Below are 110,500 nucleotides of genomic sequence, written 5' to 3'. Positions count from 1 at the left end.
AATTTTCTTGATATGTTATTAGTATTGTATGTAGTGTAAATATTTATAAGTTATATATATATACATATATATTATTATTAACTTATTTGTGTATTTTAATATATGTAGGTTTATGTTTCTTACTAGTTTTTCGGATTTGTTTGCACCTACCAACACTTTCTCTCCGCCACCCAAAGGTAGACTGGTAGAGAACGCCTTAGGCGTTATGTCCGCCATTGTACTATATGTGCAAGAAGTATTAAATAAATAAATAAATAATCCGTACGCTGCTGGTACAGTGGACGCACTGTGAAATATTTATCCGTTTTTTACGATGCGTCCGTTGCGTACGATACCGACAAGTGGACGCTTAGCTTAAGTATTTGCACCAGTACGTATCGTGTTACATGTATGATTACCTCTATCTCTGCCCAGTGTGTTTCTTTATTACAATTTAGTCAGTTTATGTCAGTTACCATGACTCATGTCAAAAACGTCATGTGTGAAAATACCTAGATGGACTAAAAGTGTACTCTATGGAAATGTAGGTAATTCCTCATTATAGGTATGTGTTCTGTGTACCTTAGCTGAATCTCATAACACTTCTTATTAAATATGTGTAATGTGTAATTGATATATAGCTCGTATAAAGCGTCCCTATTAAATTAGATAAATGTTAAGATATGATTATGCAGAATGAGTTTTACCCGTAAATTGTGTTTATAACTTCCCTTTCATGCCACTTTTATTTAATGACGCAATACAATAAGTCATACGAAAAAGTACATTCCCGTACTTTCTCCTATTTCGCCAAATAACGTTTAATCTATTTGAAAATGCAATTTTAAAAAATCATGTGATAATTTCATATATCTACTTTCTAGTTTATAGAGTTTTTGTGTGAATGTATGTATCTATGCATATTAAACTTATTATACGCATAATATTATACCTCTATACCTCTAATATGTAATATTGTACGAGTTGTACCACTCAACTATGACGGTAACCGAACGATTTTCAGCTGTCGCTGATTTGACCAATAGACCGCAATTTCACGGCTGGTTATAGTTTGGTTATCGGTATAATTGAATGGTGCAAGTGCAACCTACCCTTGTTGTTGGAAATGAACCTATTGTTATCTGAGGTCCGATTTCACCAATGGCTTTATTATCCGAGTAAAACTGGTACTAGCCATTGTAGTAACCATTCCATATTTTTAACTTTCCATGTCATATGCGATTCGTTGTTAGTTCGATGTAATTTTTAATCCCGAAATAACTCTTTATATATCCAAAATCGGATTTAAATCTTATCTTTTGTTCATCTTTTTATTCTTAGGATAATTTGTTGGTGAAATCTAACACTTACTATTCCAGAGTAAATGACATCATTTTTCTTGGAATAAAACTTATCTTAGTGAAATCGGTCCTTTTAAAGGTTGCAAAATTAATGTTAATTGTACGTACTTCAGAAGCAGTAGGTAGGTAATGTAAGCTGGTAAAGTAGAATGGGCTTTCATTGGCGGTCAGCGGTAATCAGTCTTGTGAAAGCTATGAAGAGCAAAGCCTGATTATTTATTCATTTAACAACAAAAACTGCCAATAACCGGATACACCTCTTGTTTTAAAAAGCATACACTCACTCATCTCATATTACTCCAGACAGTTCATTTATCTTTCTTATTTTCAGTTAATCCTGAAGTTTTCCCAGCCTTTTGACCTCTGATCAGACAGCAGTCCAGCTGTTGTATCCATAACCTTTACTCGCTAGACATAATTTGCAAAATGTATTTCATTGGACATTATGTCATGCATGTTCAAAAACAGAAAAATATATACCTACAGGGTGGCCCATCCATAGGCGTCCAAAAGAAAAATTTAGAAGCTCTATGCTATGGGGTATCCGAATCACCCCCATGTATGTTTAGCGATTTTTTGTAGTTTAGGAGCTAGAATTGTTTTTAATTTTTTTCCGTAATTTTAATTTCAACATTGTTTTTTCTATTTTACCTTTTTTTCCTAACGTTTACAGATGTTTTTTTTTGTAATTAATCATCATGATAATAGCTAACACCTGAAAAAAGCAGTTTGGCTAAACATTCTAGAACTTACATATAATTTTATCTGAAGTTCAAAATTACTGTTGGAGTTCAGTAGCCAATAAGGGGTTTCTAAGCAGGTTTCTAATTTTGAACTTCAGATAAAATTATATGTAAGTTCACATAGAGCTTCTAAATTTTTCTTTTGGACACCTATGGATGGGCCACTCTGTATATATAGGTAGTACATGTATTTTAAACACATTTGTATTCGGCTATGATGTACTTACTACATTCGTGAATATGTATCTAAATAATTCTAGGCCGCGGACCGCCCAGGGTTCATACAAAATTTGACTAATGTCTATCGTTTACTATTTTATTATTGATGTTGTGTAATATTTGCATTTATGGTAAAATGTTCTTCATAAATTACATCGATCGAACACCGTTTAAATATTTTTACCTGTAAATGTATCTAATGTTAATGTATACTATGTTATTTAATCAAATTATTAAACTATTATTAAATGCAAATTTGTTCATATTTTTTTATTTATTATTATATATTTTTAAGTTTTGTTCTTCCATAGGTAGATAGTATGGCTGTCCATATAAAAATATTTATTGAAAGTTTGCTTGTTGCTTCAGTTATAACGTCTTCAGTCTATCTAGGCAACTATTATATATGTCTGTATTATGTATTCTGTTACTGATATAAGTATTTATTCATGGAAAATATTAATATGGTTCCGACAAACAAATTAATCTCCCTCCAGCGATCTGTGGCCGACTATTATTCTAGTAAGTAGTTGGCCGCGCCTTAGGTGGCGACAGGGGTGAGGGGAGGGTTGCTTACTGCACGCAACGCACATGCGATTAGACAGTGATGATGACCAATCTCGAGATATCGCCTTCAATTAATGAAAATAATAAATAAAGAACAATTGAACTTTTAGTTTTTGCTATACATACCTATATATATTTTTATAGTGTAATTAATATTAAAAAAAAAAACAAAAATTATATATTTAAGTGTATGAATTTTTTTTTTCTAAAACATTCACACGGGCTTTCCGTTTTTTTTTTAAAATACGTATGCACTTTAAATATTATTTCCTTCGAGTTTCTGTGGACTGTTGATTGTGATTGTTTTTATCGGCGGACTCATCTCGCTATTGTGCTGTGGAGCCTACTTTAGCTAAATAAATAAAGATAACGTTTATTGTTCAAGCATTTGTACAATTAAGTCACATACTGTCACTTAAACTAAGCCTAGGCCTGTGCTATAAGTAACTAGCTTTCCGCCCGCTGTTTCACCCGCGTCCCGAGGTAACTGCTTCCCGTAGGCGGATGGTGACAAAAACTATCCTATATCCTTCTCCTGGCTCTTAAACTACCTGCCAATTTTCAGCTAAATCGGTTCAGCGGTTCTTGAGTTATAAGTGGAGTAACTAACACGACTTTCTTTTATATATATAGATAGTACATATATTATGTCTGTGTTTGGAAACGAAATTAAAAACTATCTTAAAGTTAAATTAATATAAGGAAAAATAATTAAACTTTTAGTAAAACCTTGAAAAAATTGTGCCATTGTGGCCAGTGAATATGTTCTACACGAATGCCATAGATCAGGAGAAAGTTTAATTTTCTTATTTATTTGTTAAAAGACTGATCTCGTCAGTGCAATGATCATGCCGGACTGCCGAACTGATGGGCCAGGTTTCTATTTCCACTACGGTCAACATTTGTGTGATAAGCATGTGTGTTGGCTGTGGTCTGGGTGTTATAATATGTATGTACTCAAAAATAAATATATTTGTGTAAAGAAAATAGGTTTCATTCCATTTTCTTTCTTTTTTGTTTGACGTGTTTGCACGATGGTTTTTTATAAATGTCAAAGGTTTTGGCATGAGATTTTTCACTTGAATTTTGGGTTAAAAAATGTGATTAAAATAATATCAGACATCGAATGTCGTTTCTTCTTGGACAGAAGAAACACTCCTATAGTAAAAATATATCTCAGAAACATAGTCAATGTGTCCCCCCGAGCATTCTACCCAAAATTGGGTCTGCTAGACAGCACAGAAAACAGGCTTCGTCGCCGGGCTGCGTTGGTCTCGTTCTCGGCCGCGTATATATTTAGTATATCAGTCTATATGTATCTATGTAGGTATGTATCTATGTGTGTCTATGTAGTATATTATAGTTCGGCCATTCAGAGAATGCGTTCCTGACACGTCGCGATTGAACTGACGACGTAACTTTGCAATGGCGTTGCAGTTACGATAAAAATATTTTTGCTGGTTGTTTACCGTTTTAACAATTGAGGAGCATTAAAACAACATTATTATATCAATAATCAATGAATGTTATTACGTCGTCAGTTCAATCGCGACGTGTCAGGAACGCATTCTCTGAATGGCCGAACTATAGTCAAGCTAATATACCTAAAGCTTACTGTGAATGTGTTCAGATATATTTGTATTATTAAATAAAAATAACTGTTTAAAAATCGACGAAACGCTTCGCTTCGATAAACTAGGTACACTTGCGCTTCGGTGGACTCGTTTGGTTGGGGGCACTTCCGCCCTAAACCATTTTACAACATCTTAATGACAAATAAAAGTGTCTGATGCAAATAAAAGTGTTAAATTGGATTTCAAATTATCATCTCTTGAGATTATTAAAGCTGTTTGATGTTTCGCGAGATCAGAAATCGCCATGTAGATTAATGCGATATTTTCCTTGATTAAATCTGGGCTCTTTTCCATTGCCCAGCTAGCAATTAAATTTGGGCTATGTTATGTAGCGTCCAACATCACTTTCGATGGGATAGTCATATTAAATATATGTATTCATAAAATCATGCTCATGTTCGGAATAGTCGGAGTTGCAAGTTTAATTTACTGTTTTTTTTTTAATCAATTATATGTTTTGTCCGAGAACCTTGAACCAGATGATCAGGTCAGTGCTACTTTCGAATTTAGTGGTTTTGCCTTCTGACACTCTGATAGTTTGTTGTTAGAAACGAGTAAGTTCCGATTAGTACCTACGACCTCATAATTCTAATTGTTGTTTTATTTTTATTTCCGTTGGTTTAGCTAGACTATGAATGAAATTTTGGATGTCAGATTTTTCCCCCTTACTCACGCTTTGCGCACATTCACAATAGCTGGTTGGATACAAAGACTCTTAATGAATTTAATTTATTATGTATGCAGGATTTTACGGATGTTGCCAGCGGTGTCCTTTCTAGCATTCAGATTCTTATTATTGTCGACTATTAAATATCTGTGTATAAAAAGATAAATAGGTTCAGTGCCGGAGCGGAAAGAGTACCTACTCGTCGGTCCGTCGTTTTTAAAATTGATTCGTATAGTTCGATGAAAAGACTTAAGTTCAATAAAATATTGTTTAGCTTGTTTGACCTGAGACCCATCTGTTACAACAGCGATGTAGGGTACACCATCGCTATTTATTTTGGATTGCTATTTACCAAATTCCTGGCTGCAATATAAGGTGCTTTAATATTACCTGCCAGGACTTGAATGGGGGGTAGTATTGCGTTTATAGATATTACAATAGTGAAGAAATTTCGTTCCCCGGAACAGTCAATTCAATTTGAGATATTAAACAAGTTTATTTATTTATTTATACAACAACATCATCACTATCATTACCTTCATTCAGGTTTCCTTCAGGTTTCCCTAATTCAATAGTGTGGTACAAAATTGTAATATTTTATTTAAGTTAAATTAACATTGGCTCTACTCTGCATAACGTGGTTCACAAATTACGTGCGTAGTGTCGCTTCGTCACTGAAAACAACTGCTATCTCTTTCTATCTGTTCTGCACGAGTGGCAACGCGCAACTCTACTGGATGGTTTTAAACTAATAAATTAAGTCAAGTTATACGTATTTGTATTTGTATGAAAAAAAAAATGACAAATAATCAATATTATATCTTTACTATTGTAGTCTATAAACGCAGTACTACGCTCCATTCAAGTCCTGGCAGGTAATATTAAAGCATCTTATATATTTTCATCTTCTACAATAATAAAGAGTTTTTAGTGAGTGAATAAAGATTTACTTACTTGTTTGTATCTAAAGGCGAGGCATGCTAGTTATGTACTAGTGTCCGTACTTAAATATTGATCCTTGTGCCATACCGGACTTACTGTCTGTATCGTGCCATTTGTCCATGTTTGTGTAGGATGTTGTTTTTTACTTGTAATCGTCTATAAAAAATATATTTGCGTAATTTTTTTTTGCGTCTTTTAGTAAATCTTTATTGAATTTCAAAGGGTTAATTATCCTTAATTGCTTAATTAAGGGATAGGCCCATCTTCGGGCCTTTTGCTAAATTTGTCTTAGTTAGCGAATTATATGGGACGACACAAAAACTCAAACCACCTTTTCTTTTCTTTGTTTTATGTTGGTTAGCCTAATTCATAATCGTTTCTATCAAACCAAACAGGGTTCTGCTTTTGGGACATTTCCGATATTAAAGAAAATAATGATTATAAATATATGCTTGTTTTCCTGAGAAAACACTAATTAACGTAGAAAGTAGGTATTTTATGACATTAAACTACACTACCCGTATCTAGACATAAGCAGTGATATAACCTTAACCATGGTTTTAATGGATGAATACAACTTGTAAAATCTTCATCTCAATATGGCATTCCAGGTTGTCTGTGCCAAGATCACATACGAGCCTATTATACTGGCCCAGATTTCTGAAGGATATCCTTTTTCAGTCTTATTATACTTCTTTGTTAAATCCGGCCAATCAGTTCTTTTTGAATGCATTTTTTTGCATCGTTTATCCATCCACACAGTGAAAAAGTATGTAAATATAAAAAATAGGTATTTATAAACTACGTGTATAAACTACATACTATATATCTTTTTATTATCTTTCGGGTCTAGCTTTTGACGATCGCAAGCGGGACACATTTACGTAAGCACGACAACCAAAAACACGTAAATGCAAGCAAGAGCAAGATCTGGCTTTCTGTTATAAATACCATAGCTCATAAGGAGTACGATTTCCTAAAGCTCTGTGTCGACATCTATTTTTAAAACGAGAAGCACGTACCGCTTTTTGCCAGAAAGTACATCACCAATGCCAGACGAAGTAACCTTCTTGTTATTGGCCAAAATTATTTCTTTGCTCTCAACATTATGATTAAAGTTAGTAAGCCATTCCTGACGAACTGATACCACCTCCGGCACTAGAAGACATCGGTGTTGATTCTTTGACATTACCTTGCTTCGACTTTTGTCCATTTCTCTGCGGACAATTCGGACTTTTATGTCCAGGCTCCTTACATCGATAGCACACAATCTTTTTCGCTTTCGATATTTTTGTGGCAAAAACTAACTCCCTTGACTCACGTTTGGCACTTTCTGCAATTTCTGCTTAACAAGTTGTGATGTTATGTCCACGTATGAGTTTTCGAGGGCTATCACAAGGGGATCGTATTCTTCTGGCAATCCGCCTACTAATATTGCACCAACAGATAAGCCGTCTTTTTTACGGCCTATATATCTACCAAGTCTTGGATAGTGTCAGTAACGGTGTTTATATACTCTTCAATGGAAACAAACTGCTTAAGCTCATATCTGTAAATCTTTCTGTCTAACGTAAGTCTTTCGATCATACCTTTATCTTCTTACGCTTTTTTTTGGAGTGCCATCTCGCAGTTCAGCTAAGGAGCCTGTTGACTGCTCAACCGGACAAATCCCTGTGGATGCCTAGAATTTAAGGCCGCCAGCCAAGGAAAAGCTCTTCATACGCGTTTGCTAATGTATCCCGTATCTCTTTTGCGGTATTACAGGATTGTACGTGAGTGATAGCACCGCCGTGTAATGTTAAGCACATCTTCGTGAATGCTTTTACCTCTTTAGCCTTTTTCGCGTTGATCGACGTGGTATCATCGGAACCGTATCCCTCCACAGTAGACCACAGGCTTCGTGCATCAAGTACATGCGCATCTTGAATTTCCATTCCGGGTAGCCAGTTTTTTCGCATAAACTTTTAACGGAAAGAATGGATGCTCCAGAACCCGAGGGAAGTACGTTTGTATCACCGTACGACATTTTTACACATATACGTTACAGCTACAACATTGGTAGGGCTGGGCCCATACTTAACCATTGGTTGTAAAATAGTTTTTTTCGTCTCCCATAAAATAAATGTGTAGAAATCTTGGTTGATCATTATTTGTCGGAAACAAAGAGACAATCCTATAATAAACTCGCCCTTGTGCCGTAAATGCAGGTGAAGATTCGGGCATGATGACCTCATTACCCATACTAAATATTTGAAAGCAAGAATTGTACTTTCTTATTCTGTTTAAAAATCGTCAAGATTCATTGCTGTCATAGAGCATCAATCGATTTTGTCTACAATATCGCAACGAAATGTGTGTTCGACAGCCTATGGGTTCTAATGAAAATAATAATAAAAAATTGGCAGTATCCCACTACAAATTGCGACATTTCTCGAACTCCCAGTACCTCATTTGTACACGGATCATTGTTTCCGACCGACGAACTTCAGCCACACTTGACCGATTCAGGAGCTGATCTTCTGTCCGTTACGTACGTACGTTAAGCGTAACAGACGGACAGACAGAGTTACTCTCAAGAGTGACAGTGAAATACCCATAGGGCTAGTCAATAATATCGTAAACACGACACTGGTGATGTGATGATGTGGAAAACTTCAATGAATAACTAATGCTACTAGAACGTGCCCGGGATCTATTACTTGATAAGTACATTTGCATTTTAGAGCAAAATCAACGACCGAATAGGTTGCATAATTCTTTACTTAGATTATATGATTATATATTGTCATTATATATATTCCGGACATAAAGTGCCATTAAAGAGTAAATATACCCTTTCCGAGATGGTGGGTTGAAAATGTCTTTTGTTTTGACTGAAGGAATAAAATAAAACAAATTGTATAGATAATAATAAAATGAATTTTGTGAGGTTAGTTCCTCCCTCTATGAATCCGTAGTATGCACGCATGTCGTTTTCGTTCATTTTCTGAGTCTAGCGGGGACCCTGATATCGACCTGTTGGTCCCCCGATCCCAAGCTGGTCGGTGTCCCCTGCCGGCGTCGGCGGCGGAGAGGAGTATTCGTCGCTCGAGCTCGATGCAGCTGCAGCCTCCGGTATCACTGGTGGTCCGGGGTACGGCGGCGGCATGCGGTGTGCATCCCGTTTTGAGGCTGCTTTTCTAATCATTTCACTCCATTTTGTTTTTTGTTGTTTGTATTTTGGCGTTTTTCATATTTATATTTAAAAATGTAATAAATATGTTTAAATGGATAAACGGAAATACAAATAGGAAGTTTTTGTAATTAGAAAAATAATTAAAATTACATAGAATTCGCTAAGTAAATAGCAGCTAAAATAAAGTTATTGTATAGGTTTGGCATTCGACGGCCTGCCTCTCTTCGTTTTTTGTCCGAGTGGAATGTTTTTATCTTTCACTGGAGATACGGCGTACTTTAAGCGTATGGTCATGCCAATTACATTTTATGAAACTTTCGACAACTACATGTTCCTTGAGTCCATTCCTCTTTTCTCATTTCAATTTATTTGAGTTCAAGTTTATACTCGGGAGTTATCTGCTCCCCATGATCTGCCGGACATTTACTTATTGGGCTGCTCAATTATATTTAGAATCGACATTGCGTAATAAAATAACCGTCCAAATGTTTTTTTTATTACTGTCCATGTTTTACTGTTACATTAATTAACGAACTGCTATTAAATTAAATAACTGCTCAATTTGTTTTTCAACTGATCATAATAACATCTCAAATATTTAAGTAGCAGCTCAAAATATTAGTTCCCTTTTTTAACCGGATGTGGCGAATATACGGGGAACTAGACAAGTGGCCGTCTTGAATAAAAATAATAAAAAAGTTATAGCAAAGCTATAAAAGTTCTTAATATTTGGATTACAGTCCGTTGTACCACTGTAAGAAAAATACTCGATTCATCGTTAGTCGTAAATTCATTCGCTTTCCGACAAGAAATAAAAGCTATTGCAAAGTTCTCCAGCATTCAAATTGAGGCTGGAAGGCTTTTCAATTCAAGTTTTGTAAAGAACAATTCGCGGCAGAACAACTAACAACCATGGATAAAAACAATATTTTAGCTTACTTTTGCATTATTGTACCATAACCATATTAATAGCAATATTATGGAAAAATTACTCTAATTCACAAAAAAAAAAAAATTGTAGATGATTTTCATGAAAATAAAAAACCTTATCCTTTTGAAGTGAATTTTAGACTTAGCTAGCCATTATCATCAAGTTTATTATGTAGTAACGGCCCGGTACGTACTTCGCTGCGTAAAAAGTGATTTTGGTATAAAGGACAATGAGCGTTTTGGTCTACCTCTCCTCTAGCATTAAGTGATGTATCAATAGAAAGCTTGTGTTATGTAGAGTATTTTCTTGTATGGCGGCGATTGTCATTTGTTAGTATTTAGGGAGTTAGAACGTGTTTAGTGAAATAATAACTATGTCTAAAATCTGCTGTAGCTTCCAAAGAACTGACAATTTTTTAGAGGTACTTAAGTACGAAATGTTCTATTTAAAAAGGCCTTTCCAGTGATTATAGAAGGAATCTGAGAACTATCTCGAAAGCCCATATCGATAAAAAGGAAACCTTAAACCTGTTCTAACATCTAAAGTACTAAGATTTGGTATGTAGTATGTTAGTACAAAATGTAACGCTTGAAAAGACCTTACAAGTGATGTATGACTCATTACTAGAGGGGGAGTAGACCAACATCCAAACATTTCGCCCATTCTCCTTTGCTTTAAAATTATGAAGTCAGAAGAACAAAGCTAAAAGAAAAATTCAAAAGACGACAGTCGCTTCAAACATTCGTCTAATAGGTACGCTACGAGGAATCAATTTAAACAGCAAATTATCTCCAGATAAACAAACAAATGAACAATGGGTTACAGACAAGGTGAAGATTTGCATCTGTGCAATATTTCAGGAGGTTGACATTAAAATACGTAAGTAATCGATTGGAATTACAGTAAACGGGAAATAGTTGATATAAGCATGTCATATTTTAAAGTCATAGTATTTCAGAAGTAACCCAATTATATAAATGGAATTTATGAGTGACGTTTGCGTTAGTGTGACGGCGCAGCATGGTTTGAGGCCAGTAACAAACGCGCCGAGTTTAAAAACGAAGACATTGACGAATTTCCGAAAAAAAAAATTAAGAACAAACATTTTCGTTCAAATTTTTTTGTTGCTTTGGTTTGAGAATCATCAGTATAATTTCGTCCTTGAATATTGCACGGATGCAAATCAACAGCTTGTATAATTATGCAATTGTAATATCTAATAGACATATTGCAATAAAAAAAATAACAAAACTTGCCCCCTCCCACCTAATCCTAAACTTCTTCGATGTGAGATCTTTTGCGTGTGAGTGCTTCGTGCTTGAGTATTGTTCCTATCGCAGTGGTTGTGGTTGTGACTATGGCGGCATTGAAATTAACTTCCTACCTTCCAAAAAAGTTGTGTGACTGTTAGCCTATAATGGTGAAAAAATCTAAATATTCATTCATATATGAATGACTAAAATCATCTCTTCAGGTCCGCTTTTGGTCAGCCACCCACAAAATTTTAGGGGACTGCCATTATCAGGAAGGACATTTTTCATGGCATTTCTTACAAGGAAATGTCTTTGAGCAGACGAACAAAAACTTCAACGTCAGCGAAAATCACATTTTCTAAATTTATTATTCAAGAATTAGCCCTATAACTTTACCAGCACATGTACAAAGCGGTGTTCATACAGATCCTCTGTATGAACAGCATTCGGAGTCTGCTCCTTTACTTATAACAGTCGACAGCATCCTTTCGGTCTCCCAAACCCTAAAGCAATATGAAATAACTTTTGTATAGTTGTTTCCCAATCTATTTCCAAACTTCCGATGGAAGTTGGTCTATGTCACTAATGTAAAGGAATTATGAGACACTTTCGAATTTGGACGTGATTGCATTCTGAACAGGATTTTGAACATATTCCACTTAATATAGTATTGTATAAAACCTTCTCTAATATACACATGACATTGCAACAGTTGCAGTTACTGCAATCTATAATTTATAGTTTTTGAGACCTTTTTTCAAGAATCTATATCTATATCTTCAACACAATCTCGAGATTGTGTTATTTCTTTGCAAATATCAAAAGTGTAATCTTTGTGTCTCAAGGCACTAACTATTAACGAGATTTTGCCCTGCTGTTAGGTGATGAACATGAATATTTCAGATTTTTCGGGACAAGCTACCACGATTGCTTATGTTTGTGCGTCAAATACACAAGTATATATTTGTTAGTATGACGCCTTTGATTCCAAAGCTAGAAATATTACCTCTCTTAATAGTCCTAATTGTATTTTCTGCTTTGTTACGCCAATTTTCTTGAAGTATAGGACTCTTTCGAAACACAGACTCCTTGTAAAAACTTTCTTCGTCCTCTTTATTTTTATGTTTCAGCTTTGTTATCTCTGGAATTTTATAACTTTTATCATAATTTAATTTAATTAATTTTTAAATACGTCCAGAATAAGTACACTGTGCAGATTTAATTTCTCCAGATAAAACTCAGTGTGTTGTTCTATGAAATGATCAACTCGAGTCAGTCCGTTCCTGTTGTGAATTAGCAATTTGTTCAAAGTTTTGAAGTAGCTTTCGATGTTGCTCACGCGCCGCCTCATCTACCGATTTTTTTTAAAATGGCAGCATTACATTAGACCAAAGGGGCAATTTTGACAACATAAAAACATCACAAAACCTATGTTTTGTTTATTTTAGTAATTAAGTAGATCTTATTATACGTATATTCACAGATAAAGGATTTGGATTTAGTTCTAAGTTATAGGTAGCTACTGCAATATACTCCTATATTAAACGATTTATTTCGGTCAGCATAAACATGTAGATTTAGCAATTTAGAAACGCGTGAGCAAGCCATATAGAGCTAGCCGTGGGAAAAACATGGCCAGCCCAAATGTAAGCCTGCTACTTTTAAGGTTTGACCCTGCGATTTATTAATAGTCATTGAAAATGCAACTTTTAACGGGAACTGCAGGCGTTTAAAATTAAATGGTAAGTTATTGGGTATGATTGGGGTGCGTGGTGTAGGAGAAATAAAGTTTCGGTATTTAAAATATATATTTACATTTTACAGGGTAAAAACAAACAAATAATACATATATTTCTGTCTATCAAAACGAAAAACCGGCTCCCGACCGGTTTGACAAGTCTTGTCTTTTCGAACGTAGCTGTCAAACCAGCCGGCCAGTACCAATAAGTTTTCATGATAGAATATCCAAAAAGGTAGTCACTACAGTGGTATAAGAACATTGTTTTCCTTGACTTCTCCAATTAAGATTGTTCAATATGCCTTCCTAGTTCCGTCACTCGCAGCCAAGTACCATTGCATAATCTTGGCGCATCCAAGCTACTCATTAACAAAACGGGTACACCTACTTTTAATTCTAACTTATGCGATGGCACCCCAGACAAATCTAAAGAGTTCAGGAACTTCACGGGGTAGCCCGTACTGTCATCGGATGACATAACTGTGTCGACGGAGTTGTACACAGATTTTTTATTTATTTTCGCAACAGTTTCATTTTTTTGCCAGTATGGTTCTTTCACACAACCAATTTTCGTCAAGAATATTTTGTTGCAGATTCGGAAAAACTTGACTCCACGATATGGCAACATTGATGTGTAAAAAGTACTATACCTTCTTGGTCGGTGTGTAGATGGCCTTCACCGATTTCTAGGAGTTTTGCAGCATAACCTTCTGACTCGAGATCGCTGAATAACTGGACACGCATGTTGGTTTTAAGATTGTTTTTAGACACGCATTAATATCACCACACCACCCATCAACTTTCGTGTGCTGTGTATATCTTGTAGGCAGCGTCCCAGCGCCTCGATGGCGCGTTTATGTGACAGCACTCGTCCCACACGATCAGCTTACACTCTTGAACAGGGCACCGCGGGCGCTGTTCTTGCTGATGTTGCGCGTTGGTGTTTCTTCGCTTGTCAGATTAAGAAAATAGATGCTTCGAATCGTATGAATTAGAAGAATCATTAGGTGGCCTGATCTTTTCAAAAATTGACCTCGTTGCTCGATATTCAAGACAGTATCTATAAATTATTCTTAGATATTTTTTTGTAAAATAATTGTTGCGCTCCAGTCCAATAATAAACAAAAAATGGCACAACAGACACAGACCTTACAACTGCATCAAAAGGTTTTGTAAAAGACCTAATCCATAGCAATTTACTGAACTACGATTTTGTGATAGTATTGCTGTTTGTTTCGGATGTTATGTAACGATTTTAACGTAGGTATGAAAGAAAGCTCTTGCACATCACTGTCTCTCATACTTTCATGGAGCGCATTACGTCAACAAACCATTTATTCATAAAAGAATTTATTATTATAGAATTAATTAAACATTTTTAGAAGCTTACAAGTTTAAACGCGTTTTGGTTTGCTGTATTGCACATCTCACAAGTAAACTCATCAGGGTCATCGTTATCTATCTCAGACAAGCTTCATGGCCCCATTTTCCACATGCACAACATATCCACCCTTCACCCTTGTTATCGCTGGATTTTTTTCCGTACAGTACCAACATTCAGCATCATCTTCCATAGTGACGAGATTTGTGTGAGATGATCCTCGGGGATCATCTCGTACACGTCCGCTCTCAAGCACGGTTCTGAGCGAAAGGAAGTAGGGATATTACTTGTATGGGGCTAATTCAAGTCAAAATTCTAGTTTTAGTAAGCAAATCAATAAATAGACAGAATAATGCGAACGGCCATTATAGCCACGATAATTAATGAAAAAAAAAATTGTGCGCTCGCTACACTCCACAGTATCTAAAGTGAGTATGTCTGCAAAAAGATAATTATACAAAGTGCGGATACAATCGAATTATCGCTTTTTCACTGTGAGAGGTTGCAGAATGCAATCAAGAAAGTGTCGCGTTGGATGTAAATCCCTGCATAGTTAGAGCAATCTCCTCTTAGAACCTCACACTGCAGAATAATCGCGTGATAGTTCCTGGCCCCGCCCCAATCGAATTTTGAATCTTCCAAGCCTTATCCCAACTATGTTGAGATCGGTCAGTGCTTTACAAGGAGCGACTGTATCTGACCTCCTTAACCCAGATACTCGGAAAACCCAATACCCCTTGGTTAGATTAATGTCGGTGACCCGTAACGACTGTCAACGATGTTCAATGACAGCCGGGACCGTGGTGGTGATCATTGGAAAAAGTAATATTTCCTTGCCGCAATAATCACCAAAATTCTTATTTAAATACGTAAAATCAACAACAATAATCGTTATTTTTGTAAACAAACAATTAAACATGAATAATAGTAGTTAAGGGAAGGTGGGGGGAAATCGGGCAGTGGGTAAAACGGGGTAGTGGTTGTTTTGCCATTTAGAGTACAGCAGAGACTCAGTGCAGTTGCAAATGGTGACGGCGGTAACATCTCTGCACGTGCATCCATAAATAAAAGTTTTAAACATAGGTAAGTGATTTATTTCGATTTTTTAATAATTTTATCATTAATTTAGCCTTTTATAACAGTAATTGTTGTTGCTGTAAGTTTAACATAATGTCTGTTGTTTTAACATTTCAAAGATGGTACCTGTGGGGTACAAGCGGACGGGGTGATTTCGACTATCCCGGTGGCACCCCTATTTTTTTATTTCTTCCAGAACATAACATGTCACAAGCAATGTGAGAAAGTCAAATTATAAAAAAAGGTTAAACCGCAATTTCTGACTGAATCACCATATAAAAATGAACTGGCAGATAGGGCCATGTCATCAGTATTTAAGACAAATAAAGGTGGTGGTAAAAAGACGCAAAAAGAAAACTAACAGGAGGATTTGAAATGTTTGGTTTGTGGAGAAAAGTATAGTCAAGTCCACAGATAAATGACAAAAATGCACTGTTTTTCTTAATTGGCCTTACGAAAGTTGCATCAGTGGTCTCAAGCAAGAATTATTACTTTTTATGCAGAAAATAACGTGTTGATTTCGTTATCATAATAATCTGTTGGTTATCCTTTAACACGCTGGCAATATTTTTTTCAAAATATTCAATCTACAAAAATTACCTCTACAGATTTCATACATTTATTATATGCAAATATATTTTTAGCTGTTGCTCTTGATAATTGTCTCTTGACTCTGTAATTTCTCCTGCAAATGTTCGACAACTGCTATCACTTCACCAATCTATACAGGGATATTATTCGTAAACCTGTGTCGCTTACGAAGCGGTAGTATATGATAGATAGCCCTTTAGACGAATGTACTATAACCCAAATGAATATGTAATACCTCTAGATTGTTAATATAAGATTGTAGGCCACATATGTTTTATTACAGCGGACCAGTCGGTGTGACATTTTTCCTGACGGTGAAGCTGGCAAAATGTCTACAATCCGTACCGTTATTGCTCCGATTTTGTGTTTGCTTTTATACAAGTTTATTACTTTCAGCGCTGCTATGCCTTAGTAACGCGTTTCTTGCCTATTATTTATCTGTGATTTCTCTTTACTAATATTATAAAGTTGAGTTTGATTTCTGAAATAATAATGTAATCTCAAACTACTGGAGTCACTGCACTGGTCCGATGAGTGAGAAATATTTTCATAAATTATAGATACTTAGCACGTTTTTCTCCGGGGTGCACAAATTCATTCCCACGGGATGCATGCGAAACCACTTTCGAAAGCTAAAGCTAAAATGTGTTGTATATGTAGTAAGTACAATGGCAATGGTCCTGGTACAATGAAAAAAAAAAACAATAACAAAAACTTAAGGATAAGAAATCGAAGTTCGAATATACAGAGGTTGGGTATAAAAGATAATATGACGATTTGATGATGATGTCCTCCTAGCCAATTGTCGGTCACGGCGGCTGTTTTCGTATGAGATCAGCCAGCTGCGCTGGACATTATAGTGCACACATTTAGAGATATTTTTTTAAGTTCATCGCAGCAAACACAATATATTACACAACGTGCAAAACACAACAAACACTTTGAAAGAGAATTATGATTCGAATTGTTTTCATTTAGGTAATAGTTTATGTACACAGTTACACACACAGAATACAGACAAGAAGAAAAATAGAACAAATAGCCCAAAAGCACTGCTTATTTCATGATAAATTTTCTTCCATGAACCATGAGAAGTCATCCCATAGCAGTAGTCGTTTGTGTCCGTCCATCTTAAAAAATTAAACCTACTGTGTTTGATCGGAACGGCCTGCAACTTTTACTATTTGCTCTACATAACAGTACTAAGCCGCGTTTCTTCCTATATTGTTGTGATAAATCAAGGTAAGTTAACCGCGTGATTTATGACGTAATTTTTTAAATACGAACTTAACAGCGGGGTCTCTTCACGGCACTTCGTTATGATTAATGAGCGCATTACGCCGAGATTCATAATTAAATGCCCGCAAAAAGTATAATCAAGACACTTCACTCGTTCAGGGAGTTTTCCCTTTAGGAGTTAAAATTTAAACACGAAACCTTTAATTAGTCGGTTTGAGGCCAATTCTCGAAATTAAATACAAGTCAACTGCTATGCCAACGTTTGGAAAAAGGTAATTGAAAAAAAGAAAATGGTGTCTTCTGGTTTGAATTCATTCCTCATTCAAGAACACGGCACGGTCAATTCCATTGATTCAGTAGACTCAACTATATATTTTTCAATGAGACATCTGTGCTGGTTAAAATTATTTATTTAGTATACCCTCAGATTTAAATATTTAAGTAGGTACTAGCTTCCTTACATAGAACGACAAAAATCTTCTTCCTGCACTCGGATTAAACATGATTAGCGCAGAAAGTGTAGCTTCCTAACTGTGAAATAATTATTCAAATCGCTTCGGTAGATCCTTAGCCTAGCCCATATAAAATAGTTACCGTAGATTCCGTTACATAGTTTCATACAGGTCAACTTGATAAAAGCGTGTTAATGAGGTAGCTTTTTTATAACAATAAAGTCAAAATTCGGATAAAACAATGCAAAAAAAAACTGGCACCTGGTCCGATACTTACTCAATATTTCGATTACATTCGAAAATAAGCTACCTCAACCGAGGGCAGTAATAATTCTTAGGTAAGAGCATGGCAATAATGGTGGAGGTCAACACCATCTGCCGCCTTCTGATTTATGACAGCTGGGGAAAAAATACTCTTGAGCAAGCTTGATTCGTTTCTTGCCTCTTGAAAAAAGATTTTCGTACATGCTAGCTGAACCGCGTTGACATTTTGTAGGCGACTGTGTATTGCGTAATAGGTATCGTAGTATAATTAATACACTAGCTATTCTACGCGGTTTCACCCGCGTCCCGAGGGATTTACCTCACATAGGCCGGTATTTTACTCTGTCCCAGTACATCGTGAGGAGGAGTATCAACATTTATTATTGGTATACAAACATAAATTATGCTGTACTGGTACTTCTGCGCTCCTAGTTGCGTCGGGTGATTGGAATTGGTATAGGTATAACGTACTCGTATACTTAGGTGATTTTTGCTGTGCTTTTGCTTTATAATTTCAATCGGTAAAAAAGTTTCCATTTGTAACTTATACCAAACATAACGTATCATAATTAACAAGGTCGAAAGCCTTCGTTAAGTCCCAAAAACAGAAAAAGACAGGCGTTTTCCTAGCCTTAAAATACTGCAAAGTCTAAAAAACACAATATTTATTAACAAAAGCTTATTTTTATTGTTTGAAAGTAAATCCTAACTAATATTATAAATGTGAAAGTAACGAGTGTGAACCCAATACAGAAATACGCTCGTACGATATGACTATGTACAGAAAGTACAGTTAATAGAAATCTCTATTCCTAGACAGCACGTTTCGCCGAAAACTTTGTTGTTAGAAAACATTGTTTGTAGACATCTCGGTACATAGGAAGCACTGTTGACAGAAATCTCTGTTCATAGATAGCACTACTTGCCGTAAACTTTTTCATAGAAACCACTGTTTCCAGATACCTGGGTTCACAGAAAGCGCCTCTGGAGAAGAAACTATTAAAATTCAAATCCATAAAAAAACACGTATTTCATACAAAAATGCCATTATAATAATAAATGAAGCAAAACGAAAGCAATAGATGAAATTGAAAAAAAAACAAACTCTTTTTAGCTTTATAATAGAAACAAAAAAGTACTCGATATAATTTAAAAAATATTGTTTATACACTAAACTTCAATATCATTAATTTTTCAGGTGCAAAAGGCTTAATAAGTCCATCTCACTTTTTAGAGACAAGTGCTTTTGCATTCTGTTTTCGTATTGAATTTGTGGAGATCGACGACGCTTTGGCATGGGCTCTGACGCCCTGATGCTGTAACCCGGCACGGGGCTTTTGCTCCCACCGTTCTACAGTAAAAATTAAATGGTATAGGGAACCAATAAAATAACGCAATTATATTTCACTTCCATGTATTTTACAGACAATCTAAGTTATTATTTCATGTTTTAATAGTCACACAATTGCACACACAGTACAGGGCTGACCGCCCCAGACCACTATGTCTTGGGTTCCACAGTGGTCTGAAGTGGCAAAATCCTATACCTTTGAACATTCATTTCTAAATCTAGAGAGGACATGTCCCGCCACTGATTAGTTCCCATTTCATTTCTTCCGTTTTCCTTTTTCAACTTTTCACGCAACTCTTCTAGGGTGCTCGTGAGAATATTAATAATTTGAGCAAGTGTCTTCCCTGTATTACTGACACGCGTTTCTTTTCGATATGTTCAAAGAACGTTGAGTCGAACAAATGTGTGCGCTGGCCGCTAAAGCAGGGTACTGTCACTACTTGATTGTAGACACCCGAGAGAAGCCCCGTTTGGTTTGCACAGGACATCTTAGCGTAATATTTGACGGTAGGAAGCTCCACTTTGGTATCACATTTCCCTTTTCCTGTCTGCCTGAAACAACCTCCCATTTCTTCGCGCGTGAACCAGTTAGCCACATTTGTAATCTGTGACAAAACAGACAAATCCTCCTTATATGTTCCAAAAATCCCGTGGAAGACAATCTGTGATGCCATCTCTTCCTGTATATTTCCCCGCAATATTTGGTAAATTTCATCCCCTTTGTTGAAGCGCATTTATATATGTACCAGCCCCCAGCGCCACACAGCAGAAAACACAGTAATTGGGAAGAACATCCTGGTTGCTTGTCTAGATGTAGTTACTAATATAGTTTCTGCTACAAGTGTTGTGAGGGTGGCATTTTCAGAAGCAGTTTTTAGTGAATTCTATAATGTCGTCTATGCATGGAATATGTGACATTGCACGTTTTACAGCTGTTGCATATTTTTTCCTATAAAACCCCTCACTTCTGAGCATACATAGCCATGTTGTCATTGGCCCTAGACTCTGGACGATTGAAGAACGCCGTTCAGGAGGAAAGGAAGCACCTTCAAGAAGACGTGGTGGGCACCAGAAAGACCGTACTTGGCCACGGGAAAACTTTTGAGTACTCCATCTTGTTTGGTGATGGGCATGTTGTTATGTCCTAGTCTCAACTCGTTCACACGTAATGCAAATGCTGAGAACATGTCCAAGTACGGCCCCATTGTACCATACCAGTTCTTATCATCGCTTGCATCAAAGTCTTTATATCACCAACCCATTCTTCTTCAATATGTCTATCCATAGACCCTTTACATATCGGATAATCATCCCATTAGATATCGGATAATCATCCCCTTTGTAATGAATTTTAAATGACGTTTTTCCATCTTCTTGATCATATTGGTATCAGTCCTTTTTGTTGCTTGCCTGCATACGTTATCTATAGTAAAGATGATACTAATAATGTGATTGCCTACGGTTATGTTGTTGAGAGGCTCAGATAATCGCATTTGGGGAAACTCGTCAATATATGTCTTGTGGTGTCCTGTACCGGTTTAGTGGAAAACACGGTCTTTATCAGGTGTTCATGCATCTGTACAATTGAATTTATGCAAGAGAACTTCTTGTCAGAGCTCAGATCTATTTTTGTTTTTTTCGCATCTTCAAGAGGTTTCAGTGTATCGGGGTCAACTAATACATCATCTATCTTGCGTTTTAGGCTAGTATCAGTAGAAGTAGTCGCCATTGTTGCCGTGTAGATTTTTTGTGTTTCTAACCGTAATTTTTTATAAAATAAAGGATCTGTTCATACTCGCTATTTGTATGCAGAGAGAGAGTACTTTGTGAGCTTTGTCTAACAAGAGCTTTTGTTTTAATTTTATTATCTGCTTGCGTGCGTGCAGCATAGTGATTACTTCATTTAACGATTGAGCTACCAGTCACCAGTGTTCACCTCTCGAACTTGCAAATTATTGGTTCCCTATACCATTTAATTTTTACTGTAGAACGCTGGGAGGAAAAACCCCGTGCCGGGTACAATGCGCTCAATTTCACATTCTGTGTATTTTACCCCTTTTGAAAATTCTTTTATAGTTTTAAACACATTCCATTTCTTACGGTTACAAAGTGTAGACCAGCGTTGATGCCAAGATTCCAAGACGTTTTGTGTCTTGGGAATGTCATATGTGCGATCAAACACTGACCATATAGCAGGTGGGAATAGTGGCTTTCTATTTATTGTTAATTTTGTACTATTGGCATTATTTCTTAAATACGTCCCAGAGACTAGCCGTCTTACCACAAAAACTTTTAAACGTCAGTTTAAGACTTGTCTAAAAAAAAAAACAAATTATGACGTTGACGTTGACATATGGTTCATTTTACAGCCACAATTTTTTTAGACAAGTGTAAAACTGATGTTTAAGTTTTTGTAGTAAGGCCAATAATATTTATCGAACCACTCCGCTACTCCTGTGGATTGCTCTGGTAATACTTTATCTTTAACAAGTTGAAAAGCTTCAGGTATCTCGTTGGGATCTAGGAATGCCAAAGCAAATAAATGCCTAATTTTATGCGCAAATAAAAAATCATTCCCATACTTCTTTGCTAAACCCTCGACCTGTACATGCCGCCAAATGCTCTGCGTAAGATGGAATAAACATAGTCTTTGTATTCTGGAAATGATAGCAGCTATTTCAAAATCAGTTAAAATGTTCTCAGGAGACAAATTAGTCTGAAATGTATTAGCGCCATCTTTAATTCTAATAAAATTGTATAACATGTTTCTGTCTTATGCGATAATAAGGCAAACACTAAAGGTAGAAATTTATTTGTGCCATTTTCTGTTCCTATTGAACCATGTGTAGTATATATTTGACAGAGTGCTCTCATTTAATTTCAAAAATAATTTTCATTAGCGTCGCGACAATTACAAATGCAAAACTAAATGCGTAGGAAACGTTTGTTACTTTGTAAGGCGCAATAGTTTACATGTACCGTCAAATGTGGCAACTTGACATATAATGAGCAACTTGCCCAAATAGGTTTTAGGTTTTGAGTATCTAGTAAAAAATAATAGGACTTCGGAGAATAGAATCCGGAGGGGAGTATATTCTCTATCATGACGAAGACATAATTTATTTTAATAAATTGCAATCAATATAATAAATATTAATAGTTTTTTCTTTAGAGGAGCTTTCTGTGAACCCAGGTATCTGGAAACAGTGGTTTCTATGAAAAAGTTTACGGCAAGAAGTGCTATCTATGAACAGAGATTTCTGTCAACAGTGCTTCCTATGTACCGAGATGTCTACAAACAATGTTTTCTAACAACAAAGTTTTCGGCGAAACGTGCTGTCTAGGAATAGAGATTTCTATTAACTGTGCTTTCTGTACATAGTCATATCGTACAAGCGTATTTCTGTATTGGGTTCCACACTCGAAAGTAACTCGGTCTGTCTGTCGTTTCTTCACGCCTAAACTACTGAACCGATTTGTGTGAAATTTTGTACAGATATAGTTTGTAACTTGAGAAAGGACATAGAAGAGTTTTTATTACAAAGAAGTAAAAAATAAAATTTATTCCGGACACAGCGCCATCTAGGGCAAACCAAAAATCTGCCGGAAGTCACTATTCCACGCGAATGAAGTCGCGGGCAAAAGCTAGTTTAATATACTTACTCACTTTGGAACGAGAATACTGACTGATAACTGATTTTGTGTCAGTGCACAATTCGATGGCGATGAGGGGCCTGATTCTCTTTTTTAATAGTGTCTAAATTGAATAGAAATTGAATCGCAATACTTAGCAGTTTAAACCATATCGGGCATTCTGCTACTAATATATTCCAACGACCAATCATATTCCAACGACATTCGATTTGTTTGCGATTGGTGTGCTATTTTGGTGATTTTGATCTATACGGTAGTTTGCTATACAAACATATTGCAATCGTAAATCATTTGCAGACAAAATTATTCGTATGTCGCTTAAGTAAAATAGCGGAATCGTGCCTGTTCATGCGGTGCAAAGCGACATGGGACTGCATGCGTTAGATGCGTAGCCGAAGAATCGGTAAATTTTGTGATTATTTTACCACTAAATAGAATGAGTTCTTAAAAAATACTTTTAACTTTCATTTAATTATTGATGATACTTACGCCACAGTTATAATTATAATTTAGTATAATGCGAGAGTGCGACATACACTTTTTTAATCATTTTTGGAATACAATTTATTTCAAGCTTGTAAAGCATCGTTTACTATAAAATGACAATTCCGACCCTTGATTGGCCAGTACTACGAACGAGAGAGCCCCCACCAATGCGAGCCAAGCGGAGCGCAAGTTGTAATACTACAGAACTTGGTTTACTTAATATCGTTACTTAAATTGTATAAATTATTATGTTTTTTTTTTTAACTTGTTAATACATTATAGCTTTACTTGTACAACTTCCTCAGAGATAACTTTTACTGTAAGATAACTATTGCAATCACTTTCATTTTTTTTAAGGTTGTCTTATAGAATTTCCTGTCGGTTCTTATCAATGAGACAAATTAATTGGAAGTGCAACTTGCTTGACCTAAAGAAATCGCTTTTATAGGCTTATTTAAAATAAAAAAGAGGGTTTAAAAGGAGTAACTTGCATATTAATTGTAGGTACGGGATAGAAGAGGTAACTGAAATAAACAACCAACCATTCATATTTTTCAAGTACTTTATTAGGTTCATTATAACAAACATACATGGTCATCACATACAAGTAATTATGTTACGACAACTATGTAAATGTGTGGTAATAGTTACCTAAATTCATGATTAGGCTTGAAAACGCGATCTGTATTATGAGGTCATAAATATATTAGTAGTGAAGGCCACTTTATTACGTGTGGAGCTACTTAATACTACTTATTGGCATCAGACAAAAGGTAAAAACGGCTTTTTTAGGTGGAAACCTTGGAACTAGGAGTCATATCAGCCTTGCTCTGTATCTCTCTCTGAAGTTTTCACGTCAGTTTAATTCTTATAAGTTGTGGCAGCACGTGTTTTTTTTATTTTGTCGGTTTATATGATGTCATCTGCTAAATTGCGTATATTCAGTAGCTATGTGTGAATGCTACGCCGTTTCTCGTTGCTATTACTGATTTTTTTTGATATTGTTATTAGTTAATACTATTTATCTTTAAAACATATTTAGTGTATACCGTACATTGTTATTACAAAAACATTTATTGTTTCATCAAATATATACGAAAATTTAAAAATACTACAGTTAAAATGTTTTGTGTTCTAGAGATACTTAGTGAGCGAAAATAGGATACAATCCCTTATATGAATTAATTAATCGAGACGTCTGTTAATACAGAGCACTATGCCTAGCATAAACCTAATTATGTTGAGGCCAAAAATGGATGTTACGTACCTTAACTACCTATTTATGACCTCCTAGTACGATGACGAGATCCTTGCCTTATAATATGTTACATCTAAACATCTGCAAGATGACCTAACAGACATTCCATTTAAAATACACAGATTACATTAACGATTAACATAATATTATCGAAATATTCCTTATATCTAATCTACGTTCATGAAACGATTATGTAAATCAGTCATTTGAAGAATACTTTAGTATATATATTTAGGAGTAGAATTTTAGTTACTAAAATGCATAAAAGATGGCCTTCAAAATACAAATAAAGATTCAAATGTTGCATTTTATTTATTTAAAAATTTTGACAACGCTTTGATTTGTACTAACACAAATCCAACGTGTCGTTAGCTTAAAAATGGTGAATCTTTTCAATATATTTTTAATTGAAAGCGCTTTACCCCACTACCGGAGTTAAGTTCAGCCTTTCACTGGCGGACGGATGTAACCGCACATTTGATTTAATTTATTCGCCACAATAGTGTCAATTATTTCATTTGCTTTTAAAGTATCATACCATTTAATAATGTTGATACTTTAAGCTATGAATAAAACTTAACTTTAGTTTGTGAGGTTATGCTGTCTGAAATAAAATCGAGGAGAAAGAGTTATCAGCTAATGGTATTCTAAATTATCAAAATAGCTTTAGGACGGAAGCGTAATTAACTTATGAAGCTATATGTAAAGTAATGTTGTTTAATCATAGCTAGAAAATAAAACATATATTCGTGGCCAAGATTTCCTAAAAGTTTGATTGTCATTTATACAATTTTGATATGATATTTGCCTTTGGCAATCTTATTAAATAACAACAATTAGTATTTTTTAAGAAAAAACATTAAATTGTGGTATCTAAATTAAAATATAGTATGAATTAAAATATACTAAATTTCATATGTCAATACATAAGATATTATATGAAAAGATCACTCAAGAGTAATCAGTGTCCACAAAGATTTTCTTCTATTTTAGTTCCTACCTAATGATAACATTATCACACTGTAATATACCTACTTTTTCACAGTTTTGGATTACATAGGATTTATCTTAATGAAGACTGGTATGTATCTGATATAAACGACAATATTTCTACTACTATTTATTTTGAATCCTGAAACACAGATTATATATAATTTATCGTTAAAGTATGGTGCTTATAATAAAATGTTAATTGTATAGTATGTTCTTATTTTAGGTTAGGTCAATCACATGTCGACCAGGTGTTCTAACCATCTACGATAAGAATATGTTGGTGCATGCATGAGCTGATGCGTATCTATGGTGCGTACCATCGTTGCATTCGCACTTTAATGAACCGTGTGCTATGCATAATAGGTACCTACGCAAAAGCGATCTGCTCGCGTATTTGGAATTATGTTAATTATCTTCATGTGATTACTGCAACTGCTAAATAACTAACTGCTAATGCTTGATGCACATCAATTATGTAAAAACTCCCAGAGATGTACAACATTAAGCAGTTAACGGCAATGTGAAATGCAAAGAATTAGCCTGTCGTAATGTGTCATGCTTATATCAACTGATAATAATGAACATCGCTGGAAGATGATTAAATCTATTTGAGTAAAATTGAAGTTTTCTAAGGTTGTTAGAGTATAGTTTATATAATAGTTTAATAGAATTATATAGATAGTATTTATCAGTCCGTCTTCTCTTTGACTCATCTGTTTGCCATAAAATATAAATGATATCAATGTAATAATTACACGCGTGACTAAGCGGCGTGATGTATGTGTAGGCCTACTATTAGGCCGCGATGACAATAAAAAAAAGTATTGCTATATATAAGTTGCGAATATTTAGTACGTTCTGCAGCCAAATGGAGTCGTTAATTACAGCGGAGTGCCGTTTTACCTTCACAGCACTAATGTAGCCATAATTAACGTTTATTTTTATCTAACTACCTGGTATAACTTTTAGAATTACATGATTTTTAATTTATGTCACCTAATTAAAAAAGTTTTACTCACTAAACACGTAATTTTAAGACCCTGATATTCATCTACATTGTAAAATACGCCAGGCTTTTTAAACATTAACTAAAGTGCCCAAATTATTATCTTTCAAAAAAAATATTGTTATACAGGAACAACATCATTCATTTAAAAAATTTAGTGTCACGGTATATATTCAGGGGTAGTATTTAAACGCATATCAAAAAATATCCTTTTTCTATGCAATAAAATTCCGAATTCCCATCAAAATTACTGATTGCACAGCAAAATATTCAACTCAAAATATCACTAAACACACTACAATTTATTTTCGCAGCGTACAGCGATTTTTCCTAAAGCAAAAGCTTTTTCATCAATGCACAGCTAATAATCTTAATGCACATTATACATGTTAACTCTTTTTCTTTTAAATATAGCTTCTATTTTTATATTATTTACAGCAGTTTTTCTGAATAAAACAGCTTTTTATTAGTCACAGTCATCTTATTATTTATTAATTACGGCATAATGAGATCAGCAAAAAAATATAAAATTAAATACAAAATTGTAATTTATTGAATTATTAAAGCGCGTCTTGCTTTCGCGGGGCGTACACGCTTCCTTTTTTGCCCAATAGGCAACATTTTTAGCTTCTGCAGGTGGCGCCACGTACTTGAGTCGGATCGCAAGTCCGATGATATGCTTGCACATACATATTATAGTTCTTAAAAAAAATAGGGCTGGTGCATTGTCAGTCATTGTCAGTATTTCCTTTTGGCATACATTTCATATAAGTAGTCATTAAAAGGCTACTACTATAATATCATATTTCAGAATGTTTATAGTCAGAATCATCTTTTGGCATAGTTTTGGAATTTTTATTTTCCTGTAAGAAGCATGCAAACAAGCATGGCTGCTGTCACGGCTCCGGCGCTTCGTGGCTCCGGCGGTCCCATGCGAGCTTATCGTCGCAGATGATTTTCACGCTCACCACCGCAGCTTCGGCTTACTGGCCGGCAGAGCCGGCCAGCCTCAACCGCTTCGGCGAGCGTTAAAACTACCTGCTCCTCAGCTCGCAGGCCGCCTCGCCCCTCCGCGCCTACGCGGTTTTGAATTGCACTCTAGGGGTAGGGCAAACAAGACTACGTGGAGTCGGTTTTGCAGCGATTCGTTTTCGTTACTAGCTTCAATTTTTAATACAATGTTTTTTAATTGAACTCTATCTTACTCGCTCGCGTCACTCTTCTTCTCGACCTTTTTCAGTTAATTTGTTCTGTTTTTAGAAATAATGCAATGTGACAGGATTTTTTTGTTATAATAATCATTACATTTGCCGAGCATGGCTTCTTGAAAATGAAGACAAATATGATGAACAGGTTTTGTTGTACTTACTGGTTAATATGCGACTGGGATAGTAATTTTGCTATGAAATATGGAAAATTTGCTGTGCAGTCAGTATTAATGCTATGTATGTAGTATTTTTGTACAAGAATAAATTTAACTGTATTGCATTGTAGTAAAAAAAGCAATGTCATATTGATGTATAATTTCGAATTATCTGCAGTTTGAGTTTTGTTAAACATTTAGTTTATTTGTAGTGAAGTAAGTTATTTGATGTAAAAAAGAATATAAATGATGAGTATTTATTGATAGGCGATTATTTATTTGATATGCAATTTATAATATCCCTATATTCAGTACCTAATTCATATTTGAGTTCTGATAGATTTTCGTGAAATGCTTCTGATACTCTCAAACAGTAATGAACGGGCCATGGGGTGCCATTAACTTACACTAACCCAACAATTATGTCGGAGGTTATGTGGTCGGTAGTGCATCAGAAGCTCTTTACGTAGTTTCTAAACATTGCTAACTGCCGAACCTTAGGGCTAGGTTATCTGTTTTATCGGGCACTGCTTAGCTATGGTGACAAGACTTGAAGATGGGGCAGTGAGCCATGAAACGAATATAAGGTCATCTAAATTATGGGTGGCAGCCATCCTTCTGTCTTGCAACGAACGAACGCGTTTGTATTCCACATTAATGTTTTGTCAAAATTTAATAGCAGGGACCCGTTACCGTAAAAATCTGTGGGAGCTGCGGAAAAGCAGGTAAAAGTTACTGCGGTACTGGAACACATAGGGTTCAGGAAGTAACCTGGGTGGTTTTTTGAAAGTCTCCCCCCGCGGCTACATGTACAGTGGGCGCATTTTCTTTTATTTCGTGAAAATCAGAGGCTTCCTAAACGCACAAATACGTTTTAAAATTTAAAAAAGAAACAAAAACAATGTCCGACATTTTCCTTTCCCTGCGAAATGTTAAATTGTAAGAAATAAATGGAAAGTTTAGAAGGTTTGTCAGATTTTGACTTTCAAAATGTAGAAGTATGTTTTAATGTATAGTGCTACTATGTATAAGTATTCCATTATTTTCGAAAATTATCTGAATATATTTACAATTCACTGCACATTAAAACCCGGAGCGAGGGTCATTGCAGGTGTTCTTTCATTTCGGTGTTAAATATGCTTCTGATTATATTCTTTTTACTTTTTGTATTTTTTTTTTGCGATCTTAAAAACCATCGAATCCGTTATCAGCTTGAATAAGTAGTCATGAAGATTGCCGGGTTGTTTACAATTGGTACAGATCAACGGAGCTGGACTGGCTCCTCTTGGAGTGGGATGGCCGACGCAGAGTGGTCGCCTCCCGGGCCGCGGATCAAACTTGTGTAAAGCTAGAATGCAACGCCGTCTCCTCTTGACCAATCTGGGTAGCGGGGCTGTAGTACTGCTATGATATACAAAACATAAATTATAGCTTAATTTAGTTTAGGTTGAAATTAAAGATCATATAAAGAAAAGGTTTAGATGTTCAAGACAGGTTCTGCCTGAAAAGTGTTATACATGTATAATTTGATACTTACGCCACCAAAGGCGCCTCCGTTCCAACCAAGGCGGTCATGTTCGCGTTGTGGTCCACGTTGTGATTGCGTCATCTTACGTTCCGTGTTAGAAGAGAGGCTTGTCTTGGCTTGCAAGGCAGCTCGCAACGGCACATTAGCCCGAGCCGCCTCTGCTCGTCCATGCTTACAAAACTCGAACAAGGCTACCGCCATAGCCAATGTCAAACCTCCAACCAGAACGTAAAACAAACCAGCCACTTGACTAAGTGTCAGTTCAGATCCCTTAATATCCTAAAAAGATAATTATGCTTACAATAATATTTATAATTCTTCTAATATCCTACTTCCTACTAATATTGTAAATGTGAAAGTTTGTGAGAATGTATGGATGTAAGTATGTTTTTATTCTTTCACGCAAAAACGGCTGGACCGATTTGGTTGAAATTTGGTAAGTGATACCCTGGATTAACACATAGACTAATTTTTATCAATACATCACGCGGGCGGAAGCTAGTTGTAGTAGAAGTACGTTATAATTGAATTTTATTTGCACAAACACTCACACATACAAAAGAGCCCAAATTACGACGAAAAAACTGTATTTTTTACAGTACGTACACATTACATGATATAAACACTTACAGTGTCAGGGGCATCACATTCAGATTTGGTGAACCATTTTCTGACAAGTCTCGGTATCTCACCCTCTTCCTTCAGCGATTGTAAGGCCATATTCACGCCATCCCTATAAAACACTCTCTAATGAAAACATTGAAGAGCTTTAAAGAGATTAGGGAAAAGTAATTCGCAAAACATTCGCAATGCAAATATCGCGCGCACAATTCGCATTGGTTGACATAAAATATAAGAACCGCATTAGTGAAAAAAATATGCCAGAATGCTTACCGCAGTTGAGATCCTTTTGGTACACCAACGGCAAAATCTTTATAGCCAGAATTTGTAAGAGTGACTATCATCTCACAAGGTTTATCTTCCGGTTCAGCGCTGCGGTCCATAAGAAATGCAAGCCAGCCATGCTCATCTACGGGTGGTTCTTGTGGAACTTCGATTGTAGGTTTCGGTCCATCAACTGTATCCTGAATAGAAAAAAATAAAATAGGTAAATAACATAGTATTTTGTATACAAATGTGTAAATATTTACACAATTTCCATAGCAACCACTACTTTTAAATGAATAATTTCTATAAATACTCATCATTTACCTCTGGACACATCGCTACTTTACTGTACGTCTGGCTAGGTTCCGAAATGCGCGAGAGTGTCAGATATGAAGCTAGATTAGCCGTATACGAAGATATTACTATAAGAGCGAAAAACCACCACACGCATCCCACAATCCTTCCTGACACAGACCTGGAATTTTCATAGTAATGCTGTGTATGTATGTAAAAAAAACATTTAAAGCATTCAATAGCAGTAGTAAGTACCTACTTATGGTTTTAATTAATGTAACTATCTTTATTAACTGAAAAAAAAAATGTTTCTATGCTCTTTCCCACGATTTCATTCGCATCCCGGAGATTTTCTTTCCGTACACGGATAAAATATGGACCCGGAGATCATGTAGGAACAGTGAAATATTTTTTCAAATCGATTCACTAGTTTTAGAGCCAATACAAAACAAAGAAACAATCAAATCTCTTTTTAACCGACTTCAAAAAAGGAGGTTCTCAATTCGACCGTATTTTTTTTTTTTTTTTTTTTTTTTTGTATGTTTGTTACGCGATTACTCCGCCAGTTATTAATCGATTTTGATGATTCTTTTTTTGTTTGATAGGATATACTCCCGAGGTGGTCCCATAGTCATCAGGTCAGGATCTGATGATGGAAACCCTGAGAAATCGAGGGCAACCTTCGAAAGTTGTAGGCATACATAGGGTAAAAACTTGACACTCAGGTGTACGCCTAAAAGCACTATTCAACTGTGAAGATTTGGAGCTGATCTGATGATGGAAACCAGAGAGGGTCGAGGGAACTCGACAACTGAATATGTGAACTACCTCGTGTTTGGGCTTAAATTATTTGTATTGACAAGACCTTTGCAACAGTGAAGGTTTGGAGCTGACCTGATGATGGAGACCAGAGAAAGTAAGTCGAGGGAACTCGACAACTGAATATGTAAAATACCTCGTATTTGGACTTATATTCTTTGTATTGATGAGAACTTCTCACTTGTATGGATAGTGACAACTATTCGTATCACTGAAAAGCTTTAAATAAAAAACTTTTTTACAAAAAAATTAAACCGACTTCCCAAAACACTAAAAAGCAAAAAAAAATCTATTTTTAGGTGCATCGGCCTAGAAGTCGGTGGCAAAATTAACTTAGTAACATCCATTAGACACCGACTTCTAGGCCGATGCACCTAAAAATAGATTTTTTTTTGCTTTTTAGTGTTTTGGGAAGTCGGTTTAATTTTTTTGTAAAAAAGTTTTTTAAAATTGTTATTAATTCGTCAACAACCAGAAAGACTCATTCACAGTAACGATTTTTTGAGGTCAAACCCCACAGAAACTCCACCACTAAGATAAATTGGGAAATGAGCATGAAAAATTATGAATTTCTTTACTACAATAACTTCTTCTTCTTCTACAGTAATTGCCAAAAACTACAATAACTTCTTACTAAACACATACCTACAATTAAATCTCGGATTTACATTAAGGATGCAATTACTTTTTAAAACAGCAGTAAACCTATGAAATCATGTGCTTTCGCGAATAAATCTTTAGACGATGAAAAATGAGAATGTTGTCTGACCTGGGGTTAATATCGCTGCCTTGCTGCATAAAAGACCCAAGCGAAAACCACATCGAATTCCAAAAGCTAAATTCATTCACCACGGTAGTCTGGAACATCGTTTGTAAATTTCAATAAAATGCTCATTCATATGAGAATTAAATTATTTTCTGTATTACCTTCGTAGTTGCCAGGTCTGAATGTTCAGTGATATGTGAATCCGTAAAAGAAACCACTCGCCACTCATACGGAGAGAATCTAGATACTATGAATAGCACTACGCTCACAGCAAACAGACTGCAAACGATGGAGAGCTGAAAACAACCATTATATTCATTAGTATATAGTTGCATTTATTTTACTTGAACAATATTTCCCTAATAATATATATACATATATAGTTTTGTAATATACATGTACATTGTTTTCATTCCCTTTGTAGATGTACACGAAGTGCGACATGATAGGCTAAACGGCCATACCCTTTGATTGCGTAAATTAGTAGAGAATAGATATTTTTTTTATTAAAATTCGCAGAGTATTTGTATGATGTTGACTTACCCATATTTCCATTGATAATGGCTGAAGGAAACTAAATATGGCGCCAGTACTGTTCGAAGCGACGTTGGGTTTTAAGTTAAAAGAAAGGAACGGCTTGCTGAAATCTATTACGGACTCGCGTTCTAAGGTTACTGTCAGAGGTGCAATAGCGATATCCGCTTCCTGAAAATATCATTTCAATAAGGTAATGGTCGTCCATTGTATTATATGTCGAATAAATAAGCCAGTAGACTGCGATAGGGCTAGATGGGCAAGATGAGCAGTTGTGCAAACGACGTTAGTATAACTTAATTTGTGTTCCACATTCCATATCTATTCAAACACCGTCACATAGCGTGCCCGGTATAACCGAGCGGCTACTTTAACTAAGCGTCGCTTTTAATGAACGCATAGCAATGCCCGTTACTCGACTATTGTTATTAATTGAATTGGCAGCCTTACCTGGTCTAAATAACAATATTAGATTTGACTACAATATTATAATTTAGGTCCGATATGTATTTATTCAGCATAAATAAAGCAAATACTTAATATCGAACCTAAATATATAAAAACCGGCCAAGTGCGAGTCGGACTCGTGCACGAAGGGTTCCGTAAATTACAGTTAAATCAACCTATCTCAAAAACTATAAGAGATACTTTGATCAAACCAAAAATCGTTGAAAGAGTTAATTAGCATGCATCACCTCTATTTTTTTTAGAATTTTATACCCCGTAGTTATAAAAATAGAGGGGGGGGGACATACTTTTTACGACTTTGAGAGCTGATATCTCAAAAACCGTTCACTTTAAGAAAAATGTTTTTTAGAAAACTTTATATCATTTTAAAAGACCTTTCCATTGATACCCCACACGGGTATGTACATCGAAAAAAAAAATGTCATCCCTCAGTTACATGTATGGGGGGCCCCACCCCCAATTCTTTTTTTTACTATTTAGTGTCATATTTTTGTAGCGGTTCATACAACACATATTCCCATCAAATTTCATCACTGTAGTACTTATAGTTTCCGAGTAAATCGGCTGTGACAGACGGACAGACGGACAGACGGACAGACGGACATGACGAAACTATAAGGGTTCCGTTTTTGCCATTTTGGCTACGGAACCCTAAAAAAACAGGTATTTTTGTTATGGCAGAATCTTTAACTATTTTTTGTATTTTTGTAACAGGAGAAGAAGCAATTACTTATAGAAATACATCATTTTAGGAATTGCGTACATTTCGTAGTAACTGTAAAACTCTTTTCTTTCAAGGAGGTGGGCCAGAAACTGTAGCCTATCTATCGCTCCTTCTCACCGTGATAGCTATTTCTTTTTAGGGCTTAGGCCAAGGATATGCTATGGCTACACCATTAAAATTTAATCCGTGCATAATAATATATAAATTTTCGTTTAAGTGCACAAGTTTGCGTTTTCATTCAATTATGTCATTAATCTTTTTTCTCAATAAAGATAAACTCGACATCGTTGTGCTATAAGGTAAAGCTGTCTGCCATATGTGTGGAGCTGTTATTATTAATGAGGTAATTGTTTAAAAGACTTATTACAATACCTTTCTTATAAGTTCGCCAATCATTCCGTCCCAGCCACCTAGTACTTTTGGGTCCTCGTTTCCATATTTGCCATCCCTTACTATCTTTATTTCATCTGCCAAACAAGTCGAATGGAATTAAATTGTGGTTTTTTGTTATACATATAACAAGGATGATGTTCAAGGTCCTTAAATGGAGATCATTTGAAGTTTAGCCTTTCCTATTTTCTTGGGTACCTAACTATGTGTCTTGTATTACTTTTATTAGCAATTGGATTGCGGATTCCAGTTTCAATCCAATTCTCGTGTATCAGTGTTCGTAAGTACCTGTATTTGTGACAATGAAGGAAAGCGAGAAAGAGACGCGAATTGAGCGCGTGACACGAGATCACTGATCGCCATCCTCTACTACCCTGTCTTCAATCATTCATCTCCATGCTGATTTTTCAAAGTGTATGTCGGCCAACTAAGTTTGAAGTTGGCCAGGGCTCGTAACGTATGTGTTCAACATGGTTATAATATGATGTAGCACGTTGTATAATATGTATGTAGAAGTATGAAAATATTAAGAAGAATTTGGATTACCTACGTAGGTTTATCAACTGTCTAGTCTATCCATGGTAAAAGCTTTACCTAATAAATATTTTACAATTTTGTTTTGTGAATTTCTATAGGCTGTAAATGTGGTCGAGATACAAATTCACATTACATTTACGATTTTAGTCAACGATAGATTCAAATCTAGTTTTACTTACAGTTGATTTCTAATTTTTCAGATATCATTTTTGTAAGGTCTGCACAAAATCCTTTGAATGGTTCGTCAGGTCTAAATTCCGGGTCTTCAGGGTCCTCGCGTATTATATACGGGGGCTCCTCGATGGTGGTCACAATATAAGTTTTGTTGCGGTCGTAGGATCCCGGCACGGCAGGATGATCTAGCTTGGGGATGACAGGAATAAGGCCTTTGTTTTCGCACCAAGTCGCCACCTATAAGTTTAAGACAGACGAATGTCAGTGACGAAAATAATTCATAAAATTAGATATTAATCAAATCATTAAAATCTGTTTTCTTTCTTAAACCACTCAATCACTAGTCAGTCTCGTGTACCGAAAGATTTTGACCATAACAACAATTTAAGATTGTATATATGTATATAATTGTTTGTTACCCGCGGTTTCATCCGCATAATGTGGGTACAAAGTATAATATAAGCCTTCGTTACTCGGGTATAGTCAAGCTTCGCAACAGTAAAAATGAAACAAACAAAATCTGCCAAATAGTTGTCGAATAAACGAAGGGTTCCGTGCCATTGTTCATAAAAATCATGTCTGATGAATTGGAACCCCCTAAACTATGTATTTATTTTATTCCAGTTTTCAGTACTGGTTGTTATTGCGGCAACAGAAATACATCTGTGAAAATTTGAACTGTCTAGCTATCACGGTTCTTGATACATTATGGTGACAGTCGCACGGATGGACAGTGCAGCACCTTAATAACAGGGTCCCGTTTTATCCTCCAGATCAAAAAACATATTTCTTATAAAGAGATTTTGGCTGTCGCAACATTTATAATTTAATATATCACTTGAATAAACATGGTTTAAGAATTCAAAGATGCATTTTTAATAATATAACTACTACCATATAAAAATAAAATGGTTCACTATAACATTAACTGTAATTTCAATAACCTAAGCACGTACGGACGTTCTAAATACAAGGTGTTGATTTGCATCTGTGCCATATTTTAAGAGGTTGACATAAAATACGTAAATAATCGTATGGAATTACAGTAAACGGGAAATAGTAAATTTTTGCCATTGTAATTTCATAGTATTTCAGAAATAACCCAATTTTATGAATGAAATTTATGCGTGATCGTTGCGTATGCTTTGTGTGAGAGCGCAGCACTATTTTGAGGCCAGAAACACACGCGCCGAGTTTGAAAACGGGTAGGTGACATTGACGAATTTCCGTGTTGTTTTAGGTTGAGAATCATTAGTATAATTACGTCCTTAACTATGGCACGGATGCAAATCAACAGCTTGTATTATATCTATCGGCTGATTTATTTATTAGCCCCATACAAATTATTTCAAATTCCCGTCTTATGAGAACAAAAAATTAGACAGAATATTGTTAACGGCAGTTAGTTGGTATACTCAGTTACTGATTACTTCATTCTTTTCAATTTTTTTTTAAAGGTAATTAAATCTTCATAAAGAATGTTTCTGTATTGTACTAAAAAAAAGCTTTACAAATTACGATATCACGGAGAGATACATCAAGGTTAGCACCGGGGATTAGAAATTGTACGTGAATGTATAAAAAAAGGATCAGCTAGACGTTTTCACGATACCTTTACGATATCACCATCCACAGTCATTTCCATGACTTGCAGAGTAAAATTCTTGCGGTGTCCTTGTTCGTTGAATCTTATAGAGCCGGTTATTCCATCGACCTCCGTCTAAAACAAATAAAGGACCTCCTATTGTGTTTCAATTTAATATCACTTCAGTATTTCACAATAAAGTACTCATGACACTGATTCGCATTGCAGCTTTAAGTTAAAAAATAAATGCCAAATGGAAGGGTTCATATTTCCTGCTTACGAATTTAGGCAGTTACCAAGTGCGAGGGTTAATTACGCGTCACCCAACGAAACCTAATTAATCGTCAAGGTCTCGGAAACTCCGCGCCCGCCCACTTTGCACACCCGATATAAAAGACAAGACCCGTATTCAGCACCTGTGTGCTTGTAAATCCCTCAATTTGTTGTTTACATTATTGCTTTCACGAATTAAAACAAAGGAACTCATGTCCATTAGACATTAAGTATATAAAATATTAACGATCACAAGCAGTCATGGGTTTTGACGTGGGGTAAGTATTGTGTTCACCGCAGCACGCTTTGACATCAGCGCGGTACGCCGTTTTGGATTCGAAGGGATAAAACTACACTGCGACCTTAGAGCATTGTATAACGACGGGCGCCGCAACTTGTGTCATCCTTTCACAATTTTCGCTGGCACAAAAGAAGACGATTCTTGTCGTATAAGCAAAATATTATTCCTTTTGTTTTTTTTATTTGGAGTGCTTTTATTTATATTGCATTGTAAAACTACCAGTTGACGCTTAAACGGTTAACGTCTTTCAATCGTACTAATACATGATAGGAACATATATCGACAAGAAAACATACAACATTTACCTATAGGTGGAAATTTACGGTACCTAGGTTATCATCAACCTTCTAAAATGAACACATAGAACGTTATTTTGCCTTCAGTTAGTGCGTTAGAAATTCAAATCCTCGCATTTGGTATTCATTAGATGCAATGCTTTGCCCAAAATTGAAGGATCATTAGTGTCTTGCATGTATGTAGCATTCATTCAACGCTTATGAGTATTTGTGCTGCCATATCCGATGAACACCAAGGTTATTTCTTAACCACAAGCTATTGACTGCCATGGCACAAAATAACATCTTATTATGCTGCTGAAGTTTTATGTGCACATTTGTTGTACCTATTAGGATACATCTTACGTGGATTTCTTACAGAACATTCGCTTAACATCCTTTTTGAATATAGGTATAAATTGAAACCAGCCATTCGCACAAGCTTTATAGGATTTAAGTTTACTCCTGAATATATAAGTTTGTTACCTGCATTATTTGCAACATTAGTAAACAGTGAGTTGGGGATCATTATATGATCGTCGCAGTACATATTAAGGTAGCTTTGAAAGGAAGCTTAGAACAAAACAACGCAAGGGTTCATAATGTGGTTTCAAAGTCTGTGCTGCGGTATCATTAAGAAAATCTCCAGTCTACGTACCTTTTTAATCATCCGGGATATTTTCTCTCCATGTTCGAAAGGGATGAGTTTATTCTTAGGATTGCAGTCCATAATTTTGCTGTTGTTTTGGCTAGCGCGTCTCAGTGTAGCTCGTAATATATCAGGTTTCTTGCGCATCAGACGAAGAACAGCATCGATCAAGACTTGAACTGCGTCATACGTAAGAGCCGCTTGCGCCTATTTTAATAATAAGTTAAAATGGTTAAGTAAATAAATTCAAATTATGTGTAGGAAATTAAAATTAAAGTCGTGTTAGGGTTTTACTAAAAAAAAATTTGAAGGTTTTGGACATGAACGTCGACGAATATAGTGGAAGTGGCCGACCAAAGAAAAAATGAACCGATGGTGAAGTCGGTATGGTTAGAATGTTATTCGTAAGATGACGGCAGATAGAAGAGTATGGAAGACGAAAACAGATAAGGGCAGCAGGAAGATGAATATACTCAATTTTCTGTGAATATTTCAAGTGTACGTGTCAACACATGGCAAAACTATAAGGGTATCCCCAACTAATTTGGACACGCATTCATCGCGGGTTACAATAATCGATCCATTCATGTTTTGCGTTACATTACATTAATCGATTATTTACGTATTTTATGTCCTCCTCCTGAAATATGGTACAAATGCAAATAATCACCTTGTATAAGTTATGTCTTTCAATCTCTAAACGCAAAACAATGGTTGAATCGGTTATTGAAATCCGCAGACAGCCTTTAGTATCACGAATTTACGATACTTGTCAAAACTCGCTTGTCGTTCAAAATCATTGGTTATATGCTTACTCGTATTGATGAGAACTTTCTACTTTTGTAAAAGAGCTATGAAGTCACTGGAATGCTAAACTATTATTAGGTACCTAGTCGTATCTACTAGACAGCGACTTCTAGGCCGGAGTAACTAAAAAAGCTTTTTACTTACTGAAATAGTTTCTCTTCTCCAAACATCAATGAAGTCCCGCACAATTTTACGAGAAAAATCCAATAGTCGAAATCCAGTAATGTTGATAGCACCAAATTCGGTTACTTCTTTTTCCCAGCGATCATCCAATACCTTATTAAACAAAAAATACTTTATTCACTCAAAGTACTAAGCGTTGAAACTCCGCATACACTTAGTTACAGAAACTTGCTAAGTCGGGATCTTGAATTTCACAATTAGCTTTCTAACAATGAGCTTGAGGGATTACTCACCAGTCCGCTTAAGAAATAATGGTAGTTTCTTCGGCCGAGCTGCACGTCACGTACGTGCAAAATTAGCGTGGCTTTTGCTAGTTGAGTTGTAGAGTCTAGCACAACATATTTGTTACTCCATCGGTCCAGCTTCTCGATAGCTCGAAGGTACTCGACGACGTCGGATGCATTGGAGACTCGCTTCACATTTGAAATTCGGAACGTTGCATTTCCCGGTTGCAGGCTTTGGTATAACTGCTGCAAGCGCAGTAATCCTAAAACCAATATAGTAAATTAACCTTTGCACCTTTTTATGTCATAAGTGGCCGAAATTAAAGTTGCTTGGAATGCTTGCGGTTTTATCGCACTGTCATCAGTTCTGGATCTGATGATGACTACGACAGAAAGTCAAGCGAACTCCACATCGGTATGTAGCAACTACCATGTGTTTGGTCTAATTTCATTCGAATTTATGAGATCTTTACATCATAAAATATGTTATAACTGCCACATTAGGCATATATTATTCATATGCAAAAGAACTTTCCACCATTTTACGTTAGGCTTTGCCACTGTGGGTATTAAAATAGTTTTGGACCCCAAGATAGAAAAGCATAAAATCTAAATTACCGATTTCACAAAGCACTGAAAGGGACAAAATAAACTCAATCAACAGATCTACAGACACTAACTTTTAAAGCCACGTGAAAAGATTAATTTTGCTGTAAAAAGTTTTTTTTTTTTTGCTTTAGTGCGTTTTGTTTGAGTATAGGTACACATTTTTAAGAATAAAAAGATTTTTCTATGATTCAAATCCATATCGATTTTTTGGTTGGTCTACTCTGTCCCACATTAGCGTTAAGACCAGTTCCCTCAGAGAAGTAACGAGCATTAATTACCAGGTTTGCTCAATGCGGGTTCATGATTTCAGATCTCGAATTTAAGCCTTTCAAATATGGCTACTATACAAGATTTAAATTTTAATGCAGAACTAATCGAACACACAAAACAATTTAGATCTACATACGTATGTTTTAAGTGGATCTCTGATGAAAGTGTTCAAAGTTTAGTTTCCATTCTATCTGAAATGAAACAAAAACATTGAGATGCTCTTAGTGTCGCGTAAGACATGTTAGATAGCTATCGAAAATAAAATATTTGGTGTCGAATATTATACAATAAAAAATTATATTATGTACCTACGTAGAATATCTTCACTATATATTTTCCAAAATATAATAATAATGGTGTCTTAGCCGATTATCGGCCACGGCAGCTGTATTCATGTAAGAAAATCAGCCAAAAAAAATAGTCGTGGTGGCCTACTGGGTAAGGACTAACCTCTCGAGGGTGGGTTCGATTCCAGTTCAGGCAAGTATCAATGCATCTTTTCTAAGTTTGTATGTACTTTCTAAGTATATCTTGGACACCAATGGCTGATAAAAAGGTGAAGGAAAACATCTTGAGGAAACCTGGATTATATAGTCTATCACCAACCCGCATTGAGCAAGCGTGGTGATTAATGCTCAACCCTTCTACATGTGAGAGGAGGCCTGTGCCCTGCAGTGGGACGATAAAAAGGCTGTACCAGTAACCAGTAAATCAGCCAGCTGCGTATCACATAAATCTCAAGTGCTCAAGCATTTGCGCAGACACAAGTGCAGTCCCTTTTCCTTCAGTCTCATAGCCTGATGGAACGGAAATCCGACAAACTAGAGAGAGACAGGCGCAAGACTGACATTAACGCGATTTCCGATGCACGGGTGTATCAATCACCAACTTCCAGACCCGGGTTGATTCTAAAACCCCGAAAGCAATTGATCTTGCAAATCATCGTTTAGGTACCCGACATCTGTGGAGTTAATGAGAGCTTCAACGGGGCAATAATTAGATTTTTTGTATAACTTTGACCCTCCTCATTTATTTTCATATGAATATTTTTGCATCTATCACTAGTATCTTTTAAATGTCGAAATCTGATAGGAGACGAATTGTGATCAGCACTACCTACCAACCTTTCAAAACGCCGACGAACCAGTTTCTTAGAAAATCTCCAAAATTAAAATTTAGAATTCACACTTGCGCATGCTTTTCTAACCCTTATGCTAGGAACATACTTCACCCATTAAAACCTTTTGAAACATACATAAAGTCGTTGAAACCAAGATTTCGCATGCTCGGTGTTCGCTTTTTTTGCAAAAGAGTGTAAATTGTAATAAGATCTGATTATTACAAATATGCATATTTGTAATATTCTGATAAGACATCATGATGATGAATGGTGCGATCCATTCATCACTAGTACGATTTTATTATGCAGCTCCCAAACTGGCGCTTTTGTCATAATTTAAGAGTAATATCCGCGAAAAGATTGAAGCGGTGACGAAGACGCACGGAGAAGAGGGTTGACGTGCGGGCAATGAAGGCGTTATCGTAGGATTTGTTGAGAGTCCCCCTGGCAAGAATTTCGCCTCATTGCAATTTCATATCGCGTCGTAAAGCTCCTTTATTTACCATTCTACCTAGAATTTCTGGTCATATTTGCCTAATTAAGAAGCCAATACCGGCTCAATAATATTTTACTCACCTTTAAATGTGCTGGTTTGAAAAATTGGAAATAGTTCAGATTTTTAAAGTAAAAGTTAAGTTAGCAGAAAGTTTTGAGACTATATCATTGGCATCATACCGCTTGTCTTGTAAATGAATGGTATACGATGAATGTTAGGCCCCGGCCCCTGAGATTTTTATATTAAAATATGGCATTGCATGGCATGATGATTGAGGAATGGAAAGAACCTACATTCTGTATCAAACGATACATATAACGTTTCTGATAATCCAGTTGAGATGTAAGTCATTCTCAATGGAAGGACATTTCCAAGTATGGTACTGTAAGATCGCCTCTTGTGTTCTTCTAGTAGTCAGACAATCGTAACTCACACCATAACTTGCACTTACTACTGAAGGATACGAGGTCAACCTTCCAGGATTCCCTAGCCATCTCAAGTCGTGACCGTAACGCCTGCATCGTGCTATTTGAGTCACGGTCAAGTCGTCCTCATCATGCTTCTGTCTAGCCATGGTTGTAAGTTTCATTGCTATGTTGTCAGTGAAAGACCTGGCAAAGTTTATTGTAACAAATATATATGCAGAATGCACTACTTACCTGCCTCTGAATCCAGCATGCCTACACAACATACCTAGCCTATAGTTCGGCCATTCAGAGAATGCGTTCCTGACACGTCGCGATTGAACTGACGACGTAACTTTGCAATGGCGTTGCAGTTACGATAAAAATATTTTTGCTGGTTGTTTACCGTTTTAACAATTGAGGAGCATTAAAACAACATTATTATATCAATAATCAATGAATGTAGTTACGTCGTCAGTTCAATCGCGACGTGTCAGGAACGCATTCTCTGAATGGCCGAACTATAAAAGTTTAAAACCATATTTTCCGCTGACCCCTCTATACACGTATGTAATAAGACAAATATGTGTGAGACAAATATTTGACGGCAAATAAGAGGTCCCTTGAGACAACAGTCGTTCATAAATATTTTGAGTAATGCTATCGTATTCGATGTCGTTGAATATGTCATTCAAAGACTTTTTTATTCATATCTTACCTGTGTTTCTGATGCCGGAGAAGTCGTATGTCGTTTAAGTGAGTAACAATAGGGCGATTGGTATTAATTCTACTTTTTAAAAAGTTGTGGTAAAAAGACATTTTTAATAAATATATCTTTTTCATATTAATTCCTAGATACCCAATCGTGTAATTAAATATTATATAGCGCACATATTCACCTTAAATTGTTATCACTAACAATTTGTATTTTGTGGTTGTATTTTTTCTGACAAATAACATTGAATTATCAGTTTGTGTTTTTACCAATTTAAAACAATATTCTCTACTACTTTTCCTTTTTCAGAAAATCCTATTTTCATTCAGAGCTATGTAAAGTCTTTACTTGTTTGGAGTAAGACGGGTGGACTTGGGGCATTCGCGTTCATAGTGAACTGCAATAACTTTCCAAACGTCTTTTTGCAGCATCTGCTGAATTGGAATCGGAAACTTTTTCTTTATCTTTAAATGCCTAACTCGGTAACTACGCAGGCTTATCTCAGATATTCGAGGGAGATTCTGCAGTAGATTTTATAGGCCACGTATCCAGTGAATCTTATTGTTTAGATATGACTATTGCTTAGAATTTAGTTAGCGTCAGGTCCACCGTCACAAATCACCGATCCTCTCGAAATACATATAGAGAGTTGCTACCTAATTGCTACCAGCTACCATTAGTTGCTACCAATTGCTACCCTCGTGGTTTTGAAGATATTCAGCATCCTAAGGTGACAGCCATTCTGATATCAGGATTTTGTTAGGCGCAAAAACTATATTTTTTAATATCTTTTTATCCACGGAATCGATGTGGTTTAAAATTTAATTCTGTAGGGTAGCAATTAGGTAGCAACTCTGGGTGAAAAAAAAACTCAATACTTTTGAGCCGTTTCTTCACACTGGGAAAAGTGACAGCCATCCTGATATCAGAATGGCTGTCACCTTAGGATGCTGAATATCCTCAAAACCACGAAGGTAGCAATTGGTAGCAACTAATGGTAGCTGGTAGCAATTAGATAGCAATTTTCTATATGTATTTCGAGAGGATCGGTGATTTGTGACGGCGGACCTGACGCTAACAGATTTTATACACCTAGGCAATGTATCAAAAACCTGGGTGATCAAGGTAATTAATGAAATATTATAAATATTAGTATTTTCACTCACAAACAAATAACGAAGATACAACACAACACGATTAAATTCTGGGTTTGGTCACTTCTAAGTACAAATTTTACATAGGAAGACGTGACGTCACCAGGCCCCACTCTCAATCATTGTTGCGTTAGATCTTAGAAATGGTTTGTTTTTTTTTTCAATAAATAATTAATACTTGCCCAAAATTCGTTACAATCTAAAACCGGAACTAATTAGAATCACTATTTATAGCCCGGTCGTCACGCCTATTCCTTGTAACTGTGAATAGAATACCTGCTGTTTCACCGGTCAAAAACCGTAAGCAAAAAATTGCGGTCAAGTGGAGTCGGACTCGCGCACGATGGGTTCCTTAAGCAGATAGGCCAACAAAATATAAAAACATAATAGCCCCCTGAAATGATTAATTTGATACTTGTTTTCAGTAACCGTTGTTGTAGGGCAACAACAATCTGTAAAAAATTGAACTGTCCAATTAGAACGGTTCATGAGGTTACAGCCTAGAGACAGACGAACGGTGAAGTCTCAGTTATAGGGTCTCGATTTACCCTTTGGGTGCGGAACCCTAAAATCCGTTTCTTTTTGTAAAGAAAATTATCTACTGACTACGAGGGATGTCGGGCCAGACGGAATTCCGGCGTTGTCGCTCGTTGGACGTGATTCCTCTCTAGACATGATTACGTCTTTTCTTATATTGTGTGAGATGAATGGGCTGCCGGCGCTGGCCAAGAAGTCAATTGCTCACAGTTCGTGACTGGCTAAGGCTTCTCTGTCAGTCTTCAGTGGTAGTCACTTAACCTCTATAAACTTTAATCGGGAAATCATTTTGCGGCTTAATCCTTTGTATAATGTATCTATCTTTCTTTGCTCATGAATTTCGGTTTTTATGAAACTTAAGTTATTAGTAAAAATCTATGTCATCTAAGTATTTTCTATCCAAATGTAATAACGAAATACGAAAGTGTGTTTAAAAATTAAAGGTTTTTTTAAAATAAATCGAAACCTACCTTCGACAGAACTTAATTGTGTGATGCGGGGGCGTGAAAGATAATTTATCTTGATTTTGCATTGCATGTAGTAGATACTTCAAGAAGAGGTAATTTTCCTTATCGGAGTTAGTTACATGTAGACCATTATCTTCAAAAGAAGAAATACGGTAAAATCCTGGCCATTTACGTGAATTACGGGGTTCAAAGTATCAAAGGGAAAGCTTCTTATCTCATGACATCGTAAGAAAATCAAGGGTACCTACGAACCAGCCTAATTTGAAATGCCATTATTTATCTACGAAAAAACGCGAAGTTTATTATTCTTTGTATATAGTTTGACTATGTATCATTCTTTAAAGTGAGTGTTATCCGTACTAAATATACAGGGTTACTGGTAAGTAGACCGCATCCTTTCATGAGGTGATAGTATAGGTCAATACGGACAAATTTGACCATGGGATACACTGGGCAAAAGTTAACCCAAGATAATTGAATTTCAAGATCTTTTATTTACAAGTCATCTATATAGGTACACGTATTAATTTTTATTATTAGTTAAAAGTCTCATTTTTGCGGATTTTAGTGTGTTTTGTGCCTTTTTGGATAGCTAGATAAATGTAGATGTTTTCTGCACAAAAAAAATGAAGAGTAATATTTTTGAGAAAATAGCTCTTAAAAAAGTAATTGCTGTTCGCTATAATTTCCTCTGTGATTTGTACAGTTTTATGGTTTGTTATTATGAAGTGATTCATCATCTATCCAAAAACACACAAAAATCCACAAAAACGAGACTTTTCACTAATAATGAGAATTAATACGTATACCTAGACGACTGATCTTGAAATTCGATTATCTCGAAACGGGTTAACTTTTGCCCAGTGTATGCCATGGTCAAATTTGTCCGTATTGACCTATACTATCACCTCCTGAAAGGATGCGGTCTACTTACCAGTAACCCTGTATATCTATTTCAATTGTCATAATTTTTTTTGTTGGTACACCAACGGCGTTACATATGTATAGAGAACTAGCTCCCGCCAGCGGCTTCGCCCGCGTGGTGTGTTGATAAAAAGTCTATGTATTAATCCAGGGTATCTCCTATCTACATACCAAATTTCAATCAAATCGGTCCAGCCGTTTTTGCGTGATTGAATAACAAACATACATCCATACATTCTCACAAACTTTCACATTTATAATATAAGTAGGATGTACAAAACCACAGAGTATAGATAATATTTCTAGTATGTTTGCTTAAGACAGTCCAGTGTGTGAATTTGTGGAACACTATTTATTTATTTATTATACTTTTTACACACATTTTACAAAAATAAAAACAATGTACAAAGACGGACTTAACGCCTTAGGCGTTCTCTACCAGTCGACCTTTTATTAACACTATTGTGTTTACATATCCAAAAGATAATTTTTCTTATATTTTTTAGAGGCCAAAAACGAATGACTATTTTAAATTCATGATATATAATTAATTGCTAAGATTTCTTTGCATACTCTGATGAGCGCAGCTTTCTTGTTGTGGTTGTTGTTAGTTAACTGCATGCAAAATATTAAGTTAGGAAGCAACAATTGTTTACGTTCTGGCGTGAGGAAGAGATGATTTAAAATTAAAAATACTTTATATTTCACCTCATTTTACAGGTTCAGTGAAGCTTCTTTGAAAGTAGGTGGTTTCTGCCATCAATATCAAATTAATTTTGTGATAACTAACTTGGTCAGCTGTAATGCAAAAGTAATAAAATTCATTATGGTTTCCGCAAGAATCCCAGGCGTTGCGTGGCTAGGAACGGAAAATCCGTCGGATTTATACATTAAACTCGCTGAATAAATTGGAAGTCGATAGGACCATTCCAGAACCCACATTGAACCTGCTATTATTCTAAAATATCTATGCATAAAATTTTATTCTCGGTGTTTTTGCACATGTATGCGGTTGTCTGCTATATTTTTTTGTGTTTAAAGTGTCAGATGATACACACGCTTAAAGTACTTCTTGAGAATAGGAAAAGTAAATTATTATATTGGCTGTTTTCAACCGAACTTAGTTCTTTGGTCTCGCATACAACCAAACAACTTCAATAGTTTTGCCGCTATTTAAAATTCTAACGAAATTCATGTGAAAATTCAGAGTACTTTTGTAGAAAGTGCAAATCATAAGTTCAACTACCAACTCGATGTCCCAAAGACGATCATCCCAAAGGGGTCGACTACAAAACAAATTATAATGAAATCGTACAGCAATAGCCAAGCCGAAGCTCAAAAGTTTATTGTGTGGTTAGCCCACAAACGCCCGTGCAATGTGATTACAAAGCATTTAACGGTCGAGTCGAGATGCTAGCTTGTTTTATTCAGTCTTGGTAAATCCTTCCTATTCTGTACCGACAATGCACTGGGATCACGTCTTCATTGTTGCCTGTATCGAGTTGACGGTTAGGGGTTTCAATAACAGACCCGTGACGTTTAGGTAATCTATCGCCGTCATGAAATCTCTGCTACACTCACCTCTGACAATTTATAAAGAAGATATAGCATCAAAATACAGAAAACATTAAACATATCAGATACTACGGACTAGTAGTAATAGTTCTATCATAAATCATGATTTCTAGGAATTAGGAAGTTCTCATATAACTTAATTATGGTTATTAGCAGTTTTGTTATGATTTAATTTATCTTATAATCCTTCTAATATCATAAATGTGAGTGGAAGTTAGTATCGAATAAGTAAAACTTAAAAATGGGAAGTTTTTTAAACTGTGGATTACATCGGACTTTTTGGACGGTAACATCAATATTTACAATAACATGTTTTTGTTTGTCGCTTGAATTAGCTATAATATACAAAACATTCTGATATATTCTGAGTCTGCTCCGTCTTTATAGTCCGTACCAACTTTAACTATAATAACGGATAACGCAGCAGGGTAATGCGAAAAACCTCAAGGGCGTTTATCAGGATCCATATAGTAGTTTACGGCCTTTCGCTGCACTCCTGCCTCTGCCAATCGTATTGGCTTGCCAGTCCATTGGAATACAGAGAACGGGAGCGAGAGAGTGGGTGTGTATTTGCGCAACTGCATATCCACTATAATCAAAGTCACGCGCAGATGACCTTAGCAAATATACCTCCGGATCTTAGCGATGAAAGCCCTGCGGCGATGGGATGTTGGCGGTGGGGCGTAGGTATCGATGTACCGAGGCTCTAGTTAGCATTCTGCACGTAGGCGGCCAGGGGAGAGTGGTCGCTCCCGGAATCGATTGGGACGGGATTCTGGGTTCGGCAGCACAACTGGTGACAAAGCAGCCCTATTTAGGATCGCTCTGCTTTCCTCTGCATAGAGGAGGGGTCTAGAAAAGGTGGCCCAAAAATAGTCTGTCCCATCCATCATCCAAGTGTCAAACCGCGGGCACTTGGACATCGTCAAATGCGGTCAGAAGACACAGAAAAAAGTTAACGATTCGAATAAAAACCGAAAACTATGCATCGCTACATGGAATGTACGGACTCTACTCGATAATGACCATAACCTGTGCCCAGAAAGAAAAACCGCCCTTATAGCAAGGGAATTGGCTCGCTATAATATAGATATAGCCGCAATTAGCGAAACGCACTTAAGCGATACGGGAGAGCTGTGTGAACAGCTCGGAGGCTACACCTATTACTGGAGTGGACGACCCGCCAGCGAGAGGGCTGGTAGTGGTGTAGGTTTTGCTATCCGCAATGGTCTGGTGAGAGATCTGAGTGAACTACCCAAGGGTGTCAATGACCGTCTCATGACTCTACGGATCCCAATTGCCAGCAATAAGCACGCCCATCTCATAAGTGTATATGCACCTACACTGCCTTCTGCTGATGAAGATAAAGAGATGTTTTACCAACAGCTAAGACAAACTCTTGAGAATATCCCAGTTTGTGATAAAGTTATTTTGCTGGGTGATTTCAATGCTCGTGTTGGCACCGAATCTGATATCTGGAACGGTGCTCTCGGTAAACATGGAGTTGGTAAATGTAATGATAATGGCCTTAGACTACTGTCGTTATGTGCACAATTTAACCTTAGTATCACAAATACATATTTCCGACTTGCTGAGAAACACAAGACCTCGTGGATGCACCCAAGATCCAAGCACTGGCATCTTTTAGACTATGTTATTGTCCGTCAAAGGGACCTGCGTGACGTTCTTGTTACAAGAGCAATGCGTGGCGCCGTTGGCTGGACTGATCACCGCCTTATTCGATCAAAGATGTATCTGCAACTGAAAGCACCACGACGAGCTCCAAACAAAATTCCTTCCAAGCTGGCCTTCGCGAATCTTATCACCTCACCCGATTTAGGCAAAGCGTTAGATTTAAAATTTGCTGCGAGTGCTCCGGATGCTGAACTTAGTGATATAGATGGAGAATGGAGAGCCTATGCCAAACACCTGCATGGCTGTGCACAGGAAGTTATAGGAAAACCTCAGAAAAGGAACCAAGACTGGTTTGACGAATCCGACATAGAAATAAGAACGCTAGTTGAGCAACACAGGCATCAACTAAATTCAAAGCAGACGGACACGTGCAGCACTAGGGACGCTTCACAGAGATTGAAGGGTAAAGTTCGTGAGCTGAAAAACAAGTGGTGGACAGAGAAAGCTACTGAATTGCAGCACTACGCAGACACTCACCAGACTGGCAGATTCTTTGAGGGTATACGAACTATTTTCGGTCCACGGGCAAGAAAAATAGCACCAATGTATACAAAAGACAAGCAGAACCGAGTTACATCGAAAGCCGATGTAATAATGCGATGGGCAGAACATTTCAATGATGTTTTGAATCCCGATGCGCTCAGAGCTGACTTGTCATATATCAGCAATCTTAAAGAAATGCCTGTCTGCCAACAACTAGAGGATCCACCTACTTTTGAAGAGTTTGTTAAGGCAATAAAACGGCTCAAAAACTCAAAAACACCTGGCTTGGATCAGTTACCATCGGAAGTCTACAAATACAGTGGGAAAAACATCGTACAAAGACTATTTCATCTTGTCCTAAGGGTCTGGGAGACCGAAGAAGTCCCACAGGATTGGAAGGATGCGGTGATCTGCAAGCTATATAAAGGGAAAGGAGATGTCTCCGACTGCAGCTCATATAGGGGCATATCACTTCTTTCTAGTGCCGGCAAAATCTTAGCACATATTATTAACAGTCGTCTCAGTAGCTTAGCGGAGGATTACCTGCCTGAGAGTCAATGTGGTTTCCGCCCAGCCAGAGGTACTATCGACGCCATCTCCGTCGTAAGGCAACTTCAGGAGAAAAGCTTGGAACACCAAAAGCCTCTCTACATGTGTTTTGTCGATCTAGAGAAAGCATTTGATAGAGTTCCACGTGATGCTCTCTGGCTTATTCTCCAGAAATCTGGATATCCAAAGAAGTTCATCAACCTCATACGTCATTTTCACACTGACATGAAAGCGAAAGTCCAGCATGAAAATGAACTTTCTGAGGAAATCCAGATTACGAGTGGAGTAAAACAGGGCTGCGTCATGGCACCCACACTCTTTGCCATCTATTTTTCGGTTGTTATGAGAGATGCCTTGGAATATTGTCATGATCAGATACAACTTAATGTTCGTACTGATAAGGGCGTTTTCGATATTTCAAGGTTCAGGGCAAAAACTAAACTGACTAAGATCTCCATCCTCGAAATTCTCTACGCTGACGATGTGTGTCTTATGTCTGACAACCTGACATATTTGCAAAAATACGTCGATGCATTACATCAGTCCTGCATAAGATTTGGCTTAGTCATAAGCATCGCTAAGACACAGATCCTCAAACAACCGTCACGTGGACACGAACTAGACAAGGAGACTGTAAAAGTGGATGGCAAGCCACTAGAGGAAGTAACTCATTTTAAATACCTTGGAAGCAATATCAGAAATGATAACACCCTAGCTTCAGAGATACCTCTACGCATCGCAAACGCGGCTGCAACATTTGGACGACTCAATGACCGTGTCTGGAGATCCCATGACATAAAGCTGCAAACTAAAATTAACGTTTACAAAGCACTAGTGTTGCCTCTGCTTATGTATGGCGCGGAGACGTGGTGCCTATATAAGTCAGATGTAAAAAAACTCGACACATTCCATCTTAGGTGTCTGAGGTCGATCTTAAGAATAAAATGGCAAGATCGCGTTTCCAACACGGAGGTTCTCCGACGGTCTAATATGTATGGAATGGAGGCGTTGTTAATGCAACGACAACTCAGGTGGTGTGGACACGTCCTTCGCATGGACAACCACCGTCTACCTAAAGCGATCTTCTATTCCGAGATGGCAGAAGGCAAACGCAAGCAAGGAGGACAATATCTTCGCTACAAGGACGTGTTCAAAAGACATCTGAAAGCGTGCGGTATCCACCCTACAGATTGGGAGAGGCTTGCCTTAAATAGGTCATCTTGGCGCAAAACGATCTATGAAAACGTCAAGTTATTCGAAGAAAAAAGACTCGAGGCTTTAGACGAAAAGCGCCAGTTACGAAAAGAGAGACCTAAGCCTTCATACAACTATACTCTCAATAGTGCGGGTCAGTTATTCTGCAGCACTTGCGACCGGGTCTTTAAATCCAAACTCGGTTTCGCCAGTCACATCAGGGCTCATGCTAGGAGGTGAACTTGCCATAGGTCGCCGTTATCGAAAACGATAAGGAGGACTATATATATATATACCTCGATGGCGCAATGGTCACCATGCCGGACTGCCGAACCTGAGGTCCCGGGTTCGATTCCCGGCTCGGTCGACATTTGTGTGATGAGCATGCTTGTTGGCCGTGGTCTGGGTGTAACAATATGTATTTATAAATATGTATATGTGTAGCTATATGTAGTTTATCAGTTGTGTTAGCACCCATAACACAAGTTAATTAATAACTTACCATGGGGCTAACCGACCGTGTGTGAAAAGGTGTCCCGACATTATATATTAATGTTCACTTGAACAGACTTTCCCCGTGCAATAAGAATAAGTCTAAAGCTTCCGACTTTACTGGGGAAAAGAGCGCACGATAAATAGGCAAAGAGGCATTGAGCCAGCAGGGAGATGGCGTTATTGCCTTCTGAGGGGGCATTGTTGCCGGTCGAGCTGGGGTTGCTTTGCATTCCCACCGCAAATGACTGAATGTGATTTTGCCTAATAATGGGTACGTACATGAGAACAAAGGAAACAATTGATATCATGTTGCGTAAATCAACATGCCTCTGCGCTGAGCTTAAATTTATAACTGAACATAAGTGCAGACTATTGATATTCATTGTGCAACTGTAATTGACATCGATAATGGTAACGATGAATGTGATAATACGACGCGCACTGAATGAGCGGTAAACAAATAAACCATTTTTGCTTTCATTGGACAGTGTAAATGTCGAGTCAGTATACCCATGCCAAGTCATTTCAACAGTGAAATCCTATAAGATACACCTAACAACACAGGTAGGCATTGCCACTAAAATACGCGCGGAATTTATTTATATTATGCGTTACTTTGTAACTTTCCTAAAATATTCGACATTTATTCGAAATATTTTACACAGGGTCCCCCCTGTTGACGTCCTTCATGTGCCGGCTTGGCTCAATGGCACTTCAGAAAAACTGAAAAAGTTTTATAAACCAAACTACCTCTTGGAAAGGTATTACAGATTATAACTTTTCATAGACAAGGTCCGTAAGCTCATGTCGGGGAGTTTTCAGTTTGGTCTTATTTCCTCTTACGCACTCTTCCTTACTTTTACATTGCGTAATACATATACATATATCAGGTAATATATGGACCACAACTTAGATGACATTTTATTTCATTTTGTTTCTCGTTTGGTGGTTAGAAGGTTCTTGGTATTATTTCATACATTTGTTACAGCCAAAGTAATAAATCTGGATATGATATATATTATCTAGCCATTATTCATAATGTCTACTCAATTTAGGTAAAGTGATGATTGACACATATATCGGGTGTGTCGTTCACAATCACATTAAATTCTACCGCATATACTTTATGATATTATATGGCGAATTGTAAAAAAAATAACCTAATCCATTCAGTGGTTTAGCCACAGGAGTCATTTTTCGTTTTTATAATTTACGGCCAGTTTCTTCATCAAAAGTTAAAGTTATGGCTAAAGTAATGTCTAAAGTAAAAGTAACGGTTAAATTCAATTTTTCTATTAGTTTTGCTGTCACATTAGCCTTGAAAAAACGAATTTGACCGTTACTTTTACTTTAGACATTACTTTAACTTTAACTTTTGATGAAGAAACTGGCCGTTACAACATCATGTGTAAAGCAGAGATAAAGTTAGGAGTATCGAATGTTTTGATCAGTTGACAGCTGTCAGTTTTCAAGGGAGAATTACAGTTGTTTGTAATGACTGACTTTTATATGGTGTTCTAAGGTGGTTTTCACACTGCCCCGCATCACGCTGCATCTTGCGTGTCGACGCACCTACGCGCGTTCCTGCGGGAGTGCAGATCTGCATCATCGTGCGGGTTTTTTGCGCAATCACGCGCGTAGGTGCGTTTTGTAAATTCACGCACAGCGGCTCTCATCGAGTTCCATTTTCAAATATACACGTCACGCCCATTCAAAATCACGCGCGGCACTGCGTGATTCAGTGTGCCATACCTTGGGTCTCGCCCCGCACCTACGCGCGGGGGTGCGTGTTTCTCCGGGTGTGTGCGCGTGATCCGCATGAACGCGCGTGGATGCATTTTCAGTGTGTTGGACTATGCGTGTTTTCCATACAAACGGAGATATTTACAAGCAACAGAAAAAAACGCATCCACGCACTACGCTGCATCATGCGGGGCAGTGTGATAATCGCCTAATTTTCGCACATTTTTATTCTATTTTCTTTGTTTGAAAAATTCATTTTTTTATTTTTACGTATTTTTCTTTTTTCTTTGTGTTAATGGACATATATTAACTAGTATATTAACGCATTTCATTTAATGTGATTATGAACGACACACCCGATATATAATAACCAGTCATTATGAATAATATCTATTTAATCACTATGGCTGTAACATATTCATAAAATTCTTTTTGTGTCTGATAAAGTCGGTCACAAAGATAATAATTCTATTTAGTTATTTTTGATTATGGTTGGATCAGTAAAATATTTAAATATGTTTTCCCAACGTTATCTGAGGGCACGGCAGTGCCCCAGCCAAGACTCGAGCAAAGCGGGCACGGCCGTACCATCTTTTCTCGGAGCGTTTCGCGGCTATTTCAGCCCCCTGTATCTTCCATGTGAACAAAGCTAGGAGTTTAGGTTTTCGATGACCAAGAGTAATAGAACAAGCTCAGTCTCAAAATTACAAGACATTTGAATAAATAGTTTACGAGTTATGAGCGATCAAAGTTACACCATTTTGTCACTGACTCACTGACCGATCATCAAAAGTCTAAGGTACTTCTAGCAAACTTAGAACCTTCAAATTTGGCACCAATATAGGTTATTAGCTACATATAAAGGGAAAATTATAAAAACCTTAAAACTTAATAAAAAAATAGGAAACAAATTTATATTTGCGGTTTTTCAAGAACATTGTGTATGAATTTTGACTGCATTGATAACTTTGTTATTTATTTATGTACAAAATGTTACTATTTGTTTTATTGTTACGTAGTGTGGTATATTGTTATTATGTATTAAATATACATACATATGAATAAAAAAGCTAGGTTAAAATGAAATGAATAATGATAAAATCTTTCATATTATAGTTCGGCCATTCAGAGAATGCGTTCCTGACACGTCGCGATTGAACTGACGACGTAATAACATTCATTGATTATTGATATAATAATGTTGTTTTAATGCTCCTCAATTGTTAAAACGGTAAACAACCAGCAAAAATATTTTTATCGTAACTGCAACGCCATTGCAAAGTTACGTCGTCAGTTCAATCGCGACGTGTCAGGAACGCATTCTCTGAATGGCCGAACTATAATGCAGTGCGATAAATACTCCATGCTCGCTCGATAGATGGCGTTGTCCTGGTCTAAATCGCGCTATGGTTTCGTTACATAGCTTAGTATAAGTAGTACTTAAAAAAAACTAATAATTTCATGTGATTGCGCCATCTACCTCTGAAATAAATCTCTTTTATTCTTAAAGATATTCGATTCAAAAATTCGTCAATTTCGAAATTTTTTACTTTATTTAAAAAAAATGTTGTTTACGTGCTACTTTAGAGGTGTACATATTTAGTTTGTTATATATTTAGTTAGTTGCATGTAAGTTAATTTAATTTGTTACATACTTAGAGAAGAAAGATACCTACAAAAAATAAATTAGATCCCACCAAAAACATTAAATGTAAAAAAAGCCAATCCTCTACGCAATTCCTCCACCGTAAAAAGTTTTGAGATCGCATAGAAGCCAAGTCCTGTTCAACTTTATTTGTAATAATAAATCAATATTTTGTGACTATATCAGTAGTTTTGTTCACATTACAATAATATTGTCTTGGCCCTGAGCACAATAAACTACAAATATAATACGTCTTGGTTTTCTATGAGAAGTGTACCTTCAAATATAGCGCTTTCGAATTATGATGACTTCCCTGATAGTTCTAATTTATCCATGCATGTGATAGAAGTTAGGTATTCAGAGGATTCTTAAATGAGGGAAACTGAAGTTTTAAAATAATATTATTAAATTAGGTCAAGTTGTGTTTTTTGTTAAATCTATAAATTAAAGAGTACAGTTTTATTGTACAAACTAGTTTATTTCACAAATATAGCAACAATAAATATATTTAAACAAATATACTTATCTATAATTTATTCAGCCACTTGGTACAAAGTCACGTCTGTCCTCGACGGTTGACTAACAACAAGTCCCCTTGTCCAGGCCAAACAACGCTTTTTATACAATTACCCCCACTATTCACAACGCAAACTTTTTAGATCATTATTTACAAATAACTACTAATAAAATCATATTTTTAGCTTAAAATTCAAGACTTAGTCCAAAATAATGAATTTGTTTTTAGACTTATAATAATGAAGTATGTTTACCAGATTTTAAACTTTTCGATATAAAAATACAATTTTTAACAACACTTTAAATTTCGGATTGAATTTATATAAAAAAAAACATACAAAATAAATGGTAATTATTAATTGATTATAAAGGTAATCAAAATAAATACTTCTAACACATGCTGCTATATTATAAACATAGGTATGGTATCTTTGTAAATTAATAGTAAAAAATATATATTTTTAATGAATCACATAATTATTAATTGTTGTGAAACTAAATATATACCTAACATAAAATATTATTGAGTAAAAAAATACAAAAACTATGTTATATGGGGTTTCCGAGACCGTGGGTATTAAACTCAGTCATTTCATTTTTCACACACGAAATTACAGTTGTCACAAAAAGTGAATATATTTCAATCCAAGCAAAGTGTTGAGTTGGCTGTAACTGGCGTTATGAAGAGGGTGTTTTTTGGATCGACATCTGATCGATCTGTCTTCCGTTTTCGTCATGAATACAATCTCGAATTTATTTCCGTTCTTCAGATATCCAAAACCCCATCAAATATGACACCCCGATGCTTATAAACGTATCCATTCTTAATGAAAGTATCTTCAGTGCTGTTATTTCTTTTGTAAAATCTGGTTTTCATATCGTACCTCTTTAGCATCTGCACAGCATCCGGCGCCCGCGACTCTCGGCCCCTGCCACGACATCCGCACTTGCTTTAATGTCTTTCTCATTTTTATTTTCTCTTAGCTTTGCTCGCGTTAAGGTGAACTTTTGTTGTTAAGTCTCTCATTTGGCTTTTACAAGTTTCGCTATGATCTATCTGAATAAAAAAAATCGTATCGTAGATTGTAAATATTATACCAATAAGACATCAGTTTTTAAAATGATAAGTTATATTAGTGATACCAAAAGCGGAGTACCAAATAAAATCTATTGGTAAAATAACCCAAACAGTTTCCTTAGTGAGCGTGCGTATTCATAGCTATCAGTATACGTACGTACTCAACCACATTTTATATGTAAATGGGGTTTTCCGTTTGCAAAGTGCTCCTTTTTCTGAGGTGATCCTGTGACTGTGACATAAAATGAATTTTACGTCGCATCAGATCCGTGACTACGCGTCTCTAAAAATCGTATTTATGCGTGTTTATATGCATATTGACATGTTGTTGTTTTGTACTTATTTGTATCTTTATTATATGTAGATACACTCGTACATATAGATTTTTATTACATAACTTTTTTTGCTAAGGTTGTTCCAGTCCTGCCAACTTTTTGTGTTCTATCGGCTATGTACGCCAGCATCAGGAACGGCGTTCAAGCTACCGGTGGCTGGGGTCCCAGAGACAAAAACCTCGGTCACTAATTACCAGTCACCCTATCTATATATTGTATTATAATTCCGAGGACGTGGTTTTTTAACAAGTCTTTGGTCATGAAGTAAGTCTTCATCTTACTTAGTCCTTCTTAATATATGTATAGGTATTATATATAATATTATAAATGCGAAAGTTTGTGAGAATGAATGTCTGTATGTTTGTTATTCTTTCACGCAAAAACGGCTCTATCGATTTGGATGAAATTTGGTATGTAGATACGTGATACCCTGGATTAACACATAGGCTTTTTGACAACACCCCACGCGGGCGAAGCCGCGAGTGGAAGCTAGTACTTTATAAGTATTTCGTTACAATCATCAAAAAGAAAAGAGTAAAGAATATCTAATTAGAATACGCAATGAAACAAATATACGACGTATGACTAAATTAACTCAACGTGTCATGAATATAATAAAATCAACTCATTATTGTTAATACTGCACTCATTATTCGAAGAGGAGAGTTTAAAATATTTCACCCCTCGCCTTGAATTAAAATTCCGGAGGCGAGACTCAAATTTTTTTCCTTTTTTGTTCTTTGAGGGATAAAGGCGTAATATTTACCCGTCTTATACTTTTAACAGTCGAGAATACAAATGCGATCATAATACGAGTAGTAACTTGTAGTTTTAAAGATAGATATAGTATATATTATAAATAGTTTGCGGGTCTGCATGAAGTTTTAAGAGTAATTCTCGGATAATTTTATTTTATACATATTTTTATTATGTTTATTGTATTTTCTTACCTATTAGCCGTTTTGCTGATTTGGTATTACCTAGTTGTTAGTTGTTTTGTATGGGTAGAACTTACCATCATGAGAATCGTAGATGTAGATGACGTTTTTCCATCCGTAATGCGTTATCGTGGCCATCACGGCGCGGTGGTAGTCCGGGCGCATACTCACTGCGTAGTCGTTGAGACCTGAAGAAGGCGGGATCACCTGTGGACACCAAGTATAAAAGTTGTAAACTTGCGTGTCCTGCCAAAAAAAATTCTCAATCTTAAAAACAATTATGTTATTATTCCACTTTTTGTATGTAAGTATCTACACAAAAATAGTATTCGTGTCATTCAAATATAGGTACTTATATATAATCGTGGAAGTAATTCAGATATATTCTTTTGTTACGCTTATATCGACAGAAGCTAATTAGCAAAACAACAAGAGCACCTCAGATATTATCTATATACACTCAGCGGCACGGAATTTGGCTCAAACAAGTACAAGTAGATATCAGCTCGGATAGCTGTTGCAAATTCTAATTTCATATGACATATTGTTAGTCCTCTCGTAATTGTTAATTAAAATACAGAAAAATGTGTGTCTGTTTAACTTTTGTAACACTAGAAACAGATTCCGTTGTTGGAACACAAAGCAGAAAGTTAAGTTTAAATTCAGATAGAAATTGCTGAAGTACTAAGCACGTTCCAAAAAAAATTATGATTATGATAGTTTTTTGTTTCTCTTTTTTTCACAATTTGATCTGAAAATTACCCTCACTGCTGCTCAAGTTGCTCAAGTGGTGTTGCTAAGACGTCAAGGGCGGAAGCAGCGGAAGATGGTTGAAACTTTAAGTGCACCGCGTACAAGTTAAAGATATGCATAGAAAATGTATGACCAGACTGGCCTTTACACAAGAAGACCAGAAAGTGGGGTGTAAGGTGTTCGTCGGCGCACGACGACCGATTTATCGTACGTGCAATAATGAAAAATCGGTTTCCCACTGCGTTAGAGATACGCCAGCCTTTGCAAACAGCAAGTGAAGTCAACGTCCGTAAGCGCACAATAAGAAGAAGGATGGAGGATCTGCGTGCTCGAAGACCAACTCGAGGCCCGGAACTTCTCCCGCTCTATCGCATAGCCAGACGTAGGTTTGCAAGAGACATGCAAATTAGACGCATGACCAATGGAGTAAAATTTTATGGACCGATGAATGCAGAGTCGTCTTAAGAGCTCCAGACGGCCGTGAATGTGAATGGAGAAAGCGCGGAGAATGGTTTCTTCCCACCACTACCAAGCAAACAGTTGGTTTTCATGGTGGGTCCACCTTGGTTTGGCGAAGAATGAGTTCAGAAGCCCGTTCTGAATTATTGGTTTTCGAAAGTCGATTGACAACAGTGCGGTATATTGAAGAGATCCTTCAAAATCATGTTTTACCCTGTCAGGGATTCATAGGAAGTGAAGAATTTCGTATAATGCAGGACAATGCTCGACCTCACGCAGCTCTTTGCGTAACCGATTACTTGTTCGAGGTCGGTATTCAAAAATTGGACTGGCCTGCAAGAAACCCAGCCATGAATCCTGTATAACATGTCTGGAACATGCTTAAAAGACAGGTCCAAGCAAGTCGTAACCCACCACGGACTCTTAGTGAACTGAAAACCGCGCTGGTGCTGCCTGAGAGGATCTCTCAGGTGGAGATAAAAAACATCATCCAGAGCATGCCAGATCGCATGCAGGCAGTCATCAGATCAAGAGCAAGAAACACCCATTATTAAAATTCGATAACTTTCTGTTTTATTAAAAATTTAGAATTTAAAAAGTTTATGGTGATTATTGCGGTAAAGGGCTCTGTTTTCTAACTCAATGAAACTTAATGAAAATCCTCACAATTCTGTTGTTTGTTAGTCATTTTCTTTTGGAAAATGAGTAAATTAAACAATTTTAAAATAAAAATTCAGATTTTTCATTTAAATAATGGTTATAAGGCTCAAATGTGCTTGGGCCAGATTCCGTGCCGCTGAGTGTATACAGGGTTACTGGTAAGTAGACCGCATCCTTTCAGGAGGTGATAGTATAGGTCAATACGGACAAATTTGACCCTGGGAGACACTGGACAAAAGTTAACCCGTTTCGAGATAATCGAATTTCAAGATCAGTCGTCTAGGTACACGTATAAATTTTCATTATTAGTCAAAAGTCTCGTTTTTGTGGATTTTTGTGTGTTTTTGGATAGAAGATGAATCATTTCATAATAACAAACCATAAAACTGTACAAATCACAGAGGAAATTATAGCGAACAGCAATTACTTTTTTTGTCGATATTTTCTCAAAAATATTACTCTTCATTTTTTTGTGCAGAATACTTTAAAAACATCTACATTTATCTAGCTATCCAAAAAGCCACAAAACACACAAAAATCCGCAAAAACGAGACTTTTAACTAGTAATAAAAATGTATACGTGTACCTAGACGACTTGTAAAGAAAAGATCTTAAAATTCGATTATCTTGAAACGGGTTAACTTTTGCCCAGTGTATCCCAGGGTCAAATTTGTTCGTATTGACCTATACTATCACCTCCTGAAAGGATGCGGTCTACTTACCAGTAACCCTGTATAAAAGAAAGTCGTGTTAGTTACTCCACTTATAACTCAAGAACGGCTGAACCGATTTAGCTGAAAACTGGCAGGGAAGTAGTTTAGAGCCAGGAGAAAGACATAGGATAGTTTTTATTACAAAAAATAAAAATAAAAAATACAATTTATTCCGGACATACAGAGCCTATCTATTGATCAAACCAAAAATCTGCCCGATGCCACTATTCCACGCGAACGAAGTCGCGGGCAAAAGCTAATTTGTTATAGAGATGAACGTAAACTTATCTCTGCTCTGGGAATGCGCAGGACTTCGTTCGCAATTATTGAAACTATTGGCAGTTAAATTCGAACGTGGTTTCAATCTTCAGAATAACAAGGTTCTTTTCAGAACTTCCGTAGCTTATTAAAAAAATGTTTCAATAACTTCTGCAATGCTGTTCAGAGTTCAGAGATTGGCCCTCGCATTCAGACTTTATTCTTTCAGAATATGAGTAGGTTTACATTTTACACACACATATACAGCCGTATGTATTTTGTAACAAGTGTGGTTAACATGGCATATAGGTTAGGAGACACTTGAAGCAGAACCACAGTAATGTTAGTTGTAAATAAAATCCCAACGAAAGCATATGTAAAACAGTCATGTTAGTTCTCTTTGCAATATTTTCCTCCTCCTCTCTGTCAGACGACATACTTACATCCACTCCTTTCTGCTTCATGTCTTCTTTCAGGCAATCAATCCATCTTTTCCTCGGTCTACCTCTGCCTCTCCATCCCTCCACATTCATACTTAGCACACTCTTTGTAGCATGCGTTTCACACCGTCTCATCACATGCCCATACCACGACAAACGCTGACCTCTAATTTTCTCTGTCACTGGCGCTACTTTTAGGCTTCCTCTGATATACTCATTCCTCACTTTGTCCATTCTGGTAACCCCACACATCCATCTCAACATTCTCATCTCTGCTACATGCACTCTTCTCATGCTTCTTTTTCAATGCCCAACACTCTGATCCATACAGGACGACAGGGCTTATGACGGATTTGTGGATTTTGCCCTTCAGTTTGAGGGGCATCCGTGGGTCACAGATAGTGCTAGTTACCTGTCGCCACTTCATCCATCCAGAATTGATCCGATGCGTAACGTCCCTGTCCAGCTCACCGTCACTTGGGACGAGTGAACCAAGGTACCGGAAGTCGGAGCAGGCTGGTAGGTGGTATATATATTATATATTTTTAAATTAATATACTTATTATAATTATATTGAGCGATAAGCTTATTCTAAGGAACCTTGAGCTTTAACCACATAGAGGATGTAGGGAATAGAAATAGCGGCCTATGGCTGCTAAACAAGGATAGTACGGGTTTACCTACTTGGTTCGAGACTTGGCCCCAGATTACATATACGCAGATATGTTATCTATCGTTTGCAAGCATTTTTATTTTTTTTCTTCCAGAATTTTAATTTGAGATGCTTATGACCTTGAATTGTCTGTCTGACCGGGACGTCAGGAACAAAAATTTTGATGAATTAAGGTCCAGTCCAATCGAATGAAGTTTTTCTTTTAGAATGTTTCTTTAGGAATGTGAGATCTTGGTAAACAGTTTCTCTATCACCTCTTAGGGTCCCGTCATCCAAATACCAAGCGTTAAATTTTGAATTTAGTTTCTCTATTATGGGGTGAATAGCCAAACTGAAAATGACCGGCCCGCGAGGATCAGCCTGTTGGCATCCAACTGCAGATTCCAAAACATGGTCCTTGTATAATAATTTACAAGGGTGCCTGTAGCATTGCCAAAGGTAACTATAAATTTCTGATAATTCTTTTTTAGCCTCGGCCAACAAGGTGTTCCTGTTAACAGAATTAAAAGCATTCTTTATGTCAACCTTAAAGATGACCTCACCTTTTTTTGAATCTAAAAATGTGGAGAAGGCATGTATAGCAGCCTCACAGCCCCCTTTCGAACCAAATCCGAGTTGCAGGGGCTGTTTGTTAGCAAGCACGTCATGACAGAGCTTGCAACAAATTTTGGCTGCCATACGCCTGTAAGTACATCCTATGACAATGGGACGAATGCCGCCGTCCTTTTTACGCACGTAAGTTGGCTCTGTAAAGCACGTCCACGACAGCATTTTTCACACTCCCGGAGAGCATAAGATTCACTAGAGCCGTAAGTTCCCTCAAAAGTTACTCACCAGCTTCCCCAGCGCCTGAGTCTACAAGATCCTTCAGATGTTGAGGGCTCAGGCCGTTGAGGCTGCCGGCAGAGCCGGTCCTGAAGGAAGCTATAGCTCCAGCTACTTGTTGGGCTGTAACGGTGAGGTGGTCGGAATTTAGATCTGGAGGGTCGGGGAAAGTGAGGTCATCCGCAGGAGCGGGTGACCTCACTTTTTAGCGGGTGTTTACTCTCCAGAGCGGCAAGTGTTTCTGGAGAGTACGGCGCCACCACATCGCTGCTGAAAAGGCTCCTAGCAGCACCCCTTATGTCACCCTCTCTTAATTTATTCTCTACATATTGACACAAGTCCTTGGATGTGAATTTTGAATTTAGTGAAGTGTCTGGGATGAAAATGGAGGTCGAAAGGCTACAATTTAGTTTTATTTGCTTGGTTAGGGATTTTTTATTGATCTGAGTTTTGTCAACGTGTAGGATACGGTAGGTAAGCAACTGTTCCCAGGCGCTTTCTGAATTTTCCTGGGCTTCAAGGCGGACGCATCGGGCCAGACTTGACGCAACAGACCACCTTGCACCCCTGGGCACTCTTTTAAGTATGGGGGTGTTACTTTTTAATTTTGATAAAGAGTTCCAGAGGGGATGGTTTATTGAGGTGTAACTTGAGCGGTCAAGGGGTACTGAGGTAGACTCTGCGACTTGTGGACTTTGCCGAAGTGTATCTTCAGGCCCCTTTCTCCTTTAAACTTGCCAGGGAACAGAAGGTGCATCTTACTGAGGTCTCAGCCGATGTGGAAGGTTCACACGCACTGCTTCCGGCGTCGCCGCGTCGCTACTGCCATCGTTCATTGAAACAATTAAATGTAAAAACTTTTCTGCCGCCCCCCGGCGTCTAAACGGTCCTATGTTGCCTGGCCACTGGAAGCTGGGGCCAATGTAGGTTATGTCCGGAGACTCCAATTAGTGGTTGTGTTGTTGTTGTTTTACTTCTTCGAATTTGGTATCAGAGCACTGACATATTGTTGAATAATGGTTATTGAAAACGCTGTTTCTTCGAATTTACGGTGGTATTTTATATTTTGCTTACTATAGTAGATTAGCCACTCGATTATCCAGTCTTCGATGTTTACTTTATCCATAGCTTTTAACAGCGTTTAGGCGGCTGTTTCACCGGAGATTGCTATGCTACGCTGCTACTGGATGCGATTGATATCCACCAATCATATTCATTGGTGCATATACAATAGCACGGGTATTTCATTAATTATTTATTTATTGTAAAATGTATACTGTTACAGATATGCATCCTTGTCCTAGGTATACATTACTCTGTTAGGGCGAATTAACCAAATATACCTACAAATATTTACATTTTAATTAAAAACTATTCTAATAAAAAACTAGCACTGTTTTAAATGGATTCTAAGTTTTGTTTTTCTCATTGCACAATTTAAATTTAATACCAGCGTTTGTCTGGGCATCAAAAATGCTGCGCCAACTCCATGAACATCTTTAGAGCCATTGGTAAATACAAAACAATAATTATCGTACCTACAATTAAACATCTTCGAAATCAACATTCTTAAAAGAGAGTGGGCACTTTGTATGTGTTGTAATTAGTAAATTTATTATCTGTGGTTTGAAAACTTATACTGATATTTATTGTCTGTGGTCTCTCTCTTGTCCTTATTCCGTGAGATAACAATGTGCCAGAATGTGCTCTTTCTTTATATTAAACTTAAAGTACAATAATAAATCTTTTGTTTCGATCCTCGTATCTCAACATGGTGGTGGTTTCAGTGTATCGATACTTTATGTATGTTCCTACTCCCATTAACATAGATAGGAACTCCCTATTCGTTGTAAAATTGCATGATATCTCTAATAGCCATGATCCATTATGTGTGAATTTCCCCTTAATGTCATCATACTTGAAACTAACCATTTGAATCCCTTGTAGCACTCTAATTTCACAATCTACCATGTTACCTATAGTGGCCTCTCTACAGTCGGAAGGCATAGGACAAGTGGTTAAACCATCTTTTTTGCACTCTAATGTGGATCCTCTTTCAAACAATGCTTTCAACCAAACATGCTCTAATGAATTCTTGCCACTAATGATGTCCAAATAATCAACCGCTCTTTTCTAATATTCGCTCCCAGGACGTATTTATATCCATGTTCAATACCTCTATATTACTCATTACAAAATTATTATGTAACATCGCATGCTTCGTATTAATTTGTCCCCAGAATTAGGAAGTATTGGCAAATATCTTTCTCTGGGATCCATTGCATTCAACAACACACGGATTTGTCTAGCCAATCCTATCCTATCTTCCATGTGAATATCAAATGCTTCTTTCACACTTTCTACTTCTTGTGTTCCTATTCTTGAATCTGGAATTGTGAGCTCTGGAAATAAGACCTCTGTCAATGTTGCTGTTCTCAGATTAGGTGGTAGATCAACTATGGGTGGTTAGTTCTGACCATCTGTCTTTGTATTATCGGTAGGTCCCACTTTATGTTGGCTTTAGACTAATTGATTGACCTGTATGTTTTTACTTCATCTTCCTGTTGTTTGAGTAGTAGATTTATAACCTTTACAGCTACTTCACTCGGCAAAGGGCTATTTTCTATCCACCAATCGATCGACTCTAGTTTAGCTAATATTTTTCCATGTCTATCCATGGCTATCTTTTCTCATTCCGCTAGAAGTTGTGGGGAATAGATTACTATAAATCAACCGTTTCTCTTATACGATTCCAGAATTGTTCTGCATGTATGCTCTCTAAAACTGGTGTGTGAAAAGTATTTATAAGTGAAGCAGCAATTCGAAAATATTGGTAAGTGGTATTTTATATTTTGCTTACTTGGTTTTAATTATTATTTTATTATTATTCTATTTCAAGTAGCATATTTCTATTTTTAATTTTTATTAAAATATATCAAAAAATAATATGATATGATGAATATGAAATTTTCGTTTTGACGTTTCAATGACGTAGATCGTTTGACGATGAAAAAACACAAAAAAATCAACAACACCGCTTGGAGCGATACTTACAGTTAATAGTAAATGTAGGAACTTTAGATAAATTGACAAGGCATTTTTCGCGAACCTGAAGCATAAGTTCTCAAGTAACAATTCAATCGTTTCAGAAACCCTTGAAAAACTAAACTGGCGTGTTTCTTAAGTATGCGGAACTGAAAGTTTAAGTGTAGTAGCAGTCCTTGAATCATTTAGTTGCTCAAGCTTTGGCACAGTCGCTTAACTATAGACCGTGTGAGGCTCTTTGTATAAGTTTTTGTTCTCAAAGCCTTTGGGAAACCTACTTATACGGTTTTGATATAAAATACTTTAGCGTTAGGTATGTCGACAATAATTTTTACGTAAAATTTAAGAAAATATTAACAATGCATTATTTACATGTTTGTTCGATCAATCAATAAAACTTAAATAATGAAGTGGAACTTAAAAATACATCCTGTCTTTATTTCGTGACTTAAGTAATGTTCCTATGGATAAGAAACGACTATAAGAAGAATGACTCAGGACGTCTAAGGCCAGTCGCATCATGTGGCTACACCGCCATGTCACGCTCCGTCACTCAAACAATGTTTGCAAATAGGTAGATAATATTTTCGATGTCGGTAGGTATCAGTTTTTTATATATTTTTTGTTATTTGAGAATGTTGATTTTTATGTAAGAAAAAATGTAAAAAAATAAATGACAATATTGTTCACCTACTACTTTAAACTGGGTACACGAAGTTGCCTTTGCGGCATGGATCATGGCCTCAGTGCAAAAGACACTGTAATTATTCCATATTTATATAACACTTTCTAAACCAAGAACAGTTTACCTTTAATAAAAAAATATACCTAGCGACGATGCGGAGAAGGGTCAAACGATATAATGACTTTCTAAGCACTCAGTTTGTGAAGTGTCAATTTTCTTGATGAAAGTTTCTGCGCCGGAAATTGCTCTGTGATGCTTTTGGAAAAACAGGTGCTTTCATAGATAGACTACAATATATCATCCTGTCTGTTTAAAAAATGTAAATTGATGTAGGGCTGTAATTGTTGGAACAAAACTTTATTTTATTTTGTATGCGAAATATGTCTATCCTCATTCTCGAAATATCAAACATTTACGTTTCAAGTGTTCACGTTGGAATGCACGGGCGCGAAGTAGTAAAGATTACGTACTTACAGTAGCCGCCAGGCGTTTGCGCGAGTGGGACGTGATATCAAACCTTGAGAATATGGACGACGATAATTTATTGTTACCCGAAAACTCATACCTAAAGTGGAAGATAAAAATCACGAAACTGCTGTGCCGTCGAGCCACAGCTGCGACCGCGTTTTTCAACGCGAACAAGCACTAGGGGGCCCAAGTTGATCGACAACATAAACGTCGGTTTTCTTAACCGTTGCTTACTTTGAATTTTTGCATTTTACTTTCGAAGCAAACAGTTATTTTATATTTGTATAAATACACATACAAAAAGTATAAACATAAAAAAGGTGGCTAGGGCCCCAGTGACAGAAACCTCCTCACAATACTCGCCGGATCAAGAAGCACTGCCTTGATCCAGCCGCTTAACGATCGGCTCACGAGGTGTTGGTCAAGGCTCTTGGCTGTTAGACCATTGGCTAAACTACATACAATCAGCAAAATAAAATAAATCAGCAAAATAAGGGCCCTGTCAGCTATGTGGAAAGCCTAAAGCCTTATGATTAATTTTATTTAATCAGGGTATAGCATTGCTTTTCCTACTTAAAAAAATCGAGAAATGAGGGTCTTATTTCTTAAATTTACTTGAGTGTTCTTGAAATTAATAACCAATGACCGAAGTAGTAATAATTTACCACGATTCATATGTTTTAGAATTCTCTTAGCAACTGTCAGGCGTGCCATGTATGTATTTCTGTTGATTCTTGTAAGTATTATAAATACCTTTTCAGGGAACCATGGAGTCACAAAAGGCATCTGGAACGTGTTGGCATAAGAATGCAAGGTGTCGAACGAATCTGGTGCCACCGCTCCCAGCATAGCCACGACGCTACGAGCAAATTGGTTGCAAACTGTAACAAACAATAGTAAAAGTTATATAATTTAATAGAAAAATTATATTATCAAATGACCAGACAGTAGAGGTACACTGACCACCTGACGCCGGTTTTTAGCTGCAACCTTCGAGTGCCATACGCTTGAAACCAACGACATTATAAAAAAAAGAATGCTTCTGTCACAAATTGACTTCTTTCACAAAGATACTGTAATGTAAACAGTGTGTATATGTATATGTATGTATGTGGACACTCGCACACACACTTTTTGTAGTTTAGTGTCTTAATATCTTAACCCTGCAGTAAAACAGAAACTAAATAAAAAAACTACAACCGTCCGAGGCCTGGCTGGAGGTCATATGGCAGAAGAGGTACCTTTCCATTTCCATGCCATTTCCAGGACATTTTGCAACTGTTTTTGGTACCATAGCAATAATTCTTTTAGTTTTACCTTAATACTGGCTATGCTTTTGCAAATACATTACAATAAATCTAGCTAGCTAGGCAGTCGCTCCTTATTTAACACTGGTCCTCTCTCATCCGGTTAGACTGGGAGCCGACCCCAACATAGTTGGGAAAAGGGTAGGCAGATGATGGTGACAATAAGAAACCTTGACATCTAAACATTTGAAATTGGTAAACTGTGCGATCATTTGAAATACGCAGTTTATTACTACTTTCCTAGAAAATTAAGACAGAATTGAATTACTTATTAGCATTAAAGCTAGATTGTATTTTTTATGATGTTACCGTATGAGGTCACATCATATAAACAAAAAAAAAAAAAAAAAGTTTATTACTCTGTTTTATGTTTTTTAACAGTGCATAAATCAAAACAACTCATCAAACATAAAAAAAAATATAAAAAAAAAGTCGTGGTGGCCTATTGGGCAAAGAACCAACCTCTCGAGTATGAGGTCGCGGGTTCGATTCCAGGTCAGGCAAGTACCAATGCAACTTTTCTAAGTTTGTATGTACTTTCTAAGTATATCTTAGACACCAATGACTGTGTTTTGGATGGCACGTTAAACTGTAGGTCCCGGCTGTCATTGAACATCCTTGGCAGTCGTTACGGGTAGTCAGAAGCCAGTAAGTCTGACACCAGTCTAACCAAGGGGTATCGGGTTGCCCGGGTAACTGGGTTGAGGAGGTCAGATAGGCAGTCGCTTCTTGTAAAGCACTGGTACTCAGCTGAATCCGGTTAGACTGGAAGCCGACCCCAACATAGTTTGGGAAAAAGGCTCGGAGGATGATGAAATCAAAACAACTGACATATTTAACGTCAAAAACAATGTTATACTTGTAGGTACATATTTTTATACGTAGGTACGTATCATGTCTGATCCAATAATAGTTACTCAAAGTCGATATTACAAGGGTTGCGTACACAGTTATTGGATTTGATTATTAGTATTCATATTACGTACGCTTCAGATACTATCTATCAATTAAAGTTACTAATTGATTTGTATATTATTATAAGAAACATTATAGTTACAAATCAATAATATATAATAGATTGTGGTTAAAACTTGTATTATTATATATAGGTAGATGTGTGAATGATAATAATCTGCATCTCTGCATCTCAAAGCAGAATAACAAATCCTATTGTATAGTTTTAAGACATCCACACTATCTATATATATAAAAATGAAACCCGCTTTTCGTTGTCAGGACATAACATGAAAACGGCTTGACTGATTTGGCTGAAAATTAGAGGGGAGGTAACTTAGACCCGGGAGCAGGTTTTAGGATAGTTTTTGTCACCATCCGGCTTTTCATTCACTTCACTTATAAAGAAACAGGTTGTTTACCTGTTTCAACTTACCTGTTTCTTTATAAGTGAGTGACTAGGATTGTATTGAAATATTATACCTGCACTGATCGGTACCTACCCGTACAGGTTTGTCTGTACCGGAAACTTGTTTCTTTATGTAAGCACCCTAAGATGGTAGGTGTTTTGTGAAGGCCCTCTGAATACTGAGTCGCGGTTTGTTGTTTTCCCGAGAAGACAGCGAAACCGCGGGGAACGGCCAGTATATTATATAACATTTCTATTAAAGCTTACTACGAGTATACACACTCGTATTATGCAGTAATGTTTTTGTTTAGTGACTTGATAACAATATAAATAGTATTTGCTAGTTGTTTTGAATAGTGTCACAAGAACAGTGTAGCATACTAATGCGACAATTGTAGTCAAATATTTAGTGCGGAGTAGCGTCGGGATACAGGCCCACAGATAATAAACCGTTATTAGCAAAACGTTCATGATTTATTTGTTCCATTCCTTAATGCATACAGATTACTTGTTTAGGGTAAAGTAGAAACTTAATAATATTCATTTAAAACATATATTTTCTTTCTGATTTTTCAATTATTCCAATTAGTATAAGCAGCTGACTTTAGTTATTAGACTTTTATAAAATGGATATCTATCCATACAAAAAGAAATATACCCATAAAATAATACAGTTGGAAAGTTAACCGCAGACACCCTCTGTTAACGATTCAATTGTAGCTTTCCTGTTGGTATGTCGAGAATATTCAATGGAGGGCGGATATCATTTTTCCTGCCACGCACGCATTAGCGCTCTCAGTACTTCCAAATATTGTTGGGGGTATTGGTGTTGAAATATGGATGTGGTAGTAAAAAAAGCAAATATCGCTCGGTTGCCCGCGGGGACAAGCCGGTATGCGGATCACGTCGTCCCGGCATCACGGTGCGACTCATATACTCGCAAACACTTCGCCTCCTCCAGACCGTTAGTACTTGTGTTACCGAACTTCATAATCCTTCTATTTTTGTCAGGAGCTCCACATCGTCACCTTTGGGGACTGTTAACTTTCAGACATGTTTGGACTCGATTTTCCGCTACATTGAAAATGAACCGGGCCGCCAAACCAATACGTATAATAGTCACTGTCATGATGACCGGGGTACATCTAGAATGTAGGAAATATCTAGGAGACCTGTGCGTTGATGAATGGCTCAAAATGAATCTTTTTACAAACAAAAATCTTAACAGAGCCACTAAAACAGAAGAGAAGTTAATAAGTAATATAAGTATTTATGAGTATACTAGCTTCCACTCGCGGCTTCGCCCGCGTGGTGTGTTGATAAAAAGTAGCCTATGTGTTAATCCAGGCTGTCACCTATCTACATACCAAATTTCAACCAAATCGGTACAGCCGTTTTTGCGTGAAAGAATAACAAACATACATCCATACATTCTCACAAACTTTCACATTTATAATATTAGTAGGACACATCTATACTAATATTATAAAGAGGAAAACTTTGTTTGTTTGTTTGTTTGGTTCTAATGGATAAACTCAAAAACTACTGGACCGATTTTAAATATTCTTTCACCATTAGAAAGCTATATTATCTGCGAGTAACATAGGCTATATTTTATCCCGGTGCGGGCAGTAGCTCCCACGGGACGCGGGTGAAACCGTGGGAAAACGGCTAGTTTTTGTCACCATCCGGCTACGGGAAGCAGTTATCTTAGGACGCGGGTGAAACCGCGGGCGGAAAGCTAGTTTATAATATTAGTAGGATATGAATAATGTATTTATTTTACACAACCAGCATTTATTGGTTTTATTTTACGACAAGCTGTTCGCCCATGGCTTCGTCCGCGTGTATTTCGGGTAATCGAAAGTAGCATAAACAAGGCTTAGTATAGCAATAGTTTCGGCCAAAGTAAAAACTTGAATATTAACGTTGTACATTTTTGATATTTTGGAATGGTTAGGGAATAACTTTGCACAAATTGCTTTAATTAAAAAAAATCTACCATCATTTATGTAGTAAAATACAACATTCGTGTATTGCGCACTCGTACAAAAATATGACAATTTACGTATTACCTACTTCAAGTGTTTAATACACTTCAAAATTATTACAATAATTTGACACTAGCTTCTGACAGCGGTTTTACTCTCATCCCGTGGGAACCTCTGCACGAACCCGGAGAAAAAATAGGTTCTAGCCTTGTTCCTCGATAAATGGGCTATCTAACACTGAAATAATTTTTCAAATTGGACCAGTGCTTCTAGTGCTTTCAAACAAACAAACTCTTTAGCTTTATATATTTTTTAAAATAATATAAAAATAGAAAGTTTATCTCTCCTCTGAGAATACACAGTAACAACGGAACGTAGTCCATTGAACAATTTACGGTCTTTCAAATCTGTCAGCCTCGTGATCTGTCGCGAATTCATCATGTTTCCCCATCACATAAACTGCACAGGGGCGCTAAAAAAGTTTTCCCTTCAAAAAATCTACTACGATTTCACTCATACCGTTATTTGTGTGACAAACTTTTCCACAGAACAGGCATACAAGAATATTAAACCGAAGTGATGAAACGTAATTACGAGAAGGCTTCATAGGCTTAAGCCGCGGTAGTCACGCGTTGCACGATCCCTACTTTGTCGAGTGCTTGTTTGCAAGCTTCAAGCAGGTATTCCTACAAGCTCTATTGAGTTACGTGCCCTGTTCCCACTTACACTATCTGATATTCATGTCGACACTGTTTATGCAATTTGAGAACATCATTTTAAATTCTGAGAACTTCAATATTGATGGAGCTTATAAATAATGTTTTAAAGAAAGTTGACTTTAGGAATGTGACGTTTATGTTGTCGGTAAAGTAGGGCCTCAATAATATAATGGCAAAAGTCCGGACAGTTAAAAAAAGTCTTATTGCAAATAGTTATTCTCGAGACTTGAATAGCCTGCGGGTGCGGGATGTAGTTCTCCACGGAAAAAACTAAGTATATTACTTCTATAAATATTGTTTATAAAACTTCATTGATTTTTGTATTGCATGTTTTATTTGTCAGAGGAACAACGTCAGCCAGGACTTAGAACTTATTTCGCAAACAAAAGAATTTATAAGCAATTACATCTCGATTCGGATTACATTGCTTTTCTAAGAATAATGTAAGTAGTTAGAACTAGCGGATATGAACAAAATTTCTAGGAAATTCTTAATTCATGGAAAATAGTCTGTCCATCTGTTGCACAGAGAATAAATTCACTTTCATATTACCTAGATTTCAATGTAAACAAGTTTCTTGAAATAATATTTTTGTTTTTTTGAGAAAAATAGTGTATTCCGGAAACAACAAAACATAAACTTTATGACTAAAAATACCTTGAACATTGTAGGATCCAAGTTCGCCGACAGCATAAATCTCAATTCTTAAAATACCTGTTTACTTTGAAATTATCAGGTTCAATTCTAAAAGTAACGAGTTGTGTTATGAAAAACGATTGTTCAAGTTATAGGTGGTAATATGCCTAGGTCGGTTCAGGTCACGTACACGTCGTATAAGTGGTAACTGATTTAGTCAAATTCAGGTGTTTTTATCTAGAATCAACCACTAATTGCTAAGTCCTAACTATTGCCATTTTCATATATGTCAGTTTTTTTGCTCAATCATCAGTGGTTTGAACCATATTACGCAAACAATATTTCCTTGTATGAAATTAAAATTAATGAATAAAGTAGCAGAAGCTAATTGGAATTTGGAGAGTCCATAATTATTTTCCCTATGTATAGCTCGAAAGTAGCAAAATTTTACTTTGAACTCACCTTTTGTATAAATGATACAACGTTATTCATAGTTTTTAAATAATATGTGGGAATGAGTCAAACTTCAAAAGTGAATCGCACGCTTGAGAGCAGCTAAATACAAGAGGAATGAGGTCACATAGTTAACCTTTTCAAATAGGAAATTAATGCCAAATGGCGGTCAATTCCAACGTATGTACTATAGCACTGCGACATGAAATAAGGTTTTGTCAGTGAAAACTTTCCCTTAGTGAGGGTTTAATTATAATAGTTCCGTTGAGTAATTACTCGTTTCCGCACACTATGATGACGTCCACAGGGTTTTTCGTATTAATAAAGCAGTAAGCAGTTACTAAATTTTTTCTTAACTCTCTCCTCAGCTCCACATTTTTGAAAAGGTACTCTGAACTAATTACCGTCTTACCACAAAAAATACGTGTGGCACTCGGGGACTGCCGCGGTAAAGCTATTGCATAGCATTCTGTATCAACTTATGCAATTATAATTATTTATTTTTATTTTATTAATACAGTATTTCTTTTTCTTTGATATTAATTTAAGTTACACTTTTTGAGCGTGGTGACCGATAGGAAAACAAATTTTTCTTTTTTATTAAATAAATAAAAAGTTAATATTGTTTAAAATATTTTTTATTATTTTACAATACATGTGGGTTTTATTATCTTTCTCACAAACAGCTGATTATGTATTCGTCCGATTTCGGAGCAGCTCGTCTCGATTCGGGCGAGTTCCGTATAGTGCAGTCATTGAAGCATTATTGCTACGATTTTTTTTACTGTGAACCGATTTGCATGAAATTTTGGAATTAGGTTCATCTTACCCTTAACTTCAAAAGTGAATATGATTTGAACTCCGCCACCCCCCCCCTGGGGGTGGTTGCCACCCCTTCTTTGGGGTGAATATTTTTTTTGCAAAATAACCTCGGATATCGATAGAAGACCTAATTTTAAGCAAAAGTTGTCTTTAAAGTTTAAAAAAAAATCCAATACTTTTCAAGTTATTGGCAATTGAAAATTCGCAATTTTTTCACGTTTTTCATCGGTTTTTTGCAAATATCTCCAAAAATATACGTTTTATCGAAAATTTATAAAGAACAAAATTGTAGCAGGTAAAACAACGAACAATTTGTTTTTTTATAAAATGTCCTAAGTGCAATATTAAGCTAGATATTAAAGATCAAAGTCGTTTTTTATTTTGTCTGAAATTTAATCGTTGTGGTCAATGCCATGTAGCGGCGAGTAGATGCATTTTATACTTTCAAATACAAATGGGTTTTGTAGTGCTTGAAATAAGCTTTAAGATGAGCACTATTAAAAGTCTTTCGCACGTAAAATAAGTGAGCTGTATTGCAAATAAGGGGAGCATCTTATATTTTTTCTTTTAAATCAATGGGTTTCATAAGTGCCATTTCCACCAAAATTAAAATTAATCGTATTCCGCCTAGGATTAACTTTATTATGAAGAGTTTGATAGATAGTATCAGTTTGGCTGCTTCAGGACAGATATTTTTAAAAAAAGTCACGATTAACGAAAAGAACAAAATTTCAAATTAAAGAAAAACCCACTTGTTTTTCATAATATCTCAAAAATTACGACAGATACGTATAAATGTGTACTGATAAAAAAATTAGGTACTTTTCTGACAAACAATTTGGTTTGTTTGTTTTTTCTGTCGAACAAAAATTGACGGAGATATGATTGTTTAAAGAGCGCGTGGCAGCGCAATCACAGCCTCTCTTAAGCCCTTTAACCCTTCACCGTTTTAGAAAAAAGTTCTTTACTATATATTGCAATGATGGATGTTGTAGCTCTCTTAATTACTTTTACAGTGGTTTTTTATAAATTGTGATAGCATGAAAATTGAAGGAGTTACAGTCCAAAAACTTGTCATATTTTTTTCTACTTATAGTAACTGAAAACTTCGGGGTGTCAATATTTGGAGCAATGTGAAAGTAGGCAGTATAATAAAGAGTCACAACTATTGTAATGTGTATATATGTCACCGGAAAATAATAAAACTCGTAAATTGATCAACTTACTAAAATAATAGATGGCATAAACTACGTCGATTAAATTTCAGACAAAATAAAAAACAGCTTTGATCTTTAATATCTAGCTAAATATTGCACTTAGAACACTCTATAAAAGAACAAATTGTTTGTTGTTTTACCTGCTACAATTTTGTTCTTTATAAATTTTTGATAAAACGTATATTTTTGGAGATATTTGCAAAAAACCGATGAAAAACGTGAAAAAATTGCGAATTTTCAATTGCCAATAACTTGAAAAGTATTGGATTTTTTTTTAAACTTTAAAGACAACTTTTGCTTAAAATTAGGTCTTCTATCGATATCCGAGGTTATTTTGCAAAAAAATATTCACCCCAAAGAAGGGGTGGCAACCACCCCCAGGGGGGGTGGCGGAGTTCAAATCATATTCACTTTTGAAGTTAAGGGTAAGATGAACCTAATTCCAAAATTTCATGCAAATCGGTTCACAGTAAAAAAATTCGGAGGTTAGACCGTATTTTTCGCTTCAATGACTGCACTAGTAAACTCACGTCAAGTCAAGTACAATACGTCTAATCGCACGACACACAGCGCCGTGTCGAAGACTGCCGAACTGACACCACGTTAGACGATGCACGGCCTTCAAGCCACACCTCCGGAGCGTGAGGTTTTTTCGTTACGGAATTTCTGGATTTGGTCCCCGCGCTCAAGGCCTGCGATAGAAGCTATTCAATAGCTTAAAAACTTTTAAACGTCAGTTTAAGACTTGTCTAAAAAAATGTCAGATTATGACGTTGAAATAAGGTCCATTTTGCAGCCAAACTTTTTTTAGACAAGTGTTTGAAACATGTTTAAGTTTTTGTAGTACCTAAGACCATTAATGTCTAGTGTGAAAGTAAGACAAAAAGCAGTGTACAATTATATTTCCGCTAGGTTATGGTGGTTATGTATGTATGCCTATCACAGGTACTCGCAGTATAACAGAAAATAATTAAATTTCAACAATCGTTATGTACCAAATGTGCAAAGTGTGAATTAGTGGGACTAGAATTTACTGCTTTAAACACTATTTTGTTCCCATATTTATGGAATCGTTTTTCTAAACTTTTGAAAAGACTGATCAAGGTACGATTATGACGAAGATACCTAAGACCTAAATCATACCGAGTATACCTTATCGCTTAATTTAAAACAATAAGTTGATGAAAAAATTCGAGCTTATAATGTCAAGGTCTATTTTTTCATTTCAAATAGGCCTTCGAAACATCACTAGTTGCCCGGTTCTGAAGAGTGAGTCTTATGGAGAAGAACCGGCAAGAAACCCCATAGACACTCTTTTCAATATCTGGACATAAAATAATATCCATAACATAACACTCCCTCTGAACTCACTCTTTCTTATGGCATATGTTTAATTCTTAAAAAAATAAGTTATGTATGGAGGCACTATTTTTTTATTGCTTCTGCGCTTCAATTGTATGCTTTTAAATATATGAAATCAAATGCAATAAAAGTTACTTAAGTAAAAAACAGTTCCATGGACGCTTGTTATTATCATTACTTCTATTTTAATGCTTCGCTTTTTATGTAACTAAAATTTGCAATTTGGTACTGATTACTGATTTGATACTGAGTATTGCGTAATATCTTTGTATTTTTTAAGGAGTAATCCATGTACGGCAAAAATTATGGACGCAGCAGGGTAGATATAGGAACGTAAGAGACGCCGATTCACGCAACTACCACATAAACATCTTTAGGGGCTTTGAGATGAGAAAGGCACGTTTAATATCAATATTGATTAATTAATGATATGGACTTCGCCTCTTTGTCTTCATACTCGAAAACAAAGACTTGTTGATCAAAGCCGATGTGGACGTATGACTAAGGCTGTATGGACAATCCATTCATCTCGTCTCAGTTGAATGATTCGATGCCATTCGGTGATATGCTATTGACGGAAACCGTCCTGGATGAAGATTCAAATTTTGACAGATGTTTGATTGAGCATTCGAGGATCCGAGCAATCTTTAGTATACCAAAGTATTAGAATTGCTTCTGATACGTTCCCTAGTGTAACCGTATCAGTAGCTCAATTGATTAGTAGCAGGGTGGCTCCAATTCCCGGGTCATCTTACGATGGTATACATCATCGAATGCCCCCCCCCTTCCGAACTCTTTCGAACAATCCCGCAGCCCCGACAGGCCTTGGCCCTGCTAAATCCCGCTGGGGTTTGCTGACGTCTCTTTGAGGGACGCGTGGAACAACGCGTGTCGCCGACACGGGTCTGTTGTCTATACGATGAACCACCCAAACTTACCGCCCACAGACCCACGCCTACGGTGGCCAGGAGTCATCTCGCGACACCTGGAGCCCGTGGTGTCTGCTTGGTCCAGCGTAGCGGCAGGGATGAGAGGTGCGAACTTGTTGTCGCTCCGCCGTCTCCTTCTCGAGTATGACCGCTAACCAGAAGGAGGCGATGGCATTCCATTCCCTCTCGCCCCGGACCAAGGCCGGACGCGCTCTCCGCCATAGCTTGCGCATCGAATGTCCTGCGCAGTTGGCTGGTCGTCTTGTATGAGATCAGCCGAATAGGTCGTTCAACAATCGAATAAGTCTTCATTATTAGTAGCTCATATTTAGAATACTAATCTCTATATTAAAGTCATCTTCATAAGATAAGTTATAAAATCAAACACCAAACAGACGTCGGCTACTTAAATCTGCTACGATACTTTGATGTAAAAGATGCGAAGATTAATTTTATGAGTATCGTAACAATGGGTAGGATCTTGGAGGCACCCTCCGTATTGTGAGGAGGTGGCAGCAGCATTGTGACACGCCACCCATCTGCGCCGTTTTATATTGTGCGGACGCGTGCCGTAAACATTCTTGCTGACCCGAATAACTGTACCCGGCTATAGCACTACTTCCCCAATAGCTATGCATTGCACACGGCATTCCTTTTCGCACCATTAGTTGAATTTCCAATGAAAACTACCTTCCGATCGCGCTTGAGTCTAGAAATGATTTCGTTTTATAGGCACCTGTCGCGACAATTTCAATAGCTGTAAGGTGATGAGATGGGTCTTGTTTTTATCTTCTATTTCAAAGCTTAAACACTCGTTTTTCTATTCAATCAATCCGATCATCTTCCTTGTTCTGTTTTCTTTAAATATGCGTGGGTGGTGAATCGTGTACTGGCAATTTGATTACCTACGTGATGTCATCTTTCTTTAGTTGGCAAAATCTTCACTGTCTAGTCTATGCCTTGAACTGCAGTTCCTGATCCACCAGACCTTCCACGGAAGTAATTGTTCATTCCAACGACTACGTTTATGCGGGTAAGGTCGTCAGGCTAATTAAACAACACTTAAATATAAGAAGAATGCGAGTTAAACTGTGAGCAACGGATTAGGAAATTATTAAAATTTTAACCTTTGAGCAGATTAAGTAAATTCTTAAACAATTAAAGTTTTGTTAAAGCAAATGAAACCAAAAACAATAATACAAAATTAAAATACAGTATCAAAGTTTTTAAGTAATCTCATCATTCCTTGAGTTCGTTGGAAAGACGTAGAGCAGCTGGTCACCTCCGTTATTAGCAAAACATTAAAGGTGTTTTAGAAATGTTTTTGTTATAACTGTTTATTATTGTCATTGTTTCTAATTAAGGGCAGCAGAGGGTAAAAGTGTCAAATGTTTGGTTGAGTTGTTTTGTTTTAAAAACAATGGACAGTCTACTAGGGTCGGGTGGGATTATTTTGTTTTTGGAGATTCTTCTTCTGGAATGACAAAGGTGACATCTATTTAAAATGACGATGGATGTCAGCCCTGTTACTTCTGATAAGAAATAGGTATTAACCAGATTTTATTAATTTTCAATAATCTGTTCAAAGCTGTGCATCTACACGGTGCGAGTGCACTGAGTAGATGCCCTTTGCACACAAGCACAAGCTACTTAGCTTGTGCAGGCTCGCGCCTGGTCCAAAGCAAAATACCCGCCCGCGTGCTCTTGTCACTTGCGCATGTTAACTTGCTCCAGCTACATGCACCGTGTAAATACACCTTTACTAACGCAATCATTCAACATAAACATAATTCTTTGTTATTTGTTTGAAAATAATAAAATGACTCTGTCAGTTATTTCTCTGAGTAAGCGATCATTAAGGCAACAATGTTCCCAGTCGGAGGCTCGGAAAAGAAACTTTTTTCCGGGGCTCAAAGATTCAAAGTCTCTCTCTTTTAGGCAGTATTTATTCAGGTGGCCTCAGCAGGCAGATAAAAAGAGGCGGGACTGCGTTAGGACGCCTTTCTACAAAGAGTCATTGGGGTTATTATTGCGCAAGAGCGACAGTGATGCAGCTATACGGACTAAAACTACCCTCTCCTTCCCGCAACGAAACAACGATAGCTCTAACACTTCATAGTACGGTCCCTGATCAAAACACGTCTGAGACTAATGACGACGACGCGAATTTTTATGGCAGTTTCCGTTCTTCAGGGACTACTATTTGTTCACAGATATCCGCTGAATTTTCACTGCAAAGGCCGCTATAAAAAGTTTAAACGGCTTAACTGCGTAGCAGGCCGAGGCGATTTTATGAGATCAGCTTTCCCTTTTCTAATGTTATTAAAATACGAACAAAACACTTCTTTTGTTAATAAGCATTGTAAGTTGTTTGAAAACTTTTTGAGTTTAAATCGCTTTCTACTTTTAGAATATAAACACATAATATTAAGATTTATTTTGGGAATACCAATGCATTCATTGTAAAACACCCGTGTACTTCATAAAGGAGGCCACGTACTTATTTGCTACTGTATTTTACTTGCAAAAGCGACACAACATTAAAATGAATGTTTATTTAGTTCTAGCTGCACACCTTGAACAACACTTACATTAAAAGAAAACAACTCTGGGAAATGTGTAGCTCGTTTACGAAAATTCTAAATTTTACATGTAGTGTATTCAATGCAAAGGTTTATTGTAACCGAGAAGGTTGTCCCTATTAGAATCTGACAATGGGCCACATGCAATGATAAGCTTTCCGATAAAAGAGATTAACCATACGGGTATACAAGGTGTTGATTTGCATTTGTGCCATACTTCAGGAGGAGGACATAAAATGTGTAAATAATCGATTGGAATTACAGTAGACGAGAACTAGATAATATGCACTGCTTTTTCTGTCATTGTAATGTCGTAGTATTTCAGAAGTAATCCAATTTTATGAATGAAATTTATGAAAAATCGTTGCGTATGCTTTTTGTTTGCGTTTGTGTGAGGAAACAGTACGATTTTAAGGCCAGTAACATACGCGCCAAGTTTAAGTAGGCTTGATGACATTGATGACAAAAAAAAAAATTACGTACCAATTTTTTTGTTGATTTGGATCGAGAATTATTAGCATAATTACGTCCTTGATGCAAATCAGCAGCTTGTAGAGTTAGTACATCCTTAGGGTGCTTACATAAGGAAACAGGTTGCCGGTACAGACAAACCTGTACGGGCTGGTACCGATCGGTGCAGGTATAATATTCTAAAGAAACAGGAAAACAGGTAACCTGTTTCTTTATAAGTGAGTCAATAGGATTGTATTGAAATATTATACCTGCACTGATCGGTACCTACCCGTACAGGTTTGTCTGTACCGGCAACCTGTTTCTTTATGTAAGCACCCTTAAATTAGACTTCACGAAAGAATCAGAATGCTGAACGTAGAAAGTACACCTTCACAAAAATATCTTATAAAGTAACTTTATAAAAAGCTATTAAGTAGTTCAAATTGTTCTACTTTTACCTTCACTAGGATAAACAAATGACGATTCAATAGGGTGACAACAATCACTATAAGCTGGTAACTCGGAAATGCTTGTTAAAACTACTGGTGTGATGGTGTAACTGTAACTATTTATGGTTTCCGATGATTCGATTCCGATGAAGTTTTAAATTCATTTCCTGTTTTCTTTCTCACCCATCATGAATTCGGTTGAGTTTAGCTATCCGTAATCACGATTATCCGACTCAACTTAAAACGAACAAAAAATACACAGTGCATCTGCCATTTGGTTTCAAATTAACTTAACTATACAAAGTTCTACCTATATTTAAAAGAGGTTGTTTTCATAGTAAATAATTAAAATTATATCATATCGTTAAAAGCACTTAACGTTAAAAATACGTTGTGTTCAGGGCACTTGCGTTAAAAGCCTCCACTCTATATAGGGAGCTAAACAGCAGTGCAGGTATGCATTTTTACTATAGCGCTGTAATTCACCCGACCGCCGAAGCAGGACTATAAGCAGTTCTTTAGTCAAGCTATAAAATCAGCATAATATTTTGTAATTTTAGGTACGTAGATTCTGGCAAGTTGCCAGATTCAATTTAATCTTTGTACTGCGCGTTCCGTTGTGGTCATTTCTCCCGTAGCTCGCTGCCCCGCTCCGTGCCCACAACTCCCCGATCTACTCATGGAATTAAATTCTTATCGTGTGCACTTCGCTGAATATCTTCCAAGTTTACAGCACCATAATGAATTAATAAATCCCGAACGCACTTTGCAATTTCACAGGATACGCATGAAATGTGCCTGTCACAACTTTTTTCATTAGGTTTTTATGACTTAAGCCGTAATTGTGCCCTAAAATTAGATTCCACATAATGTAAAGGTAATTTATTGGCTAGGAATTCAGTATTAAATGAGGGAAAAACAATATTGCAGTTATCTTCTATTTAAGCCATAAGGGTTACCATGAGCTTGATACAATTTTTGTTATACCCTATGCGGCCTGTGCGAGATTTGTATTTGTATGTTTAGGAATCCTTTTGTTTAATCTTATTGTAAAAATCTATTCATTTAATAATGTCGGGTTACGTCTGTATGTTATAGGCAATGTGTATAATCCGGCATTGTATACAATGCCTAAAACGTTCAGGCAATGTATATAATACGATTCATTTCATACATTGCCTAGGTACTGTATAAAATGCCTGAAGCGCATCAGGCAATGTGTTTTTAGTACCTACCTACATATGAAAACTCTTTATAAGAGTTTTATATAGTTGAGGGCAATGTTGAAGTTTGATAATGTTGATTTTGAATTTGATCGGTATAAACAAACTTTACCTTAGGTATTTTTTTAGTAATATGTTATTACTTTCATAGCTTAGCACATACATAGCTTTTGTCTCAATTACTGCACATATGTGACTATATCTGTATGACTATAATAGTTACAAGTAGGAAGATTTTATTTCCTTTCAAATTATAATTATGTTACCCAAAGTTTATTAAAGGTATAATAAAAGCTTATTTTAAATACAAATGAAAACTGTTGGTTTTTTTCTTGTATCATGATCAAATTTTCATAATCAAGTGGTAAGAAATGAACAGGATGACTTTCTGCAGCAATTACGGTCAAGTGCACTTAGACCTTTAAATTTTCCATTCGATTTTGTTCTAATATCGCTGATGATAAGAGAAGTGGAAATGTCAAAATGTAAACCTCTACGAGCACTTGACTGTACGTTGTAAATGTTTATCCGAAGGGAACTGCAATGTGAGAAACGCTGTCTACGCTATTCTCCATACATTTCCTAGGTCAAGTGTAAAATACAAACATTCAATATCATTTCACACATTGCCTGGACGACCCCGGCATTCTATACAATACCTAGGAAATGTATAGAATGCCTGCATTAAACACATTGCCTATAACATATACAATGTGTGGTATTAGAATAATAACTCTTATTAATGTCTAACAATATTTGCAAAACAAAATTATATCCGTAATAGAACTGCGACGCGCTTCCAATGAAGGGCGTGTAGTAATTTGCCACTGAAACTTGGGCGCGCAATCCCAATTTCCCCAAAGTAAGTACGCGATAATTTGACAACTTCAAAGTATCATTCAGACACTCATGTCATGTAACAGATGCTGCTAGTGGTAAATAAATCAGAACCCGCCTAAAACCTTGAGTGACTCGCTCGTTAAGGCTTGCCGTACACAAGTGTGCGGAACTAAGTTGGCCCAAACTAACTCGAGCTATTAGTTTCCAGTGCCATGCAAGACATAATAAACAGATCGTAGAACATTTCATTTTCTAAACTTTAGTAATTATGGCAAAGGTTACCCTTGTCTTACATAGCATGCCCATTGAAAACTGTTGTAAATGCCTACCAAAAAGTGTATTTTAATCTTCAGCCAACCCCTTAGGTCTCGAGTTTTACAAAAACTTTTATCAAATTGTGTTGCTAAGAAACGACCCGAATTGTGATCTATTGGAGTGTTTTGGCTGTTGATTTTGTATCCATTTTGAAGAGAAAACTTTTTTAGCGGCGTTGTGCACTTTTTGTCATAGAGAAACTGTTTAACTCGCGACAAGACCGTAAGACGTGAAGGCCGTAAAACGTTCGTAGATCGTTCGACAATTACTTTTTAATGTTAAAATAACTGGAATAGTTCTGAATTATTATATTTTTAATGAAAGTACAAAGATAAATATACGATAACGCAATAAATTCAATATTTTACCACATAAATAATACTACTTTTATTGAAAGATTGATCCCTAACCATTCTAAAATATCTAAGATGCATAACGTTAGTATTCAAGTTTTCATTTCTGTCGGCACTCCCGGAGTACAACCCGTTGTTTTTATTTATCATCACCAACAAATCGACTGCAAGCAAGCAATACCTCCTATCTGACATTTTTGTTTCAAAAAACTTGTATCTACCAAAAAGGTTTAAGGTAGCTTAAGATTCAAAATAAAAACAAAAAACTTTATTAATCAATACTATGCGTAAATAAAGAAAACTTGGATTTTCAGTATCTCATTATACCTACCTCGGAATAAGGATTTTATTAAGTTTTATTGTTCCCCTTTAAAATCCACCCGGAGTCAGATAGGAGGTATTGCTTGCTTGCAGTCGAAATAGCACATAGATTTAAGTTTTACTTTTTTGTTAGAATCACGAATCCATCCTCCGAGCCTTTTTCCCAAACTATGTTGGGGTCGGCTTCCAGTCTAACCGGATTCAGCTGAGTACCAGTGCTTTACAAGAAGCGACGACCCGGGCAACCCGATACTCCTAGGTTAGACTGGTGTCAGACTTACTGACTTCTGACTACCCGTAACGACTGCCAAGGATGTTCAATGACAGCCGGGATCTATGTACAGTTTAACGTGCCATCCGAAACACATTCATTGGTGTCTAAGATATACTTAGAAAGTACATACAAACTTAGAAAAGTTGCATTGGTACTTGGCTGACCTGGAATCGAACCCGCGCCCTCATACTCGAGAGGTTGGTTCTTTGCCCACTAGGCCACCACGACTTTTAGAATTAAAATTTAGAATTAGAATCATGAATCAAAACACCTAAATTGATATCTACCTACACTGAATTATTATCTCATACTTTTATCGACCCAGGTAATATGCTGAATAAGATATTCATCCGGGTACAATTAATGTGGATGATGGAACGACTTGACGCAATTAAGTCACTTGACTTTTTCTGTAATTTACCTTGTCATAACATGACAATAACTTAATATTCACCTAATCAAACTACCTTTCAGGGGAACATTTGTGGGACGCCACTCTTGGAAAATATTAATTTACTCAGAACTCTCGAGCGATTTTCTGAGGCCTATACATTAAGCTCGCGGCTTGAGCCCGTGCTAAGCGCTATACTCAGTAGGAACATGCAATAGCTTTCAAGCAGGATTTAATGATAGAAATAAAGACGAAAAAAGCTGAAGACAAACCTCTATTCCAAGATTTGTCTTCAGCAACGAGCTTTATGGTGGTCGACTTAAAAAAATGTATACGTTATCTCGAATCTATAGGTAACAACTTTAGCAAATTAAACTGAGCGGAGAGCTTGACTTTCATGGAAATACTAATAATGCTATATTGTGCAATGGTTGTCAAGGTGTGTGGTACCTTATTACTTACTACCTATTTATTATTTAGAGGTAAAAATATAGATAAAGCTAGGTGATAAGTGACGGTGAAATAACTGAAAGGACTAACTACTGGAATGTTAATAAATTTTTAACTTCTACATAAGTAATATTATTATTTTTAGCCTATAATGTCCCCCACTGCTGGGCAAAGGCCTCCCCATCTTGCTTCCACACTTCTCGATGTTTCGACCGAATCTTCCAGTCTCTACAATAAGCGTCTAGATCGTCACACCATCTCTTCCGGCCAACCCTGCCTGCCCTGTAATAACTAAACAAAAATTAATTTTATTGGTCTTTACTTTTATATTAATATTCCTCTATCATACTTTTGTTATGTTTGATAAACGTAATATAAATGTGAGTATCGTTATAATTTACGAAATGAAATTAAAAACTACGTTGAAAATTTAGAGGGCACATAATTTTTTAGATCTTTATCATTCACGACGCACATTGTACATACTTTGTCCCAAAAATAATGTATGCGCATAATTTTGAACAGGTATCTTCTTAACACTTTATTAAGGAACCATTTTCACTAGCGCCTCCCTCGGCTACATTATTCAACTGAAGTTATTTATCTTGATATTATTTTACAATATACTTCATGTATATATTCATGTATGTATTCAACCTCACAGTTTGAAATCGCAGTTTATTTATTTTCAGTTTAAACAAAATAGAATTTAACTGTTGGATCACTATCTTTTAGAGAGCCAAATTCTAGTTTGCCTTTGACATTTGTTGTACAAATGGGTTGTTTAGAAAATTCACGCGGCACCGCTCAAAAGTGTTTTGATCAGCCCCGCGTGACGAAGCGAAATAAAAAGAGAGGAAGGTCTTGCATTCAAATGAGAGTTCTGTGTCAAGGAGAACACCGCAAAATACAAACTTAATTTTCTTGACCTCGCCACAGGTGAAACATACTCTGTTTATCTGTGTATTTTCCGTTGACTTTTAGGTACACGGATAAAAAATTTTGCTTTCTACAAGTTTGTTTATGGTCCAGTTAAATTTTTAGTTATATTTGAAACGGCTTACGCTGTGATAAGTTGTCTTGCGATTACTGTAAAATAGCTGGGAAAGATTCATAGGAATAGGTATGGCATTAAATTGTTAAACACTGACATTCTACAAACATTACTTTATTTGATTACGGTTACAAAGTAAATCTGAGAGATAGGTAGAGGCAGCAGCACTCAGCTGAGTGTAGAAAACATTTCTGTATTATTAGTTATAACGAGTATTGACGGTTCTCGCAGTTGTTTTGAACTAACTTTGGAAACTTTATCAAGTCTAGTGAAAGAAAAGTGGTTTTATACGAAATATTCAATTACTGCACTCCCAAACTTTGAATGGCTTCTATATGGGTTTTCGTTCATTAGCAGCTAATGTTATGATTTTCTAAGAATTCGGGCTTTTTCGTAGGTATAGTTCAGGATGTAGGTATATAATAAGGCAAACAATGGTTTAATATCACTATAAAGCAGCGCGATCAATTACAGTATTGTGTAATGTACTTTCTCTTTTGTAAACATGAGGGAAATACTTATACTAATTATATAGATCAAAAACTCCATATTTGTTGCCGATGGCATCTGACACTGCCACAAAAGCAACATGTTGGCCAAAAAACATAGTATTTTACACACATTTTGTGTTATTTGTAAAAATGTAGTAATTTGTTTGCTAGAAAAGTTTTGCATTTTATACTTTTTGATGCTCTTGGCAAAAGCCCGAGTTGTAGTGCATTTATCAATTATGACAGAAAAGTTAGCACAACTTTTAATAGTCGAATATTAAAGCTATAGTCGTTATTTGATGTTTTCTGTGTTAAGATGTAAGAACACGTATATTTATGTCTAGGTAGATTCTACATATTAGTAGGTATCCTGTAAGTCTTACAACCGAACTTAATTAGGTAATTGCGATTGAGTAAAACGCCTGTGGCGACTTTTATATTTGATATGAAATTGCTATCAGTATAGTTAGGTATGAATGTAATTGGTTTATTTTTAATGTTTAAAAATTATCGTATCCATCGATTTAAATAAAAACATGTTTCCTATAGACAATACAATTTAAAGGATACTTCGTGTTTAGTACGAAGATCAAAATTTTAAAGGCTCCTGTTAATGGAATAACCACTTGTGCGATTGACAAATTGACTGGATTTTCCCGCTTCCTTGATTTACAAATACCGTTCTAAGGTGACAACTATTGTCATTTATAAGCTATTTCATACTTTGAGACCCAGCTGTTTAAGTTGTGCAGTTACAGTTTCTTACTTAAATATTAACTTAACGATACTTACTGAGTCTGGACAACTTGAAGGCATCGGCAGTATTGATGATATCGACGTACAGTTGAAAATCTAGGCTCGACTTATTTGCGTTTGAGTGTTGCAACATCGCAAATTTAAATGCATTTTGAATCTCTTCAGTGTTCTGATCAAAAACCACTCCTGAAACAAGAAAAAAAAACCATTTTAATTATCACATACTGTACGAGTATTTCCATACGGGCAAAAATAGGTCCATCTCCCGAGCCCTTTTCTCAACTATGTTGGGGTCTTCTTCCGGTCTACGTAACTGGATGCGGCTGACTGCCAGCTTTTTACATGGAGCCACTGCCTATCTGACCTCCTCAACCCAGTTACCCGGGCAACTTAATAACCCATGGTTAGACCGGTGTCAGACGTACTGGCTTCTGTTTACCCGTAACGACTGCCAAGGATGCTCAATTCGTACCTAAGCAATTATAAGGAGTAAGACGACTAACGTTCTGTTTAACAAAGATTGTTAACTAGACGCGTTTTGAGTCATTTTAAGGGATATTGAGTATCGAATAAGTGAACCTAATACGAACATACCTATTTCAATTCACACCTGAGGTCCTGAGATTACCACAATCAACGGGACAAACGCGGTAGGTATTGTAAAACATATAATTAAAATATTCGTATGTGTTGTTTCAGTTACAATGATGGTAGGTTCATATACATGATGTATATTACAGTGACGTTCTTGTCTAAAAACGTATTGAACGGTAGATCAAATTCAAAAAGTCGTAAATGCAAGAAAATCAACCGGTTTGACATATAGTTTTTCTTGTATGATGTGACCCTGGTGAATAAGAGAAGAGCAAAAAATGCCGTTCTTTATAAGTAATATTACAAAGCCATCCCCTCTGATTATGTTATTTTCATGTCAGCGGTTTTAAAATAAATTAAATGAATAAAGCTTGTTCAACATAATTAGAGATAATGACAAATTCAAATTCAGCGCCGGCATTATAATGACGCTATAATTTAAGAGCAGTATAATAGATGCATAATGGTTGGGAATGCCAATGATTAAATAAAACCTTTAGTCGTTCATTGGTTTATGAATATGACTAGAGTGTGCGGCCGGCGTTCGCAATTTATTGTTTTGCAAGCATACGCGGGTATAGTATTCCGGTATGAAATTTATAGCTTTAGTCTGGCTGGAGAAAAATATGGATTTATTGGTCGAGCTTTGCAACAAATCGTTATTGCTTTTAGGGATCCGTTATTCCATACTCGATAAAATGTAAACCTTCGATTGGCTTATCGAGATGAATATACATTTATAAGTATTTCATACGCTACTTACATAGTTTGGTACTTATATTGCTTCTTTGTGTAAACTGCTGTATTAAAAATAGAATTATTTTAACTACGAGTACAAACATTAGAGTGCTGTTATAAAAAAAAAAAAAATTGAAAAATTTTAAGATGAAATGGGTTTAAGATACCAAAACCTAATATCAGTTTCTATTTGAGAAGAATTTTAACAGTAAACAAGAGTTTAGTGAAAAAGAAAAATGTTGTTGAAATTTTAATTACAAAGTAACAAGGAAACTTTTGACGCTAATTCTTTTTAAGTGCCAATTATTGATAGAACTTTTTTGTTGTAATGTGGCTTCATTCCCAAAAATAATGTACGGTCACGTTTCGTATAAACGTTTTAACATCGACATTTAGAGGATTACGACTACTGTCCAGTATATGTCCATACGTAGGTACATCGAAATTGAGTTTATTACGTTTCATAGATTGTCTACAAGGTAAAACAAAATATTTTCTGGTCAAAGTGATCACAACAAAACAACGTTCAAGTTCAATGAAAGTGCTCAAGGTTATTTTTTCTCAGGTATTATAGGTATTTAGAACAATAATTAATTGTCAAACCCAAACAAGCTATATCATTAACGGTATTGCTTCTACCAGTTGTTTGGACATTGCGGAATGTTCGTGCACATTGCGGAATCAGAAACATCAAAAGTTTAAAGCGTCATCAGTCATATCATAACTGTAAAAGTGAGGTGCCCAGTTACATTGTCCAGTTACTCACGCAGCTTGTAATTTTATTAGATAACCGTATTTCTCGTTTAAATTCCTTAGATGATGAAGAAAACATTATCATGTAGGCTGTGAACGTCAACTATGGTCAGTTGGTGGCATAATCAGCAGGTGAATAGAGATAGTTAGATTATACTTACAGAGAATAATTATTCTTTACTAGCTTCCGCCCGCGGCTTCGCCCGCGTGGCGTGTTGATGAAAAGTAGCCTATGTGTTAATCCAGGGTATCACCTATCTATATACCAAATTTCAACTAAATCGGTCCAGTCGTTTTTGCGTGAAAGAATAACAAACATTCCACTACATCCATACCAACTCACTAGCTTTTACATTTATAATATTAGTAAGAAGTAGGATATTAGTAGGATTACCTAATAAACAACACTGGAAATCACAAACACAAAGCACAAATTGTAAATACAAATTGTACCTATTGATAAATGATTATTGTCTACATGATATTCCAAGTAAGGGTTCGTATCAGTCGGTACATAAACAACTATTAAAATATACAGCTATGTTACTGAATCTATTCTAGCAGCGCTTCTACACTCACGGATTTTCCGCTCGATTCTTCCAAGCGCATCGTACGGTGGGTGGCAGCAAACAATTGACAACAACCAGCTCAGACGATGTGTCGGAGTGTGTCATGCATAAAAAGCTCACCGTAAAACCCGCTGGTGTAAAAGCGCTATTACACCTGTTAATGATAAAATAGTTTTCTGAAGCTGGTGCTGTTTTTTGACTGCGATGAATAAATTATTGCGTTTAATTAGGAGTTTTTAGTTGTATATATAAATTAGTTTATTTTTAGGTCATGTAAATCATTTAAATATGGTTGATTGTACAAATCAAATAAAAGGAAACCGCCAAAATTGGGCTAAAGTATGCACAGAATCGATATGTATATAAAAAAAAACTAGGTTTTTTACTGATTAAAAAAAAACATGTTATAATAATAAATTTCTATCGGAATGAGCTAAAATTATTATTTTAAATATAGTTTTTAGTTGAACTTAGTTCTAAAACTAGTAGGTCTAAAGAAGTTATTAAAAAACACTATTTTGTTTTAGCATTTTTGACATGAACATTATAATCGTTTATAAAAGAAAAAGGGACATTAGATGAATTATTGTTGTTTAAGTAAGTTATTTATTGATTTAATAATAACATCTTTCAAAATCGTGTATAGTGACTGTTTCAAAACGAAAACATATCAAAATGTCAATGTCACGTTATAAAATAAGACGTGACCTAAAGTTCTAGTTACCAGGTCATAACATCCCAAAAAAGAAAATAATGCCACGTCACTCCTGTAGTGTCAAGTCTCGTCTTTTCGTACTTGTGCGCTTACGGATGTGCTTACTCGATTTCTCCTATTTTTCTGACGACAAATTTGGATTGACTTTACGGACTTGTTATTGTGTATTTTAGTGGACATACCTATTTTATTTATTTTGGCATTATAAATACAATTCTTATCATTTTCCGCATAACCTAACCTAGTGACCCAAAAACATTATGTTCTTCTTAATTCCCATAGATTTTTGAAAACAATCTTTCTGATTTTGATATGTACGTGTTTTATCTATTAAATAACACATCAATGATTCCTGTTCACATTTTGGCCCAACGATGTATGGATCTCCTTTTAATTATTGCGTTTTTTTGTAACACATAATGTCTCTCAATTCAGTATTTATCTCAAGTCATAACGAACGAGACTGCTTTGAAACAAATAAAATTATCAATAGTGAGTAAAAAATATTGGCATGTATTTTTTTGTGTTTTTATTCTGTCGTGAACTGAACCCCGTGCGAGTAATATGCGACGCCATCTTACTAGCACATCAAATTAGTGCACATTAATTTGATGTGCGCTGTGAACACCACGGTACATTAATAGTGTTGTCCTATGTTTACTTAAAACGTTGTACATTCAAAAGTGAATAAATTAATTCGTATTCATCCCAAATGGGTAGACCTGTGTCTTACATTATCTTTGTAACTCATTGTAAGGTTAGTTTCTTTGTATAAATATGGTCAATGAGTGATTGACTATCTAATTTTCTCAACCCTGTGACCCGAGCAACCCATTAGTAATAGTTGGTTTTTAGATTTTCTGGCACCTGACTATCTTATCCTATCTATTTATTATTACGTATGACTTAGGCGTATTCACGTGGCATGCCAGTCTCTTGGGCAAGCTCCCAGATTACATTAATTTAAGTACATATTTTTTTCTGAGTTGAAAGTTTTTGATTACCATTGCTAGTCTTAAATAAGGAGTAGTAAAATGATGATGTAAATAGTAATATAATCACGTCCTTATGGTAAGAAATGTAATACAATAAACTTTCTACGAAACGTATACAAAAGAGTGTATTAGCTAAGTGCTCATTAGCCGTTGATTAGTGAAGCGAGGCGAGTCGCCATATCTGTCTCGGTGTTTTGTATGGCGATATGATTGAGAATGGCTGGGTCTCACAGTGGATATGTGTCGGATGACGTGGAATTAATCTGCGTCGTGTAAATAAATGTGGGGTGTATGTCAGAGCGACGACGGCGGCGGCGAGGCGGAGCGTTTGCCTCCTCTCTCCGGAAGCGCCCATTCTCAACAGATTGGAGAATATACTTGTGTACGCCGCGTAAGCCTTGCCAAATTATTCTTTACCCCTAAAACAGAAACAGAGCCTTTATCATCTTGTGTAATAGACGCCAGTAAATCTACCTTGAAGATTGAAAATTATGACACCAAATGTGTTCTTTACAACCACTCAGGATACACACACTCTGAAGCAAATGATCTGAAAAATTATTAACAACTTTTGTTATAAGTCTGATCGGAAATTTACTGTAAATACCTACTGGTACCCGCTTCAAGTGGAGATTTGGAGAATTCTACCGTTAGCATCTCAAGATATCTGTTTGTTAGCCAGCAAAGTGTAATAATGTACCAGCGGTTGCGTTTCTGGAGCTTCATGTATATTCAAAACACAAACAATGTATTGAGGCTTACTGATAGAATGTATAATATGGGTGTACAAGACTAGATTTATGTAAACCAAGACATGTTCTTTATGTGCTTGATGCTCACACTATTATTCTCTCGCTAGCCGATCCATTAATGGCGATTGGATCACACGCAAGACATGTCACAGACCTAATCATACTTCAATTAGTAGGTATGGTCCTTAACAAGTTTAGTAGGGGCTCGCCATTTATTTAGACCAGTGTTCAACCGATTGTAGCATGATCTTTGTCCAAATGTCGGGCTTATATACCTAGCCTTTTTCATTATGATAATATGAGCAATTTTTGCCGTTTTGATGATCATATGCTTGATTTAAAGTCATTGATCGGGCTGAACTGTTTTATTGACGAGTAGGACATGATTCAAGTATTTCCACTCTGTATGCGCCATGATAGCCTAGCAACACAATCTACGATTTTGATAACATACTTTTCTTTTCAGACAGTCCAACGATATATTAAAAACAACGAGTCAAGTGGCACGAGTAAAATTTTAAAATAAACATTTTCCGGCTACCATTCCACATGCGCGATTAATTCACGGTGTAATTAATTTAATCAGTCGTTGTCAATGCAGCTAGCGTTTATTTTACGCATTAAGGAGATTATTTTGTGCTATCGGCCGGTAATGTTATCACACGTGTCGCCTCGGACGGTCGGAGCCGCGCCACGCTAATTTTAAACTGGACGTACTCGTACAAACAGCTTAACTATATCGTTTATGTGTTTCTATTAAAAGCGCAGTTTCATTTATGAAGGTAGTATCTACGTGAGTTGCATGTGTTTGTTCAAGACACACAACATCACTTAAATCAGTATACATTTCAGGAATACTTACTAGTTAATCATATTATTATTTCACACTTAGGTATTTGTATTTTACTTTTTGCATCACTTAATATTTTCTACTAGTATATTACAAAGCATTTGTACGTCATTTAACCCGCTTGAGTAGTGAATTCCAAATAGTATTGCTGTCGTGCTCGCTCTTAATAGACCTACAGCAGGCAAGACTGAGTTAATTTTACCACTGGGTCACGATTGATGATTTTGTTTTTAAATCGTCGGCAAGGAATATAAAAAAAGGCATATAAAGGAATTACCTATGAGAGTTGTTTAGAAAAAATGTTAGTTTATTTACCACTTTATTTCCGACAGTAATAATAACGTTGTACTAATTTGTTTCTACTATTAACCTTTAAGTATGGACGTGGAGTCTCACAGGCTACTTAATGTTTACGTTTTCATAGTTTCGCCTATTTCCCCCTGCTCCCCGCGATTGAGCGGCTCAGTAGCTTTTGTTTTAGTTGCCAAACTACCAACGAGGGTGGAGGTTGTGTCGTCCGGTGAATGTCACGTGAGTAATAACCATATAAAAATTGACTGGAGCCTGTCAGGCTACACGTCCATTGTTGTCATATAATATATTTTATAAGGGCGATTATGTTTATTTCAGATTTTGTAGTACAAAATGTCAAAAATAAATAATGCAGGTAATTCTAAATCAAAAGGACCGTCTACGGGTTCTATTCAAAGCCCTGCGCGAAAAAAATTTCGTGTCGCAGATCCAACTTTCAAACAAGAAGTGAGTGAGTTGTTAGCTACGGATCAGTCTGACAATGAAGAGAATATTGAAGGTTTGTTTATAGTGGAGTCCGAACTAATACAAAATCATGAGAGTGCCAGTGATGAAGATCAGGACCAACATCGATATACCTATGTTTATGTTGGATGCAAGAAATCTGTGTGTCTCCAATGTTCTAGACGTTTGTGCACTGACTGCCAATAAATTTGCGTTATTAGACTGTTGTCAATATTTTTTGTATTAGTTACCTGACGTAGTTGTTTTGTGTTTTTGGTTCCTTATGTATTATATTTTATGAAAAAATGACTCATTTTGTTATAGTAATAAGTTTGGCTGTTTTAAATATCTAAAAATGTAGCCTAAGTAAATTTAGACTTAAAAGTGCCATAATTTTTGATTTTTCACATTTCTATATTTTTTAAAATAAAAGTTGATTACAGAAGCACGTTATTTTATTGCTAAATCCCTTAACTTCAATATCCAATCAGTTTTAAAGCAACCTTATATCAAATTCTCAAAAAAAGAGTGTGTGCATACAGGAGCCTGTGAGACTCCACGTCCGCAGAAGTGTTAAAAAAAAAACACGTCCATACTTAAAGGTTAACACTAAGAGTAAATGTTACGCCTTGAGCGTTTAATCCCGTCATGCAACTGTAACAACATCTGTGTTGCTGAAATTCGATGACTACAACATATATTATGTAGTGATATCGTCGATGATAAATACTACAGAATTGTAAGAAAGCTTAACTCAATTCTATTGAACCTGGTGAATATTATTGCACGTATGCATGTACAGACGTAGCCTCAACGGAACACAGCAGGAACGTGACAGATGGTACAGTTGTACGGGAGACCGTACTTAACACGTTGATATAAAAGTTTAGTGGATCGACACCGATCGACCGTTTGGAAACATTGTCGCGTGGCTCGGCAGCAGCGGTTATTCGCTGGCGCACGTGTTGCACACGTTAACGTTAAGCTTCATGACGGCGTGTAATCATAACACGATCCTTGTTCTCGCTGCACACTGCCAAGCCTAGGCGTGCGCGCCTTGTTTGTATTTCCACATATAATAGAGCCATAACGCCTCGCTCGTAGGTACTTATAAACATTGCGCATTGTGCTTTTTAGTAACCACTTTGAAATGAACTTAGCTTAATAAGTTTAGTTTTAGCCAAGATATGTCAAAAATAATTCCCATTCAGTTAACCAGTACGACGCAATTGGGACCTAGTTACCAAGTGTAACGCATTCATTTAGTGTCCAATATTGAAAGCTTTTATGTAAATTTATACAAAAAGGGACAAAATACAGATTCACTTTAGATTTCGTGTCCCGTCAATCAATATTTTAGGTTATTTATAAAGTTTTTGTTATACCTACATACATAATATAAGCTGGGTACTCACTTAGCAGTGTAGCACGTAACGTATCAGATACGGTATCAACCTGCAAGTGGGTACGGCTCGTCCACGGTCCTCACGAGCACACTGCGAGTCGCCTTTGTGTTCGCAGTGAAACCGCCACTCGGCGGGTCACTACGAGCTTACAGCGCTCCACGCGCGAGCGGCTCGCAGCAGGCTCGTGCCTACGTACTCACTTGATACCGTATCTGATAAGTTACGTGCTACACTGCTAAGTGAGTACCCAGCTTTATAAATAGAGTGATCTCTTTTTGACATTCAGACATGAAATTAGAACATAATATGTAGGTAAGCAATTCACGCGCTGATTAGTCATAAAAATAACAAGCTTAAATGTATTTCGAAATTGAGTTAGTTTCTTAATTTCTTTTTTGATAGAGTAAATTGACATCCAAAAACTAAAACTAAAACTTTAACCAAAAGACATGACGACTATATTACATTGCATACAAAAATTTTATTTTCGAAACGATTTTAAAGACAAAGACAATAAATTTTCGAGTACCTAAATAGTTTGTATTCATCTTTCATCTGTAAAAGAGTAAGTTGTGCATGAAAAATCCCGCTATTATGTTCAAACCACTGTTTTAATTGAGCGGCCTGATAAATCCATACCTACTTTATTTTATGTTTCATCATTTGCGCAAACAAAACTACGTAGAAGCTTTCAATGTTGGATAAAAAAGTGAAACACGTATGATTATTTCAGATATCAAAATGATAATTTACGTGGTAAGTACTGGCAGGATTAAAGATTTTAATTTGAAGTGTACGCACGTTAAAATTTTGTGTATATTTTTTTACGTGTACGTATTTCAGATAAATCAACCAAACCGTGTAACCTCTAGGGCTCGCAACCTTTATGGGAACAACCCAATTAGAGACTGTTATTTTATAATTTTTACACAAATAACTTAGTTTTCTTCTTTGGATTGTTTTAACGCATATTTCTTAGAATGTTACTGGATGAGGAGAGTCGGTGTTTTTGCTGAGATTATGAAGCTTTATTATGAACTTAATTCGAGTCAAGTAAGAGTCTGGTATATCAATAAGCATCTCTATTCATAATTTAACTACCGATTTATTCTTGGTAGAAAATAAACACACCTAAGTGTGTGTATATTCCTCTTTAGATAGGTAGGTACTAACTGTACGTGTAGGAACACTTTGTTTATGCGCCATACTCGTAGCAGTTAGTATGCGGAGTCGATCTCAACGCGCTTGACATCGATATAGACATTAAGTTAGTGACCTCTTATAGTAGCAATAGTTATAAGTACGAGACGTATCTATGCCTTTTACCTCTTGATAATAGCGTGTAATAGCATAGATAAATCTCGTACGTCCTATAATAGTTTATACTAACATCACTTCTCAGCTACAATGATATAACATGAAACATGCGAGATTTCTCCATAAACCTCTGATTTGAAACAAATATATGTTCGGTACTCAAATACATAAAATGCAGCCTGTGTGTGAACACAAAGGACACAAATAAAATGTATTCCGGTATAGATGGCTACGAGCGTAACAATCTTGCATTTCGCGAGATCACATTGTGTTATAGAGCTGATACATTATCAAATAAATATTCTCATATTTCTCTGAATATATATTTTAAGAAATATAGTTTATGACTATGAAGTACCTACCCAAATTATATTTTTCAGACAAATTCTAATGTTGTTGGGTACAACTGAAAACTTTCATATTATTTTTATTAAATCCCTGCCTGCACAGCAAATTGGTTTCAAATATTTTAGAGATAGACACCAAATTATTGCGAATGTTAACATCATCGCCCGAGCCTTTTTCCCAACTACGTTGGCGTCGGCTTCCAGTCCAAACAGATTCAGCCGAGTACCAGTGCTTTACAAGAAGCGACTGCCTATCTGACCTCCTCAACCCAGGGACCTGGGCAACCCGATAACCCATGGTTAGATTGGCGTCAGACATACTGGCTTCTGACTACCCGTAACTACTGCCAATTATGTTCAATGACAGCCGGGACCTACAGTTTAACGTGCCATCCGAAACACAGTCAATGGTGTCTAAGATATACTTAGAAAGTACACGAAACTGAACAAATAAATGTTGACAAAGACATCAATTCGATCGGTACCAAAACCTACCTTCAAAATCCCAAGGCATTCAACAAAGTAATTTAGGCAAATTAAGCTTTATTGGATACATGGTTTTACAAGTTGGCCCAACGCAATAAACTTACTCTTCAATACCCGCTTGTGATTAATATCGTTATCAAATAAGTTTGTTCATATAAATAGTTTTTGGGCTCATTCACATACATTATTTTCGGGCTTTCAGAGATTTTGCTAATTTCTTGTAATTAAATATTACCTACCTTTGTTTAACTCATAAGTAATCTTGTAGTAGTCACTATAAGTCAGTATTTGTGCACCAAAATATTCGTGTCACATCCGGATGCTGGATCTCCTTCGAGAATAAAGAACTTTTTACAAAAAAATAAAACCGACTAACAAAAACACTGAAAAGCAAAAAAAAAAAAAAAAAAATCTTCGGTGCATCGGCTTAGGATTCGGTGTCTAGTGGATAATGTTATTTTTATATCGCCGCTGCTTCTAGGTTACGCATAATTAGAATGGAATAATATCATAATGCATGCTTGCTTATGTCTGTTCAGCTGTCCTTTGTACGTGTTTGAATTAAGGTTAAGACAAACAAATAGAGTGGCTTATAATTCTAAAACAGTATTGTGTTGCACCAATCCAGTTCCAGAAGCCCTTGATACCACCGCCATCGGTCTATTCCTCTTGAGAGAATTGTACCATTTAAATGCAACACTACTGTTCGATAAAAATCGACGATTCGACGCTAGCCCGATCAGGCGAAGACATTAGTGCCTGCCTCCCTAGGTTGTATAATGCGCTCTTATTGGCATGGGATACCGTTTTGTTACTTACATTTTCATTTCCCCTTTGGCCGTTCTGGAAACTCGGTGATGGAAACCAGGATCATTACACTTTGTTAGAAACCTGGTCGGCACCCGGACGACCTTCTCTTAAGCACCCTCAAAATAATACGACTTCTACAGGAAATGGAAGCAGCGTGTTTTTTTTTTTAATTTGTTTTTTTTTTTTTCAGTTTGAGAATATAATTTCAGAAAAAAGTTTACTTCATTTTTCAAAACTTTCAAAACATTTGCTGGTGTGGGCTTTTGAAAGTCGAATCGGTTACAAGTAGAAGCTGTCGATGACCAAAATCTCTATTTGTTTTCGAATGCCATCTTTCAAAGTGGCTTGTGGTTTTTATTTGTGCGATTCTTTTTAATGTTGACCAGTGAATAACATTTTTACTCTTAGGTACTCTTTACAAACATGTTTATGAAGGAGTTACTCATACACAGGTGTTAAATAAAATAGATAAAAATCGTTCGATAAGTATTGGAAATTCAAACAATCTCTACAAAAGGGCAGTGAGTGATCACAAAAACATGTAAACCCTATTTCAGACCTCAGAAAACTTGGCAATTTTTATCGCACATTCCATGTAGTATCATAAACTTTCCACTTGTCTTCATCTCGCTTCTATTACGAGTTTGTCTTAGCTATTCCCAGTGTTAGGAGTACCTCATGCTTATTCTAGTTCCTTTATAGTGAAATATTTGTGTACATCCTTCGCTCATGCTAGGTACTTAACTGGATGTAACACACTCAGGTCTTTACTAAGACGAGCCTAATGATGTGAAACGTTCAATTAGTTCCGTGAATTATGCTTTGATTTTAATTAAAGGTGATTAATATAATTTATTAAGTTATTAGTATATTCAGAATTCTAGAGTGAACTCTAATCAGGTTTTGGTGTGCGTATTTTTTAATGCAAACTGCATTAGATTAGATAGTCTATAAAACGTGATAACAAATGGGGTTCAATTCTAAGAAAGACCTGATAACTTTTTAATGTACAAATAGACTGTGGAAAGGAAGTTGGCCGTTTACGTACTTTGCCTAGGCTACGTTTTACGCCTTTAACAAAAATGTTGAAGTCCCAGAGGCCATGAGATCGACAAAATCCCTGTTCGTTAGGTTTGTTACGTTAGTGAACTAGCAGCTTAAATATTATTACGAAGAAAACTATTTTTCTCTTGTCTTCGTTATTAGCAAAATATATTCTGCAAAATGTTGTTAAATTATGACCGTATTTATTATCGTCAAAAACCTAATTCGAGAAAGCGAATTCTAATGGCAGAAATTGTCGCTCTCTAGAATAAATCGATCAGTATTGAGCTAGTAATGCCACGGTCAGGCCACGGATAGATAACCATACTACCATTCATTACCCACCACAACGTATGCGTGCCTCAGAGAGCTCGTTAAATTCTCGTCAATCCCGTACGAGTATTGAACTGACGGTCGTTGCACCTGTAACGGTTGATAGAATTTCCCGAAAGTCAATCAAAATCGGGCTAATCTTGGAATTGGGCAATGTTGTCCAGTAATTGGATGATGTTCGATTCATAATTGATAATATTACTCCAAATTAGGTTGGCATACATAGGAACACTAACGCTACAACGTACCGCTTTATCCAGTGTGGTGATAAATAAAGTGATTAGTAATTTTAATTTAGTTTAGCTCATATAATGTTCTTTTTGTTTTTAAACGATGAGTCGCTTGGCGTTACTCTGGCACTATGTCGCATTAAGTACGTGGCTAGAAAAGCCATGTAGAGGTATATTCTGAGACAAAAACGCCTAACACATCAAAGTAATAATAATTGAAAGGCGATGAATGCCTACGCATTGGCTATGATTAGGCGTGCAAAAAATGCATGTACTGTGTGAATTAATTTAGTGCGCAATGAGGACATTGCAGTTAGGAGCCATCTGATATCCCGCCGAAATTTCGTTCCCACTCCACTGAGTTTTACTCCTGCTGCTTCGTAGTGCTCGCGGTCCTTACGCTTTAGGAATTTTGCTATCACACGAGCTAAGGATCTATCAAACCGTTACGTCGCTAAATGGTAACTTAAAGACCCACTATTTGTGCACGGGTTCTCAGGATCAATTCCTGGATCGGGACGAAATCGGCTATCCGGACTCTGATAGTCGGTGGTTTACCCCCCGGCCTTGTAGAGCACGAACATTTTGGTCCTACGCCTGATCTTTCTACTGTCATGTCGGAATGAAAATGAGTGTTCAGCAGACTGCATCTGCATTTCATTCCTGACTAAGGACACAGTTTAGTCTGCTGCAAGGCCGGCCAATCAGGAATAGCCTTCGGACAGTTGACAATTCGATGCTTGTAAGATTTTCATCTGTCGGTTTCACATTTATCGAACAGTACAATCTAACGTATAATAATGAGTTAATTTTAAGTGCAAGATTTCGATAGTTTACAATCTCGCAAGAACTCTCTCTAAATGTATTTAATTCTTATGGTGACATTCAGATACCTCAAGAACTCGCTCGTGGTCTGCACCGACAACAACTTCTCAATTAAACAATAGAATATTTTGCTTTGTTTTTAATGTTTGAATTAGCCAACCGTTAAGACCAAAGTTAAGTTTACTTTTAAGTTCATAAGTTTGAATTTTTGTTTTATATTTAAAGAAACGAAGTACGAAACATTTTCTTTAGTTAAATGAAGAGTTTATATTTATTTTAATACTAGCTTCCACCCGTAGCTTCGCCCGCATAGTGTGTTGATAAAAAGTAGCGTAAAATGTGTTAATCTAGGGTACTTATTACCTGTCTACAAACCCAACTAAATCCGTCCAACCGTGTTTGCGTGGAAGAATAACAAACATACATCCATACATTCTCACAAACTTTCACATTTATAAATATTAGTAGGAAGCATATAAGTAGGATTACAATGGTTTAAAAATATAATTGGCATCCGAGAAAACATCATGCAAACGTCAAACGTCAATGAGAATCACAGTTCTTACAACAGATCTTTCGAAGGCTCAGAATTTCGAAGTACCAGGATGCTTGTGAAAGCTTTACATAAATACCTACGTAGTAGAAACTAGTATTTTTACTGGCTGTGCTCGAGGTGAATCAGTCTTTATTCCCCGCATACCACTTATACCAACCGATTATCCGTTCGAATTTAAAAGATTGCAGTTTCCTCTTAAGGTGTGTTTCAAGTAAAGGCATTGTTTATCGAAATAGCCTGATTTAGGATACAAGTATCGAGGATACAGTAACTTTTATACCAAAATTACAACGAAAATCTATGTATCCCGAATCAACGCCGACAAAGTCACAGGCAAAAGCTAGTTGATCAAATTACTGACATGAACATAACGCTTTCACAATTTTACAAAAAAGGTAAAATTAGGCTTTAGGCTTTTTTTTCAAAGTTCATATTGAAACAAAATAAGACTATTACATTACTTATAGGGATTTTTTTCATACAGTATGATTCTAACTTTATTTCTTTTAAATGTTTTTTTTTGCCCTCCTGTTATACCTATTCCCCATGTCACTTCCACTCCTGACAAATGTAACATATAGTACATTGTAACACCTCGTTAGTCGAAATCTGTCAAACGCTCAATGCTGCAGAGCATCATGCCAAATAAATACAGTCGGGTATCTTTAACGTTACGATGCTTATTTAATACATGAATGATATATAGGTAATTGCAAAATTCATTGTATAGAAATGCTTTAATTATATTTTATAAAATCTGAAACATTATCTACAAATTAAAGTGATTACAACAGTAGTGAGACGAAAACATATTTATATTTAGGTATCTAATAAACAAACTAAAGAAGACGGATCACAATCCATACAAAATTGCCTCACGTCCTATAACAATGTGACCTATCTCAAAAAAAAAGATAAAAATGTTTAAAAAAATATGGCATATCCTCTAATTTATTTTTTTCACACCTTCATATGAAAAAAATGCTTTAAAAATTGTTCAGGCGCTGTTATGAAAACATCGTTCATAGGACTATTTATTGACCATTTTATTAAATATTTTTTTGGTTTGATAGGGTATACCACACAGGTGGTACCATAATCATCAGGTCAGGATCTGATGATGGAAACCCTGTGAAATCCAGGGCAACTTTTAAAAGTTGTAGGCATGCGCAGGATAAAAACTTGACTACGAGGTGTATGACTGGTAAAACTATGCAACAGTGAAGGTTATGAGCTGACCTGATGATGGAGACGAAGACGAAGGTCGAGGGAAATCATCAACTGAATATGTAAACTACCTCGTGTTTGGGCTTATATTGTTTGTATTGAATAGACCTTTGCAACAGTGAAGGTTTGGAGCTGACCTGATGATGGAGAGGAAAGAAGGTCGAGGGAACTCGACAACTGAATATGTAAACTACCTCGTATTTGGTCTTATATTATTCGAATTGATGAGAACCTTAAACTAAAGCGAAAAAAAACTATTCTTAGGTGCATCGGCCTAGAAGTTAGTGTTTAATTCCCCAGCGACTTCTAGGCCGATGCACCTAAGAATAGTTTTATTTTGCTTTTAAGTGTTTTTGGGAGTCGGTTTTGTTTTATTGTAAAAAGTTTTTTTTGGCTTTTCTGTGACAAGCATAGTTGTCACTGTCCGGATTAGTGGAAAGTTCTCATCAATACTAATAATAAAAGACCAAATACACAGTAGTTTTTTATATTCAGTTGTCGAGTTACCTCGACCTTCTCTGATCTCCATCATTAGGTCAGCTCCAAACCTTCACTGTTGCAAAGGTCTATTCAATACAAATAATATAAGCCCAAACACGAGGTAGTTTACATATTCAATTGTTGATTTCCCTCGACCTTTTTTCGTCTCCATCATCAGGACAGCTCCAAACCTTCACTGTTGCATAGGTTTACCAGTCATACACCTCATAGTCAAGTTTTTATCCTGCGCATGCCTACAACTTTTAAAAGTTGCCCTGGATGTCTCAGGGTTTCCACCTGATGATTATGGGACCAACTGTGTGGTATACCCCATCAAACAAAAAAATAATTTAGTAAAATAGTCCATAAATAGTCCTATGAACGATGTTTTCATCAGCGCCTGAACAATTTTTAAAGCATTTTTTTCGAATGGAGGTGTGAAAAAAATAAATTAGAGAATATGCCATATTTTTTTAAACATTTTTATCTTTTTTTGAGATACGTCACATTGTTATAGGACGTGGGGCAATTTTGATCCATCTTCTTTGACTTAATGATTGAAAGAAGCTTGACACGGCATTTAAAACTCAATAAATTAAATACAGCAAGTTCCGAATAGTCAAAAATTGTAAAACCAACCAAACAAATTGAAAATTATGCATTACCTCGAAAAAATAAGCACTTGTTTAAATACTGAGTACACTGAGGTGCACTGACTATGGCGACGTGGTGTGGCGCGGTGCAAATGTAATATACATATATTATTCGAAGAAATGCATGAATATTCGGAATTAATTAATTATAATTATAGATATGAACTTTATTTCTGTAATTGCCTTCGAATGTTGCCACTGCCTTATAATTCGTTTACTCGATTTATTTTTATATATTTTATTTCGACTTGTTTATCATACAATAACATATTTAGTTTTACCGATAGACCGATACATCTCAGCGACGGCTTTCTGACTCTGCCTTGTACAGGGAGGGGCACATCAATGAACTGGGTGAGGGCTGCTTTGTGTATTGTCGCATATTTTCAGTTTTTTCGTTTCGTTTTTTAAATCCTAGTCTTTTGGTAAATTCTTCGTATTTTTGTCTGTTAGTTTGCTTTTGTGTTGCTGTTGTGTGTCATGTTCTCGCAATCAAATCTATGGCCTCTTTAAAGTTTGATTTCAGACAGTAAAAGAGCCCTGTGACAACTTACCCGTATTATAATTAATTCTCTTCTTGCTGCGTTACTTAAATGTAAAGTAAAGAAGTCTATAAAAGCATAAAAAAAAAAACGGTGATTGATAGCCTTAAATATGGTTATCTACCATTCCTGTTTAATATCGTCACCACCTTATACTAGGATAGAGTTTTGGTTAATGCCACTGGTGGCCATTATTCGGAGTTGCGGTTACATTCCATTTAACTTTGAGGCTTAGGCTGGTTAACAGACAGGCAGCTGATGTTTGTCTTCTATGGTACACATTTCTGAAAATATGGCACATTGTCTTCTTCTTGCTATCCTGACCAACTTAACAAAAATCGAAACGGTAAACTGCGAATCATACTCACGCACAATCAGTCCGTACAATGCGTAAAGAATAATCCTCTAACGAAAAAAAGAATGAAAGAAAAGCTTAACTTTGTCTGGGAAACTTTTATCTCCACAGTTCGACGTAGGTGTAATGATTAATTTACTACTAGCGTTAATACCTTAGTTTCTTATCACAAAAAAAGAATTATAAAGCAAATACGCAAGCGACTTTTCTATACTTGTTATTACACGTGTGACTTCATGATTTTAGATTCTTGATCAGTACCCTTTTGCAGAGGCTTTGACTGGTGATATATATCTTTTGACTGTGAATATTTAGATGTTTTTATTTTTTCACATACCCAAATGACCGCGAACGGATCTTGATTTTCTAAGAAAAAAGTCTGAACACGGATGGATAATAAAGTGGTCCTAAAACTAAAGTGCAGCAGACTGACTGATAAAACTAAATCGCTCGGTAACAATTGCATTTCAACGCAGGGCAGAACGCAGAAACAACATTTCCAGTACGTTTATTTCCAACTGTGAATCTCCTATACATATGATTCTATTTGTTCATGTATTCTTCATTTTCATTAAAACCCGCAACTCGAACTCTCGGGCTGTTCATTCAGCCTTTTTATAGCTCAGCTGTCCACATGCGTTCCTCTTTACTAAAGCAGTCAATACAGTCCATTGAAACTTTTAACAGGATACGTCTACACTGAAATAAGCTCTCAACGAAGTGTCCTTTCACTTAGCTATATGTTGTATAGCCAGCCTTACGACATTAATGCTTTAAACGTCAACCACATCTTAACTAAGGATTATGAATTTAATTAAACCTCCTGATGAAGATTTAACAAGATGTTAAATCATTATATGAGAGATTGACGGTGAAATACAATATACCTACATAGGTACATAAATTACCCCGTCAGATCCAAAATTACTGATAACTCTGTATGCAATTGCATGACCAAATTATGTAATTTATTTTAAACCATGTTTTCAAAATTATAATTAATTCTTATATAATTTGCCTCGAAACTGCTACAACTTTCACAAAATCAGCTACATAGGTAAATAAAAAAAATATAAAGGGCGATCATTGTGTGGTAGCTATTGTGTCAGCCCTTCTGACATGACAATTATTATAGCTGAACATGAAGTTATTGTCCCGTATTAAATATTTTTATAAATGAAAAAAATATGAAATATAATTATAAAGTTTTTTGAGGGGTAACTTTCTTACTACTTCTTCTTTCTCCTGCCCTGTTCCCGGCGCAATATGTCATTTTCTTCCATTTTCCCCTGTCACTCGTCATACTGATACTCACTCCCTTCCTATTCATATCATCTTTCAGGCAATCCATCCACCTTTTCTTAGGTCTTCCTCTTCCTCTCCATCCATCTACATTCATACTTAGCACACACTTTGTTGCATGCGTATCATCCCTCCTCATTACATGTCCATATCTTGTACTTCTGATCTTTTCTGTAACTGGCGCTACTTTCAGACTTCCTCTAATATAATCATTCCTCACTTTATCCATTCTTGTAACACCACGTAACTTTCTTACTACTATGGTTAAGTAATGATATCAACGCCACGGGACTCTATAACATATCTTATATTGGCAGTGTACGAGCTGCCTTAGTTTTATTTTCAGGACCGATTAAGACCGCGGTTACCTATAGTCCCTTGAATGGATTTGTATTAAAGGAATGAATCAAACGCCCCATTATGCATTATCAGAATCTACTGATGAAAATAATCTGATGAATTAGATAATACAATTGCAGAAGAAGAAAAGGCGTTTTGTCATAACTTTTTAATATCCTAGTGGTGAAGGACTAGCTACTAAATAAATATACATACAAATACAGTACCTAGCTCCGTCGCGCGCCCGATAGAAACATGATATTACTCTTGTATTCTGCGACCATGTGCACAGCTCAAGTTTACCATCAGCTACTATACAAGTTTATAAATAATTTATAAACTTATGCAATAAATAGCCGTAGAATGGCGATAGTAACTACTACGTAACTTTGGGGATGAACTATCGGCATAACGTGAATGTATTTAGGGCTTAATAAATACCTATTGATGATAGATACTGGACACTACACAACAGTGTTTTTTGTCACTTAAGTATCCATACCATATTATGAAGTAGATGTCCTTAAAATAGAAGAAAATCACATACCTACATCATTATAATATGCTAAATAATAGGTCTATAAAAATGTGTATAATAAAGTAAAATTTTACTACTTACATGTGCTTGTGAAAGCATTGATATAAATTTATATAATTCTTTAGTTTTCGAATTCGTCATCCTGCCAAGAACCACAAGAACCGTAATACCTAGGCAGTAGAAATTTACACAAATTATATTATTATTAACGGCAAATACTAAAACAAATGGGACTTTTTAAGATAAATGGAACCAGTCGAGAGCAAGTCCAACTCGCACTTGGCCGTTTTTTTATTCAACAATGATATTGTGTTCAACAGTCAGATAATGCACGTGAAATTTTGTTATTCGAATGGCATTACAAGGAGATAATTTTAAGTATTTATATTGTATTTTTGAAGTGTTGCTTATTATAATTACGGTGTGCTAAGTAACGAGGTATCCTTTGGCTCTCTTAGCGAGTATATATTATGCAGATACATTTGACTTGGACAGGAACACAAGGGAATTGATGTTGGTCACGTGTCGCTCTAGAAGTCATATTTGGAACTGACCTCACATCGCTGCGGTATCTTCGTCTGAACACGACAGAAAATTGGCGGAAATAAAAAGAATAAATATGCATTGCACTCTTTTTTATGTTTTACATTTTAATAACAATTATTATTGATTTATTTTTATCATTATCCTTTCTATTGTCCCATTATTCTTCATATACAGAGAAGGAATGAGCGTTAATCACAACGCATGCTCAAGGCGGATCGGCGATTTCAGACTTGAAAGACCACGCTACGTCAAGATGTTTCCTTCGCCTTTACTCAGTCATAAGTGTCCTGATATGGCTGCGGAATTGTTAGAGAGAGTTATCGCGGCCATCGTACATAAAGGGCTTAAGAAGGAACATGATGGGTGTTAGTCAGTAAGAGTCTAACAATCCCTCGCACTGTATAAAAGAAGTGTCCTTTTAAAAATACATACCTAACTTAGAAATACATAACTTAACTTAACATCAGCACTTGCCTAACCTGGAAGAGAACCCGGGCTCTCGTACTTATGAAGCTGGTGCACTAGCCAACCACGATAGTAAAACTGGCCCGATTAAATTATGAAGATGGTAGCTGTCGAAAGTGGAAACGTTCTAAAGTAAAACTCGAGCGTGTAATACTGCTATTGTTATCAAAAATAAAATAACGACAGTTCCTTCCCAGGGACTGAAGAAAATTAATGTTTTTCAAAAAGTTATAAAACGTTATGAGCGAGGATAAGTCCGATTTCCGCGACAATGGAATGCGAAATACTTCCGAGTTGAACTCGTAATTTATTTCGCTTTGTGATTTTTCATCGCGTGTCTCGGCCGAGCCATTTGTATAGTCACATTTCATCCGATGCCAGCGTCACATTTCACAAGCTTTCACGCCATGGCTCCCTCCACCCCGCGAGCCTCGTGACGTACCCTCCTCCCCATGCTTATCTTTAACGTGTGCCTTTAATTGCACTGACGGTCGCATAATGTCTGCACTCAAGCCGACACACATTATTTTGACTTCCATTTTCATTTGGTTAGATGCATTCATGTGTCTTATTGCAATTATTATAATTCGTATGGCTGTGAATTGCATATTATGCACTATTTATATATATATATATATATATAAATGAAACCCGCTTTCCGTTGTCACGACATAACATGAAAACGGCTTGACTGATTTGGCTGAAAATTAGAGGGGAGGTAACTGAGACCCGGGAGAAGGTTTTAGGATAGTTTTGTCACCATCCGGCTACGGGACGCGGGTGAAACCGCGGGCGAAAGCTAGTTGTTAATAAAATTATTGAGAAGTGATTGAATCATGTCATGAAATAAATGTATCTTTGTACCGTGACGTACTAACGATAGCACGCGTAAGACGTACGGTTTGAGTGCGCAGCAGATCTTAGAAACCTCTTCTCCGAGAATATTAAATGTCAATATTCATTGTGTGTTCGTGTCTCAACATAGGATATGGGCCGTTGTTGTTTGTTTAATTAAGGCATTCAAATATTTTTATCTTGGTTTACAACCGTCATTAGTAGCAATAGGTTAACTCTTCTATACATTTTTGAACTATGCAAAAACTTACAGTTATATTAAATTGTGATTTTTTCTAGCCATCCTGCAGTGTCAAGCTATAATAAAATGAATTATAACGTTTATGTGTTGAGATAAAGTAAAGTCAATGCTTGACGGGGCAAGGAAAATTGAAATAAACCGTTCAGCTGAGCTTGAAGAGCTATTTCAGATAAGAGACTTTAGTTAGCTAACGAAAAACTGGTGTAAGTTCTGACTAGACTGACTGAATAAAATCTTCAACTTGTCCCCAAATACCAAACGAAGCATATATTTTTCGATATTTGACTTAGCTTTGCGTAGTATTTATCTAATGTTAATAGGGAGAATCATTTTAAAATTAGCGTTGGTTTTGGTTGTTATTTTTTGTACAATTTTGTAACCCGTTTCGTACTTAGCCTACATTGAACGAGAGAGGAGTATTTAGCACACAAATCCCTTCACGTAATAACTATCTTGAAATAATTGT

At 36.3% G+C, this 110,500-nt stretch overlaps 1 protein-coding gene and 1 long non-coding RNA gene across 2 annotated transcripts; one reads left to right on the top strand and one right to left on the bottom strand.

Annotated features, from left to right (window-relative positions):
* Nucleotides 1-29,656: 29,656 nt before the first annotated feature.
* Nucleotides 29,657-88,548, bottom strand: LOC124645266 (glutamate receptor 1-like). Its single transcript, XM_047185063.1, has 17 exons — nt 88,452-88,548; nt 68,418-68,545; nt 58,763-58,892; nt 39,753-40,006; nt 39,481-39,612; nt 38,539-38,736; nt 37,059-37,166; nt 35,452-35,683; nt 34,718-34,812; nt 33,163-33,324; nt 32,781-32,915; nt 32,623-32,711; nt 31,065-31,215; nt 30,747-30,937; nt 30,483-30,585; nt 29,862-30,131; nt 29,657-29,728 (listed from the first exon to the last, which is right to left on the bottom strand). Exons 1-17 carry the CDS (start codon nt 88,546-88,548, stop codon nt 29,657-29,659), a joined length of 2,547 nt encoding a protein of 848 aa, XP_047041019.1.
* A 6,202-nt stretch (nt 88,549-94,750) lies between these two features.
* On the top strand, nt 94,751-95,371 carry LOC124645090. The gene is made up of 2 exons (XR_006986157.1): nt 94,751-94,912; nt 95,012-95,371. It is a non-coding gene; the product is annotated as an uncharacterized LOC124645090 (long non-coding RNA).
* The last annotated feature ends 15,129 nt before the right edge of the window (nt 95,372-110,500 follow it).

This window comes from Helicoverpa zea, chromosome 31 (assembly GCF_022581195.2).
Source record: "Helicoverpa zea isolate HzStark_Cry1AcR chromosome 31, ilHelZeax1.1, whole genome shotgun sequence".
NCBI classification, from domain to species: Eukaryota; Metazoa; Arthropoda; class Insecta; order Lepidoptera; family Noctuidae; genus Helicoverpa; species Helicoverpa zea.
Note: the sequence above shows the minus strand (reverse complement) of the source record. Positions and strands in the feature narration are given on the sequence as shown.

Bases quoted from the DNA above. Each gene is read 5' to 3' on its own strand.
- LOC124645266 (XM_047185063.1), bottom strand. From the start codon at position 88,548: ATGTTGCAACACTCAAACGCAAATAAGTCGAGCCTAGATTTTCAACTG. The intron at 39,613-39,752 runs GTGAGTAATCCC...TTGTTTAATAAG, and splicing joins ATTATTTCTTAAGCGGACTG to GTATTGGATGATCGCTGGGA. The intron at 30,586-30,746 runs GTAAGCATTCTG...AGTGTTTTATAG, and splicing joins CCAAAAGGATCTCAACTGCG to GGATGGCGTGAATATGGCCT.